The sequence below is a fragment of the Trachypithecus francoisi genome, unplaced genomic scaffold (assembly GCF_009764315.1).
Source record: "Trachypithecus francoisi isolate TF-2019V2 unplaced genomic scaffold, Tfra_2.0 Lachesis_group11, whole genome shotgun sequence".
Lineage (NCBI taxonomy): Eukaryota > Metazoa > Chordata > Mammalia > Primates > Cercopithecidae > Trachypithecus > Trachypithecus francoisi.
Window position 1 is genome coordinate 79,690,800 of NW_022681456.1, and position 142,517 is coordinate 79,833,316.

At 45.5% G+C, this 142,517-nt stretch overlaps 4 protein-coding genes and 1 long non-coding RNA gene across 21 annotated transcripts in view; 3 read left to right on the forward strand and 2 right to left on the reverse strand.

Annotated features, from left to right (window-relative positions):
• Positions 1 to 14,544: 14,544 nt before the first annotated feature.
• Positions 14,545 to 23,890, forward strand: PPP1R1A (protein phosphatase 1 regulatory inhibitor subunit 1A). The gene is made up of 7 exons (XM_033221796.1): positions 14,545 to 14,814; positions 18,911 to 18,971; positions 19,982 to 20,019; positions 20,425 to 20,488; positions 21,089 to 21,244; positions 22,092 to 22,198; positions 22,748 to 23,890. The coding sequence occupies exons 1-7, from the start codon at positions 14,731 to 14,733 to the stop codon at positions 22,751 to 22,753; spliced, it is 516 nt and encodes a 171-aa protein (XP_033077687.1). The 5' UTR covers positions 14,545 to 14,730; the 3' UTR covers positions 22,754 to 23,890.
• A 10-nt stretch (positions 23,891 to 23,900) lies between these two features.
• PDE1B (phosphodiesterase 1B) lies at positions 23,901 to 55,189 on the reverse strand. Of its 11 annotated transcripts, none has more exons than XM_033221788.1 (16): positions 54,298 to 55,189; positions 54,085 to 54,210; positions 37,080 to 37,193; positions 34,404 to 34,586; positions 34,158 to 34,224; positions 33,416 to 33,532; positions 30,693 to 30,833; positions 30,185 to 30,285; positions 29,952 to 30,077; positions 29,723 to 29,824; positions 28,228 to 28,348; positions 27,818 to 27,899; positions 27,351 to 27,459; positions 26,758 to 26,888; positions 25,804 to 25,924; positions 23,901 to 25,294 (listed from the first exon to the last, which is right to left on the reverse strand). In XM_033221788.1, exons 2-15 carry the CDS (start codon positions 54,195 to 54,197, stop codon positions 25,821 to 25,823), a joined length of 1,611 nt encoding a protein of 536 aa, XP_033077679.1. In that variant the 5' UTR covers positions 54,198 to 54,210; positions 54,298 to 55,189; the 3' UTR covers positions 23,901 to 25,294; positions 25,804 to 25,820. The 11 variants fall into 11 exon arrangements, 9 of the variants coding, with proteins under 9 accessions (XP_033077679.1, XP_033077681.1, XP_033077678.1 ...); XM_033221790.1 differs by lacking the exon at positions 54,298 to 55,189 and adding an exon at positions 48,592 to 48,707 and having other exon boundaries at positions 54,085 to 54,283; XR_004439831.1 differs by lacking the exon at positions 54,298 to 55,189 and having other exon boundaries at positions 26,733 to 26,888; positions 54,085 to 54,286.
• A 5,812-nt stretch (positions 55,190 to 61,001) lies between these two features.
• On the reverse strand, positions 61,002 to 108,899 carry NCKAP1L (NCK associated protein 1 like). 6 transcript variants are annotated; one of them, XM_033221797.1, is made up of 31 exons: positions 108,593 to 108,898; positions 107,007 to 107,117; positions 104,007 to 104,099; positions 96,286 to 96,342; positions 95,670 to 95,812; positions 94,477 to 94,567; positions 94,251 to 94,388; positions 92,083 to 92,131; positions 91,829 to 91,985; positions 87,737 to 87,793; positions 87,039 to 87,135; positions 86,377 to 86,486; positions 86,081 to 86,213; positions 85,584 to 85,665; positions 85,345 to 85,403; positions 84,986 to 85,131; positions 83,532 to 83,664; positions 83,109 to 83,228; positions 80,833 to 80,978; positions 80,415 to 80,546; positions 77,639 to 77,857; positions 76,001 to 76,131; positions 73,009 to 73,169; positions 72,789 to 72,882; positions 72,550 to 72,632; positions 72,132 to 72,212; positions 69,181 to 69,274; positions 68,154 to 68,270; positions 67,033 to 67,142; positions 65,114 to 65,203; positions 61,002 to 61,521 (listed from the first exon to the last, which is right to left on the reverse strand). In XM_033221797.1, exons 1-31 carry the CDS (start codon positions 108,692 to 108,694, stop codon positions 61,390 to 61,392), a joined length of 3,468 nt encoding a protein of 1,155 aa, XP_033077688.1. In that variant the 5' UTR covers positions 108,695 to 108,898; the 3' UTR covers positions 61,002 to 61,389. The 6 variants fall into 6 exon arrangements, with proteins under 6 accessions (XP_033077688.1, XP_033077689.1, XP_033077690.1 ...); XM_033221798.1 differs by having other exon boundaries at positions 73,009 to 73,106; positions 108,593 to 108,730; XM_033221799.1 differs by lacking the exon at positions 80,415 to 80,546 and having other exon boundaries at positions 108,593 to 108,899.
• Positions 108,900 to 114,046: 5,147 nt separating this feature from the next.
• LOC117089989 lies at positions 114,047 to 116,518 on the forward strand. The gene is made up of 2 exons (XR_004439834.1): positions 114,047 to 114,114; positions 116,368 to 116,518. It is a non-coding gene; the product is annotated as an uncharacterized LOC117089989 (long non-coding RNA).
• Positions 116,519 to 132,354: 15,836 nt separating this feature from the next.
• Positions 132,355 to 142,517, forward strand: part of GTSF1 (gametocyte specific factor 1) — a 19,258-nt gene continuing 9,095 nt past the window's right edge. Inside the window, exons 1-3 of one of the 2 annotated variants that reach the window (XM_033221803.1) lie at positions 132,355 to 132,429; positions 134,697 to 134,741; positions 141,067 to 141,167. In XM_033221803.1, the coding sequence (XP_033077694.1) occupies positions 134,726 to 134,741; positions 141,067 to 141,167 (117 nt within the window). In that variant the 5' untranslated portion in view covers positions 132,355 to 132,429; positions 134,697 to 134,725. Of the gene's footprint in view, positions 132,430 to 133,349; positions 134,216 to 134,696; positions 134,742 to 141,066; positions 141,168 to 142,517 lie in introns of those variants that run through there. The other variant, XM_033221804.1, reaches the window with a different exon arrangement.

The following is a 142,517-nucleotide window of genomic DNA, read 5'->3' on the forward strand; positions in this document are numbered from 1 at the left end:
CCATTATTTTTATCTGTATGAAGTCCACCACATCTCTGTGGTTAATCCCACAGTGGGCCTCTGAAATCTGAAACCCTGGCTGGAGCTTCATAAATGTCCAACCCAAGCCACTTTGAGACTACGTGGTAGGAAATAATCTCAGGAACCTATGATCAGGCCATAAACAAAATCCCTCCCGAGTCCTCTGGCCACCCTAAAAGCAGTTCAGAACAAAGCAGACATTGGGACCTGCATCCGTGGGTGAGAAAAAAGAACCAGAGAAAAATGTTAAATAAAAACTAAGAAAAAGTGAACAACGACAACAACAAAAAGGAAACCAAAGTAGACAATCAGTTGGACAGCCAACCTAGCATCACCTACTAAATATCAGCACACATCATCTGAAGCCAAATTTCACAGCCTTATGCTCTGTACCAAGTGGAACTGGGATAATTTCATTCCAGCCTCAGCTGCACTCACACAGCTGCAGGTCAGAGTTACCTTTAGAGCGTTTGCTGTTAAAATCCACTGTATTTGGGTCCCCCAAGACCAGTCTTTGACTCCACCATCACAGCTCCAGGGAGGGCCACCAGCACGTCATCCCTCTGCCCCTCTGGGTCTGGCCAGTGGAGAAGGTGTCCAGAGAACAGCGAGCAAAAAGAAGACCAAAGCATCAGTTGTATTAATGACCAGACAAGTGCCAGGGAACCTACAGCACTCTGACCTCTCTGGCAAGGCTGAGCTGGAGAATGCTATCGAGACACAAGCCCAAAAGGGGCTTTCTCCCACTAAACAGTGAGAGAAACAGCAGGCATCCCCCAGGGGAGAGATGGGGAGGTGAAGTCCTGTCCAAATGTGCACCCTCATGAGAGAGGGCAGCAGAGAAAGAGGCAAAGCTGTTGAGGAACATTCTTGTTGATGCATTAACTCCACCCACTGGTGAAACGTGGTGTAATAAATGTTCTGTCTCACCAGCTGTCATAGCATCTCACCCTGTGGGAAGGAGCAGTCACCCATAAGAGAGCCTTTCATCTTGTATTAGTTTTCTAATTACAAATTACCACAAATGTACCAGCTTAAAACAACACAAATTTATTATTTTACAGTTCTGTAGTTCCGGAGTTCCAGATGGGTCTCACTGGGCTGAAATCAAAGCATGTCCGCAGGGCTGCGTTCCTTTCTGGAGCCTCTAGGGGAGAATTCATTTCCTTGCCCTTTCCAGCTTCTAGAGGCTGTCCGCAGTCTTTGGCCTATGGCCCCATTCCTCCATTTTCAAAGCCAGCCCCATCCGGCCAAGGCTTCTCACCTCGCCGTCAGTCTGGTTCTCTCTTTTGAGTCCTTTGTCCATATTTAAAGATGCTTGAGATTACACCAGGCCCACCCAGATAATCTAGGAGAATTTCCCTATTTGAAGACCAGCTGATTAGCAACCTCAGTTCAATCTGCAACCTTAATTCTCTATTGCCAGTGTAACCCAACACACTCACAGGTTCTGTGATTTCCACTGTGGACATCTTTGTGGGGCCATTAGTTATTCTGCTCCCACACATCTTCCATGGGATTAACCACCACTCACATCCCCCCTTAAGCCACAGGAATCAGTCACCAAGGGCCTTGAAACCGTTCAGGTCGGCACCAAGGTCTAGTCCTTGTCCTGATTCCTCTTGTAGAAAGGTCGGCAACCAAGATCCTCAGGTCCTGTCTCTTTGTTGACCACAGTCACTTATAGGTCCAAGCTAAAGCTTCCAGATATACTTGTCATCCAGAACCCCAACGCTGTTTGGCTCTGACAGCCCCAAATCTAGCCCAATTCTCCCTGCTCAGTCTCTCGCTTCCAAACCCTCTTACTATGCCTTCTAGAACTCCTGATTGGTGATCAGTAAATTCCTTGATATCCCAATGTCTGGTTTTGAATTTTCTCTCTAATGCTTAATCTCCCTTTTTTTCTTTCTTCTCTCATCTTTCAACTGATACCTTTTTTTCCTTCTTTCTTCTCCCATCTTTCAACTGATACTGCTTAATATAAAATAACATTTTAAGGCCAGGTATGGTGGCTCATGCCTGCAATTCTAGAGCTTTGGGAGGCCAAGGTGGGAGGATCGCTTGAGGCCAGGTTTTCAAGACCAGATTGGGCAACATAGCAAGACCTTGTCTCTAAAATAAAAACAATTAACTGGGCATGGTGGTGCATGCCTGTAGCCCCAGCTACTTCAGAGGCTGAGGTGGGAGGATCACTCAAGCCCAGGAGTTCAAGGCTGCTGTGAGCTACAATCATGCCACTGCAGCCACTTACTCTCTCACTCCAGCCTGGGTGAGAGAGTAAGAACCTGCCCCTTAGAAAACATTAATAACAACAGTAATTTCAGATTTTCTGAAACTCTGACAACCTCTATTGCACTCTCAAGTGGAAACCGCTTTCTCCTTTAGCCACCAACCGCCTCAGAATCAGAAGGTGGGAAGAAGTAGTTTCCTCCTTGTTCTCCACTGCCGCTTCTAAACCATTCCTCTTCCTTTCTACTCCAAAATCTCCCCTCCTTTGAAGCTCAGAACACACGCTGCTCTCTCCTACCAACCCCTCTCCCTTAAAGGGAGCCCCTCATCTCAGCACCTGGTCTTCCTCTTCCCACTTGCTCCTGTCCTCATTCTTTTTTTTTTTTTTTTTTTTTTTTTTGAGACGGAGTCTCGCTCTGTCGCCCAGGCTAGAGTGCAGTGGCCGGATCTCAGCTCACTGCAAGCTCCGCCTCTCCGGTTTACGCCATTCTCATGCCTCAGCCTCCCGAGTAGCTGGGACTACAGGCGCGCACCACCTCGACCGGCTAGTTTTTTGTGGGGTTTTTTTGTATTTTTTTAGTAGAGACGGGGTTTCACCGTGTTAGCCAGGATGGTCTCGATCTCCTGACCTCGTGATCCGCCCATCTCGGCCTCCCAAAGTGCTGGGATTACAGGCTTGAGCCACCCACCGCGCCCGGCCCCTGTCCTCATTCTTGAGGACGGTCAGCGTTCATGCCGATGAACACTCGGGCTTCTCCGTCCTTAACCTTTGTACCTCAGCCTACGCATCACTACAGCCACTTCCAAAATCCTAAATTCAAGAATCCCACCCTCTGTCCACAACTTCCTGCCCTTCCATCTCCATTACAGTAGAAGCCCAGTTGTAACAATTCTTTGACCTGATCCAGACCTCCGATTCGCTGACCCTACTGTTTCTTCGATGTAGCCAATGACTACATTTCCCAAGCTTCCTTACAGACAGATGTGGCCATGTGACTAGGTTTTGGCCAGGAGGATATGAACAAATACAATAAGGGCAGATTACAGGTGGTGCCCTTGACAGAAAGAGTGTGTCCTCCCTTTCTCCTTTCTAAATCCTTCACGCTGACTGGAATGAGACAAAGATATGGGAGGTAGAGGAGCCATCTTCGGCCACTAAATGGAAGCTACCTATTGAAAAGAAAGGGTAACGAGATAGAATGTCCAGAATATTGCGGAGCCACCATAGTATCTCTGTTTAACTTCTGTTCTGTTGAAGTCATGCCATTACAATCTTGTTACTACCCCTGAACTAATGCCTTAATAGACCTATCCACCTCATCTTCCTGTCTCATTATCACCCCCATATACTCAATTACTCAAACCAAAAACCCAAGAGTCAATCTTGATTTCTGCCTTTCCCTCAATCCCCACAACCAATTCACCAACAAGGCTATAGATTCTATCTCTGAAATATATCCTGATTTCACCCCTCTCTCCCCATCTCTCTGCCACCACCCTGTTTCCACTTCCATTGTTGACCACCCAAACCTCTGCAATGACTTTCTGAGTAACCTTGCTGCCTCCACTCTAACCCCGTACAATCCAGGCTTCATCAGTAACTAGACAAGTGGTCTTTTCAAAGTATATATCAGATCATGTCTGCTCCTTAAAATTATCAGGTGGTTCCCATTATACTTCAAATGAAATCCAAACTCTCTACCAGGGTCTGAAAGACCCTGTGTGGTCTGGCTTACAACTATCCCCCCAAGCTCATCTCATTCCGCTTTCCTGCCCAATACAGCATGACCGTGCTGGCGCCCTTCATGGTCCTTGGGCACACCAGCCTCTTTCCCAGTTTCATCCTTGTTCATTCTGCTTAGAATCCTCTTCCTCTTGCTGTCTGCATAGCTGACTCCCTGTAACCCTTCAGGTCTTGGTTCAAATGTCATCTTATCAGAGAGCTTCCCTGGCCACTTCCACCCATCCTCCCCCCAGTTACTTCTGTCACCTCACCTTGTTTATTCCCCTCATTGCATTTCCTGTGCTCTGAAATTTTCCTATTTATACATTCATTTACTTGTTTATATACTTTTTTACCTCACAAAAATGTAAGCTCCATGAAACCTGGGAATGTATCAATCATTATTATTCACTATTTTCTCTCCAGTACCTTGAACAGTAATTACTGGGCAAAGAGTTGAAGTTCGATGAATGAATTTGAATTGAATTCATAAGTGAATTGAATAAACAAATGAATGAGTGATCAGCAAAATTAGCTACTTTTGTTTTTCTAGAAAAGAGCAAGTAAGGAACAGCGAGAGGTTAGAAGGGTTCACTCTGACACCCACCCCCGTGTGAGGAAGGGAGCAAAGTCCTCCCCTGTAATGGAAATGGGCACAGAGAAGGGGCAGCAGATAAGGGTCTCCCTTTCCCAGTGTGGCAAGAAGAAAAGGATGCTGGGAGGGACTGAGAAGCCTTCTTGCTCAAAAGCCCAGTGGTCTCCCCGCTCACCTCTACAGGATTCCTGCAGAAGTGAGGAGAAGATCACCTGCCCACAGAACCTAACCCAGCATCAGAGGAAGCCTGAAGTGAGAAAGCCTGAAGCTATAGTGTAGAAAGGGCTTCTCAACACATGTTCAGGCAGAGGGACTCCAAAATGGGGACTTTCTCTTATTGGGGGTGGGAAAGGGTCTTATCAAAGAAAGAATGTCCCCCTTCACTCCCAAACTTCCTACACAGAATATGGAGTTTCATCACACGGAGGTAGGAAGAGGGCCAGGACAGCCTCCATAGAGCTCACTGCAAGTCATCCCTCACCCAAGGAGACAGAACAGTTGAGGCCTCAGATTATGGGGCCCTAGACTAGCAAAGCACTGATTCTTTCTACTGCCAGCTCCTTCTCTCCTGTCCCAGGGGCCCTTTTCCTTCAAGTAGAATCACGGAATCTTTCACTTATAGACTGATGCGTAATTTCAGAACAACCCAGGATCCCGAAGCATTGATTTGGAAAGAGCCCCCAGACAGCTTCTGCCTGGATCCCTCCATCAGCAGACAACTCCTTCTGCATGAGGCAGCTTCCTCCAGGCCCTGGTGGTTTAGATGGGGCCTTCAGCCTCCCCGCCTATCAAACTTGTCTCCCTCTAACTTGTTGGGTAAGTGCACTCTTATTTCCACAGGACAACCTTTAAAACATCTAAAGACAATCATTCTAATAATAAATAATAGCATTTAATGAGAAGTAACCAGGAAATGTGCTAAGAGTTTTGTGTATATTATCCCATTCAATGCTTGAAACATCTCTAAGACGTAGGAATTATTATTATTCTTATTTCTTAGATAAGGAAATAAGATCAGAGAAGTAAAGCAACAAGCCCAAGGTCACGGGAGTATTGGAAGAATCAGAATTTGTTCCAAGGCCGGATTGACTCCATCCAAAGCCCACGCTCTCACTCCCTCTGTTATGCCAAGCTCACCCACCCAACTACACAACATTGAATCTTCTTTTCTCCCAGCTAAACAACATCGAATCCTTCAAGCGTTGCTTCTCTGAAGAGTTCAAGGCTCCCATCCCCCTCCATTTCTTCCAATAACCTCTACGTTCAGTAAAATCCTTGCAGCCCCAGAGCCTCAGACCCTCTTCCTGGAAAATGGGAGAGGAAAAGGAAGCTCTTCTTCTGCTAAGGTGTCTCCCCAAGGGTCCCTCAAGACCCCAGTCTCCCCTTAGTCTCCAAACACAGCTCTAGCCACCACTCTTTGCTACCCTCTCTCCGCCTCCCTTGCTAATTTCACCTCCCTTGTCCACCAGAAATGTGTCAATCTGCTTCCCCCCTTATTCTCACATTATTCTTCCCTGAATTCCTACTCACCAACAACACAAAAAAAAAAGCCTAACTCCAATTCACCCTCCTCTGCAAAGCCTTCTCTAGTTCCTTCAGGCTGCCCCCTCCTCAAAGTTCCCAAAGTCCTTATTTCTGCCTCTACAACAGCAGTTACTATTTTGCAGCTCTTAGTTCCTGTTCACAAGTCTCCCTGCCAGCTGGGCTTCTCCAGGGTAGAGAGTATGGCTTTGATCTCTGCAACATAGGTGCTTAGTACATGGCTGTTAGCATCAAATGCAGACTGATTCATTTTTGATACTTCAAAAAGGAAGAATGGTGGTTAGACTGCAGAGAGCCAGGAAGAGGGGCTAATGCCAGGGAACTGATTGAGATGCCATGAGAGCTGAGCCCCAGCACCTGGGGGACATGTGGCCTCTGGAGATTGAATGAAATAATCTAGCACCAATGAGTCCAAGGAGGGAAGCAGTGTTTTAAGCAGGATCTGCTGCCCTCTGCTGGCCATTCCACCTCTGGGATGGAACGTTTGTTTTGTGTCTGGCTTTCCCTGACAAAGCGAAGCGAAGTTGCTAGTATAGACTTAGAGCCTGACACCCCTCCCTCCTGGTACAGTCTCAAACCCAGTTCCTTTTGTAAAAGGATATAAAAGTATAATTTCCAAGCACCAAGATACAACAAAGGAAATTTCAAACCGAGGCACCAAATCATCATATGAAAAATTTTAAAAACTAGTTTCTGACCCCCTCAGCCAGATCAAGGATATAAAAGAGGGTCATAGTATGGAGGGGAGGGAGGATTCTGTGAGGAGGAAATGTATGAATAAAACTGTGCTGTCAGCCTCATCCCCTCCCTCCCAAGGAAGGAGAGAGGCGCTTACTCCCTTATAGCAAACCCAGTGAGATGCCGGCACGGGTTACCCCAAGAGCTGAGGATGTGGCCCCCAGCATTGGAAACAGAGTGTTCTGGAGTATGAGTACTGCCCAGAAGTTTGGAAGGAGAGAGAGGACTGGGGACATGTGGGCATTCCAGCAGAGCTGCTGCTGAGACACCCTGCCTGCCCCACAGGGTTTGCCTAATCAGGAAAGAACCAGCTACAGGCCCCTGAGAAGGAGACCGGTGCATTCCCCTGGGTCCATCTTGGATCCTGCGCGATAGGGCTACCTCAGTGAACAAAAGGACCCCAGCAGCTGAGGAAGGAGTCTCAACTCCTGGGACACAGGTGAGGTGAACCCTGAGGACCCAGGAAAACCCCCATCAGAGAATAATCACCAGAGAACACAGAGAAAGAGTCTGAGGGTGGTACCAGCTGATGGAGGAGGCTGAGTATCAACTGATGGAGGAGGCTGAGTACCAAGCGATCTCAAAACTGATCTATCCCTGCCAGTCGGCTCTGCACTACCCCACCCTTCACCAACACACCTGACTCTGACACAGCTTCTAGTGAGGGCGGGGGAAGAGCCAGGCTGGGAGCAGAGCAGGAGGGAGAGCAGGACAGAGAAGCCAAGCAGAGCCTGCTTTCCCACACAAGCTTCTGACTGAAGCAGGGCCCAGCAGCCTGGAGAAGTGACACTAAATGGTTTCAGGTTTTGATTCATATATTGGCCTGGTTGTTCTAATTTCTGAATAGAGACTATCCCTCACCCGAGAGTGAGCAGCAAGGTTCAGAGGCTTTCCTGGGTTTTCACCCAGAAGCAAGGAAAACTTTACCCCTGTCCACCCTGCAATAAAGTAGAAAGGAATGCTGGGAAACAAGAAGTATCATGAAACCAAAATGCATCTTGGACTATGTCAGCAAAATGCAACTTCATTTTTTCATCATACGACGAGTTGTGATTGTTCGTCACACAGGTTACAGTCTCCCCTTCCACTGGGACTAAATTATAGGGACCCAAGGTTTTCCCTTCCAAGTCCTCCTCTCAGCCTTCTTTTCTCCAGTCTAGAACACCGCTGCTCCCATTTCTTCCCCCTCTTCACCACTAGTAGCCTCCTCTTTAAGGCCTCTTGAGACCAGCCCAACCCCAACCAGGGATTCTGAACACATCCTCCTCTTCTTGGGGAGGGGAGAGAGACAGGGGGCCACTGGCCTCCTATGCCTGCTCTGGCAGGACCCCCTATCCTAATCCTAGAGCACTGACCATCTCCCTGCCCTGTCAGGCACTCTCCCCATCTGTAGTGGGTTGATTAGTGTCTCCAAAACTTCATGTCCACCCAAAACCTCAGAATACAGAAATAAGGTGTTTGCTAATGTAATTAATTACAATTTCAAGATGAACTTATACTGGATTTGGGGTGGGCCCTAAATTCAACGACTGGTATCCTTGTTCAAGAGGAGAGAACACAGACACACAAGAGGGAAGAAGCACCGGGTGTGGGAGCCCACGCCTGTAATCCCAACACTTTAGGAGGCCGAGGCGGGTGGATGACCCGAGGTCAGGAGTTCGAGACCAGCCTGACAAACATGGGGAAAATCTGTCTCTACTAAAAACACAGAGTATAGCCAGGCATAGTGGAGCACACCTGTGGTCTTAGCTACTCGGGAGGCTGACGGGGGAGGATTGTGTGAACCGGGAGGCAGAGATTGCCACAAGCTGAGATCACACCACTGCACTCACTCCAGCCTGGGCCACAGAGCAAGACCCTGCCTCAAAAAAAAAAAAAAGAGGGAAGAAGGCCTTGTGAAGATAGAGGCAGAAATCAGAACTGCTGCCATAAGCCAAGGAACACCAGAGCTGCTAAAAGCTGAAAGAGGCACACAGAATTCTTCCCTAAAGCCTACGGCACTGTTGACACCTTGAATCCAGACTCCTAGCCTCCAGAATTGTGAGATAATTAATTCCTGTTCTTTAAGCCACCCAGTTAGTGGCACTTTGTTACAGCAGTCCTAGGGACTTCACACTTCTCACCCCATGCTCCAGCCACAGCAACAAGCAACAGCTAACCCTTGGCAAGACGAATGCAAGGCTGGGGCTGGGGCCCAGTACCCTCTGCCAAGCCTGGGAGGACCGGGGAAGGAGGGCTGGGCTGTAACTTTCAAATGACCCCCCCCAGTACACACTCCCCTGCTGAGCAGCCCCAAGAGAAAAGCAGGCATCTGCTCCCCGGTCACCTAGAGAAACATGTCCAGAGCCCAAGGGGCCCTTGCCCTCCCACTCCTGGAAACCTACCCTCATCCTGTCCTGTGGCTGGGGAATTTTCCATCCTCCCACCCGCAAGTCAAAGTCATTAGATTTAATCATTAACAGGGCGGGTGTTAATTAGCAAAACAGGGTGATTGTCCATGCTGATGAGGACACAGCTGGACATCAAGAATAGCTGATCCAACAAGGCTGGGGAGAAGCAGGACCTGGCTGAAAAGAGGCAGGGGCTGTGCTTCTATAGACAACTTCCCCATCAATTCTGAAAGCACTGAAATCCCCCTTCTTCATCCTTTTTTTTTTTTTTTTTTCGAGAATCAAAGGAGAAAACAGTTGCAAGTGTTTAAGGGGCGCTAAGCACATTATGGACATTATCTCTTCCTACCCCTCACTATATATTATGATAATAGGGATACCTATTGTTAATCCAGTTTTAAGGGTAAGAACATTGAGGCTCAGAGAGGTTAAGCACCTTGCCCAAAGTTACAAAGCTGCTAAGTGGCAGAGCTAGGATTTGGCCTTAGGCAGACTTCTCCAGAGGCTGGGTGTTTAACCACAGTGCTGACAGGAGCTAGTGTGGAGGGGCAGAAGAGGGTCCCTGCAGTCAGAGGTTACGCTGACTTCCTTCCTGATGCCCCTTATGCTGCAGCATACTGTGCTTTCACTTTTGTAACTCATGGCTGATCATGACTCACCCACCACTGCCCTGGCTCCTGCTGGGCCGTAAGCTGCGTGTCAATGGACAGACTGTATCTCTTTTATGCTCCACTGTATCCCCAGCACTTAGCATAATATCTGATGCATAGGAATATCCAATAAATATTTGTTAAAAGAATAAATTTAACCTTTTAGAGGGTTGGGGATAGAAGGGGTTAGCTAGAGGCTAGCTAGGTATTGGGTCTTCTAGACTGTTGATGACCATAGTGTTAAAATGCATCTCCAAGACCATCCTGGCCAACATGGGGAAACCCCGTCTCTACTAAAAATACAAAAATTAGCTGGACATAGTGGTGTGTGCCTGTAATCCCAGCTACTCGGGAGGCTGAGGCAGGAGAATCACTTGAACCAGAGAGTCGGAGGTTGCAGTGAGCTGAGATCGTGCCAGTGCACTCCAGCCTGGTGACAGAGCAAGACTGTCTCAAAAAAAAAAAAAAAATTGCATCTCAAGAGGTCATTTAGCCCATGACCTTGCTTTAGGTTCAGCCACTACCTTGCCATAGCCACCACCTTGCCATAGCCACCAAATCTGGTTTACTAGGGAAAGTGCTCGCCTGGCTTTTGGTCCTTGGAAGAGCTGTTCCTCCCTATTGCCTTGATTTCTCCTCTCTAGCCTGAAGGGTTCAACTGGCTGTTCTTGAAGTCTCTTTCACCCTACCAGTGGATTTGGGGCTTCATGAAGAGGCAAAGCACTTTGAAAATGGGCATCCCCTCTGTTTGAATCACCAGCTCTGGCCCCATTTCCAAGACTGCCAGCTGCAGGGGGAGTGTGCACTCAAGCCTGACAGAATTGCAACACTGGGCTTTTTTCACAGGCAAACCAGGACTTACACAGTCAGAGGAAGCTGGGCTTCCAAGTCATCCCCTAGGAGGCCACACGTCTACTCCAATGCTGCTTCTGGGGCTCACAAGAAGCTCTGGAAACTTCTTGCAGGGAAGCCTTCTAGATGGGCTCAAACCCCTGCAGGACACACAGTCTCACTGCCGGGGACCCACATCTCTTTTCCAGATCAAGGCTTACTCCCCACCTGGCCCCCCCTCTGTCTTCACAGAGGTTGGCCCTTAAAGGCTCTTGGTCATTTCCAAAGGAGCAAAGCCACCCTAAAAGGCAATGATTCACCCCCCATGGGGATTTTCAGAGCATATGCCTCAAGCTCTGAGATGATTCCAAGAGTTTCCAGAAACTTTTGAGTAACTGCAGCACATTGGCATGAGCATCTGGCTTCCCGGGGGGCCACTTGGATGGGGTCGCTGCTCCTGTGGGTGTATAACAGCAGTCTCTGGCCTTACCTTCCCAGAACTGTGTGTATAAAAAGTGTGTGTGCATCGCGTTTTCAACAAGCCGGAGTGTGCCTCTGCCATGCTGGCCAGGCAGGGAGAAAGGCAAAGATACGTATAGATAAGGTCCTGGGGCTCCTGGGTTCTAACCCTGTTTCTGAGACTTCCTGGCTGTGTAACAGGAGCACCCTCAACTCAGAATAACAGAATATTAGAGCAGAAGAAACCTGCATAGTCACCTGGTCCCCTCCATTTTGAAGATAAGGAAACTGAGTCCGGTTGGAGGTTGGAGGAGCAACCCCAGAGTCACCCAGAGAGTTGGTAGCAGATGGAGGAACTGAACCCTGACCTTTCATATCCTGGCCCACGTGGCCCATCTTAGCAACACCTCTCTATACTACCCTCCCCTCGAGAAGTAAAATAAATACCCTAATACCTGCCTTCCCTCCTGGGTGGTTGTGAGGGTTAGTGGGGGTGAGAAGGGTGGATTGATAAAAGCAGAAAGTGCTGAGAGCGACAAAGAGCAGTCCCATTAATCCGGAGTCCAGCCCCGAAAATAGCGGAGGGTGAGAGTCATTAAGTGACTGCATCACCCAGTCACATCCCTGTAACTTTAAATATTTCATGGAGCCAGCAGTGCACCACATACAGCTGCTGCTCCTCCAGCCCAGGCTGTGACTGCAGCAGGGCTGTGAACACAGGCGCCTAACATAGAAACATGCAAGCTGAGGGAAGGAGTTGATATGAGGCAGGCTCTAACTCTTACTCACTCTAGGAAAGGTTCCAAGAGCAGGTGTCAGGCCCTCTGCAGTGCCCCAGGCCTGTGTGTGAGCAACCCACACCTTCATACACCCACCGGCCCAACAGGCACTCACATAGCCATGGACATAAATAAAAGTCAAAATGACAATAAACACACACCTTCACAGAGAGACCCATTCCAGCTTACCCGGCACCAAAGGCTGCACCCAACCACACTCCACCTCCCTGCTACCCATAAACGCTTCGCCCACTTTCCCCCGTCTCCTCCTCCCAAAGCCAGTACTGGGAGCCATCGCTCTTCCCTCTCCCTCCTCTCTCCTCCCCTGCCTCCACCCCAGCACCAGCTGCTGCCAGGACCCCTCTTCCCACGCAGCCCCTCATCAGCCATCTCTCCAGAGCTCAAGCTCTCTTGGTCTCTCTCCCTACCCGTGGCTTTCAGGACAAAAGACTCTGAGAATCTGGGACTTGAGAAGGCAACATAGGGTGGGTGAGAGACTTTGGGAGGAATTTCCATGACCAGACCAAAGTTTGAGGGAGAGCAGGGAATCCGAAAGAGGACTAGGCAAGCTGGATGACTGGGGTGGGTGTGGAGAGGTAGCCCCTCCTAGAGGTGACCACCCCTCAACTCTGCCATCCTGCTAGGAGATAACAATAAAACCAGCAGCTACAATTAACTGAGACCTTCTATGCACCAGGTATTCTACTCTAGATGATACTCAACCCTAAGAGGTAGGATCCTCTGTTTTACAAATGAGATGGAGGCTCATGAGAGAAGCCTGAGTCCCCAGACATAGGGATGTGGGAATCCTGGCTTCACATCCCATGGTCCTGGTACAATGGGATGGGGAATAAACAAGTCACCTATTCAGAGAATATTTGGGATCCTGCTCTGTGGATGTGTGGTTAGGAAGTGGGGTGAGTAGGAAGGAGGCCAGAGTGAGCAACTGGGCCCTAATGGGCCAGGTATCTCCCTAGCCCCCAACCCTTATCCTCTCTGCTTCAGTGCCTTCACAATCTCTTTCTCCACTGTCACTTCTTGTGGGGGGATCTGCGCAAAGTTTGGGAATGAAGGGAGACAGGTAAGCCCTACTAGCTGTTTTCCATCTGGCCCTGCCACACCAGAGAGCAAAGGGGCCATGCAAGTGCAGGCTGGGTAGAGGGAGTCAATCCTGGAGTCCAAGTGACAGCAAAACAGGGGCCAGTTAACATGCAGATAGAGGTCCAGCTGGCCCACTGGGTCCCCATAACCCCAGCCTTACCCTGAGAAAACTGAGCCTGACATGTGTAAAAAGATATGGCTGGGGGGAGGGCGGGACAAGTTATTTTGGGAGGTTAGAGGGGAAGGGGCCTTGTGAAATCAAGGTCCGGGAAGGGCTGCCCAGGAGAGGAGGCAACTGAGAGTGGAGGCTGATCCCTTAGAGGAGAAGATGATCATACGGTGCTCCAAGAACCAGGCATAAATCTGGATGGAACTTGCCAATTGCTTGGTTTAAGACTAAAGAGACAGACCCCTTCCCCTCTTCCAGGACTCCCTGTGCCCTCTTCCCCATCCCCAGTTCTTCTCTCCACCTTCTCCTACGGAAAAGATGCATCCAGCCCTACCCCTCCCCTGTGCCCCAGCACCTCCCCTCCCCCTGTCTAGTGATCCCCAGTCCTTAGACGGCACACACCAGTTCCTATGAATATCCTGTCTCCCTCACTGGCTTGTATTGACTGGCATCTTAGTCTTCCACCAAACTAGTAAGTTCTTCCCATAGTCTAACCTCCAGCCCTTCAGTTACAGCAGCTCCTTTTCAGTATCCTGCCAATAGTGAAATTGGAAACCAACCCTATCTGTAAACAAGCCACCCCACCAAAGGAGTTTCTCTCTCCATCCCCAGGCATTTTCCCCTTGCAGGCCTTTCACCTACTTTACCATCCCCTAATTTAGCAAGCAGAAAGTGAACTCGATTTCACAAGCCGGATTGGCTCCCCACCCTCGTTATTCCTTTTGCCGAGTCCCAGATGGGTCCTCTCTCCCCAAGCCCTCCACCCACTCCCACAGGCACTTCAGGAGAAACGCGCCCTCCGGAGACCCTCTGAAGTCTTCAGTTTCCTCTCCCTGGCACTGAGGGAACACAGGGCGGATTTGCAGACTTCTTATTTCCCTCCAAGTTTTTACCTCCGCCTAGTGTTTTCCTTTCAAGGGAAAGTCCCTCTCGAAGTCTAACTTTAATTCCTCCTGCTGCATGCCTAAATCCCCTTCCATCTTTTCTCTATAATACGACCCCCTTTTAAATCATAAATGCAATCTTCCTCTCACGTTTGCAGTCTCCTCTCCTGCAGCGCCCCTCTACTTTCCCAGCCCCTACAACCTGCTCAGGCTAGGGGAAGTTCTTCCTAGCCGCTCCCCACCCCAACGCCCTGCCCAAAACTCCGTGGACACTGAGGTATCTGCCTGAGCTGTCCACTACGAAGGCTCCCGGGCCACGCCCGGACTCGCCGGCCCGCGGGGCGGTGACCCCCGCAGCCGCCAGCGCAGCCACGACGGGGTTAAGGTTCCTGGCTGGGGGAGGGGGAGGGGGCCGGGAGGGGCGGGTGCGGAGCCAATCGGCGGCTGCAGAGTCCCCGGAGCCGCGAGCTGGGAGCGGTGTGCTGGGAGCCGGGAGCCGAGCGCGCCGGGCTGGGGCCGGGGCCGGAGCGGAGCGGAGAGGGAGCGCGCCCGCCCCAGCCCCGAGTCCCGCCGCCTTCCCTCCCGCCGCAGCGCGGGCCCAGCGGCCGCCGCCCCAGCCATGGAGCAAGACAGCAGCCCCCGAAAAATCCAGTTCACGGTCCCGCTGCTGGAGCCGCACCTTGACCCCGAGGCGGCGGAGCAGGTGCGGAGCAGGGCGGGGCGGCAGGGCACTGCCCAGCCAAGGACGAGGGACCCCTGGACTGGTGGGACCCAGGATCCCTGCCTAGTCCTCCCTTAGCAGTGCGCCCTTTTGAGGACGAACGCTCAGTTTGCGGGCGGTGGGGGGGGGTCTTCTGTCCCCTCCCCCACTGTCGGAGCCACATCTCGAATCTGTGCTTCTTTGAGACTGACCGAAGGAAGAGCGCCTCCACTCGATGCCTGGCCCCGCGAGAGTTGCTCTCTTCCTCCCCAGCCCTGGGGGAGGGGGCCTGCTTGAGGACACGACCCCTCCCTCCTTAAACAACCCTGCATCCCCCACCCAGTCAACCCCCACTAGAGTTTCTGAGCTTGGTGGTGGCGCTGAAGGGAATCAGCAGCAATGCGGGAGGGGTCTGGGGAGGGGTCGGTAATGGAGAGGGAGCCTGGAAGGGTGGGAGTTGGAAGAGAAGAAACAGCTTCCCTGTCTCCTCCTAACTGGGGGCCACCTTGCTGGTCTCCGAAAGTGATAACAGGAAGGGACTGAGGACCACTGAGAGGGCTGGGGCTCCAGGGAGAGGGGAGAGGGTTGGTCGAGTTGTAGGCTGAGGCTCCGTTCTTCAGGTCTCCACACATGGTCCTTATTCCCAACTCCTGCCCTTTGGAGTGGGGAGTCCGGGTGGGACAGAGCCAGTGGCACTGGGAGGCCAGAGGTGGAGTCTTTCCAGGGGCTGGGGTCCAAGCTGAACAATATGCAAGGGAGAAGCACTGTGACAGCCTTGGCTCAAGGGGTGGGAGTCCAGGGCCCTGGCCCAGCCTCCTAGCCTGGTCTATTTTTAGCTCAGAGCAGCCTGGCAGAGGGGGCAGTGTATGAGAGTGTGTGAGCAAGTGTATGCCTCGGTGAGAGTGAGCGTATGTGTGGAGAGGGTGGCCACCCGTGGTCCTTACTACTGCTTGTTTGCCAAATATTTGCTTATTTGCCTATTGCTCCATCTCTTTGTAATCTCTGTCCATTTGCCTAGACATTCCCATTCCTAAAGAATATCAGTTTCCCACAAGGTCAGTTCTCTGTTTCTCCCAACAAGCTGCCAGGCTCTGGCTAGCCAGCGCCCCCCACCCCTCTCACACACACACACACACCCGAAAAAAACTTTGTGACCTCTTGGGATGAGGTGGAGAGAGTGTTTTTTGTCATGTTTGTTGCTCCAGCTGTCTGGTAGAATAAGGTCTGATGTGAAGGGAAGGGGCCGGGATACACACACTCTCCCTACCGCTTTGGCTTCCCAATGTGGAGACAGGGTTTGGTACCTGCGTCTCCGTCCTCTCTCTGTTCTGGGGTGAGCCACCACCTCAGAGCTCTAAGGTGGGAGTACGCGAAGGATCTTGAAGCCTCACAAATCTGTAGAGGATGAGGACAGAGAGCCATCAGCATGCGGTGTATTCACTGGGAGTCAGGGGAAAGGCTGCTATGCCTGGAGGCAGGGCATCAGCCAGGATAACCTCAGACCCAGGAAAAAGGGCTCAAGAGTCTGGACTGTGGAGGTTGGGGATGTGGTTCCAAGGAGAACTGCCTCCCACTGGCACAGACAGGGCCTGACACCTGTATCTGGTGTTGGAGGAGGCAGGTGTTGTGGGTGGGTAGGGAGGAGGAGGGGGAAGGCCAGCTGGTTCAGGGATCTAGCAGACAAGGGAGGGGCACAAGACAATCCTGAGGAGTCAGAGGGAAAAAGAGAGCCAGGACTTGGGCCTACTTTCGCTAATCTTCAGAATCTGTGTCTCGTAGGCCTGAAATTCTTCCTGCGGCCTGACCTCAGCCCCTCCTGCTGTGTTAAGCAAACAGCTCCAGGCTTGGCAGGTGCTGCTAACCCAGACCAACACCACGGGAGGGCACAAGGAGTTGGAAGCTCTGAGTTATAGAGCACAGAGTGGCAGGGGGTGGAGGGGTGCCCACAGCTTCCAGATCCTTGGCATGACTGCTTTGGAAAGAAATCCGAGGTGAAGGTATCACGTGCTCCTGACAGCTAGGATTTGGGATAGGTATGAGAAAAAGAAAAGAGACCATCTACTTATTTCCCACTAGTTCGGGTGCCTGGGAGGTACCTCAGGAAGCCTGACTTTCCTCCTTTCTGCTGTAAGGACATCACAATTCCCAAGGACTCCGAGTGCTTAGAAACCTTGTCCAAAGGAAAGGAATCGGTTAAGGAAGTGATGTGTCCAAGACCAGACAGCCCTGCTGCCCTCTGTCATACTTGCAGTCTCCTTCTTGGGCTCCCCACTCTGATGTTATATCAATCCACTGATCGCCACTCCACCCTCTCCCTGTCTCTTCCCCTCTTCTACCACCACCACACCCTGCCCCTCCGGGATGGAAAGAAGTAGAAGAGTCTTCTAGTCGAAGGATGGCCCCCACCCCATATACATGAAACAGATGGTCCCCAGCCCATGTGTATCAGGAATGTCCAGAGACGACTGACAGTTAATGTCTGTGCGACTCATCCATGTGCACCCTTACACACATACACAAAGGACTGGTACTGCAGGGACCTTGAAATGTCACCAAAAACAGAGGCCACTGAATTCTCCTGGGAAAATGATGCCCTACCCCCACAGACCCCCATTCTATGCATCCTGTTTCTTCTTTGGAAAGAGTCACCCCTCAGGCTTAAACAGCCCATCTTGCCATAGCCAGTACCCCCCACTTTTCTGGGCATAGAGAGGGGCAGTGTTCACCTCCGTCATCCTCCATGGCCAGTGGTGATGATTCTAAATAATGGACATGCAAAGATAAGAGTTTGATCATTCAGTGTCCTCACCCTACTCCTCTCAGCACAGGATAATTTTAGCCCTTTTCCCAGCCCCATTAGCCTTCCCTCCCCACTGCTAACCTAGAGGGTCATCCTCTAACCCCCATCCTTCCACTTGCTTCCAAGCCTCTAAAGCCTCCAGAGAAAGGGGAAAAACTACACCTCCCAGGAGTCCTTGGACTGACTTCAACAACAATCAACTTTATTGGCAGCATGACAGAAGAACAACAGTGGGAGCAAGGGGACTCAGAGGCAAGGCAGTCAGTCAGCTTTATATGTTAATTTCTTAGACTGGGACCTGGAGCCTAGGATAAGATTTTTCAGCTAAACTTTGGGCCCTGACCAGGGTCCTGCCTAGGGCTCCTCCTTGTATTGATATTATATTTACCATGACAAGGATTCCCCCAACCCCGTTTCTTGACAAATCAGAAAGGCAGTGTATCCAAGGATAGAGAGGACATTAGGGAGTGAGGGGTGCAGGCCAGAGGAGATGCACATTCAGATCCTCCTCTGTGTTGTCCTCCCAGGCTGGGGGTTGCTTGAAAAGGATGCTCTCTCTGGGCGCTGTCACACAAAATGTTAACGTCTGCTTGGGGAGTGGGTTAGAAGACTGAGAGAAAGCACTGTGCCCTCTTAAGTTATTTCTGACCATTGATCCAGGATGGACGGAAGGACAGCAGGCCAGAGATCAATGCATTAGAGCAGATATAGCTTAGATGGAGAGCTGGGGCCAGGACCAGGGGGAGGTGGAGACACAGAACAGGGGAATGGGGGTGTGCAGGGAAGGGAAGTGGTCTTCTGGGTCCTTAGGATTAGCTCTCCCCAGGGGAGGAGGAGGAGCCCAGGGATGTTCACCCTGGGTCAGTCAGTTCAGTATAACATGGCATGTTTTTTTCCAACTTTTCTTTTAGATCCGGGGGGTACATGTGCAGTTTTGTTACATGGTGCTGAGGTCTGGGGTATGATTGACCCAGAGAGTGAGCATAGTACCCAATAGGTAGTGTTTCAGCCCTTGCCCTCCTCCCTCCCTGTCTTGTATTCCCCAGTGTCTATTGTTCCTGTCTTTATGTCCATGAGTACTCAATGTTTAGCTCCCACTTATAAGTGAGAATATGCAGTATTTGGTTTTCTGTTTCTGCATAAGTTTGCTTAGGGTAATGGCCTCCAGCTGCATTCACATGGCATTTTTTGAGGTGTGTTAAGTAGGCTAGGCTGGATTATGTTACTGAGTGGTTTTGGGTGGGGCTCTGATGCTTCCACGCGTACTTGACCTCTTCCCCATTTCCCACCTTCCCTCAGATTCGGAGGCGCCGCCCCACCCCTGCCACCCTCGTGCTGACCAGTGACCAGTCATCCCCAGGTAAGCCAAGGGATATGTTGCTGAAGGGGGTGGGGGCCACTATGGCAACAGGTCCCAATGACAAGATGGGTGCTAGGTGGAAGAAGAACAGCTCTGAGAAGGCGGGGATGTCCTCAGTCCTGAAGGCAGGAAGGTGGTGGTTGGATTGCAGAATATCCTTTGCTTTTGGAAAGATGGAGCAGTGCTAGGAAGGGGAGGGAGACCACCTGGCTCCTAAGCCCCCCAGGAATTGGGGTGGTCAACTGAGTGCTGGTTGCTGCGGCAACAGCCTTCCAGGTTTCTCCAGCAACTGAGATGCTGCTACCCCCACCCCCAGAGGCAGTGTCAGCTGTGAGGGGGAGGGACCGCCTCCACCAGCTCTTCACAGCCCCCAGAGGGGGAGGGGAAGGTTAGAAGCAGCTCAGGGAGCAGCTGAGATTCTGGTCACCTGCATCCCCATCAAGGTATGGGGAGAAAAGAAGGTCTCACAGAATGGTAGGGAGCTTGACAGGGGTGTGGAAGAGAGGGGGTCAGGCTAAGAAGCTAGGCTGGAGTTCAGGATGCCAGGGTCTCCAGCTTGCCTCCACCTATACCTTCCAGACCCTGCACAGAATAAATTTACTGTTCTCTATCACTGTTCCGTCCTATGCAGGGCTTAGTTCTGGCTGACCCTGGGGTGGAGGAATGATTGGAAAGAGAAAGAGACATGATACTTCGGAGGAAGAAAAAAAGCAAAAAGACCACAGATCCTGCCTTTGGGGATATCCAGGTCTGAGGCAGAGATGCAGACGCAGATGGACCACAGAGCCAAGGACAGGACTAGATGCAGGGGGATGGAGGCAGCGGAAGCACAGGAGAGGAGCTGCGGGGAGGAGGTGTAGGGCAGCCATGAGGGCCAAGAGCCTGGGGGCAGATGTGAGGGACAGATCAGGAGGAGCGTGGCTGCAGAATCCCCTCCCCTGAAAAGTCAGCTCTATGGGGAGCCCTGGTTTCCTGTCCTTATCACCCTCTCCTTTTCCTCTTCCCTTCAGAGATAGATGAAGACCGGATCCCCAACCCACATCTCAAGGTGAGCGGGCCCATCCCAGTAAGCCCAGCCCAAACGACCCCCCACTCATTAGGGGATTATTCCTTAAAACCCGCTGCCCGTCTCTAGGATCTTTTTGACTCCCGCTTCCCTGTACCCGTACCCCCCAAATGTGCATGAATGAACGTATACACATGCACCACACACACACTCACACACACACTCACACACACACACAGTCTCCTTGCTCACCGTTGTCGAGGTGGTTGGGGAGGCAGGAGTTTTCTTCCCCCACTTTTTGAAGCTCACACCTACTCCAAGCTCCAATCCAAAAGTCTGGCAAAGCAGAGGAGGAAGGCAAGGGGGGCTAGAAGGCATGGGGGACTAGAGGGCAAGGGGGGCTGGAGGGCAAGGGGGGCTGGCACCTATCCTCTGTGCCCTTCACAGTCCACTTTGGCAATGTCTCCACGGCAACGGAAGAAGATGACAAGGATCACACCCACAATGAAAGGTTCGCAAGACCCCTCCCATCCCTTTTTCTCCTCTACGCCTGAAGCTGGAGAGTAGACCCAATGCCCTTTGGAAGGGAGGTCGTTAAATCTGCCTTTACTATGGTAGAACTGTTGCTAGATGAACTGAGGCTGAAATCCCAGTTTTGCCACTGACTAGCTGGGTGATCTGGGAAAAACTGCTTAACTTACTGAGCCTTGAATACTACCTCATTATGGCAGATAAAATAATATATGTGAACTCACCGGCACAGTGCACAACATGTACGAGGTACTCAAATTTTTCTTGAATCTAAATTGAGCCTTTCCACCTTCCCCCAGGGAAGACCATGTATCCCAGCAAGTGAGGAGTATCCCTTGTTCTTAAAGGCTCTTCTCCTATGCCTCCCTTATCTGTGAAAAAGAGTACTTTTTATGGTCTAGTTTTCATCCCTCCTTATTGCCAGCTAATGTCCCTTCCTTGTTCAGATCTCAGTGGATGGGAAAGTCAAACACCTAGCAATGTGTGCTGAGCCTTTAGTGGGGCTGTTGAATCTGGGGGCCCACAGGGGAGATGCTAGGCAGTCATATCCAGTGTTCCCTCCCTTTCTGTGTGTCCCCAGAGCTCCAGATGATGGTTGAACATCACCTGGGGCAACAGCAGCAAGGAGAGGAGCCTGAGGGGGCCGCTGAGAGCACAGGAACCCAGGAGTCCCGCCCACCTGGGATCCCAGACACAGAAGTGGAGTCAAGGCTGGGCACCTCTGGGACAGCAAAAAGTATGTTCAGGCTGCCTAGTAGTAGGCAAAAACCATCTCAAGGATATGGATCTATTTGCATGTTCGGCATACATTTGAATCTTCACTTTTCCTTACTGAGTGACACCAAGCCCTCCCAACTTGAACCTCAGAGCCCCACTGTGGCTACATGGGGGGACCCACCTTCAAGGAAACAGCAGTCACAGGCCTGAATCCTGGCTCTGCCACTTGCTACTTTACCAGCCGAGAGGCCTTGAACGACTTAACCTCAGAGTATAAAATGATAATGAGGGTGCCTGTTGCAGTGGGTTGCATGTGACTATTAAATGAGACTGGCTCTTGCCACAGCACCTGACACATACAGAGCATGCAATAAGTGGAAGCTGGTAGCAGGGCGCTATGTCCCTTATCCTAGACATATTCCAGAATTCAGAACGCCTCCAATTTTGTGAAGATACAGTACATAAGCTGTGTATCACATAGTATTCCCAGCAGAGAACCCTACAATCAACACATAATATTTCTGCAACCCAGTGAATGGTCTCACTAAGCAGAATAAAGAATAAAAATAGCCTCCTATGAGTTCATGTCGGGTTTAGACACATATTGAGTTTTGTTTTTTCAACTGTTTTTTCAACTGTTTCAAGGGTTTATTCTTTCCAATTTGACTGAAGATTTTGAAAAAGTGAACCTATAGTAGTAATTGTGAAAAAGGAAAACCCTGTTGGTCTTGCCTGATTGCACCCAACTTGGTCCTGGGGCTCTCTCAGGGGCCACTGGGGTACAGATGCAGTGAGGAGAAGCAGTTCCCTCCCCAACACCTTTATGAATGCCACTTCTTCCTCCCACCCCTATTTTCCCTCCCCAGAGCCTACAGAATCCATCCCTAAAACTCAGGAGAGAGGCAGTAAGGAACCCAGCACAAAGGAACCTTCAACCCATATACCACCATTGGATTCCAAGGGAGCCAACTCGGTAAGACCCCAGGGCTGGGCTGCCAGGCCGTAGGAGAGGAGGCTAATATTGTGGACAAAGGCAAGGGGCTGATATTTGGAGTCTAGGAAAAGGAAAACAAAGAACCAGCTTCAGTCCCTGAAAAGTTATTCTTCATGGTAAAAGGACTTGCATCTCCTCTGACAGACAAAGAAATGGATAGCTGCAGCAAGAAGGTTTGAGATTAGACTTTGTGTAGGACTTCTGGCTCCTGGAATGGGTGAGAGCAGTAGGTCGTGGATTTTTTGATAAAGGAGATTTGGAACCCGAAGGGAGATCCTCCCCTGCCCAGCTGAGGTGGGCAGTGGCTCTCCCTGCCTGGAGGATGCATTGATTAGGTAACTTCCTGAGCTTTGATTTTACAGTCCCCAGCCCCCTGCATAGACTGGACACGGGAAAAACTGCTCTCAGACATCAGAACAAGCTTTCTGAGACATTAGATGTTGACAAATGGGATGGCCAGAAGGGGAAGGGACAAAATGACCATCTGGCCTCTCACCTTCTCTTTCTGTCCTCCTTCCCCCATAACAGGTCTGAGAGAGGAGGAGATATCTTGGGATCAAGACTGCAGTTTGGGAATGCATGGACACCGGATTTGTTTCCTACTCCTTCACTTTTGGGGAAAATCTCTTGTTTTTAAAAAGTGATAAATTTGGTGTTAGGTCCTTGGCACTTTCCTTCTTTCCCAACTTGGAGAATCCTTTCTCCCTGCCTTCTTGCCCAGCCCTCTCTGCAGCCCCCACCCTCCTGCCAAGCTGCCTCTGGGAAGGAAGAAACAGAGGAGCGAGGCAGAAGCCTTGAGCAGGGAAGAGTTCTTCCCCTAGCCCTGACTTTACTTGCTGTGGGAAGAGAGATGAGGGTCAGATAGGTGGGAGGACTAACTTCCAGTCTGCCAAGAACGAAGAAAAGCCCCACCTTCTCTTTTCTTATTGAGGAACGATCTGACCACCTCACAGGCCTGCCCTGCAGCTGGAACACTCCGCGCTCTAAGGCCTGTGCCGTGTCCAGCTGTGACTGTGCAGTGGGCTCCATCTGCTGGACAAAAGGGGGAACTGCACCATGGCACTTGGCCCATGGGATAGAGGGTGTGGTGGTGTAGGGATACCTCCTTGCCTGCCCTCCAAGCCTCAGCTGCCTTCCTTTTGGATTCCCAAGCTTCAGGATGTGTTCCCTCTTCCAGCTGTGGGACCGCTGTCCGTTATTTCAACCCGTTAGCAACAATGGATAGAGAACACAGTGGCTATTAATGAAGAGGCCCATACTGGAGACTGGAAGGGTTCCCTTGTCCTAGACACTGAGGACAGATAAGACAAAAACCAAGCATAAGAGAAGAAACTGTCTCAGATCTCACGGCCAGGCCTCTCTCCTGCTGCTGTTTTTGATTTTCCTAGGTAGTGGGAGAGAGGAAAGGAGGAAAGGCAAGATTCTTTCCCCCTCCCTGCTGAAGCATGTGGTACAGAGGCAAGAGCAGAGCCTGAGAAGCGTCAGGTCCCACTTCTGCCATGCAGCTACTGTGAGCCCTCAGGGCCTCCTCCTGGGCCTCAGCTTGCCCAGATACATACCTAAATGTGTGTATATATATATAAAAGGGAGAACACCTCACCCAGATTTTATCCCGCTGGAAAGAGTGTATGTATGTGAAGATGCTTGGTCAACTTGCACCCAGTGAACACACACAGTCAGGCCTGGTCTCCCTTCTTTATTGTTCTCTGGCTATAGCAGGGGTCTGGGAGACCAAGGGCAGGGGTGAGTCACATGCATCTCTGCCCTACTCGGGGTGGGGTAGGGTGGAAGTATCAGGGTAGCAGGTCTAGGAGACCATGGATATGGACTTCGCATGAACAGGGCCCACTGTACAAATGCATGGTTGGTATTTACAAGAAAGGAGGGCAGTCACCTGGACTTTGGCCTTTCCTGGGGCAAGGTGGGGGCAAGGAGGAGCCTGAGGAGAGGAAGGGGCACCGCGCCTGGCTGGGTTCTCTCCAGAGGACAGGAAGGCAGCAGCCCTGAGCGCCTCCTCCATCTGCCTTTCACCCACTACCCCTCGCTTGTCTCAGGGGAGGAGCTTCTTAGTGTCTGCAGCTGGGCCAGTTCTGAGAAGTGGAAAGGAGGGGACAGACCCTCTCTTTTAGCAACGCAGGATTACTGGATTATACCTCACCCTCCCCAGGCACCCTTGACCCTAACCCAGCTGGTGTTGATACATCCTGAAGGTGCTTTGCTGGGGAGATCTCAAAGCACGTTACAGACATTGGTCGGATGGGAGCCTCCCAGCCCCAGGCGAGAGGAAGGAGGCAAAGGGCTCAGGACTCAGCCAGGGCAGGTGACAAGCCCCAGGGTCCCAGACCAGTCCCAAGGAAGGTCCCAGGGAAGGCCTCCCGCAGCCCCTGGTCACAATGGCTCCTTTTTTCCCAGTCACTGTATCAGAAAGGGAGAGAAGGAAGATTGCAGAGGATCAGGCTGGAGATGGGGCTGAAGCAGTGCAATTCTGGGGTGAAGAGGATGTCCTACCCACCCCATTCCCAGGTCCTAGAAAGGTACCATGCCCTGAAGGAACCCACTCCCCTTCCCACACATAGGGCTCTGAAAACCCCCAGATTTCTATCCTATTCCAGCCCTTCCCAGGGGAGGAAAAGGGGGACCCAGACCTGCCAGCTAAGATCTGGGGTGGGGGGGCTGAGGGAACCCCCAAAATGTATTGCTTAGAAACTTGGAGGCAAAAAGGATGGGGGAGGTCCCAGGGGGCTGGCATCTCTGACCCTCCCCCAAGGCCCTGGGAAGCCTCCAGGAAGCCCCCCGCTCCCTGGCAGCCACCTGGCCATGGAGAGAATTCAGAGGCTGAGGGATGGGCACAGTGACCATTGGGAGCCTGAAGTTCCCCATTCTTGCTGCCGGGACATTAAAGTGTGCCCCAGTGGGTGTCAGGTGGGGAGGGGCCCTTTCCCCAACCCCAAATCTCTGGCATTTGGCCTTCCGGTGGGTTGTTTCTTCCACAACCACGCTCCCTTGGAGCAGATGGGGGAGCCAGTCCTGATGGATGGTGCTGATGACATCAAACACTTTGGACTCAATGAAGACCTGGGGAAAGAGGGAGGAACTTCAGTGCCTGAGCGTGGCCTTCACCTCCAACCTGACCTTCCTTCTCCAAGTCCTGATCCCCACTCAGTCCCGAGTAGAGTTGTGCAGAAAATGCCCTTCAGAAGGGTGCCTAGCCAAGGGGGTGGATAGGGGCTGAAGTCGAAGTCATGTTTAGCTGCCCTCACTAAGCCGTGTGCCCTGGCTGGGCTCCTTTTTCCCTAACTCTCCCTAAGGTGCGGGGTAAGTTAGCTGTCACCTGGCATTGTGAACATCTGCTGCTGTTCTGAGAAACTACCTCCTTTCTTCCCGCAGGGACTGGGGACAGAAGAGGGTGGGAGGATTTCCCTGCTCCACCCACACTTTGGCTCCATTCTATGTCTTCACTCCCTCCATTTTACTGCTCAAAAGAGGGAGAGAGAAGGTCGCATCTGTTGGAGCCCAGAGACGACCCAACAAAGATGCCACAATAGACACCAGCTCTCCTATGCCCTCCACCACAACAGGCTCACCTGGGCCAGCCCCAGGGCTAGTCCAGATTCCCATTTTGGTTGTGTTCATCTTCGGCAGGGGATGGGGGTGCCTCTTCATCACAGGGGGACAACTCGTCAATGGACATCTGGTTGGTGATGCCTGTAGAGGAGCATAAAGGAGGCTGAGCTTAGGCCAAGAAGTATTCTTCCCCAGAACCCAAGGAGTATGTGGAGAAACATAAGGGATTCTCATGCATCAACCTGCCTTCAAGCTGAACTACATTCAACCCATCCCCACTTGGGAAGAGCCTCTGTAGCCTTGCCAAAACTCAGAACCCTCAACACCACCCTACCACCGCCTCACACTGGAAGAGATTTCCCAGACAGGTCCACCAAATTAGCCAAATCTGCAGGGGCGCCATTTACAGGGACCACGGTGTGCACAGGGACCCTTGGGTTGTGGAATATCTGGCTGTCTCTATCATCTCTATAGGCCCCATTCTTAGAACATCCCAGGTTGGCCGGGCGCGGTGGCTCAAGCCTGTAATCCCAGCACTTTGGGAGGCCGAGACGGGCGGATCACGAGATCAGGAGATTAAGACCATCCTGGCTAACACGGTGAAACCCCGCCTCTACTAAAAATACAAAAAACTAGCCAGGTGAAGTGGCGGGCGCCTGTAGTCCCAGCTACTTGGGAGGCTGAGGCAGGAGAATGGCGTAAACCCGGGAGGCGGAGCTTGCAGTGAGCTGAGATCCCGCCACTGCACTCCAGCCTGGGCTACAGAGCTAGACTCCGTCTCAAAAAAAAAAAAGAAGAACATCCCAGGTCACTCGGCCAGTCTTTCCTGTGATCTAACTGGTCTGATCAGCTCCATTCCCAACTCAAGGAGTCCGGCGAAGGGTTTCCCCAGGGGCTTAAGAAAAATGGACCTCCTAGTGCTCCATGATCCACCCACACAAGTTCTCACCCCCACCCTCTGCCACAGTGCCCACCACTTGCTGCCCGTTCCTTCCATTTCTGTTTGTTCTCCTGAATGTACTTGACCCAGGTGGAACGAAAGCTGACCACATCAGGGTTGGGGTCTCCCACTTCCACATCCAGAGAGGGCGGGCGCCATTGAAAGCTAGAAGCAGAAACCCCCAACAGCCCCAAGAAGTAAGACCCAGCCCACTCCAGAACCACCTTAGCCCACTCATGGAAGACCAAGAGAAGGTTCAGGGAACTTTGTCTTCCTCTTTTCCTCTACTAGATATTCCCCAAGTCCCTGTCCCTCTCCCCCTCATTTCACCCCTCCCTCTCCACATCTTCCCTCCTGGTAGAAGGAAAATTAAAACAAGATTCTCCAGAAGGCAGTAAAGACAGCTAATGGAAGAAACAAAAATATGGTCAAGGGGAGCACAGGCACAGGTCACACCCTTCTGATCCCATCCTTCTGCCCCTGACGGCAGAGGGACTCCCAAGCTCGAAGCAGCTTGCCTCCCCACCACCCCACCACAACTGTGAATCGGTCCTCTCCGTGAGTCCAACTCCCTCCCTACCACTGCCTTCCGGAAGCAGGATATCTGGCTACCCCAGCCACCCTCACCTGGGCTGGTTTTTAGACTTGGAGTCCTCATCCGCCAGGGGCTGAACACTCTTCTCTGCCACATCAGTCAGCACAGAGAATGTGGGCTCCACAATGAAGTCGATGAACCCTGCAGTGGAGGAGCAATGCCATAGAGATGTCTTACTTTTATCTGGAGGGCTAGGCAGAGGATGCAGCTGGCATGGCCAGGACCCCTGGCTCCTTATGAAAGAAGCTAAAGAGGTAACCTGAGGCTGAAAACTTCCCAATGCGGGGCAGGCTTTGGGATGATGTCTTGGTGCCCCAGAGAGCTCCTCCCTGCCATTGCAGCCCCCTGGCCTCCTATCCCAGGACCCCATGCTCTAGCACAGTAGGCTTTCCTCTACAGGAAGAATGGTTTGGGGGATTGAGGACTTGGAGCAATCCTGACCCAGGCAGTATCTGTTCCCCTTCCCAGTCCTCCCCTTCCTGCAGGAGAGGACACTCACCTATCTGAGACTGTGCCACCAGCGTGGAAGTGCGGTCACAGAGGGGAGAAAAGGGCAGGCCCAACTCTGCCTCCTTGTCACCCTAGAGGAGACAGCAGGGTAGGAAAGCTGGAGAGGATACCTCAGACCTACCAGATCTGGGGTACAGGTGGCAGGTGGCAGGGGTGGGGGGTTGTGTGAAATTTTTGCACTGTTGACCTGGAAATTAGTAATATGCAAATGAAATATATGCAAATGAAATGCAACTATTGTTAGGCTTTTAGGATAATGGGATTTTACCCCAAGGATTTGGTATCAGGTCAGAGACTACAGGTAGCAAAAGGAGGATATGGAGTATGAGTGGGGAACTTAGAGGGCAAAGGGGGAGATAAGGCCCCATAGGCACAGGGGAAGCAAAGATGCCGCACTACCTGGCGGAAGAATTCCTCCATGAGGGCCTTGGTCCAGCGGCTGTGGACCGACCACTGCTTGGTTGGGTGGCTGATGTCAGCAGCATGGAGCAGGAGCGACAGGGCCTTGGGCTTGTCAATCCTGGTTGGGGCAGGTGGCAAGGGAAGGGAGACTGATCTTTTAGGAAAAGGAAACCTGGACCATTCCCTAATTTCCCATGCACACCCTATCACATAACTTCTTTTTTGTTTTTTGTTTTTTTTTTGAGACAGGATCTCACTCTGTTGCTCAAGCTGGAATGCAGTGACACAATTTCAGCTCACTGCAACCTCCGTCACCTGGGTTCAAATGATTCTCCTACCTCAGCCTCCTGAGTAGCTGGGACTACAGGCGCACATGCCACCACACCCAGCTAATTTTTGTATTTTTTTGGTAGAGACAAGGTTTTGCCATGTTGGCCAGGCTGGTCTCAAATTCCTGACCTCAAGCGATCCACCTGCCTCGGCCTCCCAAAGTGCTGGAATTACAGGCATGAGCCACCACGCCCGGCCTCACATAACTTCAAACACCCTCCAAAGCTACACACACACACACATACACACACACATAGACACACACACACACTTATATATGTTTAGGTAGCAGCACAGGTTAGTAGCTGAGAGCCCAGGCTCTTAGAATCGAAGGGCCTGGGTTCCCATCTATACCTACCACATGTTAGCTGTGTGACACTGTGCAAGTTACTTAAAATTTCCATATTTCATTTTCTTCAACTCTAAAATGGAAATAACAACCCTACGACATATCAGGTAGTTCTGAGAATTAAGTGACAAACAACAAATAAGTATTCAGGAGAGTGTCTAGCACATAATAAGTGCTCAGTAGATATTATTTAGAATAGTAATAATTATTATTATACCCTCAACCATGACCCACTATGACACTGCATACTCTCCCACACATAAACACCATACACAGAGATTAACACACACCTTCAGGACACACACAGAGTCCACTCACACACACATTTATACATTCCCACCCACTTTTAAGCAGCATTAGATGCAATTATGGCATTTGTTCTGTGCGTTTGTTTAAACCTCATATGACTCTCCCAATCGCCCTATGAGACTAGGAACTAGGGGCAAGCTGTTGTTGGGAGAGGCATGTCATTTCCACCATTTCAGAGCTAATAAAACTGGGGTCCAGAAGGGTCGAATGAATTTTCCAACATTCCAGAGTAAGCCTGTCCTGGAGCTGCAATGAGAACCCCCATCTTAGATTCCCAGCCCAAAGCACTCTCCAGTGGATCAGCTGCCTCGGGTGTATGTAAGGTAAGGCCACACACACACACACACACACCACACTTACACAGAGATGCAGTCGGATACCTGGAGCCAGTGGAGTCTCTACATCCAGGTAAAGACCTGGCACACCAACTACCCTTGTGTATACCCCCCAGTCCACACACCCCTCCCTCTGGCCTGGCCCCAGCCACACCCCACCAGATGCCACCTCTCCAGCTGTTGCAAGGCTGTCTTCATGGTCTTCACTTGCTGGAAATGGCAGGACATGTCTGTGGCCAACACCATCTCAATGACCAGGGCTCGGAGTTCTCTGAGTGGACATAAAAAGAGAAGCGATCAGCCCCCTCGGTGCTCCTGGGCAGCACGTCCAGGAAGTGGAAAATGGGGTTTGTGGTAAGGGAGGCTCTTAGGGATGCCAAGTACTGGCTTTTGCTCACACAAACTCATCCTTGGTGAGGTTGATGAAAATGTTCAGCTCATCATCCTGCATCAGTCGGAAGACAGAGCTGATGTGGTGATTCTCCAGCACTGAACGATCATTGTACAGGATGGCACATTCTGACCTACAAAGCCACAGGTCATCATGACCACCCCCTGTAAAAAGGGACTCTGGCAACCTCCCCCACCTCCGCTTGGCCTCTCCTGCCCCTGCCACATCCCCACCCCTCACTTGGTCTGGATGTGGAAGCTGTTGGTAGTGCCTGTGTGCTCATAATCATGGATAGCTGCAGCAAAGACGATGGCCAGGACCTCAATCTCCGACAGGCAGTGCTACAGGAGGAAAGAGAAAGAATAAGAGAGGGCTGACGCCTGCTGGTCACTGCCCAAGAACCTCCACACACAGGCTAGACCACTCATCCCATCCCTTCCATGCTTCCAGGCCAGCTCTTGGTTCATGCAGCCAGGTTTCTCAGCTCCTGGAATGGCCAAGGAGCTTCCTCCATCCGAACCTGCAACATTCCCATTGCATCCCAGCACACGTCCCTAGCACTGTCCAAGAAGTTTTAGTCTACCTGGGAATTCTCTAGAATGAGTTTCATCCTGTTCGACTCTGTAAAGGCTTTGGAGTGCCCAATAAGAACCAAAGAGGAGAAATGGAAATGGGAGTACACTCTAGACCTCCCAGTTCTGTAGCCATAGGCCCTGCATCACAGAAGAATCATCTCCAGGGCACCTACCACCATCCCTGTGCGGAGCAAGAAGCAATGGACTGTCTGGGTAACATCAGCTGCATGGATCTGGTTGTGGTAAGGATTCTTGTGCTTTCCATAGCCTGTCTCCAAGGCCTCCAGGAAACTCATCAAAAACACAGTGGGAATCTGCGGAGGGGGTGGGGGAAATGGAGGTGTATCAAGGATCCACAGGAATGGTGGTGACTACAGACCAAGATCAACAACCTCAGCTTTCTGTAGAAGGCAGTGTGGCATAGGGAGAGAGCACAGGACCTAGTCAGGTAAACCTGGCTCATATCCTGCCTCTACCACCTGCTGGCTGTGCAACTTGGGAAAGTCACATGCCTCTCTGTACCTCAGATACTTAATTGCAGAATGAAGATAATACCACCGACCTGGAAATTAATGAGATAAGTACAAGGCATTTAGTAAATGCTGTCTAAAGAATAGCTATAATTGGCCGGGCGCGGTGGCTCAAGCCTGTAATCCCAGCACTTTGGGAGGCCGAGACGGGCGGATCACGAGGTCAGGAGATCGAGACCATCCTGGCTAACACAGTGAAACCCCGTCTCTACTAAAAATACAAAAAACTAGCCGGGCAAGGTGGCAGGCACCTGTAGTCCCAGCTACTCGGGAGGCTGAGGCAGGAGAATGGCATAAACCCGGGAGGCGGAGCTTGCAGTGAGCTGAGATCCAGCCACTGTACTCCAGCCTGGGCGACAGAGCGAGACTCCATCTCAAATAAAAAAAATAAAAAAATAAAAAAATAAAAAAAAGAATAGCTATAATTATTATTATTTCCCTGGAGATTTCAAAGAAAAGGCAAACTTCCCTCCTACCTTCCAACCACCCCACTCCATCCCCAAATCCAAAACCATGAAGAAGGGCTTGGAAGCAAGGGAATGAAGATGACCTAGAGAGGACTCTTCCAGCCAGATGTGGGTTACCCTCTCCTTTGAGAAACCCTCCCTGACCACCTACCCTCTACATGCACCAGTACCCCCACCCTCAGTCCCACAGAACACACACAAAAGCACCATGAGCCAGAGCTCTCTGTCCAGCTACTCTGAATTCGGTCCCTGTCTCTGTATACACCCTTAGGGTATGTCTGCCTCCTTCAGAAGGCTCAAGGCTCCCAGAGGACAGGACTGGTGATCTGTCCCTGAATCTCTGGAGGCTAGGAAGGGACGAAGGTTCAGGACTCGGGAGGTTTCTGTAGAGATGAGCAATACAGTGACAGAGACACAGAAGAAACACCACTAGTCAGCCAGACCCTAACATCCCCCACCCGCACCCCTGGAGGGCTGTGCCCCAAATTCAGGAAATTTTAAAGGACTGTTTCCATGACGACTGCCCTTGCTTTTGCGTTGCCATGGCGTCCCTGGAGGGAAGGGAAGAAAAAGGGAGGAGTAGGGGAGGGGCTAGGTGCCCAGGAAGAGAATGTGGAGTTTGAGAAGGGCAGCTGCTACTGGCCCTACCATCAAAGATAACTAAAACAATAAGCACCGCCTCCTTCCTCTAACTGCCTTGGAGCAAAGCAGACTGGGACTGGGCAAACCCAACCCAAAACAGCTACTCTTGAGGTCCCCCAAACCCAGTACTTCCAGGTAAGGAGGCAGACTTTAGGAGAAGCTAGTGACTGAAGTCTGAGAGCCAGTTTGGAGAAACATGAGCTGGGAAAAGTCTTAGGAAAAAGACAGCCCTGCTATTCTCTGTCCTGGAGAGGGCAGGAGTGGAAAGAAGGGAGTAAAATTGCAGAACAGGCTTCCAGAAGGCACTTAAGAAGATTTCAACTGAGCATCTCGGGAAAGTTTTGGAAACTAGGGAGTTGTAAAAGGAGGAGTCAAGGGTGGAGGAAGGGCTCACATGCACAAATAATTTGTTCAAGTGAAGTGGAGGCAGAGGACGAATGGAATGACCTCCCAAAGATGGCCTGGGAGGGGACTCTCCACCTGGACTCCTTTGACCGCCCCTCTATGGCCCTTCAGATCATCCATGTTTCCCTTCACCGTAAACATCTGCTGCTCCCCAAAGTGCTGACCCAATATCCCCATTATGGCTCTTCAACCTCCCTCACCCTCTACTTCCAAATGTGGTTTTTCCATGTGAAAGTGTTTTCTTTTTTTTCCTGGCACTTTTTCCCTCCCAAAAGATGCTCCCTTCTGGTACAGGATCTAGGAAGGACTTTAATCTCATATAATTCTTCCCATCCAGACAAGCTGAAGAGCAAATGAAGTTCACACATCGTCCCCCTGTCATACAACCCCACCCCAGCCTGTCAAGAGCTGACCTTCTCCATAAAATTCCTTGCACAGAGACCAGAACTGGGGGATAGGGGAGGGAGTGGTCAGTTTTATCCAGGAAACACATGGATTCCAGTCCCAAAGGGCACTGGCTGACAGCATCTGAACTCCAGGCCTCCAGTGTCCACACTGCCAGTCGGCCTAGAGAGGACAAGCTGGGGGAAGAAAGCAAAGCGAGGGGGAGCAGAATCCCAGGCTAGATGGTTGCAGACCTAGAATCTCCCCCTAGAAAGCAATTCATGAAGTCTGGAACTAAGACTGCAGCAAATGACAGAAAAGGTAGACTGGGCGTGGGCGTGGGGAGATTTCCCTGCTGTTGAGACTGAGTGAGGGGATCTATGGAATCTGTTTGTTGGGAGGCTTTTAGAACAGGCATGAGAGGAGTGGAGAATCCTGCCTGCAGGTAGAGGTAGGATGCTGCCCAACCTTGAAGCGGCTGATGAGGTTATGCCGAGTCAGCAATTCAAAAACAATGGTCCTCAGGGCATGGTCATCTGCTGCCCGGTTCAAGGAAAAGACATCAAAGCACCAGAGATCCAGGTTCTGTGGAGAAACCATAGATTATGTTGCTTTCCAACAGCAGCAAGAGTTGAAGTTAGACTTCAAGAAGGACTTCCCACGAGTACAAAGTCTTGGTAAATAGGAAAGCAAAGAGATGGTGAAGTGTGCCTCTTTCTTCCCATATATCCCTCAGTATGGGAGACACAGGAAGGCAGGAGTTTGCTCCTAGAGTGGGCAAAAGCTGTTTTGACAAATGTGAGAACAACAGTTAAAAGGGAAAGCAGGCCGGGCGCAGTGGCTCATGCCTGTAACCCCAGCACTTTGGGAGGCCAAGGTGGGCAGATCACTTGAGGTCAAGAGACCAGCCTGGCCAACATGGTGAAACCCCATCTCTACTAAAACTACAAAAATTAGCTGGGCATGGTGGTTGGCACCTGTAATCCCAGCTACTCAGGAGGCTGAGGCAGGAGAATCGCTTGCAGGGAGGCAGAGGTTGCAGTGAGCCAAGATCACACCACTGCACTCCAGCCTGGGAGACAAGAGTGAGACTCCATCTCAAAAAAAAAAAAAAAGGCAGGCAAAAATTATGCCATAAACAGGGTCTAGAAGTCCCAATGGCTATTCCATCCCCCAACCTTCTCCTCTTTCCCAAAAACCCAGAGATCACCTTGAGACAGTTGAGGACCGCAGTAGAATAAGTGGGGCCCACAGAGGTGTATGTTCTCCGGAACATCCTAAGAGAGAACAATGAGAAGAAGCCCACATATGAAGGTCTGGGAGTGGAGGTCTGGCCAGCTGGGGATATGGAGATGAGCCATGGGATCATATGGCTGGTGCTCATGGCAGACCAGGGTGGCTGGGAAAGAGGGACACAGCTAAAGGCAGAGGGAGGCTGAGTGTAGGCGAGCCTCACCGTTCCACGAAGATCCCAGCCTGCACAGCGTGCACAATGCTTCGGAACTTGGGTTTCTCCTCTGCTCGGCGGCCTTTGGCCCGGGCCTGCTGGGTGAAGGTGGAGGCCAGCCAGTCCCGCACCTCCGAAGGCACGGCATCTGACCGCAGCTCCTGCAGCTCGTCCTCCGTGTCCAAGATATGCCTGAGACCCCAGAAGGGGAGTCACAGAGGAAAGACAGCAGGTGCTTCCACAGCCCAGAGACCCTGTACCCAGCCATACCCCACATTTAGTAACTCTCATGCCAGCTCTCTCTCTGTCTTCAACCCTGTTTCCTTTCTTTTTCTATATCTTTTTATGTCTCTATCTAACATCTCTGCTAATGAAACAGGTCTCTGTGTGAGGCAGTGAGCATCCCAACTACGGAAGCGTTTAAGCAGGAAATGGAATGCATCTTTCAGGGATGCTATAGAGCAGCACCATCCAATAGAAATAAAATGCAATAGAAATAAAATGCCGCATATATGAAATTTTAAATTGTCTAGTAGGCCACTTTAAAAAGGGAAAGAGAAACAGATGAAATTCACTTTAATGATAAATTTTATTTATTTATCTATTTATTTATTTATTTATTTTATTTTTGAGACATAGTCTCACTCTGTTGCCCAGGTCAGAGTGCAGTGGAGCGATCTCGGCTCACTGCAACATCCGCCTCCCGGGTTCACGTGATTCTCCTGCCTCAGCCTCCTGAGTAGCTAGGATTACAGGTGCCTACCACCACACCAAGCTGGTCTTGAACTCCTGACCTCAGTTGATCCACCCGCCTCGGCCTCCCAAAGTGCTGGGATTATAGGCGTGAGCCACCACGCCCAGCAATAAATTTTATTTTACCTAGTACCTCCAAAATATCATTTCAACATGAAACCAATAGTGTGTGTGTATGTGTGTGTGTATGTGTGTGTGTGTGTGTGTGTATTTTTAGACAGGGTCTCACTTTATTGCCCAGGCTGGAGTGCAGTGGTGTGATCACAGCTCACTGCAATCTCAACCTTCCCAGATTCAGTTGATCCTCCCCACTCAGCCTCCCAAGGAGCTGGGACTACAGGTGCACACCACCATGCCCAGCTAATTCTTTAATTTTTTGTAGAGACAGGGTTTCATCATATTGCCCAGGCTGGTCTGGAACTCCTGGGCTCAAGCCATCAGCCTGCCTCAGCCTTCCAAAGTGTTGGGATTACAGGCGTGAGCTACCACACCCAGCCTTATAAAATAAATTAATGAGGCCGGGCACGGTGGCTCAAGCCTGTAATCCCAGCACTTAGGGAGGCCGAGACGGGCGGATCACGAGGTCAGGAGATCGAGACCATCCTGGCTAACATGGTGAAACCCCGTCTCTACTAAAAAATACAAAAAGAAACTAGCCGGGCAAGGTGGCGGGCGCCTGTAGTCCTGGTTACTTGGGAGGCTGAGGCAGGAGAATGGCGTAAACCCAGGAGACGGAGCTTGCAGTGAGCTGAGATCCAGCCACTGCACTCCAGCCTGGGCGACAGAGCAAGACTCTGTCTTAAAAAAAAAAAAAATTAATTAATTAATTAATGAGATATCAGCTGGGTGTGATGGCTCACGACTGTAATCCCAGCACTTTGGGAGGCCAAAGCGGGCAGATCACCTGAGGTCAGGAGTTCGAGACCAGCCTGACCAACATGGAGAAACCCCATCTCTACTAAAAATACAAAAATTAGCAGGGCGTAGTGGCATCTGCCTGTAATCCCAGCTACTCTGGAGGCTGAGGCAGGAGAATTGCTTGAACCCCGGAGGCGGAGGTTGCAGTGAGCCAAGATCACGCCACTGCACTCCAGCCTGGCCAACAAGAGCAAACTCCGTCTCAAAACAAAAACAAAAACAAAAAATATATATATATATATGAATAATATATCTTACATTCTTTTTTCTAAGTCTTTGAAATCCATCACATATTTTACATACACATCTCAGTTCCTACTTGCCACATTTCAGGTGCTGGATAGCTACCCAGAATGGTGGCTCCCATGTTGGGCAGCAACGTCTGGAGGCATTCCACACTAGACTAGATGAGCTTTAAGGCGCCTTCCAACTCTGAAACAGGCTTCTGTCCTTCTTGATATCTGTGTTTGTCTCTATCTTTGCATCTCTGTGTTTGCCTCTGCTTCTTTGTCTCTACTACCATTATTTCTCCCTGGATACCTGGAGCTCTTTTTTTTTTTTTTTTTTTTTTTTTTTTTTTTTTGAGACAGGGTCTTGCTCTGTCACCCAGGCTGGAGTGCAGCAGTGCAATCTCAGCTCACTGCAACCTCTGCCTCCCAGGCTCAAGCCATCCTTCCACCTCAGCCTCCCAAGTAGCTAAAACTACAGGAGCACACCACCATCCCTGGCTAATTTTTTTTTTTTTTTTTTAGAGACAGGGTCTCACCATGTTGCCCAGGCTGATCTCAAACTCCTGGGCTCAAAGAATCCACCCATCTTGGCCTCCAAAGTGCTAGGATTACAGGTGTGAGCCACTGTGCCCAGCCACTACCTAGAGCTCTTTATATCTCATCCACTCTGTCTCTTTCTTCCTGTCTCTGTCCATGCCACACGTGTCTATCTTTGTCTTAACCCCTCTCTCTGGAACACTATGTCTGACATCTTTCTCCTTCTCTGTCTGTCGGTCTCTCTCACCGTGTCTCATCTATGTAGACGGCTTCCAGCAGAGAAGCTGTGTACTCCAGATTTTTCTTCAGCTCCTCGATGTTTACCTCCCCGTTCTCCAACTGCTTCACCATGTAGCGCAGCCTGCAGGGAGCAGATACAGAGAGGCTGCTTAGGCACAGCTACCTTATCATGAGAACAGGATACCCCCTAATAAGGTACATTTTACAGAAACATCCTCAGTCTTTCATAAACAGTTAATAATTCCAACATTAATGATAATAGCAGCTAATGTTCCTTTTTAAATCTCAGGCTATTGCCACTGCCTGTATTAAGTTTATCTACACCCAAAGTTTAATGCCAGGTTTTTCTGCTCCATCATCCCCACCACCAGCTGACCTCTCAAAAGCTCTTTAGTCAGTGCTTAGTCTTGTTTAAAATGCCAGGGCCCAGCAGAATTAGGCAGGTACAAGCCCCTGGAGTTATGTTTTTAGGATGATCTGTTTCATAGCCTGAATAATCAAGAGTTGAAACTGCTTATTTCTCCCACGGGAGAGGGCTTTGGGGTCAACAGCAATCAAGATAGCCCCCAAGAGTATTTCATTGTCTCTTGGTCATGGTGTGGGGGGTGAGGGTTACATGTCCACAGCCCCTGTGTGCCTGGGAGGGATGGCAAAAGCACAGAACAAAGACAAATCTGAATGCTTTCGCCTGGCCTCTCTCCATGCAGGCAAAGCTAATGGATTATGATTCCAGAATCCATCAACCAGGACAAAGCCAGGTTAACCCCTGCCTTTCCAGTCTTACACCAGAGAGAACCTCTGACAGAGTTATCTACCCACCCCCTGCCTCTGTCCCCACCGAAGCTTTCTCCAGGATAAAAGTGGTGGGGTGGGCCCAGGGATCTCACTCACTGGATGCTTTGCCTGAAGGAACAATCACCTCATGTTTTACACTTACGAATTCTGGGGTTTGATGATTAACTGGGAGACTTCTTAGAAGTCTGGTGAGTTCAGCCCAGGCAGTCACAAAGCAAACAAAGCTCTTCAGATGGTGATTTTAATGAAAGCAGGTAAACATTCCTTTCTCTCCTTTCCTTCACCCTGCCCCACCCACCTAAAACCAACCGGGGCTGAAATGGTGGCCATCCTAATTCCCCACTGAGAGGGGCTTCAAAAACTCAAGGTCACCCTATGAGTCAGGGAGAAGAGAATGAGTCAGGGACCAGAGGCTGAAATTAGCATCAATTCCCAGGGATGCCGGGGGAGGGAGAACAATGGCGTTCCTGAACAGAAGTAGCTCTAGAATCCCAGGGTCTCAGCAGCTTTGGAATCGGGGTGCCCAAAATAGCCAGCCCCAGGAAGCATCACAGGCCAGTTCTCACCTCAGGGCCTAGCAGTCCTGGACAACACATCTGAGAGCAAATGGGACAGAAGGGAAAGTGGCAGAGAAGTTGGAGGGCTATCCTCAAATCTCACTTCCAGCCTTCCTGCTGCACCGTCTCCATGTGGAAACAGCAGGTTGTTTAACAAGGAAGAGGATGATTTTAGTAAAGCTCAGCCCCAGCTCCAGCTTCATTAGGGAGGAGGAACAGAGGCGAGATATCATAAAAGGCTTTCCCAGCTAAATGAGCTGGAAAGGGGCTATGAGCCAGTATCTCCCAGAGTACCCGGCCCAGAGATCACAGAACAAAGAGGTATGCTTTGCCTTTGGTGCCCAGGCACAAGCTGGGGCTTCCCTCTGCCAATAAGTCCCCATAGCCAGAGACCCTCAAATCTGGGGACATAAAACCCAAAAAGGAAGGAAGGCCTCTTCTTCTGCCTATAGTTCTCTCTCTCTCCCCCAGATTCCCACCCCAGCCTTCTGCTTCATTTGGCCCTTTTTACAAAAACTTTCCCCAGGGTCAATGCCCATCACCAAAGTTCTTCCAGTTCCCTTCTCGACCCACCTTTTGAAACCCACATCCCAGCACTGGCTCCCAAAGTGAGCAGCCACGCCCACGGCACTTATTTGCATGTATTTGCATAATCGCTAACAATGCTGCCAGCTCTACATTTTTAAAAGTGCTTTCTCCTACATTACCTCATTTTATCCTCACAATGGGCCTATGAAGGAGGGAGGCGGGGAAGGAATTGCCATTCCCATTTACAATGCAGAAACCAAGGCTCAGGAGGCAGCTTTGGTGAGATGTATCCAGCAGCAGCATGAGTCTGGGAGGCAGGAATCCTGGATTCAAAGCTAGTACTTCCTGCTGTGAGCCTTTGAGCAAGTCACTAACTCTTAATCAGTACTTATTAAAATGTGGTCTGTAGACCACCAGCATCAGAATCACCTTGGATCCATGCAAAAAATATAGATTCTAAGTCTAATTCCACAGCATTTCTGAGGGTACAGTCCAGGGATCTGCCTTTTTTTTTTTTTTTTTTTTTTACTTTGAGACAGGATCTCACTTTGTCAACCAGGTTGGAGTGCAATGGCACAATTGCAGCTCACTGCAGCCTCCACCTGCCGGGCTTAATCGATCCTCCTGCCTCAGCCTCCTGAGTAGCTAGGACTACAGGCATGTGCTACCATGCCCAGCTAATTTTTTTTTTTTTTTTTTTTTTTTTTTTTTGTAGAGATGAGGTCCTGCTATGTTTATGTTGCCCAGGTTGTTCTCAAACTTCTGGCCTCAAGTGATCCTCCCACCTCATCCTCCCAAAGTGCTGGGATTACAGACACGAGCCACTGCACCCAGCCTGCTTTTTTTTTTTTTTTAAGAGACACTGTTCTCGATCATAACTCTGGACTTCCTGCAGAAGAACAGTGAGGTGAGGACTTTGAGTGCGTCTGGGGAGGTCTAAACTCCAAAACACTTTACAATAAGAGAAGGTCCTGCCAGGCCAGCAAGTACAGGTGTGGGGGGTGTTATTTGACTTCAGGAGGGTACAGTTCAGCACCTGGATTCTATCAGCCACTTTAGTCCAGATCCTCTTCTCAGACTTCTCATTTGTCATATGTGTTATTTAATCTTCCTTTCCCTCCCTTCCCACCTCCTTCTGATGTCTGGATCATGTTTGGTTCAACAGATTTCAACAGAAGCTATACAAGAGCTCCTGGACAAGATCTAGAAGTGGCATGATCATAGCTCACTGTAACCTCAAGCTCCTGGGCTTAAGCAATCCTCAGCTTGAGGCCTCCCAAAGTGTTAGGATTACAGGTATGAACCATAGTTCCCAGCCCAATCTGCATTTTTAAAAAAACACCCCAGATTATTCTAACATACACTAAACTTTGAGAATGTTTATCTTAGAGCCTCAACTTGTTCATCTATAAAATGGTAAGGATGATAATAAACATTTCACGGGGCTATTAATAAGAGGACTGAGTGATATAATACATTAAAAGACCTGGCACATACAAAAAGTCTCCATAAATGTAATTTGAATAGGAATTGACTGATCAGCATCAAATCATGGTGATCAGCATCAAACCAGCTCACACCACACTCCCTTCAAATCCAACAAGTACCTTCTCTCTCCCAAGTCCAGATGGAGAAGACTGAGTTGGTCTGGATTGAGGCTGGTAATTAGGAAGCCCCCTAACAGAGGAAATGGGAGAAAGATAGTAGCCATGATCTTTCCTTTACAATTACAAACTTCATTTGATCTTCACAAGCTCCTTATAAGGGAGGTTAAGTGACTTGTCTAAGGTCACACAACTCATCCATCTCAGTCAGGTTATCAAGGTCTACAACTCAATGTAGACCTACATTGGAACCTAACCGTGTCCCCAAACAATGAAACTGTTAAGGCAGAACAAGCCTAATCATGCAATTAGCTTAGAGAGAGGCTGGAACCCATTCCATCATAGCTTCTACAGTCTCAGCCCGTCCAACCTTAATTAATTCTGTCGGTTGGCCCATAGAAGACTGAGTGTCTTGATGACGCTGACAGTGACTTGTTTATCTTGGCCTCCATCCTTAGAGTATACAGAACGTGCTCAGTAAAAGTTCATTAAATAAATAAAATGGAAAGGGGAAAATTAATCAGGTGTGAGGCTATCTCCCAGAGCTCACAATGGAGATTTCTGAGCCAGGGTTTCTAAAAATAACGGTGAGCCTGAGAAGAGTAAGGTTGTAGGCTGACTTCAAGCACACACTTCCCTCAGACTTTCTCCTTCCCTCACTTACAGATCTTGTCCAGGAGCTCTTGTATAGCTTCTGTTGAAATCTGAACCAAACATGATCCAGACACCAGAAGGAGGTGGGGAGGGAGGGAAAAAAAGATCAAAGAATAAGTTTGACAAATGAGAAGTCTAAGAAGAGGACCTGGACTCAAGCGGCTGAAAGGATCCAGCTGCTGAACTGCACCCTCTTGAAGTCAAATAACCCCTCCCCCCACACACACACCCCATACTTTCTGGCCTGCCAGGGTCCTCTCTTAATCTAAAGTCCTTTAGAGTTAGGATCTCCCCAGACCAAAGTCCTCACCTCACTCTTCTTCTGCAGGAAGTCCTTCTATCCCACCAACATCAGTTTTAATCCAAGTCCTCTGTTTCAGCCATCATGGAATCTGGCACAGGAAAGGTATCTTTCGCTGTAGAACAGGATGCTCAACCCTGTCCAGTCCTCATCTGGCCCCAAGGAAAGCTGGCAGCTTCCCCCAACTTTCCTTCGACCTCCATCCCTGCCCGTTTCACTACCACCACTTCTTTCTGCTTTACCTTCAGTCCCTGCATGATTGGAAAAGCCTCAGATCCTGACTCCCAGAAGTCCACAGTCTCTCCTAGCTCTAGGCAGCCATTGGGAGGAAAAGACTCTGGCAGTTATAACCCAACACCTCAGAAGAGTTCAGCTTCTCCAGCTTTTACAGTTCATTTATTTGTATCACCATGGCTGGTGTTCTGGGGATTTCCAAAGTCCCCTGCCTCTTCTTCCAGCACCCACATTCCCAAAAAGATCACCATAAGTAGGGGGCTTAGGACAGGGAAGCCAGAGAAGGACTTCCTGAAGAAGAACAGTGAGGTGAGGACTTTGAGTGGGTCTGGGGAGATCCTAACTCTGAAGGACTTCAGAATAAGATAGGGGATGGTAGTCAGGAGAAGAACTGTATTTCCAGTTTGGGTTCTTAAGACAAGATTAAATTTCAAAGGGATGTGAGGTCCTAAGGATGCTGGGAGTCAGGAAGGAGAGAAAAGGAAGAAACACTGATAAGTCACCTGCCATAGTCAAGAAGAAGCAATTTCAAAAAGGGAGGGGGGAATGGAAATGGAAGGAGAGTAAGGTAAAGGGCAAGATGGACAGAGTAAAAGGTGAAGTTGGCACGCACACACACACACAAAACATATGGAGGACTGTCAGGTCTTGATCTCTCCACTTCACTAAACTACAACTGGTGGATCCATGAGCAACCTGTCCTCTTCCTCCTCCCCCTTCCTCTCCTCATCCCTGGCACCTACCTGAGGATGGGGCCCTGAAGGTGGCTCCTCTGAACAGCAACAGGATTTGCCATGGGAATCAAAGTTTCCTGCTTCAGAGTATCAAAATCCTGACCCCGGGAGCCCTAGGGCCCCTAAGCGGGGACAACTTCCTCTTTGGCCCCTGCCCTCCTCCTCCAGGTCCCAGTAGAACTGAGCGACTGACCAGAGAGAACTCTGGGGAGGGGCCTGGCTGCAGGAAGAAGAGAGTGGGGAGGCAGAGACCCAGCCTACCAGAACTGGGTGAGAGGGGAGGCTGCGGGAAAAGTTTCACATCTGAATCAGATGGGAAACAAGAATCTGTTCTCAGAGGAAGCCCAGAAAGGACAGAAATAGCACAGGCCAGCCTCTTGGTCTGAGGAGGTGGGGCTCCTCTTTGGGAAAAAGGGGGTTAGCAAGAGGTTTAAGGGTGCAGGAACAGGGAACCATCCTGAATCTGTCACGGAGAGGAAGTCTGTAGCGTGAGGGGAAGGGGTCCTGTAAGAACCCCCAAAAGGAGCTTAGCAGATTCAGCTCCCTCCTCAGGGTCTTTTTCTGGGGCCATTCTTCAAAATGAGCTTTAATCCACCTCACAGAATGGAAGTAAGACAGGGGGATGAACTTCCCACAGAGAATAAGAAACTGTAGGGAGGGGCTTCCTGAAGCTAGGTGTCAGGGGATCCTTATCCAGAGGCCGGCTCAACAGGGAGGGAAGGGCCCTCCACCCACAAGCAGAGAATGAAAGTCAAGAGAACTTGCTCGTAGAAACCAAGGGGTTGGGCAAATTAACACCCCCAGCCCCAGTTTTCTCATTTGTAAAATGGAAAATGGGGAATAACCATGAATTAACCAGAGAGAGGTCAATCCTGCTCAGAGGTAAGGAGAAACGACGAGATGGCCCAGAAGGGGCCAAAAGAGGCACCCCGAAGGGGTCTGAGGACCAGGACCCCCTCTCCTGCCTTCAGACTTTGCTTTCGCCAAGGTTGGGGAGGGAAGAACCCAGTCCCTGCAGCTCCAAGTGGACGTGCGCACACTGTCCCAGCCCGCCTCCTGATTGGCTAGGAGATGACATCACCAATACATGTACACTGAGGCCGTGATTGGTCAGATGAGGAGTTGGGCGGGGCTAAGGGGGAGAGCCGGCGGGTGAAGCCCAACGCGTTGGGGAAAAGAGTTCGGGGATCTGCAGTCTGTTAGATCTAGGTCTCTGGCTGTGGTAGAGAGGAAAAGGAACTAATGGAGTGGAGTATGTCAGCAGAAAGGGAAAAGAGAAGACACAGGCCAACAGCTAGGATTTTATGACAGGAAGTTTTCCCTTTACCCCTACCCATCAAAAGCAGGAAGAAATTAAAATACTTTGTCATTATGCCAAAGCCTTGAAGAATTAGAAATAAATGAAGTTGGGGAACCTGCTGTTTCTCAGCTCCACCGAGTACTGGGACAAGTGGAAGTGGGCTTCGATCTCAACAAGAGGAGTGGAAGTCAAATATCTTAAGGCTATTCTCTAGTGAACACCTGGTAGCCGTGAAGCAGGGCTGCTGCAGATCTTGGGAGAAATCAACCCACACCTGTATCCCTCTCTTTCTCTCTGTGTCCCACCACCACCCTCCCCACAATGGCCACAAGCTGATGAGTGTTTTTAGAGAGAAAGGACTAGACCCAGTGTCAGAGCCCCTGAATGCCACCCGGGAGATGAGCACAGGTCATTTGGCATGTTCTGTGGACAGGCTTGCGTTGCAGGATGGGACTAGGAGTGGGGGCAGATGGCAGTACACAGCCTGGAACACTAACAACCTCCAACCCAGGCCAGCTTCCCTGCCTCATCTTGTACCCTCACTCCAGACCCTGCCACTCTAGCCAAGTAAGTGCTAAACTCAACTCTCCTAATGAAAAGTAAAGATTTCTTAGACCAGAAAAGCCTCGAAGAGGGTATCTTGTCCATTCCTCTGCTCTCTTACCCACTAGAACCAAAGCTGGTTGGTCGAATGGCTGCTCAACCCTTCAGCCCATGTATGCATGCTGCATACTTTGTCCTAACCTGTTATTATTATTTATTGTTCCTAATGAGGAGGGATAGTGATCAACCATCATCCCTTCCTGGGGAAAAATTTCACACATAAACACTTACCCACACATATACACATACCCCACACTCCACCTCTAAGGAGACTGTCACCTGGCTGGCAGGCAGGACATAAATGTGATGACCTCAACAAAGGGTCCAGTATGGATTTTCCTTTAGCCCTTAAATGTAGTTTAAAAATAGAAAGGAACCCAACTCTAATGCCTGCCCAGCCTGCAGTGAAGAATAAGGTTGAGGCAGGAAACAAAGGATGGGAGACTCTGTCTCTGGTAAGGAAAAAGGGGTGGGGGTGGATGGGGATAAAGGGGTGGTGCTTGGGAAGGGATTCACTGGCTGACTTCAAAGCTCCAAAATCTCAGAAATTGAAAGAACCAAGGAAATCATCTAATTCCAATAGAAAGAGGGCATGAGTTTAAAATCAGGAGACTTGTCTGGCTAGCTCAGTTGAAAAGAAAAAACTAAATTTAAAAAGAAATCACAAACTTTTGCCTAGATTTTATTACTATGTGTGACCTTGGGAAAGTCACACTGAGCTTCAGTTTCCTGGTCTGTAAAATGGGTAAATAATACATGCTTCACAGAATTTTCACAAGGACCTAATGAGATATGGTATGAGAACACCTTGGGAACCCTAAAGTGATACATGAATGTCAAGGACAATTATTTAGTCCAAATCTTTAGTTAGTTCAGCAAATATTCATTGAGTCATTCATAAACAAAGTCCCATATGCCCACTCCTACAGCCAGGACCCCTGAGTTTCCATCCAGGCCTCAAACGGCACCTGGATATTTGTGGGAAAGCTCTAGTCTCCCTGATGCCACCACTCCAGAGGTTTAGGGCTTCTCTCTGGCTTCTTATTCCAGAGGCCCCAGTGAGGCAGTGGAGGCAGAGGCTGCAGAGCACGAAGAGCACAAAGCTCCAGAAACCAAGAACAACTAGCTCTCCACCTTACCCGAGCATTCCCACTCCCCTACTCCCCTGGCTTCTGGCTTCCATTGCTATACAGACAGCCCCAGTTCTGGCAGCTGGCTGGGCACTGTGGCGGGGGTGGCTCCACAGATAAAAATAGCCCCCCTGGTGGCAAAGCTGGGTTGCCATCCTGGGAGGCACTGTTGACATGGCAGCAGTGGTGAAAGAGCCCTCAGCACTGGACAGAGGAGCTATCGGTGGGGGTGGGATGAGGGAAGGGAATGAGGCAGAGCCTGGGGAAGATTGGAAGACAGTGGGGGAAGGACAGAAACCAGGAGGGTGGAGAAAGGAAAAGAGGTAGGAGGTATTAAGGGGGCAGGGAGGAAAGGAAAGGAGATTTGAAAGGTGCTGCATTAGAGAGGCTGGAAACACACTGAAGAAGTGGGAGAGACTGCTTTCAGACTCCTCCTGTGCCTGCGCCTTCTGACCAGAAGCCGTTTCTAACAGGTGTTCCTAGCAACAGCCCAGCACAACTCAGATCACATGAGGAAGGGAATAATCTAAGCAGCTTGAGCCTCAGCCCAGACCAATAAGAACCCAGGTGTCCCAGCTCCCAGCCAAGAACACAAATGAGTCACCTTTCCGTCAGACTTCAGCCCTTGAGAGAGGGAGGAATTGGGAGGGGTGGGTGAGAAGGTCAGAGGAAGGCAAACTGAAGAGAAGGCTCCCAGTACCCAGTCCAGAAGAACTCTTTCTCTGGTTCATTTGTCCACCCCTCTTATCCCTCCCTATACCATTTGATTTTGCTCATTAACCACCTCCACATGGACCACCCCACCAGCCCTCCAAACCACATCCCAACAGCTGTTCCCAGCAGATGCCCTGCTTCTATGGGGCCTAACAGATGTTGAAGGTAGTCTGGGATGGGAAAGTAAATTAAAAACTTGGCAAGAGTCTGACTGCACGTGTGATGAGGGCAGCATCAGATTATGGATCAGCAGGATTTGGGTCTGGTCCCAGCACTGCCCCGATTTTACTAACTATCTCTGGGGATTGTTCCTTCTCTGTAGCCTTTATGGTTCTCAGATTCAGGGACTGCGTTGGAGACACTGGGGAAGTAGGATGCTTGGGCCTTAATTTCCCAGTTCCTGAGTTCATCCTTTCTGACTGGCTCACTGCTTCCCCAAATCAGCTCTAGCCCAGTGCTTAAAGGAGAAGGGTAGATGTTTTTCTTTATCAGAGAAAGGCCACATTTTAACCTCCATGAACTTTCCAGGAAGTTCTCCGGCATATCTGTCTTCAATTTATTTCACTGCAATTAAAAACAACAGCAAATTTTGTTGGCATTTCAAAGAAGAGCAGAATGGGAGAGAACAGGAGGGACCAAGAAGTCTTTGAAGTATCTAGTGCAATTTGGTTTATTATGTATCTTCCAGACTGGAATTTCTAAAGCAGTTGCTTAGTAGAGAGATGCTCACGGTTTAGGAAGTTTGGCAATACTGTTGGCATGTGTGTTCACTCAGTTCAGGCTGCAAGAAGTTTCCAAACAAGGTGGGCACAGAGGAGAGAACAAGGGACACGGTGCCAAGCAGATATGCAAGAGCTGATAAACAGGGGAGCAGGGAAGCCAAGGAATAGGAATAAAAGGAAAAACGTCCCTAGCCCCCAGGTCCTGCCTGCCAGAGAATCACTCAGCCTCTCCCTATGACCAGCCCCCAGGCCCCAGCCCTCAACCCCCAGCCAGCCAAGCTCCCTTCCCAACCTAAATGGTGCCAACACCAGCTGGCAGCCTAATCACCCCACTGTAGCCACCATAATTATTTGCAAATCTGACTTCTCACTGCAGTTGTGGAATCAACTGACCTGGAAGTCTGGCTCTATCCAACAGCACCACCTGAAGTACCCCCTTTCTAGCTCTTCTCCATGCCCTATGCCCCCAGGCCTTACCCCAAAAACAACCTGACCCTTCTCCCACCAAGCCTTCCTCTCTACCAAAACCCCAACACAGCTCCCTCAGTGCACCTTTGCCAGGTCTGAGTGCTGAAGTGGAATCTGAACCTGCTGTTTTCTTCTCAGACAGCAATAAGCTCCACACAGGCAACCCCAGCTGAGGGGAGAGGAGCAGTTGCAGGAGTGGGGGATGCTGGGGCAGAGGGGCAAGAGCAGGGGCACCAGGGACCTCCCTGCATTGAATGGATAACAAGTTGATTTTATCCTTTTCCCTTCTCAGTCACCCTTTTTTTCCCTGCTCAATTCCCATCTATGCCCCTTCCCAAAAGAAGGGAGGAATGGTCCCACAGTTCTCTTAGACCATGTAGTCTTGCTCCCTTAGGGGACAATTTTATTATCTAACAACTTCCAGTCTCCCCAGTTGTCTCACCTCCACCCCACCTGCTGCCCTGCTTTTGTCCCTCTTTCTCTGCTGCTATCCTGAAAAGAGTTGGAAAATAGCTACTCAACTTCCGTACCTGAGAAAAATCAGCCCCTTGAGATTCAAAGGCAATTACTTGGCTTCCTCCCCAGAGGGACTAGGAGGATGAGGTCACTGAGAAGGCAAAAGACACGCCTTGCAGAAGATAGGAGTCGGGGCTGGACTCATAAGGCCCCAGAGGGCACCTATTGCAAGCTTATCCTGCACCATTACCACAGTAACCCCTCAGTGAGGTGAGGGAGCTACAGGGATTTTCTGACCCCTAGCCAAGATGAGGGAGGAGAAGTACTGATGGCAAGAGTGAAAGGCTAAGTCAAAGGGAATGGGACAGAGAGAGGAAGTGGGACAAGGGAGAAGAGCAAAAGGGAGCCTCACAGCAAAAGAGAACGCAGAGAAAGATGAGGCAAAGGAGAAGATGGAAGAATCAAAGAAGCGAAAATGAGAGAGAGCAGAGGAGTTGGACACAAAGCCTCAAGAATTCCTTTAAAGACTCAAAACGAGAGGGAAGACCTGTTTTCAAGGTTTTCTGCTCCTCCATCCCAGTCTGAAGGTGGCAGAAAGATTTTTTTTAAAGGTCGGTGGAATATGGGAGCTAGGAAGGCTACCATTCCTTTGATTTCAGGAACTTCCTGGCAGAGTGTAGTTATAGATGTGCAGGCTTCTTTCCTGCTGAGCATCTCACCTGGCCTTCTAGTCCCATGCATCCCCAACCTCCTTCACCTTCCTCTGGGCAAAAGTAGTAGATGCAACCTCATATGTGGAATCCTCTGTCTTTTTTCAAACCACCTCCTGAGGCTCCTGGACAAGCAGAGTGAAGTTTGGATTCTAAGAGACTTTAGTAATTTTCTAAAATAGGATGTGGTATACCTGATAATACCCTCAAGCCTAGGGACTTGGGATAAATGTCAGAAGGGAATTCCCCAATGTTCATAGAACCCACCTATGGCAGCCCCTAGGCTTCCCACACTCGCCGTGTCTCAGAACTGCAATTGCTCCATCCACTTCCAGTTTGACCATTGGGAAAAGATGATAAGGAGGAAGTTCCTCTCCTTTCTTTTGACCTCAGTGGCCCACATCCTTCATAATATTGCCCTCCTCTAGCCCCACCTATCCTTCTGGTCTCTAAGCTCAGACACGTGCCTTCTCTCCTTCCAGATAACCATCAACAAAACTCCTTCAATCACAGCTCAAATCTATTAGGTAATTCATATTCCTACCTCTTGAATCTTTGTCTCCCTCAGCCCAGCCAATATTTGCCCATCCGTTCCCATTCCCCTGCCTCTTCACAAAACAAGCTCTCCCATGCTGAAAAAGACCTTCAGCCTTTATCATTTAAAAGTTACTTTTACATAATGATATTAAATGAAGAACTGAGACTCAGAGAGACTATGTGACTTAAAGAGTACACAGTTGTAATTGTTAGAACAGAATGTGAACAGGAACTCAAGTCTCCCGTTATTCCCCGTGCCCTTCCACTGCCACCACTCTGCCTCCCTGTTTCCCTCCCTCCAGGCACCTATCCTGACCAGAGGTTTGTCAAGTTCTTCCTTGGGGCTGAATTTGATCCCCTACCTTTGCACCTTCCCTTCAACTTAAGACAGGAATTTTCTACCCTCTACCTTCCCAGAGATACCACACAGTCCTCATTCAAGACAAAGTTGATGGAGGAAATAGAGACAGAAGACATTTGATGGAAAAGGGGAGTATGAAACAGAGGAAGGAGAGATTCCCTTTGCCATGGCTGGAAGCAGAGGAGGAAGGACTAATCCAGTGAGGACAGCACCAAAAACTATCCCTACCAAGGCATGAGAACAATGACACTCCTTTTTCTCCAGAGGTCCAGGGAACCATAGTTTATGCTGCAATCTTCACAGCAGCTCCACATCCACAGACAGAAAAAGGAAAATGGCAGCATGATTTTCAAAACTGGTAAGAGCCATAGAAGATCACTCCATGGGGCATATACAAAAAGAGGGCAAAAGGCAGGGTTAAATCAATGAGGCATCCAACCTCAGCTTCTTCCTCCCATCCACTGGATCTCCCCAGGAATGTCAAAAAATCTGAGTGTCACAAATACATACACAAGATCACACATAGGTATTATCCCATTACCTACATACACACATACATCATCTCATAACTAGGACAATTTCAGGTATTCAGGTAAGTGCACACCTTCCCAACACATTTATTATTACACATGCCACTTAAAAAAAAACAGACACATCTTCATGGAGCTCTGTCCCCAGCATACCTATCAACCTTTACCCAAACACATATGTATACGTGTCAGGCAGGCATTCACAATTTCATCCTAACATATCTTACACAATCCAAACGCCACAGTTTCTGGATCCTCTCTGTAACTCCTTCAGTTCCAGGCTCTGTCCTGAGGTCCCCAAACCCCATACTTTTTAAGCATCACTCTCTCAAAAAAACAACATCATCGTCTTCTCCCTTTCCTCCACCTCCATTTCCTACTCCTCCCCCCACCACTCAACAAACACAGAGGTACACACACACCACAGAATCAGAGACAGAACTGGACCTCGTGACATATATACATATATTCACTATTTCATTTGTTCATTCCTTTATTTAACAGCATTTATTGAGTGCCTGTTATGTTCAAGGTATCACACTAGACTCTGATGAAACAAAGATAAGCAAAAATAATCCCCACTGGGGTCCCTGCTCCAGCTCATCTATAATGACCTTGAACCACAGCATAGAACATTGAGCCTAGACTTTGAGGGTCCCAAGTGTGCATCATGTGGGGAAAGAAGAAGAGAAAGGGACTATGTCTACACTGTCCCAAAGGAAGGGGGAAGTTCTATCTGTAAAATGTAAAATTCCAAGATAAACTGGAGCAGAGAAAAGAGAGTGATGTTTGTACCATCCTGAGAAAAAGAGAATGCATATTTATGCTTTTCCTATGTATATAACCCCCTAAAGAAAAAAATAAGGCAGAAACCCAGAGTGGTAGAATTTCATCAGTTGGGTGGGTGTAGCAAAACAGGAAATACAGAGCCTCCCAACTCTCCACACCACTTGATGGAGTTGAAGCAGATTACAAGCTCTGTAGGAACAGGGACTATGTCTGTTTCATCCACCACTGACTGTATCCTCGGCATCCAGCATGCCACCTGGTCCATAGAAGGTACTCAAGAAATAGTTGTTGGATGAATAAATGAGCTGAGGATGGCAAACCAAGTTCTGCTCATCATTTTTCTCGATTCACAAAAGACATAGGAAATTATTTCTACCTCTTCTGGTCTTCTTCCCGTTCCCTAACGCCCTCTGATCTCAGAGAAGGGCGGACAGCCAAGTCAAACACTTCCTCTTAGGGTTAAAAATGCTGAAAATCATCCTGGCCAACTCATCATCTCCAGATGGCCTCTTTCACCCTCTCTTATGCCTCAGTTTATGAGTCTGCTTAATTAGGGAAATTGTCCTGAAGATAGGGGTAAAATCACACAGTTAAGAGACTCTCTTCAGTTCATATGATCCAGATTAGATTCTGAATTTATTTTTGACAGGGTCTTCGTGTGGGAAACAGAATTCTTGGATGCTCTTCCCAACAAAAAATTGCCCTGCACGATTATATTAGTGTGGGCTTTTTATCCAGAGTCAAAAACAGCAGGCCTAGTCTCTCTGAAGAAAGTTTGGATGTCCTAATTAGAAATGAGAAGGGTAAAGGGGTGAAAATAGGATGTGTTGAGTAGAAGAATCTAGATAGATAGTTAGATAAATACATACAAGGATATATGCCATGTTTCCATTTCCAAGCAGTACCCAGTCCTAAGATATAAATCATGTCTATTTCCTATTTCCAGACTTAGCAACCCCTTTCCACCTTAACCAAAGGGGCAGGGGGATCTTTATTTCCACTTAAAAGGGGGAACACCTCCTTTCTCACCTCTTCAGAAAACATAAGTTGGGAAACTCCCACCTCTTACTCAGCAAAGCCCTAAATCCTTTTATTTCCCTTCATCTGATAGTCAAAGCCTCCCCAGTATTCAAAAAGGCAAAATCCAGTAGGCCATGAACGTAGATCAAGTTGGGATCTACCTTGATATCAAGGTCTTTCTCTGCTTTAAGAACGTGAGACTGGGAATCTATCCCTGCCAATTAATAATCAGGAGATTGTACTTTTTTGGGTAAGTTATATTACATGTAACTAGCTTTACTTTTTACCTGTAAAAATAGATTATTGTACAAAGCTAGTATTCTTAAGGATCAGACTGCTAAAGTGAGTGAAGACCAGAATGATCTAATCAATAACAACAGGGATCCTTGTCCACCCTAATCTCATGTAAGGACATCTCAGCTAAGGCACTCCGGAGGGAAAGCTGCCTCTACTCCCTTCTCTTCCCAGGTTTCATGCCTCCTTCTGGGAATCCTGTTCTCTCACCACTGAGCACTTCTCACACTAAAGGAAGAAACAGCAATTCATTTTCAGGAAAGGCTTTTGGTTAGAAATGTGTGGGAGATAGAGAAACTAGTAACACCCACTCTTTTGCAGGGCCCTGTTACCTGGAATAGAGGCAAGGTAAGTATGATGAGCCACTAATGTTAGGGGAACCATCCTGAATTCTCCCATTTATGGACCTGGGGCCCTTCTTTACCTTTCAACTACTTCCTTACTTTCCCTTTTTCCAGCTCATTTACCATTAACAGAGCGTCATTTTCTATCAAGAATCACACAGTGCTCCTCCGAACAAAAGCATCACACAGTGCTCCTCCCAACAAAAATCAATTCAATCTGGTTTTCCATTTCTTCATCCCAGAACTCATTCCAAGGCTGCGCTTCATAGAGCCCAGCAAATTGGATTGGCCAGAGGCAGCCAAGGAGGGGGACTGAGAAGCACATTTGGATTCCAAGCCTTGTTGCCCACTATGCCTCAGTTCTCCCTAAGGCCTCTCCAAGTAGCTAGTGTATAAATCAGACCCACCTGCCATAGAAAAGTGTCATCTTATCACCATAGGTGAAGTATTTAAAGGACAATACAATATAAGCATCTATCCATCCCCTACCCCCATCTCTCCCTCTCCCAGAACCCAGAAATAGAAAGCTTTGGTGCTCACTATGGAGAATATTGGGGAGGAACTGGGTTCAGGGCTATGTTTACTGTGTTTCCTCTCTAAACATCCATAGTCTCCTATCTGTTTCCTCTTTCCTAGGGCCATGGATTCATCTCAGAGAGAGGGACATCTTCTCTTGTTCCCTGATTAAGAATCAACAGACTGTGGAGATTTCCCGATGACAGCAGCTGACTAGGAGATAAACATGGTGCATGGCTTGTCTTTGACCCAATCCTCTTTTTTTTCTAAGGAGCAGGGAAAAAGTTCCTTTCCTCCCCAGGACTGGAGTATGAGCTACCTGAGTTCTTCCTTCTCCCATTTATTCCTCCCCACATGCCCTCATACTGCAACAATAGGAAAAGATGCCCAAATGTGCTTGGAGATCCTGGAAGACCCTATATAAACAAAAAGGCTTTGATTAAGCCAGTTAACTTGCCTTTGTCAATTAATATTTCTTCACCATCATCACCTCCTTCAGCTTCCAGGTGGGTCCCCTCATCATTGGGACGAGTTTCCAGGTCCCAAGAGATGAGCAGCTCAGACATGGGGTGCCCCCCACCCCACTCCCTGTGCAGGAGGCAGAAACTGCCAATCCCAACTGAGACATATATGACCCACAGGTTGGCACAAGTATTCCCATGCAGTGGATCTACAGCTGTGTGCAATGACTCCACATACCTCTGTGACCCACGGTCACTCATGCACACACATGTCATGTGGCTCACATCTGCACAACTCTGCACATGGATACGTGTGAGTCAGCCTGGCACCTCTGCTGCCCTCCTGCAGCCCTGCCACACTGCATATACTGTGCTGCCTCTAAGCGCTGCGTGTGTCAGCCTGGGGTCCACAGGCACAGGCACATCGTTATCTTTGCAACTCCTAAACCCGCTCCAACCGGCCGGCTTGCTCTGCACATGCCTTGCACATGTGGCCTGGCCACGCGTGTCAGGGCCATGCTTCCTCGCACCTGCCAACATGTGTGCCAAATAGAATCTACCAGCCCACAGCCCCGCTCCAGTTACCCCCCCCCTCCTCCCGCTCAGGCTCCCTAAGGTCCCTTCCCCCCATTCCTGGGCCGGGGACTTACAGAGACCGAAGCTTAATCCACATCTTCTTGCTGGGAGCTGACTTCAGCTCCAGGGGTGACGGGCAATCCGACTCCTCCAGCATCTCTGGAGGACTGCGGGGGGACAGCTCCATGCTCAGCCACGGTCTACGGAACAGAGAGAGGAGACAGCATCTCAGCTCAGCTTCAGTCCCAGCCAAGAGACCCTCACCCCCCATCCCAGGCCCTTCCCACCTGCGGCTGGCGTGGACCAGCCAGGCCGGTGTCTCTAGGCTCGGCCCGAGCTGGCAGAGCTGCAGCTCCTGCGGCTCCTCCTCTCCCGCTGCCCAGCCGAGCTTTGGGCTCCCGGTCCAAGCTCTCCGCACCGCCGCTGCTGCTGCCGCTACCGCCGCCGCCGCCGCGCGCTGCCAGAGCCGCCTCCTTGCCTCTCTCCTCCTCCCCCGGCCGGGTTCCCCCCTCCCTCTGCTCTCCCTCCCTTCTCCTCAGCCTGCCCGCCAGTCTCTCACTCCTCGCAGCCACTCCTCCCCCTCCCAAAGGAACGATTGGAAGCCGGGGGCACACACAGACAGAAGCGCCCAAGGGCGAGCGCACGCACACAGGCGCCGGGGACGAGTGGCTGCGTGTGCCCTGTACTGGCGGATGTGAGTGCGTGTTTACAGAGTGCAGCGGAGGCGGCGGGCAGGACTTGGGTGTGGGTGGTTGTGTGGGTTCTCTCCGTGTGTTTTGAGTTTCTGTGTATGTGCGTGTGGTTCTATGTATCCACGTGTGCCTCGCTGCCTGCGTGTCCCATGTGTGAGGGCGGGGTAGGGGATGAGCACACATCTTTCCCGGCTAGACCTGGACTCGGAACCCAGTCAAAGCAGACCCCATCTGTGCTCCTGTCTTGGAAAAGTTCAGGGTGTGCCGTGAGCTGTGATGACATCCCACGCTTGGCCTCAGGTCCCTCAGCTTGATCTTCCCCACCTTTCTCCAAGACTATGGCCTTCCCAGTGGTGCTTCTACCTGCCTGCCTAGCATACAGGAATTTCTTCCAAGTTCAAAGCTCTCCAGAGCAGGCAGCACCACATCTTCCTTTTTTTTTTTTTTTTTTTTTTTTTTGAGAAGGCGTCTCTGTAACCCAGGCTGGAATGCAGTGGCGCAATCTCAGCTTCAGCTCACTGCAACCTTCGCCTCCCCAGTTCCCACGATTCTCCTGCCTCAGCCTCGCAAGTAGCTGGGACTACAGGTGCAGGCCACCACGCTGGCTAACTTTTGTATTTTTTAGTAGAGATGGGCTTTCACCATATTGGCCAGGCTGGTCTCGAACTCCTGACCCCATGATCTGCCAGCCTCGGCCTCCCAAAGTGGTGGGATTACAGGTGTGAGCCACCGCGCCCGGCCTAACATCTTTGACTAGGTAATAACTCTACACAGCTAGGAAAGCATTCCTGATATCAAAACCCCTCCTGAAGCACTTCCAGCTCATTTCTTCTATTCTGCACAACTAGAGAGGAGAAAGAAATCTAGGAGGTAAAGGCCCAGCACAAAACAACCTAGCTGATTAATAAACATTTGTGGAAGGAGTGAACTGGAATTTGAACTCAAGACCTTGTAAAAGGGCAAAGCCTCCTCCATCCAACCGAGTCCTACCTAGGACTCTTGCAGGAACCACCTCTCTTGCTCAATATTGTTCTCCCCCTTAATGACCACTGGCTTTGGCACTGGGGAAACTCCTATGTCAACAGAAAGTGGAGATATATTCACTAACTGCTGAATCCAAAACAGGCCACTAATCCAGGATCCCAGAATGTAAAATTTAATTTCAAAAAAATTCTGGAGGTTGGAAGGAGGAGTGATCAGGAGAAGGTATTTACTCTGTTCTAAATGCTGAGTGGAGGCTCCCCCTCTCCCAGTCAAAGAAGGAGAAAAGAAGTGAAATGGAAGGGCGAAGAAGCAGATGGACTGTCACAGCTAAGACTCCTAACATAAAAGAATTGCCAAGTTAGGTCAGCATTTAGATTCAGCAGAAGTATCAGCAGAACCAGCTCCCAGAAAGTACAGAGGCAGAAAGAGATGGCAGAGTCAGAGATGGAGAAAAAGTGGAAAGAATAATGGGACTTCCCACCCTCTGTCCATCTACCTTTAGCACACATCCCTCTTTTCCCTTCTTGCTGGAAGAGCAGACCCAGTCAAAACTGGCTGCATCTGAGACCCTAGTCACACTCCTACTACACAGCCCATTTCTGAAAATTTGGGAGTAATCTCCTCCTTATCAACTGAAAATGAAATGGGCTGGAAACTACAAAAGAATTGCAAATTAGGATGGTGCTAAAGAGTTCTAATTAGTAAATTAGGATTAGAACTAAGGAGTCTCCAAATTTAGGCAGGTCTTTAAACTAGAACAGGTGGGAAAGAGGCAAGATGTACATCCACAGGGATCTCTCAGCATTTCTTGTTAACATAGTGGCACATCCTGCTTTCCCAAGACCCCCTGCTCCTGACTTATTTTAAGGCTAATTCACACACACACACACACACACACACACACAAAGTTATTCATGAAAGAGACATTAGAGTTCATCTACTCTAACCCCCTTCATTTAATAAATGGGAAAACTTCATAGACAATACAGTTTGATGGAAAAAGCAAAAATAAAAATAAATGAGAACTAAACTAACCCAGAAAAATTATACAGTCCCACAGAGAGTAAGTGATAAAACCAGAGCCAAGTCTACCAGCCTTTTTCACTCTGTGGCTGTCTTTCACTTTCTTTAGTCACCAGTCCTGGTGTTTAGTCTCAACCTCATTCCTCTTGTTGCAATACAATCCCATTTCTGCCTTGCTGCATCCCTAAAGAGATAAGAATAGGGTATACTTGTTCCACTCAGAGGTTCAAAAGACAACTATTATCTCCCTGTCTTTTCCTTTTGTCCCCAACCCCCACCATTCCCAGGCTCCTTCTCATTCCTCTCCTTTTCAGCTTCTAAACTGCCCCCTACCCCTAGAAGGCTCTGCCTCCTCACTCCCCTAACCCCACAATCCTTTCCAACAAGCTTTGAGTTTGATAGAGACCAAAAATGATGCTTTGGCAGCAGGTGACGGATGGATGTGATCTGCCTCCTACGGGAATGCTATTTAAAGGGGCAGCCTCACAATCCTCTCCTTCCAAAGTGACAAGAGAAAAGTCTGCTCCTCAATCTCTCCAGAGCTGCAAACTCAGCTCAAGTTAACTTCTGACTTCCTCAACCTGCAACCTGGCCTGCTGCTCCTGCTTCCTATTCAAGTGGGAGGGAGAGTACTTGACAACTCATTGAGGTGTGGGGGCTGAAGGGGGATTCATCTTCATCTCCTTTGATGACAGGTACTTAGGAGAAGCAGGAGGCCCTGTGGGGAGGAGGACTGGAAGAACACTCTTCCCCCAACCGCGTGAGTGCATTTCAGCCATGTGCCAGCTTCTTCTCAAAGTCAAACTTTGTTGGAGAAGAACTGATATAAGTATGAGGACCTAAGGTGAAGGAAGCCTTGTCCCTAGCTGGGACCTCCTCCCTCCTGGACCCTCGTGTTCACAGCACAGTTGTTCCCTTCCTGCAAAGCAAAGTGCTTCAGAGCATCATCCCCTTGCCCAGGCCCTGGACCTTATGCACCTTATTTTTTTTTTGTTTTTTTGTTTTTTTGTTTTTTGTTTTTTTGAGACAGGCTCTCGCTCTGTTGCCCAGACTGGAGTGCAATGGCATCATCTTGGCTCACTGCAACCTCTGCCTCCTGGACTCAAGCGATCCTCCCCAACTCAGCCTTCCAAGTAGCTGGGACTACAGGTGAGAGCCACTATGCCCAGCTAGTTTTTGTATTTTTTTTTGTAGAGACGGAGTTCGCCATGTTGGCCAGGCTGGTCTCAACCTCCTGAGCTCAAGGGATCCACTGACCTCGGCCTCTCAGAGTGTTGGGATTACAGGCAACAGCCACCATGCCCAGCTAATTTTTTGTATTTTTGTAGAGACAGGGTTTCACTATGTTGCCCAGAGTGGTCTCAAACTCCTGAGTTCAAGCGATCCACCTGCCTCCCAAAGTGCTGGGATCACAGGGGTGAGCCACCACACTCAGCTCCTTCTGCACTTTGAAGTTGGCCCACCTGCCAACTGGATTGAACACCATGGCAGGGGAGGCAGTGTTTCTACTGTCCAAACAAAACGGAGCATTTCTGCAAGTATCTTGCCCCAGGCCTTGTGGGAGGGATAATTCCATCTTATTGCTGCAAACAAGTTAATGGAGATTTTAATGAAAACACTGCATTAATGAAAATGCTGAGGCTAGAACCTACTCTGTGCCTGTAAGACAAAACAAATGGGGTGAGATTTCTGATATCCATTCTTTACTTCCTTTGGGCCTAAGTAAAGCAAACTTACAACTGGGACACAACTTATTGTGTGGGAAACAACTTATTGTGCCCCAAGTTGTAAGAGGACAGAGACGCTCCTGATAAAGGAAGCAAATTGCCTGAAATACTGATGGGTCCTGTTACTTCTCTGTCCCTTCACCTCTAGACGTTCACTTTTTGCTTCCGGTGGTAAAGGCCATCCTGTCCTCACCTTCTCCAATTTGCTCCTTCTAAGGTCTCTGGATTCTAAAAACCAAGTCTTCCCTTGTGAAGAGGCAGACCGGGCAGGTAGAAAAGGTCTAGGACTGAACATCAGACTTGGGTCCCAGTCCTAGTTCTACTGCTAAACATGTGACCTTCATTCAGTCATTTAATATTTCTAAATCTGTTTTCTGACCTGAAATAGGAAAACCTTCCTGGCTACCTTGCAGAATTGCTATAAGGATGTCAAAGCACTTTGAAAAAGTATAAGTGGTAGGGAAATATGTGTGTATAATTATATGTTTACAAAAAGATATATCAAATTACAAAATTTTAGAAATAGAGAATATATCTGTGTTATCAGGGGCTAGAGATGGGGAAGGGGGTTGTAGGAGGGGAAGCAGGCATGGCTATAAAAGAGCAATACAAGGGATCCTTGTGGTAATGGAACTGTTCTGTATCTTTTTTCAAATTATTATTTATTTTTTGAGACAGAGTCTCGCTCTGTCACCCAGCTTGGAGTGCTGTGGCAGGATCTCGGCTTACTGCAACCTCCACCTCCCAGGATCAAGTGATTCTCCTGCCTCAGCCTCCTGAGTAGTGGGACTACAGGCACGTGCCACCACACCCAGCTAGTTTTTATATTTTTAGTAGAGACGGTGTTTCACTATGTTGGCCAGGCTGCTCTCAAACCCCTGACCTCAGGTGATCCACCTGCCTTGGCCTCCTAAAGAGATGGGATTACAGGCATGAGCCACTGCGCCCGGTCTATTCTGTATCTTCACTGTAGTGGCAGATACACAAACCTGTACATGATAAAGCTCTATAGAAATAGATAACACAAACACACGAACACACACACAGAAATGAACATAAGCAAAACTGGGGAAGGAAATCTGAACAAGATCAGTAGATTATATCAATGTCAGTGATCCTGGTTGTGGCAGTGTACTATAGTTTTGCTAGATGTTACCATTCAGGGAAACTGCGTAAAGGAAAACAGAATTTCTCTGTATTATTTCTTACAAGCACAGGTGGATTAACTATCTCAATAAAATTTTCAGTTTTAAAAAAAGGCGTTCTGTCTGTCCTCCATCCCCCTGCAGCAACTTATCTTGCTGTCCTCTGGGAGGCTCCTCTTAAGCAGTTCTACATGCAGATGGAGGAGGGATCTCTATCCCCTGAAGCAGAAAAATATAAGCATATAGAGTAGTTGTTCAGATACTTCTGAGCCTTCTCTTCCTCATCAACTTTACTCTCAGTCTCACAAGACTGACACTGAATCACTCTTTAGAACATAAGGTCCTTCCCATAGCAAGGAAGGAGGACTAGCTGATGCACGAAGCAGGATTCTCTATCGCTTCCATCCTAAAGAGCAGACAATTGTTGCTAAGAAAAATTTGTGTGCTGATTATGGGTGCCAAGTTAAGAAAGTATTGACTAAGCCTGGGTCTCAAGAAATAAAAAGCAAACACATGTACAAAACCCCAAAATAGCTATCAAATAGGCTTAATGAAGTCTGAATGGTTTTTGCTGAAAACCAACAATTGCTTTCCTTTCATTATGAAAGTATGGACATGACCCTAATTAATCAACTAGCTAATTATATTTATCAATTCCAACCACTCTAGACCTGTGACATATATGATCTGTTTCTCCACTTCTTCCTGGCAGTGGGTGCACAGAAGTGATGCATGGGGGCCACTATTTCCTGCCAAGGAGTTAAGTAAACCTAGTTTAGTGCTATCTTGAATGCCCCAGGCTCTGTGACACTTGAAATTCTAATTAGCGCAGAAAAGGGCTAAGTTAAAACAGCTTGTACTCCCTCAAGGATACCCACTCTCAGGGCCATACAGCCTAATGAGGTCTGTGAAATTCAAGATCCAGAAGAGAAATCCCTGTCTGGAGCAACAGCTGTACCCAGGCTGACAAAAGGATTTGGGGGTTAAATTAGTCCCTCCCAGTAAAAGGCAGAGTAACCCCAAAGGGTACAGGAGGGAAACCCCACCTGAGTCTGGTCCAATCAGTTGTCATGTGACCTAGAATTGCCGGAGACTAACTGACCCTCTGCTCTGGGTTGTGGAGATAGCAAAGCAGGAGGGGTTAAAGCAAGAGAGAACTTGTAACAATGTAGTAGAGCAGGTGGGCAGTGAACATCTCTGAAGGGCACTTCCTCCTTGCCCCAGGAGGAAAGGCAGTCAAGCTGGGGGCAAAGAAAGAGACCCAATGACTCCTCGAAGAGCCCCACAAAGGAAAAGAGGGGCTCCTTTGCTGCTACTCTGCAGTAGGGGCAGGCTGAATGTTTGCTGAACACATTTGAAAAACGAAGAGAGAAGATAATGGTCCTAATGAATGTGCAGGAGACAATAGCAACTCCAGTGGGAGGATTATAAGCTCATTATGGTTTAATATGATGATTGATCATCTCTGCCCACCAGCATTATCCTAAGAATAGTGATGAAGGTCGGAGAGGCCCATGCCTGTCAGAGCTCAAGCTCAAGTCACCAGAAGATAGAAAATATACTTGTACATTACTCCTTTTTTCATTGTAAAATTCACACAAGTGGCCCCACACCCTAACTTTTTCCATAAACTGTCCTCCATGCCCCTAGCCTGCCTTACTGCTCTACGATTTCTCAGCCCTGGATTGTTCTTCCACAGATCTGTTCATCAACTCTGGCTTCTGACCATCTCCTTAGTGACCCCACCCCTTGAGAAAGTGACCACAGCTTCCACTATGGCAAGGGTTTAGGAAGGTCTGAAGGGCTCTTCAGTGGGTACTGGCAGGCACTCGGTTCAGGTGGAAGGCCCGGGACACCTCCCGATAGGCATTTCGAAGCAAGACATAAGGGAAACAGGACTCCAGCATGTCCAGGGTCAGGAAGGATGACTCCTCCACCACCTGGAAGAGATGGGGCCAAGAGATGAGAACCTCAGGTAAGGCATTTGTCTGTGATACCCTGTTCCTCTTTGCATAGTTCCCAGGCCCTCTGAGGCCCTGAGGTTATAAGTGAACAGGATTCCAAATCACACCCCTCCTCTTCCTCCCTCACTTGGTTTGGCTCCAGGAAGGCAATGTGGCATATCCAGCTCCATTATCATTGACCCTGACCCCCTCATCAGGACTATGTGAAGGGCACAGAAGCAGAAGGCAGGAAAGAACCACTTTCCTAGTGGCAGCAAAACCCATTCTCTCCAAGTCTGGATGCTAAATCACATGTGGGTGGGCAGCACACAGATGCAGGTAAAGATGTATAAAAGTGCTAATTACAAAGCTTTGCAGCGAGAGGAACAAACACCACTGCAGGCCACGGAAGAGGGGCCTGGAATTCACATGGGTCCTCTTGTGTTGGGCCTCAGTCTCCTCCCTCTCTCAGTACAGTGCTTGGGGAACAGTAAGGATGCTGCATAAAGGAGCAGGCATGATTAATTAGTTTAATTAGAAGCCTGCGTGCTGTGGTAATCCCAGCAGCCCCCACAGCCAAGCAGGAAGATAGATCAAGATGCCTGGGTAAGAATGACAGTGGGGGTGAGGGTGAAGAGGGGAGGTGGGTGGACAGGGCATGTTCATGAAGAGCAGCATAGCCTAGTGTTGGACTGGAGGGTCCCCATCCCTGAGGAAGGGACAGGGTGTATTTCCTTCAGTGCCTTCCTTATCCAAGAGGTAATGAGACTGAAAAACACACTCTGGAGAGGTGTCCCATATCCTCTGGCAATTCACACAGATGGCTTCTCCACAATATATCTGGTACTCCAAGTCCTGAAAATTCACTAAGGAAAGAGAATCTACCATATCTACTCTAATGTGTTTCTCTCTCTGAAGTCCTTTTAAGTTTTAAAATGTGTAAGATTTTCCTGTTCTCAAATACATGCACACACAACAGCTGCAAAAGAGCAGAAACTGCAGGCTGAAGGAAGGGAAATCTGCTGGTAAAACTGTAGCCCTGATGATAGGTTAAATATCAAAGAATTTCTTGCTAGGCAAGACTTTCAAACACTCAGCCGGGAAAGAGATGAGCTGTCTTCTCCAAGGTGCTACCCTCAGGTATAGGGAAATGAATAATGACTTCAAGTGAATTCACCGGCCCAAGACTTTCTATTCTCCATGAAGCACAGGAAAATAACAGGGCTCCCAAGTAGCAGAAGTTTACGGGAGTGGAAACAGCCCTAGAGTGATGACCAAGAAACTTGGGTTCTAGTCCCAAATCTGCCATATATTTTAGGGGAGATCTTCATTGTCATCTTTCCCTCCCTATTCCTCAGTTTGCTCATCTATGACTTGTAAGTATTGGACTAATTGCCAGAATCTGGTCTGGTTCTGGCATCTAGGATTCCATGATTCTATACGAGCCGTGTCTTTCCCCAGGAAACCTGTACCAGGAACAGACTGGCAACACTGAGGCATGGCCCAGGCTTGACAGCCAAAACAGAAAGACCCCGGGGACAGAAGTGCTGGCCAGAATTTGAGGCTACATGAGTAGCCTCTCAACTCAGAATACAGCTCCTTCGCCTTCAGTCATTTCTAGTTTCTCTATGGAAACATTTGCATTTAAATTGCTTTGCAGCAACTAGTCCCTCTAGTTTCCCCCTCCAACAAAAAGTGCCTGATCCTAGCTCTGTCCCTGTCACTCTGTTGGCCTCATTGGAAGGCCACAGGGGCAAACACTTTCCACATTTTGGGGTGTTGGAAGGGGTCTAAGCAGAAGGAGGTAAGAATACAGGGGGGTAATACAGAATCACCTCCAACCTGACAGGGGTGAAAACTACCTGAGGAAGTGAAGAGTCATGCCAAAATCATCCAGAACCGAAAATCATCAGCAGACAGCGGGAACTAACATTTGCTCAGCATCTACTACGTACTAGGCACTTTGACGCATAATATCTTACAAATTCTAACCACTCTACCACAAGGATTATTACCCACTTTTATGGACAGAGAGCCGAAGTCTCAGAAGGGCTCATTGCCTTGCCAAGGCCATGCTGCTGCTCTATGTATTGTGCCCCACATAGCCCACCACCACGGGCACTGCCCTCACTCTGCCCTCATCTACCTCCTGTGCCCTCCTGCCTCACCACACACATCCCACAAAATACATCCACCTCCATGTCCATTCTCCTCTCTATCATAATCCTTAACCAGCCCAGCCTAGGCCTTTTTCTAGCTGGAGAAACTAAGGCATAAATACCACTCAGTGCCTGTGTATTTCAAGGAGACCTGGAGGAGTCCCAGGAATCCCTGGCCCCTAGCATTTCTGGGCCTGGGACAAGAATACAGATGGAGGTCCACATATCATATGACTAATTAAGTCAAGCTAATGAACTAGTATATTCTAGCTTTCAACCTTCACAATGCTCCTTTGTAGTCTTATGGAAGCCCAGGTTTGAATTAAGAATTTTTGGACTCCTCCAAGTTCTGCACCAGAACAGGGTGAAGGGAAGAAACAAGCTTCCAGCCCAGTCCCTCTTCTCCTCCCACCCTCAGTTGGAAGGATTTTGTGCGTACTTGTAGACTTCCTTATCTGCATATCTAAACTCCAGCCATATGTCCCTTGAGCACTAGAGATACATCCACCAGTAGGACGGTCCACCTCAGTAGGAAGAAGTTTAACACAGGCCCTACAAGTGGGCTGAAGCTGCTTAGCAAAGTATTCTGGGGCCCCAGATACCTCTCGTATGGGCCTCAAGGTGGCCTACAGGCTCTACCCTTTCCCTTTGGCCAGAGGAGGGCCCTAGAACACTCTACTAGAGGAGGGCCCAAGGAGGGCCTTTTAAACACTGGGCCCAGGGCAAAAGCCCTTCCTGTCCATATCTAAGTGCATTACTAACATGGAGAATCAGAGCAAAAGAGTGAGTAAGAGTGTTGAAGAGGGAAACAGGGTCACAAGGAAAAAAACTTTTAAAGTTAACTGAGTCAGAGTTCCCAAAACTTTCTGCCAGAGTAGAGAGAAGCCCACAGCTTGGGAAGCAAGGAGAAGAGACAGCAGGAACTGCCTGATTCATGGCCCACCAGGCTCCCTGCCTTACAGCTTTTTAGCTAAAATCCTTTCCCTGCTCTGAGCTCCCACCCCTCAACCTCTGAGTTCAGCTCTATGTTATCCAGCACTCTTTTCATAGTACTCCTAAAGACAAGAAGTGCAGTGGTAGAAAATTGTCAAGTGAAACCAAACTTGTACCGGACAGGTAACTACCAATAAGGGGCAGAGCTGCCGTACCAGGTCAGACTCGGCAACATTGCAGGACATGGGCCCAGCCAGCTTAGGAGCCAGGAAGGCCCTGTCTTGCAGAAGTCCTTGAAGACTCTACTCTAGCATTATAGGACAAGTTTAGAATGTTAACCAGAATGTGAGAACTAGACTCAGAGGGTTATGCAGAATTAAGTCCTTAGTTAATGCTTTTGGGTGACAACAATGGCAAGGATGCAAAGACCCTGAAGAGGAGTCTCCCTCTGGCCCTTCCACTCCCTGTTCTCAGACCAACTGAAATAAGATACATACCAAGCGCATGAGCAGAGAAATGGATTCTCGATTTCTGGTTTTAAGCTTGTCAGTCTCCTGGCCCAGCTGCAAGAGGCTGACAGAGGCCACCTGTAAGGGAATTCGTAAAGCAGATTTTTATAGAGGTCAGTATCAAACAGCCTCAGGCTGCAGGAAGTTAAGAAAAGATCAAGGAGGAGAGTTAAGAAGTGCTAGAATATTCCTGAAGACTCAAAGTGAAAAAGTGGCAAATCTCCTAGGTTTCAGAGATACATGCTGCCTGTAAGCCAGCCTGGATCTCATGGACCACCCAGTGCAGACAACAGGTTGCCAGGAGTGCTAGGGGGAGAGATTGCAAGGGGCAAGGAAACAACCTAGAGCAAAGGCAGGTGATGTATGCCAGGAGGTTAACCTCTCTTTTCCTAGGCAGCCTCCAGACACCACTGTCATCAGGCTGTTTACAACTGACTCCCCATCTGACTAGAGGCAGTGTTTGTTGAGCCTCTGATTCAGACACAGCGCTCATGGTACTCTCCAGTCAACTCCCAAATGGCTGTCATCTCCATCATCCCCAAACCCCCAGCGGATCAAAGAAGAAACATGATTCATTGTTATCACAGGCCCAGGTGACCTGCATTTAGCAAACAAAGAGGATAAAAGGGAAGGCAAGGGTGGGGGGATTCCCTTTTCACCCCTTCTCAGAGATCTGGTGTGAATCCTCTTTGCATTTAAGATGCTCAGAGCCAGGTCTATCTGGTTGGGTGCCTCAGCTTAAATAGAGACACTCCAACCAAGCTTATGATCCCTGACATGTACTTCTCAGGATGAGGGTATAATTCCTGAGAGAACAATATGATCTGCTGTGTTTCCTCCTGGAAGGAGACAGAGGTCCTGGTTCTTACACTGGGGCCATACTTTGCAAGAAATAAGCTCTCTGTTACTGAGAATGCTCAAGCAGGCAGAGGGGAATGGACCATGTATCAGAAGTATATGAACAAAATTCCTCCATGGAGGATGCAGAATGGAAAATTCTAGGGCCTATTCTATTCTGAGTTTTCCCAGAGGTATAACTAAGATCCATGGTGAGAGTTACAGGGAGTCAAATTTTGGCTAAAATTTTTAACATTTTTTTCAAAGAAATTGGATATGACCTACAGTGGAATCTGCTGCCTAATTGTAAGTTCCAGTCCCTAGAAATCTAGACCATTGGTTCTAGCGAGATCCCCAGACAAGCACCATCAAGATTACCTGGGAACGGAAATGCATATTTTTCAGCCCCACCCTAATCTACTAAATTAGAAACTCTCCAGGTGATTCTGATATACATTAAAGTTTGAAAAGTAGTCATTGACCATTTGTCTGTACAGACTTAGAAAGGGCCTTAGAGATTATAAAACTCAGTGTCTCTACAACTTCAATGTGCATTTGATCTCCCAGAGGCCTTATTAAAAACACAGAGGCCTAGACTCACCCTACAATATTGTAACTCAGTAGGTCTGGTGTAAAGACCAGGAATCTGTATTTTAACAAGCTCCCCAGGATATTCTGATGCACACCAAGGTGCATGCGTTCGGTTTAATGTGAATTCAAGGGTTCAGTTTAATCTCCCTGTTTTATTTATGAAAAAACTGAGGCCCCAAAAGCTTGGCACTTCAGAGGTCACACAACTACTTAATGGCAGATCCAAAACTAGAACTCAGATTTCCTGACTCTTTGTCCAATGATCTTTCCAAATATTCAAGCAGAGGCTGAAACACCAGCTGTTAGGAAATTTAGAAGAAATTCTTGCCTTTCATATAGTAGATTCTCATTCTTTACTGAATGAATTAGATGGGAAGTTAGACTCAAAAGCCTGTTCAACGATAATTGTCTACAGATTTAAGTCTAACCAATTCCAGCCCTTTGCAGTCTTCCATTCTTTATAACCTAGACCCACTCACCACCAGAAATTCCTTGAGGTGAGTTTCAATGTTCTTGTTGTACAGCGTGAAGAGGGCAGCAGACACCTGGATGATGGCTTTGGTCAAGCAATGAATATTGTTGTTGTAACCTAGGTTATTATTTATATAGATGGAGAGAAACAAAAGGAAATGACAAAGTAAGCCACTCCAGAATGACCCAAACTGGTAATTTCTCATGTTTTCAGGCTGAGCCACCAGTATTTGACACCAAAAGGATGAGAAGGCATTTTGGGATTAGAAGCATGATATTCCTATGAAATCTTATTGAAATCGAATTATGTATAGTTCATTCTCTCATTCTCAAGTGTGGTGTTTTGTTTTGTTTTGTTTTGTTTCGTTTCGTTTTGTTTTTAAGGGTAGGGGGTGTTTTTTTCTCCTTTTTTTTTTAAGACAGGATCTTGGCCAGGCGCGGTGGCTCACACCTGTAATCCCAGCACTTTGGGAGGCCGAGGGGGGTGGATCACCTTAGGTCAGGAGTTCGAGACTAGCCTGACCAACATGGAGAAACCCCATCTCTACTAAAAATACAAAATTAGCCTCACATAGTGGCACATGTCTGTAATCCAGCTGCTCGGGAAGCTGAGGCAGGAGAATTGCTGGGACCTGGGAGGTGGAGATTGCAGTGAGCCGAGATGGCGCCATTGCACTCCAGCCTGGGCAACAAGAGCAAAAACTCCGTCTCGGGGAAAGAAAAGGGGTCTTGCTCTGTCACCACACTGGAGTGCAGTGGCACAATCATGGGTCACTGCATCCTTGACCTCTTGGGCTCAAGCCATCCTCCTACCTCAGCCTCTCAGGTAGCTGGAACTACAGGCCACCATGCCTGGCTAGTTTATTTATTTTTGTAGAGACAGGGTTTCATCACATTGCCTAGGCTGGTCTTGAACTCATGGGCTCAAGTGATCTACCCACCTCACCTTGGCCTCCCAGAGTGCTAGGATTATAGGCGTGAGCCACCGTGCCCAGCCTTCAAGTGCTTTTTGAAATAGAACTTTACACCCAAGTCAGAAATCTATATTTTCCAGTGTCTCTGTCTCCTCCCTCTATCCCAGGACACTAACTTGAATAGCACTGGTCTCTCAAACCTACCCCTTACTTACCATCCTTCTCAATGCTATAAAAGGAAGAAGGGTCAGTGGCAAGGAGTGGGAGGGAAACTGCCAGAAAGATCAAGAGCAGGCAGGCCACCTTATATTCCTCCTCAGGAGATGAAGTATCTGGTGAGAGGGAAAAAGGAAAAGAGGAAAAATGAATAAGGTCAGTAAACAGGAGTTATCTGTTACCGGGGTCCTGCTTCACAGAATTGCTGTGAGGATCACATGAGAAAATATCTATGAAAACACTTTATGAAGCCCTATGGGCAAGTTATTACTTAATTTTCCTGAAGAAACAGGACTAGCATCCACCTACAGTGAGCGGCCTGAGTCCAGTCCTGGAGGCCTCCCTGGTGACAGGGCAGAACTTTCAGCCAAGGGCTCTGCTGATGTACAGTGCAACCCTAGGATGCCTGTCCACTGCCTGATGGAGTGGAGAGGCAGGAAGAAGAGGAAAGATTCTCACCCACCTTGAGAGAAGAAGAAGGGTAAGTCTGGCCATTTTGAAAGGCCTTAATCCTAGCCCCTTGGTTCATCCTGTTCTGAGTGGGTATAGGTATGAATGCAATCAGAGGAAATGTGTAATGGAAAATGTAAGTGTCAAGTGTGACACGGGAAGAAATAAACAGCGTCAAGTTGATTATGTGGAGGGAGAAAGCACAAAATCACTACGGGGAACTTGGGTGCTATACCACACAACTCACTATTTTGTATTGTTCTCTCATTGTTTCATTTGCATTAACCTTATTTTCCCAACCAGACTGTAAATGCCTTTGAGCACTTGCTGAGCACCAAGCAGACTCTCACTTAGTGCTTTTTAGCTGATTGGTAGATCAACTAGTTGAAATCTGAGGATAAATCTAAATTGACTATGTAAGTATTTTCTGAAGGTTAGGGTCCTTCCTTCACTCTCAGCTTTTATCCTCTGAATATATAATCTCAAATAAAGCCTTCTTTGACATTGACATTTTTCCACCCAAAATAAGGCCCAAGCCCTCCTTTCCCAAATCATGCCCCCTTTCCCCAATCTTACCAGCTTTCAGATTAGCAATGGCGGCCACCAAGGCTGGGTCAATGTCACAGCCCACCCCTGCAGCAGATGCCAGCTCAAAGATACTCAGGGTCACCTGGAGAGAAGAAAAGAGCATTCTAAAGAGGATTCGCAGGACATAACAGCTTGACAGAGGAAGGCGTAGCCAGGACTTCTTGATCACAGATTTGATTTTTTTTAAAGACACTTTTATATATATGTAGAGAAAGACATAGAGAGTCTCACTATATTGTCCAGGCTGGTCTCAAACTCCTGGGCTCAAGAAATCCTCCTGCCTGAGCCTCCCAAAGTGCTGGGATTACAGGCATGAGCCACAGTGCCCAGCTAATCACAGATTTTAAACTTTCTGGTTTATTATAATATTGTCTACGTATTCCCTTCATAGCTCTCCCTATCCTACAGGGGGAAAAAAAAACCTTTAGGACATCCCATAGTACAAATTTACTTTTTCAACTTCATTTTCCTAAATACTTCCTTCATTCGGTGCTGCCAGGATAATTTATTCAGTGTCCCCAAACTACAACTTCCTCTCCCATACTCTGATTCAGGTGCTTCCCTCTTTCGAGGGTCCTTTTCTCTCCTCTATTTATATATATATATATGTTACATCCATCCCTTAAAGCTCATCTTCTCTGTCAAGCCCTACCTGATTACTTCAGCCCAAACCCAGCTCTTCCCTCCTTAACGTTGGTACCACTGACTTAGCATTGATCACACACAGCATCTGGTGTTAGTTATCTTTTTAGATAGAATGCAAGACTCATCTCCTTATCTCCCCAAATAGATAGTTTTTTTAAATCTCATGGCATAGTGAAGGAAGAAAAAAGCTTTGGAGTGAGACAGATCTGGGTTCAAGTCCTAGCAACACCACTTATTAAGTGTGTGACCCTGACTAAAAGTGACTAAAAGTTACTTAACCTCTTTGATCCCTCGTTTTCCCATCTATAAAACTGGCATAACATTTACCTCACATAGTTGTTGTGAAGATTAAATTAGACCACATGTGTAAAGCATCGACCCAAGTGACTAACAGAGAAAATGTGATGCCTTTCCATCCTCTTTCTTTATCTTAAAGCCAGGAGTTTTGCATTTCTCTTTATCTTCTCTAGTGTTTAACATAATGCTGAGCACATAGAAGGCATTCAATAAAGATTGATTGATTGATACCTGAATCTCTCATTGTACTTACAATCAGGTTCCCAGGACACAGCCCCAAGCCCCTATTCCCATACTAAGTCTCTAGACCTCTTTTTAGATGTAAAAAAAAAAAAATGTTTTTTGAAAGAACAAGGATAATTGTTTTAATACTGGACAACTAACTATCTCATGCAAGTAATCCCACAGACTGGCCAGAGCGATGGCTCATGAAGGTGGGCGGATCACTTGAGTCCAGGAGTTGGAGAAAAGCCTGGCCAACCTGGTGAAACCCTGTCTTTACTAAAAATACAAAAATTCGCCAAGTGTGGTGGCATGAACCTGTAGTTCCAGGAGGAACTCGGGAGGCTGATGCATGAGAATTGCCTGAATCCAGGAGGTAGAGGTTGCAGTGAGCTGAGATCCCACCACTGCACTCTAGCCTGGGCAACACAGCGAGACTCTGTCTCAAGAAAAAAAAAAGAATCCCACAGACATAACAACATACACACACTTTGCCTGTGTTACTGACACAGAAGCCAAATCTTTGCCACCTTCTTTTCTGCCCTTATTTAAATCCCCTACTGCCTAAATGACCATTTGTGGAACCATGGCCTCGGAGATAAGGACCTGGTTCATGAGGTTTTCTGCAGGAAGAAAGGGATGGTTGAAGGGATTTTATTTTTTCTTCTTCTAATCTTCTTGCTCCTCTGAGGCAGTAACAGCATCTCTGATGGACAGGCCATCCTCCCTCTCTGCCCCTACCTGCTTATTTTCACAGGCAGGCAGAGCCTAAAGATTGGAGCTACCCAGGAGATACCAGCTAGACAAGCTCCTGACAGCCTAGAGCATTTGGACCAACACCAGCAGCTGCCAGAAACCCAGGCTCAGCTTAAAATCAAAGATCTTTCAAGAGGGGCAGCTATCCTAGTGAAACACTGCCCCCATAGTCACTTGCCCCTCATGATTTTGGGAAGATATAGGGGGAAATTTCACAATTCTTTTGATCTCAAAGTAAGGAAGGTTTTCTTAACACATAACTTTAATTCTTCCTGCTAACCAGTTTCCTCTTTTCACAGACCACTCTCCGTTAAAGGAATCAATTATAAGAGAAGGAGCCTGCCCTATGCATTTGAAGGATTCTATTCCTAGGCTTTAGCTGTATTTCCTGCCATAGCATGCTTCTTAGTTCCAAATGATTCAAAAGACAAGATGACTCAAAAGTGGGAGATGGGTGGGAAATGGATGCTTAACTTATATTGCCTGCGGAAGCCCTTCTTCCTCTCACCATCTCCTGTAGTAAATGGGGGTCTGAGACAGCTGATACAGACATAGAGGAACCAGAAAGCTTAACAATGGGAGGAAGAAAAGGACAGGAAAAGAAAAGACTGAGGGCAGGGAGGGTGGGTGGGAATGAAAGGAACAAATCTTCCTACAAACAGTACCTAACCTCAAGACTAAAGAGCAGACTTGTTTTCATGTGGCTTATCTAATTTACACAGTGCTCATGTCAGGTGAAAACCAAAAAATACTACCCCAGGTCTTACCCCTTCCCCTCCAGTAATGCCTCCCCAACCCTCACAGTGTCTCCCAGCCTCCCACTTCTCTCCATCCCCCTACGTCTTGCCGGCTCTGCTCTTTCTCTCCAAGAATATTCATCTGACCAGTTTTCCTATTCGAACCCTCGCCCTTATCCCTGTGGTATTCTTCAGAACCCGCTCTCCCTTACAAGATCCTAGCTACCTCCTTTTCAACAACAAAAGTCTCCTAATTAGATTCTACTTTGCACTCCCCCATACCTTGATGTCTGTGTCTGGAGTGACAAACTCCTTCAAGCACTCAATGGGACCCATAAGAAATGGGCAGTGGGAGGAGAAAACCTGAAGGAAAGAGAAGATAAATGAGTCCACAAGACCATGACCAGTGCCTTCAAAAATAGGTAGAAATAAAAAAAAGGAGGGGCACTCAACTTACATAAGAACCTAGCCAGCTTTCCAAGCCATCCCTCTCCTTATGCCTCTAGGTTTCCTAAGCTCATTTATTCCCAGGGATCTTCTAGGATCTCTGCCAAATTACGCTCCCTCTTCTCAATGCTCACCAACCCCTTCTAAAGCAGAAGTTAAAACTGATTCCTGCAATACTTCCACAACTTCTCACACAAATCCTACCCGCAGAGGTATCTGTGACTCTGTGATAGACCCCTCCCCACCAACTCACCTCCCGAAGTCCCTCTTGGGCCATGGCCCTGAAACTGAGGATAACCCCAATGATGGTCATGCGCTTTAGCACATTTTCAGCCCCTGAGGAGAAAGAAGGGTGTTAGAAAAGAGAATTTAGGACATTGGTGATGGTTTTGATTCTACAGGCCCAGCCTAGCCTCCAGATTCCTGAAAACCCCTGTCATCTGCAATGTGATTCCACAGCTTCTTCTCACTGTAGGTGAAGAGGACGCTTACCTGTCAGCTGGGGCAGCAGAGAAGCCATCAAGTCCGGCTTGCTAAAGTTGGATCTGATCTGAACAAGTATGTCCATGTTTTCCACCACCAGCTTCTGCAGCCCGCAAGCACAGAGACATTAAGCAGGAAAAGAAGAGACCAACGTTACATCTTCCCCCGCCAGTCTCCTATACCCACCCTCTTGTAGAACCTTTTTCCCAGGGGCTTGTTTCCATAGTACCTTCAGCTCCACAATCTGAGAGGTTACATGCCACATCAGGTTTTCACTCAGGAACTTCATGCCATAGGGGCCCAGGAGTTCAGCCAAGGCCCGCATCTCTGGAACAGAGTTACAGAGGCCCCAGATGGGACTCAGAAGGCACTGGAGTATTTGTACAACAGCTATAGGGTAATTTGAACATTTAAAATGTTTTCCAGCAAGGAAAGAAAATGAGAAGTCAAGGAGCAAAAATGGCTAAAATCCTACATTCAAGTGACAAGTCTGGCAAGTCTATGGGACATTTACCCTCTCTCCACCAGTACTCACACCAAGACTTACCACAAATGATAACTAATTACTTCACTTTCCTATGAGAATCTATACTTTCCCACGTCCCTTTACATGACACTTGGGTTTTACTCTTGCTGTACTAGCTATACTAGTTTTATTAGATGTAAGACCTTAAGTCATTGAACCTCTCTGAGCCTGGTTTACTTCTCTGTAAAATGAGGATATGAATATCTTCCATGAACAACTAACAGAATTGATGTGAGAGTAAATAAGATACATTATAAAAACTTTGGAATATATATGGATAAGGGATTATTATGATGATGTTATGAGTCCTCTGAAGTATGTGGCATAGGAAGGATCATCATGGTTTTACAGACGGGTTAAGTGCTTGTCCAAGGCCACTTAACCACATCAGGGGCTGGTACTGGAAGCCTAGTGCAAAGTCTTACAGTAAGGCACTTACAATGCCTTACTGCATCCCAGCAGATACAACTATTTCCTCATGTAAGATCTGATGTTTTTTGTATGTTTTCCCCTTTACTTCCCTTACTTAGTGTCGCATTGTCCAAATTTTCCTCTCCTTGAGCTACCTTTTCTCTTTTCATAATCAACACACACCCCCCAGAGTCTCAGTTCTTTATTCCTTTAAATCCTTCTTTTCTCTAGTCAGTCCCAGTGCTTTATCCCTTGCCACCCAGCTTGCTCTGACTCTTTGTGAATTAAATAAAACCTGCCTGGGGAAATCCCATGTTAGAAACACTAGTGACAAATCCAAATAGGCAGGAGCTCTAGCTATGATCTCTGGCTATGGGCCATCCCAGCAGGGAAAACCATGAAATACCAGAAGTAACAACAACAAGAGACCAGTAGAAGAAAGGCAAGTTTAATAGTGCTCATAAGAGTTCAGAGAGAAATCGAAGTCAAGGCTCTACACTCAAATCTTTCAAGGCAGGACCAGTGATCTCCACCTCCATCAATGACAGAGGAAACGGAACTGGTCACAGCCACTGACACAGAGCCTTGTCCACCATAGATATTAGACATTTTTAGAGTTAACCTGTTTTAATAGGAAGAACTGAGCTGAGAACTATGAAGGGATTTCCTGACCAATCAACTTGGATAATGCCACAATGGCTGACAGAGAGGAATAAGAGCTGAATCGCCCTCTGGAGCTGACGGAGAGGAGACACACTGATCTACCAGGTTGGATCTGCCAAAGCTCCTTACTCCAGTCTTCTCTACCCTCAGCTAGCAACCCTAGGGCATCCTTCTCTTTCCATCTATCTATTTTTGCAGTAGCATTGCCCCATCACTATGGCAACCCAGGGAAATTGGGGTGGGGGTGGTAGAAGGGGGAATCAGCATTACCTCCTGCTGCTTGTCATTTGTCAGCAAGACCTAAAGCTGATTTTAGAGGCTGCCTACAGTTTGTGGGTAGAGTTGATGAGAAGGGGACATCTGAAACCTGCAGCAGGTAAAGCATAGGGTCAGCTTACTGATGGAGGCGGGATGATGGGAAGGAGGCAGAATTGGAAAACAGAACTGTGTACTTTGGCTTTCTTAGCATCCCCCAAAGAAGAAGACCAGAGAGGACAGCATCACTGGAACATCTTCTCCCTGTCCCAGATACTACGCAGCATCCCTGATTTATATGGAGGTGAGAGGAAGGAGAAAGAAGTAGGATAGTTCATGAATTAGTTGGTAGAAACAAATCTATTAAAAAGGATCTGTATGGTTTCAAACCCTCTTGAGAAAGGGAACATCTTCCCATCTCATTCACTACACACTCCTTACCTGCCTCCCCCTGAGACACAAAGCACTTCTAGACACTGGAAGGCAGCACTGTACAGCGCTTAAGCCCCCAGGTCCTGGAGTTTGACTGCCTGGAGTTGAACTCCCAGTCCTACTATTTATGAATGTGTGGACTTAGGCAAGTTCCTTAAACTCTCTGTGTCCCAGTGTCCTCATCTGAAAAATGGGAATAAGTGTATCTATTATACCTCAAGGCTGTTATCAGGATTAATTGAGTTAATATGCATAAACACTTAGAACTTAGCCCACAATAAATGCCATGTAACATCTCATCATCGTTATTATTAAACATCAGCAATCCAAACACTGACTAAAAGTCTAAAATGTTTCCCTAAAGAATAAGATGCCGGCTGGGCGCGGTGGCTCATGCCTGTAATCCCAGCACTTTGGGAGGCTGAGGCGGGCAGATCATGAGGTCAGGAGATCAAGACCATCCTGGCTAACATGGTGAAAACCCATCTCTACTGAAAAAAATATATATGTAAAAAATTAGCTGGGTGTGGTGGCAGGTGCCTGTAGTCCCAGCTATTCGGGAGGTTGAGGCAGGAGAATCGCTTGAACCCAGGAGGTGGAGGTTGCAGTGAGCCAAGATCATGCCACTGCACTCCACCCTGGGCAATAGAGCGAGACTCCATCTCAAAAAAAAAAAAAAAGAAGAAGAAGAAGAAGAACATGCCATGACAGCAGACCACTGTTTAATAATTCCAAACAGGAGAATGTCCTCCTTACACTTTATCCCTTACCCTTTACTATTAGGTTGGTGCAAAAGTAATTTTTGCAATTACTTTTCACTGCAAAAACCACAGTTACTTTTGCATCAACCTAAATACATGTCCTAGTCTTTTATTCCCTGTGCATTGAAGGAAGGGCCCAGCTCCTTGAAAAGAAGACCAAGCCCTGGGCTCACCAGAGATGTCAGAGAACTCCTCTGCACTGAAGTTCTGCTCCCCTTCTCTGGGCAGGCTGACGAAGGCCTGCATGGCTGGGGAGAAGATGATGGTCCCACTGCTTGCCTGTCTAAGCAGACTTTCCAGGTACCTACAGGGTTGGCCAAGAAAGCACAGATTAGGGTCCAATCCCCTCTCCCTACCACCACTCCCTACTACTACCACTGAGCTCAGAAAGAAAACTCTGCAAAAGACTGGGGTAGGGAGAAGAAACTCAAAGATGACAGTACAGTGTTCTAATTAACACCCCAAGCTGTTGGATCAAAAACAACTGGCAGTACTGGAATTCCACTTCACCTCTAACCTAGAGGGTATTTTGCTATACTGTCAAACACTAGCATGCGCTCCCCTCCCTCAACCACTGCTCTTTCCAACAGCCATATTCCCCTCACCCTTACCCTCTGTCAGGTGAGACAGGCTCAACCTGGCAAGAAAAAAAGTCACTGCTTAGTTAGACTCCTTTGAAATATACTCTCAAACCTCCTGGGCAAAGAGGTACCCTGTGAGCACAGGTCATCAGTCTCCAAATAGTTCCTCCTGACCTCTAGGCAAACTTAAAGGAGCTGGGCTACAGCCAATGTGGGTAGAGGAGGGCTTGACCAACCCACCTCTTCCAGGCACTTGCTGTGTGGGTCTGTATTTAACAGACATCACAAGCTAACTGCCAATGGGCCAAACCCAATCGAACTTTTTTTTTTTCCTTTGAATTTATGCTGAAAACAGTTGACAGGGAAAGAGGGGTTGAATCACCTTCTCTGGTACCTATGGAAAAATTTTTGTCAAAATTTTGAAACAGATTTTTACGTAAAAAATAGGGATTTAGCAGGGCAGCAATCAGGTGGAGCTAAGTGGTGGCCGTTCCCTTTAGAGGGGTTATTCCCTCTCCAGCTCCTCAAAGTCACTGCCTGGCCCACGTGGCACATCCGTTTACCTTTCCTGCCTGGCCCCAGTTGGCATTCGCATTTGCAAACTTGCGTCCCCTTGTTCTGGGGGGTTCTTCTTTGCAGCCTGTCGCCTACTGAGCTGATTTTGGGTTAAGAGCGCCACCCAGTGGCTTGGGGAGGTAGGAATCCAGCTCCTTTCCTTAACATGTCAAAGGAAACATGCTGATTCCCACCTTCTCCAGTTGCTGGGAGGAGGCCCCCTTCTCTAGTGAGAACAATAGTCACATCTGGGGACGAGGAGACGTTCCAGAGAGATGGTAGTAGGCAGATGATTTTCAGAAGGAGAAGTGAGGGCAAAAAGAGAAATAAGAGAACTTTGGAAAGAGGAAGAGAGATCACTTGAAACTGAAACAGTAAGAATCCAAAAAAGAAAGGATAAGAACTGGATATTAGAGAAAAAAGGTCAAATAACTTCAGGGTACGCCGAAGGATGTTCCAGTGAAGGTGAGAAGGAAACTTCGTGGTGGACAGAAGGGGATCTGGGCTTGTCTCAAGTTGTCTCAAGCTATTGCTCCATTCCTCAAGGAGAAGCAACCCTCCATTTGGGGGTCTATGACCCTGGGAGCTAAAATGCTCAGGCCCTGAGGTCCTACTGTGTAAAGGAAAAAGTGCCAACACAAAGTAAGGCAGGGGGAAAGCCTAAGCAATATTGACCAGTTTGTGTAGAGAGTGGTGATTGTCTGCTCCCCGCAGGAATCCAGTGGTTGTGTCTGCTGCAGGAGGGCATTGCGGATGACTCTGGAAGCATCTGCACCCAAAAACTGGGCCAGCGACTGTATGAAACCAACGTATGCTTTGACTCCTGCCAACAGCTCAGAAGGCCGTACGATCTCCTGGGTTGTGGCATTGTAACCAGCCAGCCACACAATGGCTCTAGATGATTTAAAAAAAAAAAAAATTAGAATTACAATCGTAATGATAAATACAATAACAATTGTTAAGTGTATATTGTCTTCCAGGTGCTGTGCTAGGATTTTACTACACATATTATCTCATTTAAACCTCATAGCAACCTAATGAGCTAGGGACAGTTATTATCCTCATTTTTATAGATGAGGAAACTGAGACACAGAGATAATAAATCATTGCTGAAGACCACACAGCTGGCAGTGGCCGAGCTGGGACTTGATTCCAGTAATATTTGATCTGTAATTACTATGCTTTTCTTCCTCCTCTGGAGAAATAGTTCAGGTAGTAAAAGACCTGGGCTCTCTAATTCCATCTAACTCTACCTGAGAGTTCACACCCTCTGCATTCTCAGTGCCAGTATTTATCTTCTCTCCTTGAAAAGAATTAGTTCTAATCACTGTCAGAAATAAAAAACCATGCTTAGAAATCCTTGGAAGTATATTATAATCCCGAGTAGCCATGACATGCCAGGGCTGAATAAAGATCATGCGTGGCTGGCATGCAGCTATAGGCAACATTAGAGAGGGTAGAATAACTATCCACACTATATTATTGTAGGGGCACACCAGCAAGACCCCTTACCACTGGACCCCCAACTCCTTTCAAAATACCTTCCCCAGGTATCTGAGATTTCACAATTAGAGTTAGTTCTCTGACTAAAGGACTTTTTCCTTGTTAAAATGTAAACCACAGAGGAAAGAGGTAGTTTTTTGTTTGTTTGGTGTTTTTTGGCAAAATGCTTATGGCAGGGGAGATGATGGGAAAGGGGGACTGGTCTGTTCCACAAATGAAAGGGAAAAGACTCTCAAGTACCACTTGAGGGAAAAATGATACAGAAGGGAGAGACTAAGGGCAAGGCTAATCTAATTTAGGGTTAAGGCTGAGGCCAAACCTCTAGGCCAACCTTAGGGCATTGGGAACAATGATGTCAGTGAAGCAAGTATCAGAGATTATCTGGTAAAACTTGAATATCACACTCATGCTGCTCCAGGGCATGGAAACCACCACTAGCATCTGAAGGCTTGCACATGGGCCATTATCAAACTGTCATCTTCCTGACATTGTGTATGCAACTGAGACACTTTCTTCCTTATAGTTAATGTGCATGTAATGAAAACAAACTAATTTAACTTCACCCAAGCAAAAACCTAATTGAAAAATAAATTTGCTTCTCTGACAATCAAAACATAGACTCATAACTGGTTTCCCTGCTTCTGTCCTTGCCCCCACTAATGCAGCCAGAGTAAAATACTGAGTCAAGTCTAATGATTACAGCTTTACACAAAACCTGCCAAGGCTCCCCATCTCCCATCTCACTCAGAATGAAAGCTGAAGTCCTTACAATGACATGTAAGTGCATATACAATCTGCGACTTTTCTGACCTCCCTCACTTCACATCCTACCAGTCTCTCCCAGGCTCATAGTGCCGCAGACACACTGTCTTCCTCCATGTCCACTGAACCTAGAAGGCATGTTCAAACCTCAGAGCCTTCGCACTTGCCGTTTCCTCTACCTAGAATGCTCTTTCCCCAGTAGTCACATGCCTGGCTTTCTCAGTGTCCTCACAGGTTTACTCAAATGTTACTTTCTCAAGGAGGCCTTTCCTGGCCACTCCATCTAAAACTGCAACACCCACTTCTGCCACCACCACCACCACCACCACCAGCACACATACTTCCTATCTCCCTTTCCTGCTTTATTTTTCTGCTTGGCCCTTATCACTACCTAATCTACTATGTATTCCGCTTTCTTATTTTGTTTATCTATCTTCCCCACCAGAAGTAAGCATGGAGGCAGAGGTTTTGATTTGTTTCATATATTGCTGTATAAACAGCTTTTAGAATACTGCTGACACACAGCAGGTGTTCAATAAATATTTGTTGAATGAATGAATAAGCTACATACTCCAAAACAAAACACAGAAGGGCTGAGGCTTATTCATAATAATTCTTCCTCCCATTCGCCTACTTGCGGACTGTAGTGCCCAATTCCAGTGTAAGGGGCGTGCCTCTTACTTTCCGGGGCAATGGAGTGAGGAACAAAGTGGAGGCAAGGGATGTATTTTATTAAAGCCTAACATATGTCAGGAACTTTGCAAATCTCAATTATGGGCAATTCTCAATTATCCATAAGTAAGGTAAATACCACTATCCTTACTTTACAAGGAAGGAAACTGGCTCAAATAAGCTGGATGATCTGCTCCAATGTCTTAGCTAATGACCAGGTTGTCAACACAGGTCTGCTCACTGCAAAGGCCTTGCTCATTCTACTAAACCAGTGGTTTCAATTTTGGGTGTTCATCAAAACCACCTATAGAGGTTTGGGGTTCCTTTTGTTTGCTTTTAATAGAGATGCTTGGAACCTATGCTAGACTGACCGCATCAGAATCTCCACCGTGTAGCATGACCACCAGGATGAATGTAACGGGACCCAACTTTGAGGACCCCCACACTACACATAGAGGTAGATGGCACAGTATGAGGACTACCGTCCAAACAGAGGGCAAGGAAAGAGTGATACCTGTTGAGTCTGGCCTCCAGGTGGCTGCTGAGGTACTCAGAAGGGAAGATAGTATGTTCAAACACAGAGAAACTGTATACATGATTCATTGTCAGTGCCAATTCTGTCAAGTTTAGGTGTAGCTTGTCCATGCTAGAAAGTAAAATGAGCCTGGATTACAGGTCTGGCACTGTCTGCTAATGTCTAGGAAGGACATGTTGGGCTCATGACCCAGTTTCTAGGGATACTCAGCCTAAAAGAGTACACATTGATGTAGACCTCAAAGGCAAAGGAGGAAATGCACATTGAAGTGCTTTTCTGTGCCCCTCATTCCCCACCACGACTTGCGCTCTTTTTTTTTCTGTGTCACCTTCCCTCTTTCTTTTCCTGCCTTCTTTGATGCAGTACCCAGCTGGCCGTCTAGGGCCCAGGTCCTCACTTGGTGACAATGCTGCGGTTCTTTCGGTGACTCTCAGCTCCTGGCTTGTCCCTCTCAGGCTCTCCTTTCCTGGGAGTCTGCCTCTGCTTCACAGTTTTCTTGTTCTTGGCTTTGCTGATTGTAGTGGCACAGTGCTTAGGTAGGAGCTTCAGAAACAAACACAGGTACATGGAGAAAGGAGATTTGTTGCTAAAACGGCATCTGACAGTTACAAAAAAGTTGTCCATTGTTGTCTGTTATTTTATTTTTCTGCCTTCCTCTCTCTTTCCTTCCACGCATCTCTTTCTTTAATGGGGGCCTATTCAGAATGGGCTCACCTCTTTCAGTTTTCATAAATATCTCTGCGTGTACAGGCTCTAAGTCTCAAGATGGCAGTGTCTTTCAGGGATCAGAGCCTCACTCCCATACCCACATCCTGAGAGAGCCTTTCTTAATGGAAAAACTCAAGTATAAAGAACAAGATCTAAAAGTCCCACTCAATTATGCTTTGCAGGGTCTTCCAACATAGGAAAACAGTTATTTTTTACTAGATGGAACAATCATCTCACATGCTACATCCCTTCCTATTCTATCTCATGAGACAATTACCCACACCACCACAGCCCTCCAAAGATTTGGAGTTCACAATGTGGCCAGCATTGTCTTTCCACTTTTTAAAAAATATCATACTTCTTGCTAATTAGCTTAAACATCAACCCGGCATCTCTTGTCTTCACTCAGACATCCCACTCAGGCATCTCCTTCAAAGTGACTGGAATTCTCTCCATTTATTCCAGAGCTGCTGAGCATGAGCAGGGCATGTCTGGAAGCTCCTCAGCTGAAATCACTCTGAGAGCAGCACAACAGCCACACGAGGAAACCAGTTTTGTTACTTTATAGTCACGCCTTCTTTTTTTAAATCCAAACTCTTGGCTGTTTCAAAAAAATCAAGTCCACCTTGATGGAAAAAGATGTGTCAACCCTGAGATTATGCAAAAGATTATCTGTCTGTAGTAGATTCTGAAAGCAGTTCCAAAATATGTAATTCCACTGGTAATGGCAATACCACTAATTATTTACTCAGAATGTTAACTTTAGAAAGCCTATACTCATCTGGTTGCAAAAGTTCTGGTACGTGTGAACATTACTCATGTCATGTTTTAGTCATCCCTGAGACAGCACTGAGCAAATCTTTTTACCAGTGTTCTTGCATGTAGCAGTTATTCATATTGACTGATGATCTCTTCTTGGCTCTCTCAGCCTTCTGGCTGAGATTAAGCATATTGAGTGATGAATATACCTGCAATTGTACTCATTTGCATATCTTCTTGCATTAATTATTTAAATTTCTTTCGAGCATGTATTTATACTCCCTTTTCTCTTAAACTGGGACATTTCCCAAGGGCAGGAATTGTGTACCTTCCTTCTGGGGTCCCCACCCAAAAACCCAGCACAGGGCTTTGTGCTCAGTAAGTTCCAACTAATATAACAGGTAACATGTATTGAGTGCTGTATATCAAATATTAAATGTACTCTATTTAATCCTTATGACACTTCCATGAAGAAAGTATTTTTATCCCCATTGTATGTAATTTTCATATGAAAAATAAAAAGATTAAGTAATAATGTAACTGTGCATCTGTATACACACACACTACCCTTTACCAAGGCTGACTCAAACCCAGGAAAGGTGGGTAGTCTGGAAAACCCAAAAGACTCCGGGGTAACAGCAAAACAAGTTTCTCATTTTCAAGTTTTCTGAAATTTAGGTTGAACTAATTATGACAAGGTGCTAAGAGTCAGTCAAGGGAGGAGAGGGGAAAAATAAGAAGAAAAAGGCAAGAAAGCAGCCTTGAGGATAAACACAGAAGAGGTGCCTCAAAATGTCCAGCTAGCCACAGATTAGGATGCAGATAGACAGAAAGATGAGACAAGACAGGTGACCTGGGGGCCACTGTCCTTAGTATGTGTACTCAGGGCAAAGAGAGGAGGGGAAGTAAATTAGAAAGTTAACTCATCTCTCAGAACTCTTCAAGTGAGAGCACAGATTTCGTTGGAGTACAGCTGTTCAAATAAGAGTATTTTTAGACACCTCTATCCAGTCCTAAGGGAGGAAAGACTGAAGGGACTACACTAAGAAAAGAATTCTGCCATAAACTCAAGTACAGAAAGGCCCTAGCCGTACTTGAGAGAAAGAGTTACTGAGCTTGGCATCTGAGAGGGAAACAAAGTTAGATAGAGGAGAAGGCACTGAGGGCCGGCAGAGGGGAGAGTGAAACAGAGAAGGCTGAGCCTACCTGCTCGCTCAGGTTTCGCTGCTCAGCACAGATCTCCAGGACACAATTGCTGGTCTGCTTGGCCAACTCTTCCAGGAAGGAGTTGCAGTGGTGAAGACCATGGTTCTTCAGGTGGGGGTACTATGGGAAAGAGGGACCAAAGAAGAGACTGTCATCACCAGGATGGCCACTTCTTCCTCACAATACTGCTCTCATCCCTTGCCTGAATTTTACAGAAGATTCTTACCCATTCCTACAGAAGAAGAAACTGAGGCCCAGAGACAGGATACATTCTACATCAAGCTGGGATATTTAGGGACTTATATCATACATCTATGTTTATACCGTTTCTGGGACCAAAATCAATCCTTGGAACTGTGTTTTCGGTGATAAGGATGAGATGTGACTAGAAAGAGGACAGGGTCTGGAGTTCAGGATACCTACCTCCTCTGGGCACATCTCATGAGTGCAGTGGACAAAGTGAGCACAAATCAGGGGGAAAGCAATGGCATAACGCAGCATGGTAGGTTCCTCCAAGGCCATGGCAAACATCTTCTCAAAGATACGGAGATGAAAGCTGCAGAGAAACAGGAAGACTTTAAATCAGGGTTTAGTCCTTGTTATTAAAGTGGTGAGTAAAAAGTAAAAGAAAAGAAAAATAGAGTTTAAGAGCTAGTCCCTTTGAGGCGGAGAGAATGTTCATTCTTTCAAAAAACATTTACCGATATCTACCACTCCCTCCTTAATTTCCCTACCCTTAAGATAGAAGGGAACCCAAGAAACTTAATCCTTCCAGATTTTTATAAAGGACCCCAGGCAAGTTTAACGATAATCTTCTTCCCTTTCCTTGCACAAAATTTGCTATTCCTCCCTTAGAACTTTGGCATGATTTGGGCCATTCCCTCTAATCTGGAAGTCCTTTAGTAGTGTTAATTCACATTCCTCCCAAAATTTAACACTCAGGCTCCAGAAAATCTTCTCAAATTAATCCCATGAGACTGATCTTTCCTCAACCCATGTCCTCTCAACTTCATGTACTCTTTCACACTTTCTTACATTTGTAAGTATTATGTTAATGTCCTTTTCACATACAGGTATTATATCTTCCCCGACCTCATTGCTTACAGAAGGCAGAGGCAACACATGGTGTTTCCACTTGTTTGTTTGATCCTTCAAAGGGTGGAATTATGCACAACGGTGATCGCCTAAAAATGTCAAGTGCTATCTAAGGAAGACAAACTCATTCAGCTCATTCTCCAAAGGCCCTATTCTCTAGGCCTCTCAATTATTTTCACTCCTGTCCACTAATTCTCAAAGTTTTTCCTGTCACTTTTAAATCACAATGTTCCTAGAGTAAAAAAAAAACAAAACTGAAAAAGTTTCCAAAGAGAGGAGACTGAAACTAGACATGTGGGCTAACTACCCCAGAGAAGGGAAGACTATGTAAAATCCAAATGGCTTTCCACAAAAGAACAAAAGGGAATACAGAACAAAAGGGAATCAACTTCAAGTTCCTAAAAAGCTGACACAAGTGAGCTGTGGAATTTGAGCATCTTAAGGAGACCTCAAAAAAAGTGACACTTTCCAATTGTCTAGGGGAATTACAGTCCTCCACAGAGGCCAGGCAAGAGAGCAAATGAATTGATAAAGAGCTGTAGTTCAAGCTTGGTGGGTCTTGCCTGTAATCCCAGCTACTCAGGAGGTAAAGGGAGGAGGATTGCTTGAGGCCAGGAGTTCAAGACCAGCCTGGGCAACATAGTGAGACCTGTCTCAAAAAAAATAAAATTAAATTAAAAAAACCTTTAAAAAATTTCCTTGAAGTAAGTGGCATAATGGAGAAAAAAATGAAAAAAGGAAACAATAAAACTTTTTAAAGAGAGCTCTGAACCAAGACATACCAGAAAGTAGACAGATCAGAAGTTTCCACCAGCAGTTTTTCTACTGAGTCCAGCATTCGGGAGTGGAAGACAATGAGGTTCATCACCTTGGCTAAGTCAGGGTTCTCATGCAGGTGCAGCGGGGCCTTAGCCACGCTAGTGTATGCCTGCAGTTGGAGTTGGGAAAGGGTGGAGAAAAATAAGATGAATGAAAAGGGCCCCAGCCTTGGAATTACAGTTTGGCCTGAGTATGTCTTGTCCAATTAGCGGTTTTCAAAGTTGACTCACTCCATAAAGCAAATTTAGGAGATAAAAAGAGAAGAGATTGTGGGGGAGGAAGAATCTGAGGATGGGAATCTTTCACAGGAACAGATCATTACCTGTAGGCGGAACCAGTCCAGCCTCAATCCTGAGAATTCAAATTTCTCTCCATTATCAACTGCAAGAAAAACAGAAGTATAAAGGAAACAGTAAACAGCACACCAATATCCAACTGCATAGAATGGTAGATCCTCTTCAAAGATATCTTGTCCTACTTCCTGGCTCAAAAATCAATATTTCCAGATAAAAGATGTTCATCCTCACATATGTCCTGCCTCCCCCACCTTCCTCCAGTTACCTTGTTTGAGATTCAGAGAGGAGAGGGTACTGACGAATGAGGACATGATGACGGACTCCTCCTCTGGACACACAGACAAGTTCTAAAAGAGGAGCTACAGTTATTGTCAAGTGGGCATAGGTTCCCTAGGACAGAAACTAGGACCATGAGGCTCAATCAGTGTATGAAGGTAGAAAGAATTGCTAAGTGCCAAAAACAGAGAGAAAAAGCCAAGCAAGAGATGGAGGAAACTTCCTGGGTTCCCTGACATTCTAACACCCAGTTTCTCTTTATTTTTCTCTCCTATTTCTATGTAGTTTCACTTAGTGGGGGGAAAAAAAAAAAGACTACTGAGATTATTAGTCCTTTCTTTTTCTTTTAACAAATATAAAGGGGCAGATGGGACTTTTTGACACCCAACTTACAGAGCATGAGATTCAGCGAGTGGTTTCAATAGGAAAATCACGAGGGATCATCCTGAAATTTCCAAAGTATAATCAATTAAACATGATGTTTACCTGAATGATGTCACTGAGCACAAGAGCATCAAATCTTGCCAAGTACTGAAGGTGGTATTGCTGTATCACTTTGATGTGTCTTCGGACCAGAGACCTAATCTCCTCCAACAAGAAAAGTAGCTCGGCAATGCTCCTATGAAGTTGAGGATGAGAACAGAGATGAATAAGACTAGAAATACGAACTGAGACAAACACAGGGATAACAGGGCAGAAATTGAGACCTCCTGAGGTTATCTGATGCCTCCCTGTCCCCAGTCCATCTAAGGACAAGGTTCTTAGCCATGTCAAGTACTAACGAGTCAGCATAGTCCTCAGGTGTCTTTGTCTTGGTGACATTCTCTGTGTGGCGAACCAGCCAGGTGACCTCATCACGAATGAAGGACAGGGCCATGAAAGCAAAAAGAGCCTATGGAGAGGGTAGAGACTATTAGAATTTTCAACTTTAAAAATGGATTTCAAAGCACAGAGAAAACTACCATGATAATATACGTGTGGATGTAATTGTGTAGCCACAACAGTGTCCAATAATAAACATTCAGACTCATCAAAAAACCTCAACTATACAATACACAATCAGACAGGTACACATGTTGACACTAGCTCACAATTAGTACCCTTCTCTCCCTATCAAATTAATATGCCCAGAAATATTTACTGGGCATTTATGTGGTTTGAAACAAAAAAACAAGCTCTGTCTCCAATTAGTTCACACTCAAATAGAGGATAAGACAAGTATAAAAGTAGCTATACTACATGACATACATGGCACTACATATAGTGCCAAAAAAAGAGATACACAAAGTTTTGGGGTACTCCAAGAAGGTTAAAGGGAATCAGCATATATACATACAAATGAATCACATTTTGCCTCAGAAAGGCAAAATTTCATGAATGCCATGTAGCTACACAGTCTCTTATCACTGGCCATCATCCCCCTCCCAACATTTCTTCCTCTTGCCTTGGGACCCAGCAGTCCCGGTTCATCAGCCAACACAGTCTCCAGCTCCTTCACTGCCATCCGCAGAAATTGCCGCCGTTGACAATGAAACTGGCCACTAAGGAAGAAAAGGGGAACATGACTATCACCTCTCCCACCCTTAAAAACCCTCCACAGGCCGCACAGAAGAAAGCTATATTTAGGAAGGGATATCAGGCAGAAGGAAGGTTCAATACTCAAGTTAGACTTGGTTTAAAAAGAAAAAAGGGCCGGGAGCAGTGGCTCTTGCCTGTAATTCCAGCACTTTGGGAGGCTGAAGTGGGCAGATCACCTGAGGTCAGGTGTTCAAGACCAGCCTGGCCAACATGGCGAAACCCTGTCTCTACTAAAAATACAAAAATTAGCCAGGCGTGGTGGTGGGTGCCTGTAATCCCAGCTACTCGGAAGGCTGAGGCAGGAGAATCACTTGAACCCAGGAAGTGGAGGTTGCAGTGAGCTGAGATCATGCTATTGCACTCTAGCGTGGGCAACAGAGCAAGACTCCGTCTCAAAAAAAAAAAAAAAGAAAGAAAGAAAAGAAAAAAGAATGTGTGGGGCAGCAAGTTCTTGGGTTGAGGCAATAAAGCTGTACAGAAACTAAGGATGGCTTAGGTGAGAACAAAAGTGAGAAGAGAATCCTATTCCATCCCCTCTCAGAGAGTGCATTCACCACCCTTTACCTGTTTGCAATTACATGCTCCTTGCTCTCCTTTATGTCTGCCACTCGCTTGCCATACCTGAGGATTGACACAAGCACAGTGGGGTTGATGATACTGCCCATCAGGGCCCTTGCCTCACCTTCCCAGCCCTCAGAGAGTCCAGCCTACAACCTGGTGAGAGCATGGGCAGCCCTCACAGGCGGGATCTTTCCAAACCCTACTTCTCACCCTAGCCTATTAATAAAAGACTCACAGCTTAGAGATAATTCAACTGTACCTCATAATTTTACAGATACAGAAAATAATACCTAGGGAAGGGAAATGACTAGTCAAGGTCACATAGGGCTTTAATGGCAAAGCTGGGGCTAGACTTCTCTTCCTGTGCTCCTGCCTTGACTCCTTCAAATCAAGGCACTCTTCCAGGTTTGAGGGAAATAAAGGGAACAGTGTATAAATATAACACAGGCCCTGCTCTCAAGTAAAAGTAGTTACTCAATCTCTACCTTGGGTCCCATTCCCACCAACTTCCTTTTAGAATTTCACTTTATCAGTTATCGTTTTGATACTTTAATCTCTCCTTCTCCACTGGCTTATTCTCTTCTCCCAACAAATAAGTTCAAAGCCTCCCTTATTCTAAGAAGACCCTTGCTTGACCCTGACAATCCACCGAACTCTGCTTATTTTCCCACACCACAAAACTTCTCCAAAGAGACACCTGTACTCTCTTTACTTCCTCACCTCTCACTGACCCTTGAATCCCACAAAGCCTTCAGCACTAAGCAACTGCTCTCTCTAAGGTCAATGTGAACCTTTGAATCACCAAATTAGAAGGCCTCTTCATTGTTTTTAATTTTCTGCAATATTTGATTCTCCTAACCACATCTCTTTTTTTCTACTAGTGACCCATGCTCAAAATACCAGCATGATCTTAGACTCTTTCCTCTCTATGTTCCTTATATTTGTTTTCTCTTGTCCTGTATCACTATTGCCACCACATTAATGGGACTTCATCACCTCTCATTTCCTTTCTCCAAACCACTACTTTATTGAACTAGCATAAAATCAAAGAAGTTTGGAGTTGGAAAGTATCTTAATTAAATCAACATTCAACTTCACAGCAATCCTGTTGGATAATTATTTCAATCTCTGCAGAGCACAGTGGAAAGAGAAAAGATTCAGAGTCCAAAAACCTGGAATTGTGCCCTAATTTCACCTTTTATTGAGTGACACCGAGACTGAGCCTCCATTTTCTCATTTATAAAAAAAAGATATTAATACTTATTCTTGAATTTTCATGAAGATAAATTAGATCATTTATGTCAAAGAACTCCCTAAACTATAACTCATACAAGTTAGTTGCTGCTCTTAGTGATGGAGAACTGAACACCCTTCAAATATCCCTTCCATTCCTTGGAAGCAGTAATCATTAGAAAGTTTTTTCATGCAGATGCCCAAATCTACCTCCCGTAACTTCTAATTATTAATCTCAGATTTACTCTTTCTTAACTCTGGCAATGGTTTTTAATGATAATACTTAGTTGTTGAGAGTGAGAAATCAGTATTCTCATAGGCTCTTGATAATAACTGATTAGAGGGCAATTTGGTAAGAACTATTAAAATTTGAAATGTACATACTCTTTACTTCAGCAATTCCACTTCTAAGAATTTACCCTATAGAAATATTCACAGATTCAAGTCCAGGCATGGTGGCTCATGCCTGTAATCCCAGCACTTTGGGAGGCCGAGGTGGGTGATCACCTGAGATCACGAGTTCGAGACCAGCCTGGCCAACATGGTAAAACCCTGTCTCTACTAAAAATACAAAAAAGTAGCCAGTGGTGGCACATGCCTGTAATCCCAGCTACTTGGGAGGCTGAAACAGGAAAAATGCTTGAACCTGGGAGGTGGAGGTTACAGTGAACCGAGATGGCACCATTGCATTCCAGCCTGGGCAACAAGGGCAAAACTCAAGTTTCAAAAAAAAAAAAAGAAAAGAAAAAATATTCACAGATTCACAAAGATATATGTCTAAGAATGTTCATTATAGCATTGTTTATAATGATTTTTTAAAATGGAAACAGTTTAAATATCCATCAGTAGAGGATTGGGTAAATAAATTATGTTAAAACCACATAATGTAATAGTATTCAACTGTTAAAAATAATAAGTCTCTATAGACTGATATTCAAAGATATCCAAAACATAGTAAGTTTTTTTAAGCAAACCATAGAACATAATGTAGAGGGTGGATCCACTGCTTTTTAAAAATTACTTTCATAAGGTTGAAAATACATACCACCTTTATGTGTTTATACACACACACATACACACACACACACATCTGGAGGATGAACATCAAGGGGAGGTGATAGTGTAGTCAACTTCCACTTTGCACTTTTTACATTTCTGGATGTTTTATTTGCAACCAGAAAAAAATATTGGTATTTTGACCCTTTCCTTAATCCCACTCCGTCTGGTTTTACCTCTCTCTATTCTTCCCTTTACAGTCAAACTTTGAAAGAGTTGTTTATTAAATTCTACATCTCTCACTTGCTCCTAAACTCACTGCAGCCCAGCTTTCAACTTCACCACTCAAGTTGTTTACAAGATGGGCACTAAAACCATCTTTATAGCCAAATCCAATGAACATTTTCTTTGTTGGCTTCTCTTTTCCCTCTTCTTTTCAATATCTCCAACTGATTTCTCTGGCCTTTAAATATCAGCGTTCACAGAGGTTTATCCCATTCTGTTCTCACTCCACATGTGCTCCTAAGTAATCTCAACTACTCTCCTGCTTTGATTACCAACTCACCAATCTTTATCGGAATCCAGACCTCACTCCCAAGTTCCAGAATCATAAAGTAGAAGGCCTAACACATCTATCTTCAGTGTCCCACAAACACTTCAAAGTCAACCTGTTTAAAACTAACCACACAATCTTTCCCCTTGCTTTTATCACATGCTCTCTTATCTTAAGGAATGCCAGATATCCATGCCAGAAACATTGACATCATCCTCAATTCCTCCTAATTTACTTAATTAATCTCTGCCTCTAGTTTTGCCCATGTAATTTCTTTTCTTCCATGCAGCCAGAATGATCTTTTCTAAAATGCAGATATGATCATGTCACTCCCCTGTCTGAAATCACTCAATAGCTCCCCATCCTCTTTGGGATGGATTCGAACTCCATAGCAAAGCATACAACCTCCTAATTTACTTCTCCAAATTCATCTCTCAACATCTTCATTTTTAGAACCCAGCTGCCCATGCACTGAACTACATGAACTTCTCAAAACTTGCCATGCTCTTTGTTGCCTCAAAAATCTTGATAGTTTCTCTGCCTACGATATCTTTCTTTGCCTCAAGCAGCTCCCCTACCTTTCTACCCAATGCGCAGGTGCACACACACAATTACTCACACATACACACACACACACACACACACACACACACACACTCTTCAACTGTTTAGCCCTTCAGATCTACCTGTCTCCAGGTTTTTCCAGATCCTGAAAGGCCAGTTTAAGTGTCCTTCTAAATGCTTCCACAGTACTTTTGTTTACACATTATAATCTCTTACTCTATCAAACAATTTGTTTATTTTCTACCAATTTATAGATTCCTCGAGAGCAGAAACTGTCTTTTTTTTTTTTTTTTTCTTTAACAAGCTCATAGCACTTACAATGTACCAGGAACTTTTCTACCTGCTTTACAAATAATAACTCTTTTATTCTTCATAACAACCCTATGAGGTAGGCCATAGGGAGGTACTACTGTTATCCACATTTTATAGATGAGGAAATTGAGGTAATGGCATGGGAAATTTGAGCAACTTGCCCAAGGCCACACAACTAGTGGTAGAGCCTGAATTCAAACCCAAGCAATCTGGTTTCAGAGTCTATGCTCTTAACCTCCATGTTATGTTATTCATTATTGTATCCCTAAAACCCAGTGAAGCACTTAGCTAATAGTAGGTATTTAATCTATGTTTCTTCAATAGTTAGAATTAATCATTACCACCAGTATCTGGGAACACTTGTGGAGACTGAAAAAGGATGTTGGGGGGACTAAAAACTATTCAAGGAAGATCAGTTTGGCTCTCATGTTTCTCACCCTTTCAAACTGCTAAACAGGTCCTCGGTGACTTTGTGCACCTGCAGCACATCCTCACGGATGAGGGTGATGTACAGGGAGCCCTGCAGACACAGCTTCCACAGCTTCTGGCACTGGCTGTTGGAGTTGAGGCACCCATGACAAAGAAGAAATCCAACTGTAGGTGGGAAAACAGTGCAGAGGAAGACTTTTAGAACCTGTTCTTCATGTAACTTGCTGCTTCATCCACTCCCACCTAATCCCACTAAACTTACTGATGATCCAGCGCTCCATGACTTCCACAGACAGATACTCACAGGCCATCTGTGAGAAGAGAAGCAAACATGATCAGTTATTTAACCTGGCCTTCCTCTAAAGGAGAAAGGACAAGCTAGAATCTGAGTATCAAAACTAACTTTTGGCCAGGGGTGGTGGCTAACGCCTTTAATCTCAACATTTTGGGAGGCAGGGGCAGGAGGATAGCTTGAGGCCAGGAGTTCAAGACCAGCCTGGGCAACACAGTGTAACCTTGTCTCTACAAAAAATTGAAAAATTAGCCAGACATGGTGGTGTGCACCTGTAGTCCTAGGTACGCAGGAGGCAGAGATAGGAGGATATCTTGAACCCAGGAGGTCAAGGCTGCAGTGAGCTGTGATTGTACCACTGCACTCCGGCCTAGGCAACAGAGCAAAACCCTGTCTCCAAATTTTTTTTTTTTTTTGAGAGGGCGTCTCACTCTGTCGCCCAGGCTGGAGTGCAGTGGCTGGATCTCAGCTCACTGCAGGCTCCGCCTCCCGGGTTTACACCATTCTCCTGCCTCAGCCTCCCGAGTAGCTGGGACTACAGGCGCCCGCCACCTCGCCCGGCTAGTTTTTTTGTGTATTTTTTAGTAGAGACGGCGTTTCACCAGGTTAGCCAGGATGGTCTCGATCTCCTGACCTAGTGATCCGCCCGTCTCGGCCTCCCAAAGTGCTGGGATTACAGGCTTGAGCCACCGCGTCCGGCCTCTAAAATTTTTTTTTAACTAACTTTTATTTTACCAGACTAGTTTAGGGCACATTGATAAACCAACAGCAGGGAAGCCTGCCAATAATGGAGGTGATGAGGCACTGGAAGTGGAATGAGGGAAAAACAATACACTTGAGAAAAGAAAGAGGAACTTGGGCTGGAAGTCAGAACAAGCAAAAGGTTTAACATAACTTATCTTCAACAGTTCAGATATTTTTAATAACAATAAAATGAGGAGAGCAAGACTCAAAAACCTCATGATTTCTCCCTGTGATGGTTAATCCTTTGGATTCTTTTACCGCTTAAAGTGTAAATCACTCATTTGGCACTTATCACTAATTATGTACCATCAGTTGTATTTTTATGACTACATGGCATATATTCCCTACCAGACTATAAGTTCTTTGAGGGAAGGACTTTGAGCCCACAGTCATCAGACAAAAACATCTATTAATTAATTGATTCCTGGCCAGGCACAGTGGCTCACACATATAATCCCAGCACTTTGGCAGGCTGAGGCAGGAGGATCACTTGAGCCCAGGAGTTCGAGACCAGCCTGTGCAATATAGTGATACCTCGTCTCCACAAAAAAATAAATAGGCTGGGCACGGTGGCTCACGCCTGTAATCCCAGCACTTTGGGAGGCCAAGGCACACGGATCACTTGAGGTCAGGAGTTCAAGATCAGCCTGGCCAACGTGGTGAAAACCTGTCTCTACTAAAGACACACACACCAAAAAAAATTAGCCAGGTGTGGGGGTGTGTGCCTGTAGTCCAAGCTACTTGGGAGGCAGAGACAAGGAGAATCACTTGAACCAGGATGGGGAGGTTGCAGTGAGCCAAGATCGTGCTACCGCACTCCAGCCTGGGTGACAGAGTGAGACTCTGTCTCAAAAATAAAAATTAAATAAAATAAACAAAAATAAACAAAATTAGCCAACCATGGTGGCACACACCTGTAGTCCCAGCTACTCAGGATGCTGAAGTGGGAGGATCACTTGAGCCCAGGAGGTGGAGGCTGCAGTAAGCAGTGATCATGCCAGTGTACTCCAGCCTGGGTGACAGAGTAAGACACTGTCTCAAAAAAATAAAAATAAGTTAATTGATTCCTAAAATCAAGTTGCTGCCAGGCTTAATAGGTGCCTAATGACTCTTACATCCATTCATTCACTCTATGAATATTTACTAAATTCCTTCTATGGGCAGGCTAACTGCTTATAGATCACTTTTGTTAAACCACTAACCCTGATCCAAACAAAAGCCCCAAACCAACCATGATTTTTTTAGCTACAAGAAGTGCTCAACTTAGAGACATATCCTAGAAGAAGACTAAAGCATTTTTGAGTCCTGATGTTTCCGGAAAGAAGTATCCTCTACAGAGATGATGGCCTTGGCAAAGAGAATGCTTCCACTAACAAAAGGAAAAGGGCACTCACTGTATCTGAATTGGCAGGGTTAATCATGGCTGGGGGGTTGCTGATGAGGCTGAGAAGTTGGGCACTGCGCCACTGCTCAGCCCCCTGGTTCCTTCGGACAAAGAGGAAATGCAAAGAGAGGAGGGCTCCACTCACAGCCTGTGGGGAAAAGCAAATGAAACCTTAGCGGCAATGATGAGGACAATGTACTTCCGCCTGAGGAATTCTGCACTCTCAGGGAACTTGCCTTTGTGTGAGGCCCAAACTCTTCTGTCAGCTTCTTCAGAGGGTGGTCATACTCCAAGACCATCTGACCCAGACGGGCAAAACTGGGGTCACTAGAGGAAAGCACAACTCTTATGTTTGCATGTAGGATAAAGATATGTGCATAGGCTGGCACTCCCCACCACCTCCAAAGATATACATACTAAACTGTAAATTACATATAAAGATACCCCCCTCCAAGCTCAGGTGTACTAAGCTATGGCTAAATAGAACCATTTCATTTTGGGCAGGTCCATGAAATTTTCTTCCTTATAAGCACCAAAAATAGGGTTGGACACATGATAGGTATTCTATAAATCTGTTAATTAGTTCAAAATCAAGTAATATGCCTAGATCCAAATCATTATACAACCCAAAAGGATATATAAATATCCAAAGCTAACGGGTAAGGCATGTGTCTAGGTATCCACGTAGGCACGTGGGAACGCACATCATCATGGAACGATGTGCTACGACCCACACTGATTCCTCTAGTTTTCATGTTTTCAGCCCTTAAATACTTATATTTGCACTAATGGAGGGGGACAGAACTGCAGACAATTCACAATCCATTTATATGTGGCTTCAAATGTATTATCATGCATTAGTTACTTCTAATGGATTTACCTCATTAGTATTATTCCTACCAACACTAAAAATAATTTTCTTTGCCTTTTGTAATAACCTGAAAATCAGAGTAGAAGCGAGTTCAGGATTAAAAATTGTTCAGAGATGATGCAAATTGGATAATCCACTAGCAGATATTCAAGAGTTAACCACAGTTGTCTCTCAGTATAGGCAGGGAGATTGGTTCTAAGACTCCCACGTATGCCAATATCCCATGCATACTGAAGTCCCGCAGTCAGTCCTGCGGAACCCACACCATTTGAAAAATCAGCCCTCTGTATAGGTGGATTTCACATCCCACAAACACTACATTTTCAATCCATGTTTGGTTGAAAAAAATCTATGTATAAAGTGGACCCGTGTAGTTCAAACCTGCGTTGTTTCAGAGTCAACTGAATATGTAAAAGTATACCTTATTTTGCCTGGGTCAATGTAGATTAGAGATTCTCATATAAGAAATCATGGCATCAATTTTCTTTGCATGATGGACTCTCTACACCATAGCACCATGTGTGAGACTCTTTATACAATATTATCCCCTTTACTCACCCATGCCCATGCAGCATCTCATGGGCACAATTGTACATGCCAATGAGTATCCGTCGATCTTCAATCCGTGACAGAAGTAAAATGACCGAGGTGTAAGTCACAATCAAGTCCAGGTAACTCCGAGTGAAATCAAAGTTGAGATTCTACAAGGAAAATACATAGGAACCCAAGGACAGCATGGCCAATTAGCCTGGAGCTCCTTCTTTCCCCAACCACTCTGGACAGTGTTCAACAGATTCTGAGTGAATCTATTTAGAAGTAGGAACGGACAGGATTGAAAAGAAGAATAAGAAAATTGGAACAAAATCAGGGGCTAAAAGTGAGCTAAAGATACAAGGAGGCCAGGAAATAACGTAGCTTTTAGGAGATAGAAAAGGTGAAGAAGGTTTTTATGTAATTTTTAATTAATTAAATCACATTGCTGATCTGCTTAACATGTAAATACATTTTCACTTCAGTACTTTTTACAAAACAATTATAGTCCTGAGAAGGAAGAAACAAAACAGCCATCCTTCCAGTCCCTTCCCACCCCATCCTGCGACTAGACCTAGACCTCCCAACCTAGACCTGGCCTTTTCTTTGACTCTACGATAGAAGAGATTGCAAAGGATCTTACGATATCAAAATGGCATTGGCAGGCATCAATGGTGTTGAGAAGTTCATATACATGATCCTGGGGGTGGAAATGAAGACAAGAATTAATAAAAATCAAAGAGAAGGTGACGTACTACCAGAACTTGAGCGAAAGGGACCTCTTCCTTAGAGGTCCTGGAAAGCCACCAAGTAACAAAAGAAAGTCACTGTCAAAAAGAGAGAGGATGGCCGGGCGCGGTGGCTCAAGCCTGTAATCCCAGCACTTTGGGAGGCCGAGGCGGGCGGATCACGAGGTCAGGAGATCGAGACCATCCTGGCTAACACGGTGAAACCCCGTCTCTACTAAAAATACAAAAACTAGCCGGGCGAGGTGGCGGGCGCCTGTAGTCCCAGCTACTCGGGAGGCTGAGGCAGGAGAATGGCGTAAACCCAGGAGGCGGAGCTTGCAGTGAGCTGAGATCCGGCCACTGCACTCCAGTCCGGGCGACAGAGCGAGACTCCGCCTCAAAAAAAAAAAAAAAAAAAGAGAGAGGAAGTTCCTCCTTAGTAAGCCACCAGCGGGCCCCTATCAGCTACACTGCCAAATGCCTACATTTCCACAGGCACAACTATTTTATTACACACGCTCTCCCTGAGCTTATCATCCCTGTCCTATTCCTCCAAATTAAAAAAGGTTGCAAAATGTAGATTATGTAATAGGTAGTTTCAAAAATGCCAAAAATCAAACCATTTGTATTGACAAACCACAAAGTGAATCTGTTCCTGGATTCTATCTCCTGTTCTCAGGAGTTAATCATTAACAGATGGGAATAGTATCCAATTTTCCATGAGTTTCTATTTACTGACGGTTCACTATGTGTGAGGTACTTACTAAGTAACTTGCATATATTTCATTTAACTCTCATTCTAGTATGATAGGGATTCTTTTCCTTTTCACACATAATTTTACCTAAATTAATATGCACTTTTATTGCAGACACATCTTTCCCCCAACATCAGCACCCACCCTCCATCCTGCAGAACGCCCAAGTAAACCACTTTAACAACCTGATATTATTTTTCTTATAATAATTTCTTATTGTTCTCCCTATTTATATAATACTATTAGATTAAAAAAGGAAAAAGAGTGAGAGAGAGACAGGTTTTTGGTCATTATTTGTGTTACAAAATTGAGATAATATTATGCCCTGATTGTCAGTTTGCTTTGCTCATTCACTCCTACTTGCCAAAAGTCCTCAGAGTCATCTCCTAGAGCACGAATGCATTCTTTTTCATAGCTGCATAATAGCCCATGGTATACCACAATTCATTCAGCCTTTCTCCCACTGATTCGTTTTGTTCCCAGTTCCTAGCCTTATCCACTGAATATTGGTACTTTCATTTCTAAAAAAGTAAAATTGATAGATTAAGGAATATATATATATACACACATTTTTTAATATGTTGCGAAAAGATTTGAACAGGCACTTAACACCATAAAAAAATATGAAGCCAAGTATGGTGGTTCACACCTGTAATCCCAGCATTTTGGAAGGCTGAGGCAGGAGGATCACTTGAGACCAGCAGTTCAAGAGAGCCTGGCCAACAGGACAAAACCCCATCTCTACTACAAAAAAAAAAAAAAAAATTAGCTGGGTGTGGTGGCACACGCCTGTAATCACAGCCACTCAAGAGGCTGAGGTATGAGAATTGTTTGAGCCTGGGAGGCAGAGGTTGCAGTAAGCTGAGAGGTAGAGGTGTCAATGAGCTGAGATCATGCCACTGCACTCCAGCCTGGGTGACAGAGCGAGACTGTCTAAAAAATATATATATATATATATTATATATATAAAATAAGCACATGAAAAGATGCTCAATGATATTAGCCATTAGGGAAATACAAATTTAAACCACAATAAGATACCATGACACACCCACTGGAATAGCTAAAATTTAAGTCTAATAACAGCAAGTGCTGATGAGAATATAGAGAAACTGAAGCTCTCATATATTACTGGTGGGAGGATAAAATGGAACAACTCTGAAAAAAAGTTTGGCGATTTCTTATAAAATTAAATATACTCTTACCATGTGATTCAGCAATTCAACTTCTAGATTTACCCAAGTGAAATGAAAAATATGTCCCTACAAAGATTTGTACTTGAAAGTTTGCAGCAACTTACGCATAATGGCCAAAAACTAGAAACAACCCAAATGTCTATCAACAGGTAAATGGATAAATCGCACCCATACAATGGAATAGCTCTCAGCAAAAAGTGGGACTGAGGCCGGGCACCGTGGCTCATGCCTGTAATCCCAGCACTTTGGGAGGCCAAGGTGGGTGGATCACCTGAGGTCAGGAGTTCGAGATCAGCCTGACCAACATGGAGAAACCCCATCTCTACTGAAAATACAAAATTAGCCGGGTGTGGTGGTGCATTCCTGTAATGCCAGCTACTGGGGAGGCTGAGGCAGGAGACTCCCTTCAACCCGGGAGGCAGAGGTTGCAGTGAGCCAAGATCATGCCATTGCACTCCAGCCTGGGCAACAAGAGCGAAACTCTGTCTCAAAAAAACAAAAAGTGGGGGCAGGGGGACTGAATCAGTGATACATGCAACAACATAGACGAATCTCAGAAACATTATGCTGAGTGAAAGGAGCCAGACAGAAAAGAATACATGCTGTATAGATTCCATTTATTTGAACTGCTAGAAAAGAAAAGTCTGTTCTAGAAAGTAGACCAGTGGTTGCCTGGGGCCAGGAGTGAAGGGTAGGGGTTGGCTGAAGGAAAAAAAAAAAAGGCACAAGGAACCTTTGGAGTGATAGAAATATTAAATACTTTGTAGTGGTGGTTACACAGGCATATACATTTGTCAAAATTTATTAAAATCTGTAGGAAAAGTGTTTCTTACTTATCTTCCCAAAAAAGACTGTGTCTAAATTAACAGATAAGGAAACCAAGGACAAGAGCAGTTAAGAAACTTGCCTAAGACCAGAGAGCTAGTAAGGAATGGTACTAGAATTTGAACGCAGAGCTTTTGATTTTCCCTGTATGCTACATGACCTCTGTTTAGGTCTATACTTCCTCATTTGCTAGGAATGCCTTTCTACAACTTCAGCCTACAACCGAATTCCAGTGGACTATAGCTGAAATTCACTTTCAGCCACTCACGTGACCAATGTCACTAAGCAGGTCTTATTCTCTAAAGACAAGAATCAGAAGGGAACAGAAATAACATGTGTTGGTCTATTGCCTTACTATATGCTAAACACCAAGCTAGATGTTGTCTATGCATTATCTCATTTAATTCTCACAGACGCCTCACTTAGTAAATCTTATTTTCCCATTTTATAGATAAGGAAACTGGAATTTAAAGAGTTTCTTATCTAAAGTCATACAGTTTGTAAGTGGTAAAGCTGAGATTTGAAACCAAGTCTGTCTAATTCAGTGCCTACTTAACAGTGCATCATACTTCCATGTCCCTATTTCCCCTCCTTTCCTAAACAAGCCATACCAAACACCTTGGGCTCAGAACTTTATTTACAACTGCAGCAACCAAGTGTTCTAAAATCTCCTTTGCCCTTCAACTTTTCTCAGTAAGAGACTTTTTTATGTGCTTCCAACATTCTTCCCACTGCCTTCACCAGCGCCTACCCTCTTCCTAACCACTACTCTCAATTCCGCAGTGAATACTCTCAGACCTGACCCTCCTTCATACATACATTACAGTCCTTCTTGTCCTCACTTCTCTTCACTATGTGATCTACTGAATATCCTGGATTTGCTTCCTAGGGTAGGCACAGAACACATTATTCTTGTATCATCTGAAAAAATACTATAACGCCACCACAAGTTTGGGTTGCTCAGAGGGCTAAAATTTGCATTATTTCTTGAATACATAAATAATACATGTTTATTGTAGAAACACTAGAAAATACTGACAAGTTTAATTTTAATTTGTTTTTTTAAACTATAATCCCACTGATCAGGAATTCCAATCTCCTTTATGTGCATATTTACCTATGCAAATATACATTTTAGGGACATCTTACATCTGTCTTAAACTGTACTGCAATTTGCTTTTACATTAAACAACGTAAGATGAACATTTTCTATACAAATTCATATAAAAAATATATTATTGGCTGGGTGCGGTGGCTCATGCCTATAATCCCAGCACTTTGGGAGGCCGAGGCAGGTGGATCATTTGAGGTCAGGAGTTCGAGGCCAGCTTGGCCAACATGGTGAGACCCCCCGCCCCCATCTCTACTAAAAATACAAAAATTAACCAGGCTTGGTGGCATGTGCTTGTAATCCCAGCTACTCAGGAGGCTGAGGCAGGAGACTCAGAAGGCAGAGGCAAAAGTGAGCTGAGATTGCGCCACTGTACTCCAGCCTGGGCAACAGAGTGAGACTCCGCCTCGGAAAAAAAAAAAGAAAAGAAAAAATATATACGTATATGTGTGTGTATATATATATGCGTGTGTGTGTATATATGTATATGTGTGTGTATATATACGTATACTTCAACAGCTACAGAATATTCATTTGTGGGCACATACTCTAAACTTTTAACCAAACCTTTATTTATTGGATATATCAATTATCACATTGTAATTATCATAAATAATGCAATGGAGTATATTCTCATACATATGTCTTTTTTATTTCCCCAAGAAAAAATTCTGTTTCCTTATGACAAATTTCTGAAGGTAAAATTACTACATTAATTTTTAAAATGTTTAAAATACCTTATCAATTTTTCTTTCAAAAACATCATATTAAATAATTTTTATTTTTTGTTTATAAAAATAATACATGCTCATTGTTTAAAATTCAAATAAAATATCATTCATGTAGTATTGCTACCAAAAACTGTTACAATAAAACAAATTCAAATTGAAGGATATTCTCAAAAATAACTAGCCTGGACTCTTCAAAAGGGTCAGTGTCATATGAGACAAAGGCCGGAAATCATTCTAGATTAAAAACGAAGGAGACATAACTAAATCCAACGTATTATCCTTGAGACAATTGGAGAAATGTGAATATAGGCTGTATATTAGTTTGGGTGGGGTTTTGTTTCTTTCTTTCTTTTTTTTTTTTTGAGACAAAGTGTCACTGTCACCCAGGCTGGAGTACAGTGGCCGACGGCACAATCATGGCTCACTACAACTTTGACCTCCCAGGTTCAAGCAATTCTCCTGCCTCAGCTTCCTAAGCAGCTGGGACTACAGGCACTCACTACCACGCCCAGCTAATTTTTTTTTTTTTTTTTTTTGGTGTAGATGGAGTTTCACCATATTGCCCAGGCTGGTCTCAAACTCCTGGGCTCAAGCGATTCATCCCTGTCAGCCTCCCAAAGTGTTGGGATTACAGGCGTGAGCCACAGCACCTAGCCATAATGTTATATTTCCTGAGTACGATAATTATATTAGGGTTGGGTAAGAAAATATTCTTGCTCTTAGCAGATGTATGCTTAAGTATTTGGGAAAGGAAATGTCATGATGTATGCAGCTAACTCAAATAGCTCATTAAAAAATAGAGAAGGATAAGAAAATGTGGCAAAATACTAACAATTAGGAGATCCAGGAGAAGAGTATAACAATACTCATTGTACTATTCTAGAAATTTTACAGTAGGTTTGTAATAAAATATTGTGGAAGAATACTTGAAATTTTTAAAGCTCAAATAATGCAAAGATATATAGCTTATACAGATTGAGCTTTCCTAACCTGAAAATCCAAAATGCTTCAAAATCTGAAACCTGTTGAGCACCAACATGACACTCAAAGGAAATGCTCATTGAAACATTTCAAATTTCAGACTTTGAGATTAGGGATGCTGAACTGCTTAATGCAAATATTCTGAAATCTGAAAACACACGAAATCCAAAACACTTCTGTTCTCGAGAATTTTCTATAAGGAATACTCAACCTGTATAGAGAACTCCTAAATCTCAACACACACACAAAATCCAATTCAAAAATGGTCAAAGAATGAAACAGACATTTCTTCAAAGAAGATATATAAATGGCCAATAAGCCCATGAAAAATGCTCATTATCACTAATTATTAGCAAAAATGCAAATAAAAACTTAGATGAGATAATACCTCACACCCCATTGGGATGGCTACTCTCAAAAAAATGAAATAACAATTGTTGGTGAGGATGTGGAGGAAATATAGCCCTTATGCACTGTTGGTGAGAATGTAAAACAGTACAGCCACTATGGAAAACAGTATAGCAGTTCCTAAAAAAGTTAAAAATAGGCCAGCACTGTCCAGACTTTGGAGGCCAAGGTGGGTGGACAGCTTGAGCCCAGGAGTTTGAGACCGCCCTAGCCAACATGGGGATACCCCATCTCTACAAAAAATACAAAAAATTAGCCAGGTGTGGTGGCATGTGCCTTTAGCCCCAGCTACTCAAGAAGCCGAGGTGGGAGGATCACCTGAGCCCAGGAGGTCGAGGCAGCAGTGAGCCGTGATTGCACCACTATACTCCAGCCTGGGCAACAGAGTGAGACCCTAACTCAAAAAAAAAAAAAAGTTAATAATAGAATTATTATATGATCCAGCATTTCCACTTCCGTGTGTGCAACTGAAAGTATTGAAAGCAGGGTTTTGAAGATATATTTGTACACCCATGTTCATAGCAGCATCATTTACAATAGCTAAAACTTGGAAGCAACTTAAGTGTTCATCAACATATGATCAGATAAGCAAAATGTAGTATAATCATACAATGGAATATTATTTAGCTTAAAAAGGAAATTCTACAATATGCTACAACAGGGATGAACCTGAAGGACATTATGCTAATGAAATAAGCCAGTCACAAAAAGACAAATGCTTTATGATTCTACTTACATAAGGTACTTAGAATAGTCAAAATCACAGAAACAAAGTAGAATTGTGATGGCAAGGGGCAGGAGAGAAAGGGAAATGGGGAATTATTGTATAAAAGGTAGAGAGTTTCAGGTTTACAAGATGAAAAGATGGTTGCACAACATTATTAATATACTTAATACCACTGAACTGTATACTTAAAAATGATTAAGATGATAAATTTTGTATTACGTGTATTTTACCACAATTTTTTCTTTCTTTTTTTTTGTTTTTTTTTTTTGAGAGGGAGTCTCGCCCTGTCGCCCAGGCTGGAGTGCAGTGGCCGGATCTCAGCTCACTGCAAGCTCCGCCTCCCGGGTTCACGCCATTCTCCTGCCTCAGCCTCCCGAGTAACTGGGACTACAGGCGCCCGCCACCACGCCCGGCTAGTTTTTTTGTATTTTTTTAGTAGAGACGGCGTTTCACCGTGTTAGCCAGGATAGTCTCGATCTCCTGACCTCGTGATCCGCCCGTCTCGGCCTTCCAAAGTACTGGGATTACAGACTTGAGCCCCGCGCCCTGCCCACAATTTTTAAAATAGAAAAAAACATGCATAGCTTAGTAAATTGAAGCCAGTCATAATCCCCAAAGGTAGTTATTTTTTACAATTTAATGTAAAATATTCCAGATCTTTCCTAGGTATTTACTAAATACATATATACATACTCTTTTAAAATAGAAATGTGATGTATCATATACTATTTTATCATATACTAAATTTGCTTTCATTAACAATATAACTTAGATATCTTTCCATATCAGTACATCTCTCTCATTTTTTCAAGAACTTGTTTTAAGCAAATACATGAACATCTAAAGAAAGAATAGCCTCTGAAAGACCTTGCCTATGTTGGAAAGGGCTCAAGAGAGCTCACCCGAAATTCCATAACATCCACAAACGACTGGTAGTAGTTGGTGAGGAATCTAATTATCTCGGCTTTTTCACGATGTACTGGTCCTAAATGTTGCTGAGAGAAACACAAAACAAAACAATATAAAAAATGCAAAATAAGAAGACAATTGATCCAAGTAACTCAAGAAGAACAGTGGTTATACCTAAAACATTCTTAAAGAGGGTTGAGGCCGGGCACAGTGGCTCATGCCTGTAATCCCAGCACTTTGGGAGGCTGAGGCAGGCAGATTACCTGAGATCAGGAGTTCAAGGCCAGCCTGGCCAACATGGTGAAACCCCATCTCTACTAAAAATACAAAAATTAGCTGGGCGTGGTGGCGGGCACCTGTAATCCCAGCTACTCAAGAGGCTGAGGCACAAGAATCGCTTGAACCTAGGAAGCAGAGGTTGCAGTGAGCCGAAACTGCACTACTGCACTCCAGCCTGGGTGACAGAGCGAGACTCCATATCAAAAAAAAAGAAAAAGAAAAAGAAAGAAAGAAAAGAAAAGAAAAAGAAAGAGGGTTGAAATATACTGACAGAGGAAGTTAGAAACTCTTCAATGATCTGAAGGTCTTTAAACAAAGGAGATTGTCTATCTAGGTAGAATGGTTGCATGTGATCCTGACTAGATATAGAGGGCTAAATGAGAGGAAATTTTAAGGACACTTTCAGATGAACAGATATACTATTTATATCAAAGTCAAAAGAAACAGAATGCAAAGATGCTACAAAGATGGGTGAGAAATCTAGGGTTAACATTTAATAAGGGAAAAGTAGAGCTATCCCGTTAGACGCATAAATCTAAGACAAACAGCAAAGAAACAACGAGTGGGAAACAGAAACAATAAAATACTTGTACCCTGCTGGGCTGACAGAGCTGTCTTCTACAAAAACAGTGTTTTCTCGTGAATCTTGCAAAGGAAAGAGGGTGATGGTTTGCTCCAGCTTACCCTGGAAGAATCCCATCTTATCTCAAAATTCTCGAGACTTAAAGCTCTACAACAACCTGAAGCTCTGTGGTTGAACCTTGGAAAAGCATTAATAAAAAAGACTACTCCGGCCGGGTGCGGTGGCTCACGCCTGTAATCCCAGCACTTTGGGAGGCCGAGGAGGGCGGATCACGAGGTCAGGAGATCGAGACCATCCTGGCTGACACGGTGAAATTCCGTCTCTAATAAAAAAAAAATCACAAAAAGTTAGCCGGGTGAGGTGGCAGGCACCTGTAGTCCCAGCTACTCAGGAGGCTGAGGCAGGAGAATGGCGAGAACCCGGCAGGCGGAGCTTGCAGTGAGCCGAGATCGTGCCACCGCACTCCAGCCTGGGCAACACAGCGAGACTCTGTCTCAAAAAAAAAAAAAAAAAAGACTACTCCATCCCCTGCCAAGTTTGAAGAGAGGCATCAAAAGAGGAGAATTACAGCCATTCAAGTAGAGAGAAAGGAGAGAAGGACCAAATTCTCACCGTGCTGTTTCGGACATCTATGTTAGGAAATTTCTTGTTGATATACTTGAGAGATGGTTCCATGGACTTTTCCAGTAGGAAAGGTGGCTTGGATTTGGGGTCTGAGCAAGTCTGCAGAGAGAAACCGTACTATATTTCAACCTTTCTCCTCCTCCTCCTCAGAAACATACCTCTTCTTGCAACATTCATTCTCATAATCTGTCTTAGGAAAAGGCAACCTGGGAATCAATTTAAAAAGCATGAGAGGCTGGGCACAGGGGCTCACACCTGTAAACTCAGCACTCTGGGAGGCGGAGGCGGGCGGATCATAAGGTCAGGAGTTCGAGACCAGCCTGGCCAACATGGTGAAACCCCATCTCTACTAAAAATACAAAAATTAGCTGGGCGTGGTGGCGGGCACCTGTAATCCCAGCTACTCAAGAGGCTGAGGCACAAGAATCGCTTGAACCTAGGAAGCAGAGGTTGCAGTGAGCCGAAACTGCACTACTGCACTCCAGCCTGGGTGACAGAGCGAGACTCCATATCAAAAAAAAGAAAAAGAAAAAAGAAAGAAAGAAAAGAAAAAGAAAAAGAAAGAGGGTTGAAATATACTGACAGAGGAAGTTAGAAACTCTTCAATGATCTGAAGGTCTTTAAACAAAGGAGATTGTCTATCTAGGTAGAATGGTTGCATGTGATCCTGACTAGATATAGAGGGCTAAATGAGAGGAAATTTTAAGGACACTTTCAGATGAACAGATATACTATTTATATCAAAGTCAAAAGAAACAGAATGCAAAGATGCTACAAAGATGGGTGAGAAATCTAGGGTTAACATTTAATAAGGGAAAAGTAGAGCTATCCCGTTAGACGCATAAATCTAAGACAAACAGCAAAGAAACAACGAGTGGGAAACAGAAACAATAAAATACTTGTACCCTGCTGGGCTGACAGAGCTGTCTTCTACAAAAACAGTGTTTTCTCGTGAATCTTGCAAAGGAAAGAGGGTGATGGTTTGCTCCAGCTTACCCTGGAAGAATCCCATCTTATCTCAAAATTCTCGAGACTTAAAGCTCTACAACAACCTGAAGCTCTGTGGTTGAACCTTGGAAAAGCATTAATAAAAAAGACTACTCCGGCCGGGTGCGGTGGCTCACGCCTGTAATCCCAGCACTTTGGGAGGCCGAGGAGGGCGGATCACGAGGTCAGGAGATCGAGACCATCCTGGCTGACACGGTGAAATTCCGTCTCTAATAAAAAAAAAATCACAAAAAGTTAGCCGGGTGAGGTGGCAGGCACCTGTAGTCCCAGCTACTCAGGAGGCTGAGGCAGGAGAATGGCGAGAACCCGGCAGGCGGAGCTTGCAGTGAGCCGAGATCGTGCCACCGCACTCCAGCCTGGGCAACACAGCGAGACTCTGTCTCAAAAAAAAAAAAAAAAAAGACTACTCCATCCCCTGCCAAGTTTGAAGAGAGGCATCAAAAGAGGAGAATTACAGCCATTCAAGTAGAGAGAAAGGAGAGAAGGACCAAATTCTCACCGTGCTGTTTCGGACATCTATGTTAGGAAATTTCTTGTTGATATACTTGAGAGATGGTTCCATGGACTTTTCCAGTAGGAAAGGTGGCTTGGATTTGGGGTCTGAGCAAGTCTGCAGAGAGAAACCGTACTATATTTCAACCCTTTCTCCTCCTCCTCCTCAGAAACATACCTCTTCTTGCAACATTCATTCTCATAATCTGTCTTAGGAAAAGGCAACCTGGGAATCAATTTAAAAAGCATGAGAGGCTGGGCACAGGGGCTCACACCTGTAAACTCAGCACTCTGGGAGGCGGAGGCGGGCGGATCATAAGGTCAGGAGTTCGAGACCAGCCTGGCCAACATGGTGAAACCCTGTCTCTACTAAAAATACAAAAATTAGCTGGGCGTGGTGGCACACGCCTGTAGTCCCATGTACTCGGGAGGCTGAGGCAGGAGAATCGCTTGAACCCGGGAGGCGGAGGTTGCAATTGAACCAAGATCATGTCACTGTACTCCAGGCTGGGTGACAGAGCCAGACTCCGATAAATAAATAAATAAATAAATAAATAAATAAATAATAAAAAGCATGAGAGTAGGTCAAGAAAAAAGTCCAAGACATTAAGCCAAGTATGTAAGAACTTAATAACAACCTGGGCATTTTGTCTTGATGGGTAGAGTTTAATGTCTGGTTGGCCCAGCACAAAGAGGAAGCTGTTTCCCCGCCCCTCAACTGAAACCGGAAGCAACGAGAAAAGCAGCTGCTCGGGAGTTAGTCTTTGTACAAGATTCAGTGTCACAGTTTTGTTCACTGAGTAAGTCTCTTATCCCAAAGGGCATTTACAGGATTCATGACAACAGAGAAACCATGTTCCTGGTGATGTGTTTTATTACAAAAGACACAAAAGCTCCCTCCCCCAAAGTCCCCTATTTTCTATGCCAGGAACTCCCCATAAACACCCCTGTCTTTATCTCTTTACTTTCTATGGTTTGCCCAGCCCCTGGCCCACCTCTTGTCACCAGCTTCTTTCAATTCCTCAGTTCCTATTCTAAAACACATACACAAACACACACACACACACACACACACACACACAACCACCGCAGCATGAACTACCCCAGGAGCATCTCAGAAGACACCTACCCTGTTTAATCTAAATATCTAATTATCTATTTTTTTTTTTTCCTTTTAGGGGAGTACTTCCATAGACAAGTTTTTGCCAGAGACCCAGCTTTAGATCTCTTCAGAGTGTAGAGGATCAGCAATAAATAATAAAACCCAGAAGGCTGGACCCCAGACCTTTATCCAAGTCGCTCGGAACACAACCATTGTTTCCCCATCCCCACCCTCACCCCCATCCCCAGAGGAAAGCAGATGCCGTCACTGGGGGTGAGAATCATAACTAGAAAGGGGAAGCCTTGAAAAGAAGCCTCCACTTCTGCCTTCCTGAACTGGCGGGCCCATATAATCTGAGTGATTATGTAGATTATAGTCAGTGGAAAAGCAGTGGAAAAAGGGGGGAGTCTAACTGCTGCACCTGCCTCCTCACGGTTCCCTGCCCAATTATTGCTGGAATAATCAGGACTGGTCCCATTGTTCATGCTTACCTTCTTGATGTTATACATACGGATGAGAACCCCCTGACCGCGATCATTCAAGATAGTGAGCTTCTCTGCTAATTTATGCTGGTAAGCAGATGTCAAAGACATGATGGCCACTAAGAGAGAGGAGCACCAGACAGCAATGTCTGATCTCCCCAAACACTTTCAGCTTAGGTGGTGACACCCTCTGGGCAGAGGGACCCAGCGTGGTTGGTGCGTTGGTCTTCTGTTTCCTCTGCAATTGGCTCATGGGTGAAATCAGTCATTATGGCTCACAGGCCCTTAGAGCCTTCTTGTGCTTCCTCTTGCACACTCAGCAGGGGAGACTTCCTCTTTCTGGCTGTGCAGCACTTTTGGTAAGGCTATGAAGTGGGTGGAGCTGAGGAGAAGGACAGGCTTTGAAGACTCTTCACAGACTGGCACCAACCTTTTTGGTCTTATGCCCCCATAGGTATCCTAGACAAAGCTCTACACCAGGCTGGGCATGGTGGCTTATACCTGTAATCCCAGCACTTTGGGAGGACAAGGTGGGAGGAACCCTTGAGCTCAGGAGTTCCAGACCAGCCTGGGCAACATAACAAGACCCCATTTCTATAAAAAAAATAAATAAAAAGCTTTATGCTAGACAAGTATCTACCACCCTACCCCTGTACACCTCTATATTTTCGCTCTTTTATATCCAAGGATGCCTATGAATCTTCGGCCTCATCATCTTTTAGTACCCAGATCAAATCCCATCTTCTCCTAAAGACCCCATCAATGTCAAATATTGTATTAAATTTTATATTGTCAAATATATATATTCCTTGTTATATTTTTATAGTGTATGTTGTATCTCCCCCAACTATAGCATAAGCTCCTTAATGACAGGAATTATATCTAATCCTTTTTTTGTCTTTTTTTTTCTTTTTTTGAGACGGAGTTCTGCTCTTATTGCCCAGGCTGGAGTACAATGGCGCGATCTCTGCTCACTATAACCCCCACCTCCCGGATTCAAGCAATTCTCCAGTCTCAGTCTCTTGAGTAGCTGGGGTTACAGGCGCCCGCCATCACGCCTTGCTAATTTTTGTATTTTTAGTAGACATGGGGTTTCACCGTGTTGGCCAGGCTGCTCTCGAACTCCTGACCTCAGATGATTCGCCCACCACAGCCTCCCAAAATGCTGGGATTACAGGCATGAGCCACCACACCCGGCCTCTAATACTTTTTTATATTCCTCACAATGCTCTACTTCAGTGCATTGTACTTCTACAGTACATAGTAATTCTCAAGAAGTACATGGCAATTCTCAAAATGTGATCCAGCAGCATCAGCATCACCTGGAAACTTGTTAGAGATGCAAATTCTTAGGACCCGTCCCAGACCACTGAATCCAAAATTCTGGGGTGGGTCCAGGCACTCTGTGTTTTAATAAACCCTCCAGGTGATTCCAATGCACACTCAAGTTTGAGAACCAGTGCTCTAGTACCCTGGTATTTATGGGTGCTTGAGAAACAGACTAATCCCTGTCCTCTGAGATTAGCATTGATAGGTAGGTGAGTCTGTTGTGCAGCCTAGAAGTCTGTACTTATATAAGCACTGTTGTAGGAGGTTTTGTTACAAATATTCCATGCTGAAAAACGCTGATCTAGAACAACACCTCTTGGACACGGTAGTCACTCAATAATTATTCTGGTTTATTTGTTGAATTATTAAGACTAAATTAGGAAATAGGCCCCATGAAGAAGAACCAAATTAATCAAGATTAAAAAGAGGAAATTAGTAATCACCCTTAAATCTTAGAGACTTGAATGAATTTTAGCATTAAAATATTCTTGCCATTCCAATGAGGCCTTAACTCCATAACTCAAGGAAATTTTCAACTCATTTCAACTTTCTTTCAAGACACAAAGCAAAAGGTCCTAGGAGAAATTATAAATCAAAAAGCGTTCTCTTCATTTCCACCACCTTGCCAATTCCTTTTCTCGGGTTTTCAATCATTCCCATTTTCCATATCCAGAGTTCCCACTGTCTCAATAAATTCTAGGGAGTGGGAGAAGAGAGACAAGGCTGATCAGCACTATTACTTAAGAAGTTGGGGCCAGGTGAAGTGGCTCATTCTTATAATCCCAGCACTTTGGGAAGCAAAGGAGGAAGGATTGCTTGAAGCCAGGAGTTCAAGACCAGCCTGGGCAACGTTGCGAGACCTTCCCCCACCCCTCTGCAGATAAAATACAATAAAATAGCCTGGGTTAGTGGTACATGCCTGTAGTCCCAGCTCCTCAGGAGGCTGAGGTGGGAGGGTTGCTTGAGCCCAGGAGTTCAACACTGCACTCCAGCCTGGTCGACAGAGCAAAACTCTGTCTCTAAATAAATACATTTTAAAAGGCAAGAAAGAAAAATATACTTGAGTACTATGTTCACTACTTGGGCATGGGTGATGGGTTCATTACAAGCCCAAACCTCAGCATCACACAATATACCCATGTAACAAACCTACACGTGTATTCCCTGAATCTAAATGTTTTTTAATTTTAAAAAGAAACTTAACATCCATGCTCCAAAGAGAATGTATTTTAAAAAGAAGCAGCAAGATGGCAACACTTAATGCATGAAATTTCAAATACCTCTAAGGTAGAATTTGCATTTTAGGAATATAGAATCTGCCTTCCATTTTATTTACTAAATTGGGTCCCTAGAAAGCTGCGGGCCTGAGGTAATGTGATATTGGTCATAAAGATTTGAATCACCTGCTGTTATCAAAGAAGCCCAGGTTTTACTAAAGCAATTTGTAGGATTTCTACTGGTCTTTTACCTTTACCAAGGAGAATATGGAGCAAGCAATAAGAGGCCAACATCTAGGAAGCTTAGCAGCAGCATGGCACCAGTCTTCGTGAGCTTAGTATAATTCTATCTCTATCAGCTCTTTCTCACTTGCATTCCTTTTTTTTTTTTTCCTGAGACAAGCTCTCACTCTGTTGCCCAGGCTGGAGTGCAGTGGCATTATCATGGCTCACTGCAGCCTTGACCTCCCAGGCTCAAGAGATCCTCTCACTTCAGCCTCCTGAGTAGCTGGGACTTCAGGTGCAGGCCACCACGTCTGGCTAATTTTTGTAATTTTTGAGAGTCACCTCGCTTGAATTTCTTGTCTTTATCCTGAAAATGTGGTTGAAGACTCTCCATCCCAAGCCAATCTTGTTTTCTGCTCCTTAATAGATACTCCCCAACTTGGTGGGAACCATCTTCTCAGCCTGCTGTGAATGTGCTATGTTCATGTCTGCCTCTCTGACTTCACTTACGCATGCTTTTCTTCTTGCTTACCCAAATCCTAAATCCTAGTCAATCTTCAGGATCTAGCTCAATAGTCCCAAGTCTAGGTTTTGCCGAACTCCCACAACACTTGGTCTATACCACATACTTTATATCTAAATCAGGCTGTCCTTAACTGCCCATTTCATATAATACTGCCTAGCCAGCTGAACCAAAAGATTGTTGAAACCTGGAAACACTTATTCCCCTGTACTTGGTATATGGGAAAAGCCTACACTTTGTTATCAGACAGAATTTGGCTCAAGTGTAGTTGAGTACAGTGGGCTGAGCCTTATGATTCAGTGACCAAGAGCCCAGGTTCTGGAACCAGATATCTTGAGTTCACATCCTATTTATCCTGTCTGTAAAATAAAGATGATATCGATAATACTTCCTATTTCACGGAACTATTGTGCGTATTTTAAAAGTTATAAACTAGTTACTTACTCTGTACATGTAAAGTATTTGAAGTACTATAAGCACTCAAGCTGACATGTATTACCTCGATTAATATTAACAATGCTAAAAACTTACTAGCTTTGTAACTTTAGCTATCTATCACCACTGAGTTGTTTCCTAATCTATAAAATGGTGGTAATCCCTCATACAATTGTGGAACTGATGAAATAATATGGCATATGTAAACGTTTCGTTCAAGACCTGCTACATTGGATTAGGAATGTCAACAGTAAAGTAAAATTTTGATCTTTGAGTGTGTAGTGAGCTTGTTATGTCACTTTCTGTGGATTCTATTTGACACTCATAAAGAAAAACTCTAGGTTTAAAAATGGAACTAGGCACAGTGGCTCACACCTATAACCCCAGCACTTTGGGAGGCTGAGGCAGGCAGATGGCTTGAGCCCAGGAGTTCAAGACCAACCTGGGCAACATGGTGAATCTCCATCCCTACAAAAAATACAAAAATTAGCCAGGCATGGTGGCACATACCTGTAGTCCCAGCTACTCGGGAGGCTGTGGCAGGAAGATTGCTTGAGCCCAGGAGGTTGAGGCTACAGTGAGTTGTGATTGCACCATTGCACTCCAGTCTGAGAGACAAAGCAAAACCCTGTCTCAAAAAAAAATTTTCTGCCAGATACGGTGGCTCATGCCTGTAATCCCAGAACTTTGGGAGACCGAGGTGGGCAGATTACCTGAGGTCAGGAGTTCAAGACCAGCTGGCTAGCATGGAGAAACCCCATTTCTACTAAAAATACAAAAAAATAGCCGGGTGTGGTGGCACACACCTGTAATCCCAGCTACTCGGGAGGCTGAGGCAGGAGAATCACTTGCATCCGGGAGGCAGAGGTTGCAGTGAGCTGAGATCATGCCATTGCACCCCAGCTTGGGCAACAAGAACAAAACTCCGTCTCAAAAAAAAAAAAAAATTAATGGAACTAACTATGCCAACTGGTAGTCTTTAGAGAAACGTATTGGGAAGATCATTCAGCAGTTTCTCCCATAAGCTGGAGGAACCCTTCTAAAGGTATTTAATTACTCCCAAAGTACAACCTGGTAGCCCTAGCTGCAAAGTAGAATCCCTTGTAGAACTCTTTTTTTTTTTTTTTAATAGAGACAGGGTCTTACTCTGATGCTCAGGATGGAGTGCAATTGTGTCATGATAGCTCACTGCATCATGAACTCCCGGGCTCAAGTGATTCTCCTGCCTCAGCCTCCCACGTAGCTGGGACTACAGGCACACACCACCACACCAGGATAATTTTTTAAATTTTTTTGTAGAGATGGGGATCTCACTACGTTACCCAAGCTGGTCTCAAAATTCTCGCCTCAAGCAATCTGTCTACCACGGCCTCCCAAAGTGCTAGAATTATAGGTGTGAGCCACTGTGCCAGACCTGTGGAACTCTTTTAAAGCCACATTTAGCCAGAGCCCATTCTTGAAGATTCTGATCCCGTAGTTTTGGAGTGGGATCAAAGGACCTGTCACTTTAAAACTACTCAGTGATTCTCATGAACAATCAGGATTGAGAGCTATTTCTCTACGACTTAACTATGACATCAAAAATTTCCAAACCTCTGAAAAGTCATAGAACATATGGTGGGAAGACAGGAATTGAGTAATTTGAATGGAAAGTTGATTCACATCACTGGGCTAAAAGGTACTGTGCTCTCCCTCTCCTCAAACTTCAGCTATTTGTCTTATTTTGTCTTACCAAAGGATTGTCTTCCCCTTCGACTCACAATTGCCTTCAGATTCTTGACAGACACTGCTTCAAGAATAAAGTAGGTCTCAAGATCCTTTAGGCTAGGTTTAAATGTCAAGGTGGCACAAAGGTTGGGAATACTTTGGCCATGTCTAACATATATCAAACGAAATGGTCTTAGCCTCCATTCAGCTATCCATAATCAGGTGAATAAACCAGCGTCACCAATTCTCACCACCTATTCTAAAGCAGTCTTCATTTATTAAGACCGCCTTAGGCCGGGCGCGGTGGCTCAAGCCTGTAATCCCGGCACTTTGGGAGGCCGAGACGGGCGGATCACGAGGTCAGGAGATCGAGACCATCCTGGCTAACCCGGTGAAACCCCGTCTCTACTAAAAAAAAAAAAAAAAAAATACAAAAAACTAGCTGGGCGAGGTGGCGGGCGCCTGTAGTCCCAGCTACTCGGGAGGCTGAGGCAGGAGAATGGCGTAAACCGGGAGGCGGAGCTTGCAGTGAGCTGAGATCTGGCCACTGCACTCCAGCCCGGAGACAGAGCGAGACTCCGTCTCAAAAAAAAAAAAAAAAAAAAAAAAAAAAAGACCGCCTTATCAGTCTGGTCAAACTTCATACTTTTCTAGGCTGCTGGCCAAAATGAGGGTTTGGGGTTGTCTGAGGACTACTGAGGACTACATTTGAGTTATTGAAGCTCTTTTTCCATTATCTTTAAAAATCTAAAGATAACTGTATGCAATATTGAATTATACTGCAGCCTTTATTTTCCAGAAAGCCAATTCACTTTATAATAAGGGTTCATGGCTCTAACATAATCATTAATATGCAGTGAAAGCTTTAAACAACTACCCTGGTTTGTGTTCCTGAAAGGTACCTGAGTCTAAATCCCTGGATTTAGTCACCAAAATGCCCTCAGGAAAATCTGACATTTAATAGTCTAGCTCTGTGCCCTTTATCTATGCCCTAGGCATGATGCAAAGCAGAATTGAAATGGACTATTCTAAGGCACTTTTCTGTCCCTACTGCTTATTCCAGTCTGCTTTGATCTTATTTTTCCCCCTATCAAACTGTACTGTCCATGCTTTTCAGAAATCTTGGTGTAGCTGTTGCCTGGAAACTTGAGAGTCCTTAATATGAATGTCTGCTAGGATAGCTAAAGACAGCTAGCCATGGAAGAAAGTAGGCCTTATATTGGCAGTAAAATGCAGCAGATTTGAGATGGTATATTCTTGGATCATTTATAGGAGTGTTCATAGTTAACACCTACAACTTTAGAAATTTGAGACTGGCATTCTCAGGTAATTATAAAGTAGCCCAAGATGGGCATGTTGGCATGTGCCTGTAGTCCCAGCCACTCAGGAGGCTGAGGTAGGAGGATTGCTTGAGCCCAGGAGTGTGAGGCTGTCATGTGCTATGATCACGCCTGTGAATAGCCACTGCACTCCAGCCCGGGCAATATCAAGGCCCCATCTGTAAAAAATAATTATTATCATTATAAAGTAGCCTGAACTTAAACATTGTACTGTTCATACTTCAGATTCCTTTTCTCCAAAAGTGGCTATGCTGACCTGACAATTAGCATCTTTCCCTGGCAAAGAGCTTAATTTAGGTAAGCTGGAGAAGGGATGGAGGGACCAATGCTGAATAATAAAGGAACCAGCTGCCCCAGGCTTTCTTTCTCCAGCACTCAAGCTTACAGGATTAAATTTCATCAGCTGGGCATGGTGACTCACACCTATAATCCCAACACTTTGGGAGGCCAAGGCAGGCAGATCACCTGAGGTCGGCAGTTCAAGACCAGCCTGACTAATACGGAGAAACTCCGTCTCTACTAAAAATACAAAATTAGCCGGGCATGGCGCAGGCCTGTAATCCTAGCTACTCAGAGGCTGAGGCAGGAGAATCACTTCAACCCAGGAGGCAGAGGTTGTGGTGAGCCGAGATCACGCCATTGCACTCCAGCCTGGGCAACAAAAACGAAACTCTGTCTACAAAAAAAAAATTCATATTACTTCAGACTATGAGTTTTCCAAGGATCTTTGCCTGTTTAATACTTTGAGAGACAAGCACTCTATTTAACACAACTTATAAGACTAAAAATATATACAGATGTTAATTTTTTGCCTTCCAAAGCATGGAAGCAGTGAATAACTGGCTAGGCTATTGCTTTGGTTACTCAAAACTTTCATGGGTAAGACTTGAGATACTCATATCTTTCATATTACTTTTGTTTTGACAACAGAAAATAGGTCTATGCCAAGACTACCTGATCTTAAATGTCAGTCTTTTTCTTTGACAACCTGTGGTTCCTGACATTTAGTCCTCATGAAGCCAGAAGCCTTAGAAATATATCCTTATGACCCAAACCACAGAAGGCCAGCCAGCGGGTTACAGTACCACCTGTTATGCAGAAGAGTAAGCTCTCCTGATAAGAACTGTAAGCCACTAGAGGGAGAAAATAACCTCAGAAATAAAAAGTTAATGTTAAAAAAAAAAAAAAATCAGGCTGCGTGCAGTGGGTCACACCTGTAATCCTAAGCACCTTGGAAGGCCGAGGTGGGAGAACTGCTTGAGGCCAGGAGTTTAAGACCAGCCTGGGCAACACGGCAAGACCGCATCTCTAAAAACAAAAAATAAAAATAGGCTGGGCGCGGTGGCTCACGCCTGTAATCCCAGCACTTTGGGAGGCCTAGGCGGGCGGATCACGAGGTCAGGAGATTGAGACCATCCTGGTTAACACGGTGAAACCCGTCCCTATTAAAAAAAAAAAATACAAAAAATTAGCTGGGCGTGTCGGCGGGCACCTGTATTCCCAGCTACTTGAGAGGCTGAGGCAGGAGAATGGCATGAACCCAGGAGACAGAGCTTGCAGTGAGCCAAGATCGCGCCACTGCACTCCAGCCTGGGTGACAGAGTGAGACTCTGTCATAAATAAATAAATAAATAAATAAAAATAAACAAGCTTCTGACCATATGCCACTGCACTCCAGCCTGGGCGACAGAGCGAGACTCCGTCTCAAAAAATAAAAGCTCAAGGAACGTGAGGCTGTGTCAACAGAACTGCTGTAGATGATGGTAAGTTTTTCATTTTGGGAGCAGATAAGTGGCATAAAATTCTATCACTTCTTTTCCCACTCCAATATCACATAGCTATGGAAGCCTTACAAACAAGAGGAAGAAAAAACAAAAATAAGTTCCTACTCTACTTCTATAACTTGTGGTCTGCTTTATTTCAGAGCCATTTAATCTTCCAAAGGTTATTTCTCCAAGTTTAGGACTAAATGGAAAACTTTCTAATGCTGACAGATTCCTGACCCTGATGTCTGGAATGTAGGTGAACAAAGGTGAAACAGTGAATATACTCATGAATTAAGGCCTGGACCCTAAGCCCTTCATAGTAATAAGTACTAAAGCCCTGAAGACTTAAGTCTTAAGACTCTTCCCACAAAATCCTTCACAAGAACCATCAAAATAGTAAATCTAAGAATATCACCTGTCTCTGGAGAGGCAACCCAGTAAAAAGGAATCTGACTAAAATCTAAAATCACTTAGAACACTTAAAAGATTCTTCTTATCATACCAATATCTGGTCACTTTCCTATCCATAAAAAAAATTACTGGTATAAACTGAAACTTGTAATCTGAAAGGGTGGGATTTGTCTTATCTCCAGTGATCTCTTTCTCTAAAATGCAGCATGTTATAAGGGAGACCTCGTTAGCCTTCAGTCAGATGTAAGTTTGACTATCTGCTCTGACCTTAATGGAAGTTACTTCCTTTTTTTTTTTTCTTTTGACTTTTATTTTAGGTTCAGTGTTTAGGTTTAGGTTCAGTGTGCAGGTTTGTTACATGGGTGAATTTTGTGTCACTGGTTTTGGTGTACAAATGATCCCCTCACCCAGGAAATGAGCACAGTACCCAATAGTTTTCCAATCCTCACCCCCCTTCCAACCTACCCCCTGTATTAGTTCTCAGTGTCTATTGTTCTCATCTTTGTGACAATGTGTACTCAATGTTTAGCTCCCACTTAAACATGAGAATATGTGGTATTTGGTTTTCTGTTCCTGTGTTAATTCTCTTCGAATGATGGCCTCCAGCTGCATACATGTTGCTGCAAAGGATGTAATTTTGTTCTTTTTATGACTGCATAGTAGGGAAGTTACTTGTTAAACACATCCTCTTCATCTGTGCAAGCCTGCCTCACAATCACCCTCACAAGGGTGACTAATATTAAATATGATGTATGTGTGTGTTAGAGCAATGCTAGCTTCTATATATGAATTCCAAATTGTGTTAATATCATGGCTTAACACAAGAGAAGTTTTCTTGTATAAATCCCAACACAAGTATTCAGTGCGTGGTAGTGATTTGAGGACACAGGCTCTTTCCACCTTGTGACTGTCACCTTCCACACTTGGCTTCCAAAGCTACCACAAAGAGAATGGAGAAGGAACAACTGCCTTTCAACCACCTCAGCCTGGAAAAGAATACTTTGATTCATATTCCACTGGCAAAACTAGTCATGTGACCATACCTAAATGTAACGGAGGTGGCAAAGCACCCACTCCTTGGCAACAACTGTGGAAGGAAGACTCACATCTCTGCTACCAGATAGCCTTCTCTACAAACATATAAAAATACTAAGTATTTGTGTTACTTCTTCCTAGATAATATGCATCATACTCTATTTTTTTCTTAAGACTTTTGCTCCAAAAATGCTGGTTTGTGAAAGGTAAGATAAACCATATTTTCATTGTTGGAAGAGTCAGCAGAATACCTTTAAACCTGGATTTTTTTTTTTTTTTTTTTTTTGAGACAGAGTTTCGCTCTTGTTGCCCAGGGTGGAGTGCAATGGCGTGATCTTGGCTCACTCCAACCTCCACCTCCTGGGTTTAAGCGATTCTCCTGCCTCAGCCTCCCAAGTAGCTGAGATTACAGGTGCCCATTGCCATGCCTAGTTAATTTTTGTATTTTTAGTAAAGACGGGGTTTCACCATGTTGACCAGGCTGATCTTGAACTCCTGACCTTAGGCTATCCGCCCGCCTCGGCCTCCCAAAGTGTTGGGATTACAGGCATGAGCTACCGCACCTGGCCTAAACCTGGATTCTTAAAGTGAGACAGCCATCAGGTCCCAGGCATGGCAGATGCCTAAGCTTCAATTACAAATGTAACGGCCGGGCGCGGTGGCTCAAGCCTGTAATCCCAGCACTTTGGGAGGCCGAGACGGGCAGATCACAAGGTCAAGAGATCGAGACCATCCTGGCTAACACGGTGAAACCCCGTCTCTACTAAAAAATATTAAAAAATTAGCCGGGCGAGGTGGTGGGCGTCTGTAGTCCCAGCTACTCGGGAGGCTGGGGCAGGAGAATGGCGTGAACCTGGGAGGCGGAGCTTGCAGTGAGCTGAGATCCGGCCACAGCACTTCAGCCTGGGTGGCAGAGCGAGACTCCGTCTCAAAAAAAAAACAAAAACAAAAATACAAATGTAAAAGATCTGTATTGGTGGGCCCTGAGTACTTCCATTCCTTCTCAAGGGCTCTGCTTCAGACTGTATTCCATCAAGGACTTGCATACACAACATTCTTGATTCTGTGTAAGGTTTTCAAAGAATAAAAGACCAATTTCCAAAACTGTGAAGGGAAAAGAATAAGCATATTGTACATGAAGGAGGTCAGGACTGCCAACTAAACAAGCTTGAAGGGCACATCCAAGAGTTATAGGAGTCATTTCATGGAGTTACCTGCCACACACACAGGAAGATGGGAAAGTGCAAAATAATTATACAAAACAGAAATAAGCAAAAACAAAATCAATGATTTCTCATCTGACACTTAGTAATATCAATTACATTTGATAGAGTAACTGTAATGTCCTATAATTGATTATCTAGATTAATTCTGCAGTACTGGATTTCAACTAACTTTCCTCTTATAGTCATCACCTACAGTGACTCAAGACACATAAGGAAAAAAAGAGGCTATGGATGATAAACATCCTAAAAACAAGCCCTGGAGAAAAGATAAAATAACTTTAAAAAAAAACTGATGTCATAGTTTTAACTAATATATCCTAAGTCTTTAAAGATTCTTAAACAAACTTTTCTTCTTAAAAAAATTAAACCGGCCGGGCGCGGTGGCTCAAGCCTGTAATCCCAGCACTTTGGGAGGCCGAGACGGGCGGATCACGAGGTCAGGAGATCGAGACCATCCTGGCGAACACTGTGAAACCCCGTCTTTACTAAAAAATACAAAAAACTAGCCAGGCGAGGTGGCAGGCGTCTGTAGTCCCAGCTACTCGGGAGGCTGAGGCAGGAGAATGGCGTGAACCCGGGAGGCGGAGCTTGCAGTGAGCTGAGATCCGGCCACTGCACTCCAGCCTGGGCAACAGAGCGAGACTCCGTCTCAAAAAAAAAAAAAAAAAAATTAAACCATATTTTCTATTTCACATTCCTATTTCACCCACAACAGAATGCAGGGAAAGTCCTGATGGCTTTAAATTAGTCTTAGGAGAAAGGGCTGTCTAGGGATCTATTTGAAATGCTACTAACTAACACACATCAAGCTTAGATCTTCCACAAAAACACTTGCAGCTGGGCACAGTGGCTCACGCCTGTAATCCCAGCACTTTGGGAGGCCGAGGCAGGAGGATTGCTTGAGCCCAAGAGTTCAAAATCAGCCTGGGCAACAATGTGAGACCTGTCTCCAAAAAAAAATCAAAAAATTAGCCAGACAGGGTAATAGCCAGGCCTGTGGTCCCATAAGAGGCTGAGGCAGGAGGATCACTTGAGCCCAGGAGGTTGAGGCTACAGTGAACTGTGTTCATGCCACTGTACTCCAGCCTGGGTGACAGAGTGAAACCTCATTTCAGAAAAAGACACACACAAAAAAACTTGCCATCAAAATGACACTACCTCAGTCTTCTCTTTCCCCCCACAAATCATAAAAAGTGATGGAGAAGTTGTAGATTAAATAGCCAGCAGACAAAATATTTATTTTTAAGTCTTTTTTTAAACTTCGGAGAAATCTTAACTAGCAAGTTTTAGGTAACAACTCTTGGTACTGTTGGCATCTTAACACGATTTTATTTATTTAAATAAAGAATATTTTTCCTGGCCAGGTTCCATGGCTCATGCCTATAATCCCAACACTTTGGGAGGCCAAAGTGGGAGGATCACTTGAGGGCAGGAGTTCAAGACCAGCCCAGCCAACATAGCAAGACCCTGTCTCTACAAAAATAAAAATAATTTAAAAATTAGCCAGGCAAGCTGGTGCTTTTTCTCCAAGTCACTTACTATATAACCATCAGATTATTCTTCAATCAGTTCTGCACACAAAACTTCCCATGCTTAAAGGATAGCGTTTTATGGAAAGCTGAATCTGGAACACGGCTCCAAATGTACCTTCCTAACTCTGTAACAGGCAACTTACTCCCAGCTTAAATATCCCTTATTCTTTTTCACTCTGTTCATTTTTAAATGTCACCCCTTGCCCTTCAATCGTTTAAATTCCTGTTCTAGCTTTTATTTTTTTAATCCAACTCTTATTCCTCACCTCATTTAAACCTTCCCTATCTTCTTTAGTGATTTCTATCATGGCAGTTAAGTATAGACAATTTTCTCCAACCTCAACCATACCACAAACCCTCACGAGGGAAGTTGGAATCATGTGTTGCTTTGCACTTGTTACACCACTAGTCTGCTGCTGTGCATCTAGTAGATATTGAAATACTTGGTGCTTAAACTGAACTAAGACCCGATTTATGACAGGCCAAAATCTCTGAAGCCATAATTGTTTTTTATTGTAGCTAACTAAGCCTTTTAAAATAATGATATGGTTTTTTTTTGCTTAGTTTCGTGATTGCTTCAGGTGTAGATTTACAATTAAAAGAAGTTATAGCCAACTGAATATTTTCTTCCCGTAGGAGGCTAATCCTTACTTATTTTCTAGAATAATCTTCTTACTTTATCTTTTTTTTTTTTTTTTTTTGAGACAGGGCTTTACCTGTCACCTAGGCTAGAGTACAATGGGGCAATCTCTGCTCACTTCAACCTCCACCTCCTGGGCTCACGTAATCCTTCCACTTCAGCCTCCTGAGTAGCTGGGACTACTGGCACACCCCACCACACCTGGCAAATTTTTTAATTTTTTGTACAGACAGGATTTCACTATGTTGCACAGGCTGGTAGGCTAAAGCAATCTACCCTCTTCGGTCTCCAAAAATGCTGGGATTACAGGCACGAGCCACTGTACCGAGCCTACTTTCATCTCTTGACTAAGGCCTTACACATATTTTCAATTTTTAAAATTATCCTTTGGTATATCGATACCACATTATAAAAAAAAAAAAAAAGTTCCCTAAGGAAAATGACCCAACATCATCAAATGTCTTTCTTTTTTTTTTTTTTGAGATGGAGTGTCACTCTGTCGCCCAGGCTGGAGTGCAATGGTGCAATCTCGGCTGAACCTTCACCTCCCGGGTTGAAGTGATTCTCATGCCCCAGCCTCCCAAGTAGCTGGGATCACAAGCACACATCACTACACCCGGCTAATTTTTGTATTTTTAGTAGAGATGGGGTTTCACCATGTTAGTCAGGCTGGTCTCGAACCCTTGACCTCGTGATCTGCCCACCTCGGCCTCCCAAATGGCTAGGATTACAGGCATGAGCCACTGCACCCGGCCCATCAAGTGTCTTTCTTTATCATATTTTATGTATAGAGAATCTTCCCTTAAAAGGCCATACAGTCTTATTTGACGTGATCATATGATTTTGTTTTTCCAAACAAGGATACTTTTGAGTATGAAAGGGCTCACTTTCAATAATTATCCTGGCTGTAATCCCAGTACTTTGGGAGGCCAAGGAGGGTGGATCACCTAAGGTCAGGAGTTCGAGACCAGCCTGGCCAACACAGCAAAACCCTGTCTCTACAAAAAATTAAGAAATTAGCGGCCGGGTGTGGTGGCTCACGCCTGTAATCCCAGCACTTTGGGAGGCCGAGGCGGGCAGATCACGAGGTCAGGGGATTGAGACCATCCTGGTTAACATGGTGAAACCCCAACTCTACTAAAAATACAAAAAAAAATTAGCCGGGCGTGGTGGTGGGCGCCTATAGTCCCAGCTACTTGGGAGGCTGAGGCAGGAGAATGGTGTGAACCCGGGAGGCGGAGCTTGCAGTGAGCTGAGATCCCACCACTGCACTCCAGCCTGGGCAACAGAGCAAGACTCTGTCTCAAAAAAAAAAAAAAAAAGAAATTAGCCAAGTGTGGTGGCGTGTGCCTGTAATCCCAGCCACTCAGGAGGCTGAGGCAGAAGAACTCCTTGAACCCAGGAGGCAGAGGTTGCAGTGAGCCAAGATCACACTACTGCACTCCAGCCTGGGTGACAAAGCAAGACTCCATCTCAAAAAAAAACAAAAATAAAAATAATGATCCTGGGACAACCAGACTAATCAGGTTGGCCACCCTAGTCTTAAGAGAAAAACACATCACTTATTAGGTAACTGTGTCATTCAAAATATGGGTGCCAGAGCTACTCAAATCTTTAAGAAATTCTGAGGTCTTCACAAGAAAGCACAATAGAAGTTAAAACATCACTTTGTGGCTTCTAACATAACATTTGGTCAAAGCTTCAAGAAAAATCAAATAAACTTATGGGGGGGAAAAAAAGCACATGAATTTTTTTTAGTAGTGTTTAAAAGTAATTACCTCAAAGCCTTCCTAGAATTCCCAAAGCCTAAACTATTCCCCAATTTCCCATAACAGGAGGATGTCTCCAAATAACCTTTCATTCCACTTTATTATTGTTAAGCTATAAGACACTTTAAGATAGGTATGATCTTGACTATGTAGTCGTCCTGTACCTACAAGCAAGGTTGCTGAATGTGGAGAATCTATATTTTATCGATGGGATAAAAGAAAGACTCAGTAGTCTAGGCTAAATATTTCTCTTTTTTGTCTTTTTTCTTTCTTTCTTTCTTTCTTTACTTCTTGTGGAGAATACCACAAGGCCTTGCTATGTTGTCCAGGTAGGTTTCAAACTCCTGGGCACAAGCTATCCTCCCACCTCTGCTTCCCTAAGTGTTGGGATTACAGGTGTGAGCCACTGCCACCCCACCTGGGCTAAATATTTCTATCAGAATAAATCAACCTTTCAAAAACTTTGCTAACCAGGTTCTCTTCTCTAAAAAGTTCTATTTGCTGAGCATGGTAGCATGTACCTATGGTCCCACCTACTCAGGAGGCTGAGGAAGGAGGATCACTTGAACCCAGGAGGTCAAGGCTGCAGTGAACTGTGTTAATGCCACTGCACTCCAGCAGCCTCGAGGACAGAGCAAGACCCTGTCTCAAAATAAAATAAAATAAAAAATTCTATTGAGGTAATTTAAGGCCAGGCACAGTGGCTCATGCCCGTAATCGCAGCACTTTGGGAGGCTAAGGCACAAGTATTGCTTGAGCCCAGGAGTTTAAGACCAGCCTGGGGAACATGGCAAGACCCCATCTCTACAAAACAATTTAAAATTAAGGGACATGGATGCAGCTGGAAACCATCATTCTTAGCAAACTATCACAAGAAGAGAAAACCAAACACCGCATGTTCTCACTCATAGGTGGGAATTGAACAATGATGAAACTTGGACTCGGGAAGGGGAACATCACACACTGGGGCCTATCATGGGAAGCGGGGAGGGGGGAGGGATTGCACTGGGGAGTTATACATGATATAAATGATGACTTGATGGGTGCTGACGAGTTGATGGGTGCAGCACACCAACATGGCACAAGTATACATATGTAACAAACCTGCACGTTATGCACATATACCCTAGAACTTAAAGTATAATAAAAAAAAAAAAAGAAATAAAATTAACCAAGTATGGTAGCGAGTGCCTGTGGTCCCAGCTGTTTGGACAAACGGAGGCAAGATGGTGCAGTTCCGGGTTCTTCACCGTCAGCTTTCCCGCACCCGGGAACGACACAGGTTGACTGCGCAGGCGCAACCCGACCTCCGACGGAGAAAAACCGGAACCCGACTAGCCACGCCCACTGCTCGGCCCCCGACCCGCCTACGTCCCGGCCACTGCCCTCCCACTCCCAGGCCCAGGACGTAAAAGCTGCTCCCGGCGGGCGCGCTGCCCGCACTTCTTCAGCCCTCACTCCTGTCGGGACTGTAGGAACTCCGCCGAAGAGCTCCACCGGGTGACTCTCCTGGACTCCCCTGCTGGAGACCGACTGACCTCACCCCTCCCCCACACCTTCTTTCCTGAAGCTGGGGGACCAAAAATAAATGTGCAGTTTTGCTCCTAGCCTTGCCTACTCCCTGGTCATTTAATACTCGCCCTAGCTTCCTAGAAAGCAAATCAGCTTCCTAGAAAGCAAATCAGTTTCCTGGAAAGCAAATCACCAGCTACTCAAGAGGCTGAGGTGGGAGGATCAATGGAGCTCAGAAGGTTGAGGCTGCAGTGAGATGAGACTGTGCCACTGCTGGGCAACACAGTGCGACCCTGTCTCAAAAAAAAAAATGGCAATTTAAGTTATATTTATGGAATAGTAAAGAATTTCTGGTAAAGTTTCTCCCCTAAAATCAGGTTTTAAGGTTTAAACCCTTACATTCATAGTATGAACTACAAGGGAAAAAACTGCTAAGACCCATTACTCATGTCCTAGATATGCATCAAAACATATCCCATTGGTTCCACATCTTTATCTATCCTGTGGTTGGTCCATACTTTATAGGCCTTTTTGCTCTGCCTTTCCAAGTAGCTGCAGTATAAAAGAGGTTCAAAAAAACCTAAATATTTTAGTCTCTTTCCTCCCCCATGCTCTTCACAAGATAGATGATGTCATATAGTTGCTGCAGTACCTGAAAAAATATACCTGTTCTCAAGTCAAATAATCAAGTATCTACTATGTTACTACTTAAGAACTGTAGTGTATTGGGGTAATAGGGATATAGATGTTGGTTAAAAGGTACAAATATTCAGTTTAAGATGAATAAGTTCTACAGACTTAACATACTGCATGGTAACTATAGTTAATAATAATGTATTACATATTAAAATTTGCTAAGGGAATAGATCTTAAGTATTCTCACCACACATAAAAAAAGATAACTGCATCAGATAATAGATCTGTTAATTAGTTCAATTGTGGAAATCATTACACAAGGTATACTTGGATCAAAACACCATGTTGTACACCTTAAATATACACAATTTATTTGCCAATCACCTCAATTAAAAAAAAAAACTGTAGTGGCCATGGTCCATTATGGGGGAATAATGTTGACAACTACAGTATGGGGTAATGGTTCTCAAACTTTATTAGATATTAAAATTATCTGGAGGGCTTATGAAAACACAGACTGTAGGGCACCTCAGCCCCCAGAGTTTCTGATGTGGTAGATCTGTAATAGAGCCCAAAAATGTGCATTTCCTCAAATCCCAGGTGATGCTGATGCTGCTGGTCTATGCACCACACTTTGAGAGCCACTGGTACCAGGGATAGTTTCAGTGCTGGGAGGATAGGAGGGTGGAGGAAGATTACAAGAAAATACAAGGACTTGGGGCTGGGCGTGGTGACTTCTGCCTTTAATGTCAGCACTTCGGGAGGCTAAGGCAGGGGAATGCCTTGAGCTCAGGAGTTCAGGAGCAGCCGGGGCAACATGGCAAAACCCTGTGGAAAGAAGAAAGAAAGAAACGGAAAGGGAAGGGAAAGGGGAGGGAGGAAGGAAGGAAGGGAGGGAGGGAGGGGAAGGAAAAAAGAACAGAAAAAAGAAAGGAAGGAAGAATTGACTTAATCCCCAGTAAAGGTTAAAAGAAGTCTTCACAGAGAAAATAAACCTTGGATTTAAAACTTTTATATGCCTTAAAATAATAGATCCGAAAAACAGCAGTGTTGGAATTTTAGAATTGTTCTATGGAAGACCAGTCCTTTACAGAACTTTTAGTAAGGTTTTTTCAGTGTAATTCTGCCCTTCTACTATCTTTTTTTTTTTCTTTCAATATAATCCATAGGTTCACACCTCCTACCATCTTTTCAACAGTCTTTTAAGAAGTTACCGAAGTGATGCTTATGAACTTTGGCTTACAATTTACATCTTAGGTGCCAGCACTAGAAAAAGTATAAGGAGATATTTGTTGCTGAGTCCTGGGGAAATAACTATATATGCAAAGGAAAAACATAAAGAATACATTTCTCAGGTATGCTGGTAACTTGTTATAGGCAATGTGGATTACAGAAATATGTAACTTTTTTTTTTTTTTGAGACGGAGTCTCGCTCTGTTGCCCAGGCTGGAGTGCAGTGGCCGGATCTCAGCTCACTGCAAGCTCCGCCTCCCGGGTTCACGCCATTCTCCTGCCTCGGCCTCCCAAGTAGCTGGGACTACAGGCTCCCGCCACCTCGCCCGGCTAGTTTTTTGTATTTTTTTTAGTAGAGACGGGGTTTCACCGTGTTAGCCAGGATGGTCTTGATCTCCTGACCTCGTGATCCGCCCGCCTCGGCCTCCCAAAGTGCTGGGATTACAGGCTTGGGCCACCGCGCCCGGCCCAGAAATATGTAACATTTATATGTTAGAACACAGAATGATGACTCTAGGACAAACAAAATATCACTACCAGTTTTTTTTTTTCACTCATCCTGTATTTTGCTTTAGCTTTCTAGAACTGAATGTTGGCTCTTCTTGGCAAGTCCTCATTAGCAACTCTTTTTTAAACATAAATTTATTTTCATTGGCTCTCACTACCTCTCCCTGATACTTTTCCTGAACAATTGTAACCAACCCCATTTTTTTACCCTCCCCTAAAGCAGTATTTCCTAATCTATCTCACCAAGAAGAATATCTATTATGTTACCCCACAGAGCCCCCCTTTTTTTTTTTTTGAGACGGAGTCTTGCTTTGTCACCCAGGCTGGAGTGCAGTGGCACGATACCAGCTCACTGCAACCTCTGCCTCCCAGGTTCAAGTGATTCTCCCGTTTCAGCCTCCTGAGAAGCTGGGACTATAGACAGACAGCGCCATAACCGGCTAATTTTTTTTTTTTTTTTTTTTGTATTTTTAGTAGAGATGGGGTTTCACTATGTTGACCAGACTGGTCTCAGGCTCCCAACCTCAGGTGATCTGCCCGTCTTGGCCTCCTAAAGTGTTAGGATTACAGGTGTGAGCCACCACACCCAGCTGAACCCTCATTTTGAAAGAATTTGCAACTGAATTTATTGAAGAATTTTTCCATTTTAATTATACTCTCAACTGCCAAACAGAAATCATAATTAGATGAGAGAAAAAATAAATAATTAATTAATAATTAGATGAGAGAACCAGGACTTGATTAATAAAACCGAAGCCAGAAACAAAAAAATGTATTTTGGTCTTTTGATGGGTGAAAGTTTAAGTTTTATTAAGGTTGTCTGAAAACTGAAAGTTTCTAAAGAACTTCAAGGACTACTGGAATTCCTTCAATTCTAAAATCTGAGAAAACTATTTTCCTAACAAAGAGTTTTTTCCAATAACTAAGAGAATAGATCTATTTACTCATTAGTTCAGAAATTTTATTTTTACTATATTAATTATTTTGTTTTACATTTTTCTTCTTTGAAACAGAGTCTTACTCTGTCGCCCAGTCTGGAGTACAGTGCTGCACTCCACAATGAACTGCAAACTCAGTTCACTGCAGTCTTGACCTCCTGGGCTCAAGGAATCCTCCCACCTCAGCTTCCCGAGTAGCTGTGACTATAGGCACCCACTACCAGGCCTAGCTAATTTTTGTATTTAGAGAGACAGAGTCTCATCATCTTGCCCAGGCTGCTCTCAAATTCCTGAGTTTAATCAATCCACCCACCTCAGCCTTCCAAAGTGCTGAGATTACAGGCATGTGCCATCGCACCCAGCCAACTATTATTAATTCTAAGAATATAATCTATAGGTGGTTGGGGGTGGTGGCTCACACCTGTAATCCCAGCAACTCTGGAGGCTGAGGTGGGAGAATCACTTGAGGCCAGCACTTCGATACCAGCCTGGACAATATAGTGAGATCCCCACCCCCGATCTCTACAAAAAATGTATACACACACACAGCCGGGCGCGGTGGCTCAAGCCTGTAATCCTAGCACTTTGGGAGGCCGAGACGGGTGGATCACAAGGTCAGGAGATCGAGACCATCCTGGCTAACATGGTGAAACCCCGTCTCTACTAAAAAATACAAAAAACTAGCCGGGTGAGGTGGCGGGCGCCTGTAGTCCCAGCTACTGGGGAGGCTGAGGCAGGAGAATGGCGTAAACCCGGGAGGCGGAGCTTGCAGTGAGCTGAGATCCAGCCACTGCACTCCAGCCTGGGCGACAGAGCGAGACTCCGTCTCAAAAAAAAAAAAAAAAAATGTATACACACACACACACACACACACCATTTAGAGGTAAATTCTGGTATATACACAGATAGAATCAGCACAGATCAGATTCAGTTTAGGGTATTAATTCCCAATCGCTCCTAGAATGACCCTTGTATAAAATGCCTTGTCTCATTGTTTTGTTTTGTTTTTTTCCTTTTCAAATATGATCAACCTGGCTGGAAAACCAGTCTAAAAGAAAGCTCAGCAGGGACCTCACAAAAAGCAGAAAATTTATGGGTTAGAAAGGAATTAACAAAGCACTTAAGAATAGAAAGAATAGATGTGTGGTGCATTTTTATTTCAAAATCACCATTGAAAAACAGGTTTGATTTTTGCTTGTCTGAAAGTTGGTGGGCTTACTCACAGGTGCTAAATGAAACAGCATTATCAGTTGAGAATCCCGTTATCCTGACAAGACATTACTACTGAATGCAGTGAAGCCTGACTTTGGATTCTGGTTTGGTACCCATTCCCTTATCCTCCCAAGCCCTTAGCTCTTTCTTCCTCAGAAATTCCAATCTGCCGGTATCTGAATAAAAAGTATGTATGAGTCACAGTAACAGTGTCAACAATTTCACCAGATTACTGCAATGTAAAGTCTGAAAAAATATTTCATTTCAAATCACACTGGCCCCACCAATCTGCATTAATGATATTGTGATAAATTCAGAGGTTTAGGATTTCATGAAAATTGTTTTAAAATATTTCCTAACAATCTAAAACTGATTTGCCAAAACAACTTTTTCTAAAATGCTTAGTGCTAAGCTTGCAATGAAGCTTTCCTTCTTAGCAATACTCTTTCGCAAAGCGCTTTGTTTGCTCCTCCTTGGTATGAATCATCCAGGCCATCCGGTGAAAGAATGGCTTTTTAAATTTCAAAACAATGCCTAGGTCAGTTGTTCTCAGCCCTGGCTACACATTAAAATCATCTGGGTAGGTTTTTAAAAATAAATGTCTGGCTCTTTCACATTAATTGGTCTGGGATGGGAAGTTGGCATATGTCTTAAAAGCTCCCCAGATGATTCTAAGGTGCAGACAAGATTAAGAACCACTAGCCTACAAGAATGGCTTGAGCCTGGCTTCCATCAACACTTGGTTCTTTTTAGTATCTTAATCTGAACTGATGGCTGTGGAGCAAACTATTCTAGTAGGAAAAAAAGGAGGTGGGAGGCAGAGGGAGTAACAACAATAGACGCTCACAAATTAATCATGTAAAACGAAAATGTCCCTTGCCTGACGCAGTGGATCACACCTGTAATCCCAGCACTCTGGGAGGCCAAGGCAGGCAGATTACCTGAGGTGAAGAGTTTGAGACCAGCCTGGCCAACATGGTGAAACCCCCGTCTCTACTAAAAAAAAAAACTACCGGGCGTGGTAGTGCCTGCCTGTAGTTCCAGCTTCTCAGGAGGCTGAGGCAGGAGAATCACTTGAACCCAGGAGGCGGAGGTTGCAGTGAGCCGAGATCACACCACTGCACTCCAGCATGGGCAACAGAGCGAGACTCCATCTCGAAAAAAAAAAGAAGAAGAAAAAGAAAATGCCCCACTGATCGTTTTTCCTAAAGCTACATTCAGTTTTTGTCAGGATAGTCCTCTCAAGTCCTATTTGGGCTCTACACCACTGAAATGCTGTAGAAATCCCAGTATTTCAACACCCAGACTAATCTCCCAGACTGCCTCCTACACCTTGAACAGCACAGAATGTTTTGTCACATCTTTTACTTCTTGGTTTTGAAAAATATTACCACCAGATCTACTTGTAGTGTCAATGCCTTCATTTTTTTGTGTAACCTTCAAAGGCCACAAGTCCTTTTTCTCTATAATGCCTTCCCAGGTCATTTCAGGCTCCATCAATTTTTTTTCCTTACAGGAATTTACAGTCTCTACCACTTTTTTTGGCATCTTTTGTACTATTAAACCTTTCATCCACTTTGAGACTCGTTTTTCTAAGCACTTTGGGGACAAGAACTGCAGCTTACACTTTTTTTCCCCAGAACAAAGCCTCACATTACGTTTGGTTTTTCCATTATCAAGTTGTAACCTTCCAGCCTTCTTGTCCTCTCCAACTCTTCATTGAGCTCTCTCCCCAACTCTAAAACTCGCTTTCATCAGACAGCAACAACCATCATCCTATCAAGCATTCTCAGATAGTTAGTGCCTTTTGAATTTAGGGATTTTACAACACATTCTAAACAAGAACAGCCAGACACAAAATTCCTGTCCTTGGTGATTGTTTTGTGGCTGTACTGCCTATCTCCTTTATAATTCCTCTTCTCTTCCCTCAAAATCTAAATTACCTTTCTATCTAGACAACTTCCACAAACAAGGCTTCTTTCTAGGCAGCTCCCCAACTCTAACCAGTTCCATCAGTCCCATTCCCTCAGGTGCCCATTTCTTTTCCCTTTTTTTTTTTTTTTTTGAGACGGAGTCTCAGTCTGTCGCCCAGGCTGGAGTGCAATGGTGCGATCTTGGCTCACTGCAACCTCCGCCTCCCAGGTTCAAGCAATTCTCCTGCTTCAGCCTCCCGAGTAGCTGAGATTAAGGGCGCCCGCCACCACGCCCAGCTAATTTTTGTATTTTCAGTAGAGATGAGGTTTCACCATGTTGGCCAGGCTGGTCTTCAACTCCTAAGGTAATCCCAGGTGCCCATTTCTAAGTGCTCATCTGCCTTTTCTAAGATGGCCACCACAAAACCCGGGGAAAGAAATGCAAGCTCCACCCTCTCAAGGCCACTGTTGTTCTGGGGGCCAGGGGAGGATACGCCCAAGGACAGGGTGCCCAAGGAGGAGATCCTAGTGGGAAAGGGTCATCTGGGAGCTGACCCTAGGGGCTCACAAGTGAGCTCCACAGCTGAGTCCCCGACCCCACACTTGGCCAGAGCCGAGGCTGCCAATCACAGGAAGTGCCGGCCCCCCGCCCCACCTCCCAACGTTACGCGCCGGAAGTGACCGTTGCTGGGGAGTGCGTGGGAGGAAGGTGACTGTGAGGAAGGTGCGTGTCCACCGAGGTAAGGAAAGGCATCCCTGGGCGCCCCTAAGCAATTCCTCTTTTGCGTACAGGGATACCTTCACCTTCTAATATTCTCTTTTCCCTTTTCTGCCGGTAGCCTTGAGCCTTGTGGGCTCTCAGTGCAGCTATTTTGGCTACCAGCCGGTTTCGCTGCATCGCCCACTCGAGGGCCTTCTTGGCGCCTTTTCGACGTTCTTTTTAAGTTAACCACCTCCATCACTTTCTCTTATTTAGTCTCATTGATTAAATCTGTGATTTTGTTGTTGTTGCTGCTGTTTAAAGGAAGAAAAATGATTATTTTACTAAGGCCCGGAATTCTGTTAAGCGTTTAACCAATAGCCGCCGACTACATCCATCCCCTAAACTTGATTGCTTCCGTGTAGCTTGTCTGTTTCACCGTGATCTAGTAGTAGGGAAAAGGTAGAGAATCCCCTGTTAATAGTTTGATGCGGAAGATACTTAAAACGGACACGGCTAAGTGATAGTACTGTGAATTCCAGTGCCCCAGTGTACTGTAATTCGTCCTTTTGTCCGGAAAGAATAGGTTGGCTTCCTACAAGCTGCTGAATCTGGTGCTCATCACTTAAAATCAAGAAACATACTTGGTTCTTCCTTCCAAAACTCTTATTTTTAATGAAAAAGTATGAAGTAACTATGTATAAGTGAAACACGTCCAAAAAGACAGTGGGGATTTCTTGATCCAAACATAAACATGGAAAATATTTTTAAGACAAATTCACTAACGATTGTCATTAACAAATGGGCTCTGCAGCAAAAAAAACTAGAGTTCTAGCTGATTACTTGTATTTCCTATCATAGGTTCCAAAGCTGCTTATGTCATAGAATGGGGGTGGGGGGAGTTGTGAGGAGTGTAGAATTGTGTGAGGGGCCAAAGGAGAGCATGCTCTAGAGACAGACAATTTTCAGAAGTTTCCTATGGGGATGGTTTTATATACATTTAGGTTTTTCCCACAATAATAAATTTAGTCTCAGTGCTCAATAGAAGAGATTTCTAATAGAAGAGGATTCAAACTATGAAACCATTTCTCTTTTAATCTTTCACATTCTTGTTACAGATTTGTTCTCTTGTGACTCTGTTGTCCATAATATGGACAGTTCTTGAGTCCTAACATTCAGAGATTTTCCCTCAGTGCATAGAGGGAATGAGTATTAATTGGAGAAGTTTAAAGTATTGCCACTTTAGCACTGAATATTGGGACGAGAGGAGGTGAAACCTCACTAGAAAAAGGGACAATCAATGTCAGTGTGGCCCTTCCTGATCATGTTTAAGAAAAGTCATGAGAATGGTGAACTAGTGTTTCCAATCATATTGGAAGGGTTAAGTGTATACTGTCTATCAAAGACTTCCAGCATTTCCAGGTCCTAGAGAGGAACAAGACTGATAACCTGCCTATCTGTATTTTTAAGAACCCAAGAGGAAAGCTTTATAATAGAACGCTATTTCTGTGTTTATGTATAAGGGTTTTTTTTGTTTTTTTTAAAGACAGGATCTCACTCCATTGCCCAGGCCAGAGTGCAATGGCACGAACCTCATAGCTCCTGGGCTCAAGCGATCTTCCTGCCTTTGCCTCCTGAGTAGCTGGGACTACAGGCACATGCCCCCATGCCTGGCTAAGTTTGTTTTTTTGTTTGTTTGTTTTTGGGGTGGGGGGATTGTTTTGTTTTTTGTAGAGACATAGTCTTGCTTTGTTGCCAGGCTAGTCTCAAACTCCTGTCTTCAAGTGATCCTCCTGCCTCAGCCTCCTAAAGTGCTGGGATTACAGGTGTGAGTGACCACGCCCGGCCCTTATGCATAAGTTTAAATGACAGTATTCTTGTGGTCTTGACTTGCCCCCTCTAATGTTAAATATTATATTAATATTTATATTATAATCAATATTATATTAATAGTGTCAAACCCTAATAGATGCTAAACAGTGACAGGCACTTAAGTAATAGCACTTAAGGTAGACATCTTGTCACCCAAATACAGCTTAAATTTGAACTATAGGAGTCATATTTGGTTTTCTTAACTATTTGGTAGGCCCTAGAATTTATTCCAAGAATGTGAATTAGGCCATAATGTTAAAATGATTCCAAGAAGTATGCTTTAAAGAGAAGAAAATACTGGGGGAAGTGGGGAAAGTAAGAGTTTCTTATATTGAACTTGGGTAGTTTCAAATCCAGAAGTGACTCCACTTCTTAGGGTTACCTTTTGGTACATTTTATTTCTGATTTCCTGAACCACACTTTTGTTTTTTCCAGCCCTTGGATTCAGCTCCTTCATTTCCATCATGGAAGAAACTTACAGTATGTACTCCTTGTTGCTTTTAGAAAATAAGTTAAATCATTTACATATAGTTTTATATCTGACAAGACTTTTAGTATGTGGGAAAAAGTCAGACTTCTCAGCTGCTGAGGAGGAAAAGTCTGTATAGTATTACCCAAATTTGAAATAAGGTACATGAAAATTCAGAAAAGAGGTATGAGAAGTCATAAAGCTTTGAAAAGGCCACAGTTAGGACACCTTTATTAAACTATTAAATGAAGCAGGACTTCACCTTCTTGTATGTATGACACAGGGAAAGTAACTTCTTTCTATTTTGAGGAGTAATATACTTATATAATAATGTTGATGTACATTAGTTTTTAGGATAAGAAATCTGGGAAGGATTCTATTTCTCAAGTGATCCACGAACCTTAGATGGCCCCAGAAATCAAAGCGGAGTCAGCACCTGGAATCATACAGCGTAGAACCAAAAGGGACTTGAAAAATCATTTATTACAACAAAGAAAATAGAACCTAGATTAATTTGCCCAAGTTTACATAGTTAGGGACAGAGTCAGAACCAGAGTCTTCTATATTGTTTACACCTAGTACCCTACATGATACCACAGGCTCTGATATCTAGGTTCTGACCAAATTTGAGAAATATCTGAGTTTATGCCCGTGGATAAAACTTGTCAACAGTACCTACTTTTTCTTCCTACTTTGCTGTCTTGTTCAGAATCTCATTATAATTAAAAATCCCAACTAAAGGATATTTCAGTCCCATTCTACCCTCTAGGAAGAGTCCGGTGGAGAGCTGTATCTCCAAAATACAGAAACTACTTAGAAATAATCTTTATTAAATATCTAGAACACAGTGGTTCTCAAACTTTAGCATGTAGCAGAATCACCTGGAAAGCTTGTTGAAACAGATTGCTGGGTCCCACCTGCAGAATTTCTAATTCAAAAGGTCTGGTATCTGAGAATTTGCATTTCTAACAAGTTACCAGGTGATGCTGATCTGAGGACCACACTTTTGAGAAAAGGGATCCCCTGCCCCTTAATTTTTCTTAAAGTTTTTTTTTTTTGTTTTTTGTTTTGTTTTGAGACAGAGTCTTGCTCTGCCACCCAGGCTGGAGTGCAGTGGCGCGATCTCGGCTCACTGCAACCTCCACCTCCTGGGTTCAAACGATTCTTCTGCCTCAGCCTCCTGAGTAGCTGGGGTTCCAGGCGCCTGCCACCATGCCCAGCTAATTTTTGTATTTTTAGTAGAGACGAGGTTTCACCATGTTGGCCATGCTGGTCTCAAACTCCTGACCTCGTGATCTGTGTGCCTCGGCCTCCCAGAGTGCTGGGATTACAGGTGTGAGCCACCACACCCAGCTTTCTTAAAGTGTTTTTATTTAAGATGTGAAATTCCTGAGCCAGGTACAGTGGCTCATGCGTGTAATCCCAGCTACTCAGGCAGCTGAGGCAGGAGAATCACTTGAGCCTAGGAGTTAGAGGTTACAGAGAGCTATGATCACACCACTGCACTCCAGACTGGGAGACAGAACAAGACCCTGTCTCTCTCTCTCTCTCTTTTTTTTTTTTTTTTTTTTTTTTTTGAGAAGGAGTCACACTCTGTCACCCAGGCTGGAGTGCAGTGATGTGATGATCTCAGCTCGCTGCAACCTCTGCCTCCTGGATTCAAGCGATTCTCCTGCCTCAGCCTCCCAAATAGCTGGGACTACAGGTGCATGCCACAATGCCTGTCTAATTTTTATATTTTTAGTAAAGATGGAGTTTCGCCATGTTGGCCAGGCTGGTCTAGAATTCCTGGCCTCAAGTGACCCATCCACCTCAGCCTCCCAAAGTGCTGGGATTACAGGCATGAGCCACTACGCCCTGCCTACCCTGTCTCTTGAAAAGAAAAAAGAAGGCTGGGCGTGTTGGCTCATGCCTGTAATCCCAGCACTTTGGGAGGCCAAGGCAGGTGGATCACAAGGTCAAGAGATCGAGACCATCCTTCCCAACATAGTGAAGGTCAAGAGATCGAGACCATCCTTCCCAACATAGTGAAACCCTGTCTCTACTAAAAATACAAAAATTTGCTGGGCCTGGTGGCATGCACCTGTAGTCTCAGCTACTTGGAAGGCTGAGGCAGGAGAATTGCTTGAACCCAGGAGGTGGAGGTTGCAGTGAGCCAAGATCACGCCACTGCACTCCAGCCTGGCGACAGACTGAAACTCGGTCTCAAAAAAATTAAAAGAGGCCGGGCGCGGTGGCTCAAGCCTGTAATCCCAGCATTTTGGGAGGCCGAGACGGGCGGATCACGAGATCAGGAGTTCGAGACCATCCTGGCTAACACGGTGAAACCCCGTCTCTACTAAAAAATACAAAAAAAGCTAGCCGGGCGAGGTGGCTGGTGCCTGTAGTCCCAGCTACTCGGGAGGCTGAGGCAGGAGAATGGCGTAAACCCGGGAGGCGGAGCTTGCAGTGAGCTGAGATCCGGCCACTGCACTCCAGCCTGGGCAACAGAGCGAGACTCCGTCTCAAAAAAAAAAAAAAAATTAAAAGAAAAAAGAATATGAAGTCCCTGTATGGTATATGTATATACTTATTCTTGGAAGCATACTACTCTCTATTAAATTAGAAAACAACGTCTCCCCTTTCTGTCTCTTAGTTCTTCGCTACCTTTTTTCAGCCACATTTTTTTTTCTTAAATATCACCTGGGAGTGTGTTGGAAATGGACAATCGCAGGCCTCATCCCAGACCTGCTGAATCAGAATCAGCACTTTAACACAGTCCCTAAGTGATGTAACACCTGGAGAGTAAGTTAAAGTTTGAGAAACACTGCCTTAGACTATGTTTTCCCAAATTGACCTGGATTTCCAGCTTAATCTTATAGATTCCTGAACATCTCTGTCTTCTCTCTTTGAACTGTACCTCTTAGCTGATGATACTTTTGTCAGGCATGGTTCCTTATTTCCATGAAGTTTCCTCCATTTCTCACCATGGGTTCTGGTCCCTACCCAAATATGAGTAACAGCTGAGTCTGTGCTTTTAGAGGAAGCTTGTCAAATAGACCTACTTTGTTTACCAAAGTAAATTATATTCCCAAGAAGCCAGACATAAATTTGTAGAGCAGTTTGATAGTATTTATTACAACTTTTAATGCACAGACACTTCAATGCAATACTCTTAGGTGTATATCAAAGAGAAATAATCATACATTGGCTGGGCGCGGTGGCTCATGCCTGTAATCCCAGCACTTTGGGAGGCTGAGGTGGGCAGATCACAGGAGGCTAGGAGTTCAAGACCAGCCTGACCAACATGGCAAAACCCTGTCTCTACTAAAAACACAAAAAATTAGACAGCTGTGCCTGTAATTGCAGCTACTTGGGGGTTGGAGGCACAAGAATGACTTGTACCCGGGAAGCAGAGGTTGCAGTGCGCCAAGAACACACCACTGCACTGTCCACCCTGGGCAACAGAGTGAGACCCTGTCTCAAAGAAAAAGAAATACTCATACATGCACAAAGAAGAATAAACCAGATTGTTAGTCACAGCATTGTATATAATAGTAAAAACTGGGCCAGGCGCAGTGGCTCACTTTGGGAGATTGTAATCCTAGCACTTTGGGAGGCTGAGGCAGGTGGATCACCTGAGGTCGGGAGTTCGAGACCCGCTTGGCCAGTCTCTACTAAAAATACAAAAAAATTAGCCAGGCATGGTGACAGGCACCTGTAATCCCAGCTACTTGAGAGGCTGAGGCAGGAGAATCGCTTGAACTCAGGAGGCGGAGGTTGCAGTGAGCCGAGATTGCACCATTGCACCCCAGCCTGGGCAACAAGAATGAAACTCTGTCTCAGAAAAAAGTAAAATCTGGAAACAACCTAAATGTCCATTCATAAGAAAATCAGTTAAAAATTTGGTACATCCATATGCAGCAATGAAATATTTCTTGTGTGTACTGACTTGGAAGGAACTCCAAGATACATTAAGTGAAAAGAAAAAAAAGCAAATTGCAAGATAGAAGATACAGGAAATGGCCGGGCGTGGTGGTTCATACCTGTAATCCCAGTACTTGGGGAGGCTGAGGTGGGCGGATCACCTGAGGTCAGGAGTTCAAGACCAACCTGACCAACATGATGAAACCCCATCTCTACTAAAAATACAAAAATTAGCTGGGTGTGGTGGCAGATACCTATAATCCCAGCTGCTCAAGAGGCTGAGGCAGGAGAACCGCATGAACCCAGGCAGTGGAGGTTGTAGTGGGCCAAGATCATGCCACTGCACTCCAGCCTGGGTGACTCTGTCTCAAAAAAAGAAAAAGTACAGGAAATTCTGTCACATGCTATAACATGGATAAACCTTGAGGACCTTAGGCTAAGTGAAATAGGCTAGTCACAAAAAGAAAAAGACTATGATTTCACATATATGATGTATCTAGTCAAACTCACCAAAACAAAAAAGTAGAATGGTGGTTGCTGGGAGCTGGGGTGGCGGGGGGAATGGAGAGCTGATATTTAATGGGTATAGAGTTTCAGTTTAGTAAAACGAAAAACTTTTGGAGACTAGTTGCACAACAATGGGAATATGTTAATACTTAACACTATTGAACCTGTATACTTAAAAATCGTTAACATGGTAAATTTTATATGTGTTTTTAATCACAATTAAAGATTTTTGTCCCAGCTACTCCAGGGGCTGAGGCACAAGAATTGCTCGAACCCGGGAGGTGAAGGTTACAGTGAGCCACTCCAGCCTGGGCAACAGAACAAGACTCTGTCTCAAAACAAAAAAAAAAAATTTAATTTAGAAAGCCAGATTAAAGTTGACCTAAATTGCTGGAGAGCAGGAAGTAAAGCATTACAATGAGAAGCTCTCATTATCAACTCTGACATATGCTACTATATGGACAGTATAATATACATGAATCATAAGGTACCATCCAGTCTATCAGCTGCTGACATGGCCTAACATTTGCTAGTGATGGGGATGGATTAAATGAGGGGAAACTAACAAGAATTTCATCTGTAAATTCTCCCTGGTTGTCCTGAAGCTTCAGAAATATGAAAACATTGCTGGTCAAGAAGAGCCTGGTTGGCATAATAAGCCTGCCTGTCCTTTAAGACTGTTCCTTCCTATTCATTCTGTCCTTCAAGTCACCTTTCTGGCTCATTTGCATCACGATCATGGTTAGCAATTTATTCCATGTTTACCACTCTTCCAGTGAAACTGTCTGTTTCAATTCCCCACTGGCTTCTGATTTTCATAGCAGTCTCCTGGTTTATACGCTTCTTATCAAATGTGAATTGTTTATCTTATTTCACTTTTATCATTGCCTTCAGGGGTGGCAAGAGCAATTTATTAGGTTGCCTCTTGTCTTCATAATATACCAGAATGTGCTTAACCATTTAATTTCCCTTCCTTAACCAGGCTTGTTAAAATTTGGGGCTCAGCCTGGGCATCTTGTATAGCCTAAGGGTTGTTTTAAATAGCATTTTATAGTTTAGGGGCTTTCTTTCACGCAGGAGTTCCATATGTCTGCAGTTGTCTTAACCTCAGGAGGTTCTGTTTTTGCACATTGTTCTATTTTTTTAGCTGGCTAATGTAGTAGTCACTAGATTAAAGAATTCTCTATTTTGTTCTCACCTGTGTTCCAAAATATGAAAAGTAAAAACTACCTGTCTGATAACAGTATTGGTTTCATTTGAGAGATAATTAGAGTAACTGAGATTGGGAATTACTTGTAGGAGTAAGTTAAAGCAAACAGATGAAAAAGAAATCTTCTATCCACTAATATTTTTCAAGCTTCCACAAAACATAACTGATATAGGGCAGTGCTTACCAACTTTTTTTGTGTCAGGGGATACTAGTGATAGATGAAAATGCTAGTGAAGGGGATTAACTACCCCCAACTTGCCTGTGGAAATGGGGGGTGAGGGATGGCTTGAACTAGCAGTGGGCCCCCAAATCAGTGTATTAGCACACCAGCAATCCATTTCAACTTCAGCATACTAGTTAGGAGGCCCTAGATAGAATAGCTAGAGAATAGGAATAACCCTGAATTAGCACTTTTAGAAAAGAAAAAGAGGATGACATTTCTTTTTGTTCTGTAATAAGAGTAACCAGCAATGAAAGCACTATGTTCAATTCAATATGAAACTGAGACTTCATCCTGAGATTTGATTCTGCTGAACTTACTAAGATTCAGAAATATTTTAAATGTGTAGTCACCCTTTTTTTTAATCCAAGTTTTCTTTAGACTATATTGTTCTATTATTACAGTCTCTTGAAAAAATCCAGTGTGCCTGGAATGCTGTAGTTTTACAAGAGCCTGTTATCGTTTTACCTACTGAAATACTTCTCTTTTTCAGCTGACTCCCTGGACCCTGAGAAGCTATTGCAATGCCCCTATGACAAAAACCATCAAATCAGGGCTTGCAGGTTTCCTTATCATCTTATCAAGTGCAGAAAGGTAGGGTCATAATTTGCCCTCTGACGCCCTCCTGAGTTCTTTTAAAAGGCCGTATTTTATAAACATCAAATAATTTTATCATAAATGTTTTAATTGATTGCCAGAATTGTTTTGAGAATCTACCTCTTTTAAATACCAACATTTATAGAAAGGCATTTGTTCATTCCTTAAGATAAATTTTTTCTTGTTTTGGTTTTCTTCCCATTAACTAGTGACAAAGAACCCTTTATAAATAGCATCTCTAGAGTCTTCTCACCGTTTGTAAAACAGACTCATATTTGCTAACAATGAGAAATCCCGCCTATCTTGTAAATTTGATGTATTCATCGGCCTAACAATGATTGAGTGCTATAATTCACTTTTTCTGATTATTTTGTTTAGAAATTTTAGAGCTTAAACAGCCAGAAGTTAGCCCAAGGAAATTTATTCCTAAAAATAACTGTATCTCCAAGTTTCAACAATAAACATCTTTAAAAAAATAATAAGGATTTTCTTTCTGGTCACTCTTGTATAGACTTAGCTGATACGAACTACTTTCATGCTACATTAATTGAGACATTTTGACAATGTTGTTAGAATGCTGATACAGAAGCCAAAATTCTGCTAGAATTTATGCTTGGAAAGCAATTGAGGTATTTAATCCAAACTGCATACAATTCAGCTTTAACATCCTTTGAAAAGTACTTGTAATCCTGGAAACGTGATTTATCTTTGTTATTTCTCCAGCTCCTTTTAATCTTGAGAGCAAGTATCCTTTAACATTAAACCTGGAGAGTATGGATCAGCAGATACCACTACCACATTGTCCCCTCTAGGCTCTCAGACATTTCCCAGATGGAGCCAAGTGGTAAAAAAAAGACACTATCATAACTCCCCTCTTCTAATGTTCTTAATCTTTGGCCACAAAACCTTTGTATTGAATGCCTGATATCACTTATGAAAATGATGGAGATGCCTGCAAGTTTCTCACACCTATATATTTTTCCAGCCTTCTCCCTGCTTCATAATTATTTTTTACTTTTTCAAGTTTCATTTATGACGTATCTTTTCTTTTCCTAATAAATTTCTTAATTGCTGGTATATTTGCCATAGGATATAGGTGATACTAAACCCTTTGTTTTGTTTTAAAATAAGGAACTTGGTCAGCAAAGTAGACTCTATCATTTGGATTTTTCCTTAGTGAAATAGCTGAAATAAAGGTCAAATTGTTCAGAGATTCATTTCAGGCATCATTACTTTAAGTAAGCGTCACCGTGTTAATCTGAAAAATCAATGGTTTGCCTCTTCTGCAGCTCCCTTCCAACAGCTATTTTCCAGCACTATTGTATTGCAATGGCAGGGACACTACTG

Bases quoted from the DNA above. Each gene is read 5' to 3' on its own strand.
- NCKAP1L (XM_033221797.1), bottom strand. From the start codon at position 108,694: ATGTCTTTGACATCTGCTTACCAGCATAAATTAGCAGAGAAGCTCACT. The intron at 107,118-108,592 runs GTAAGCATGAAC...TTCTCTCTGCAG, and splicing joins GTATGTATAACATCAAGAAG to ACTTGCTCAGACCCCAAATC. The intron at 77,858-80,414 runs GTATCACTCTTT...TAAATCATCTAG, and splicing joins CTGGAGGCCAGACTCAACAG to AGCCATTGTGTGGCTGGCTG.
- PDE1B (XM_033221787.1), bottom strand. From the start codon at position 54,281: ATGGGGGGTGAGGGTCTCTTGGCTGGGACTGAAGCTGAGCTGAGATGC. The intron at 34,225-34,403 runs GTGAGGCTCGCC...GTTCTCTCTTAG, and splicing joins GCTGGGATCTTCGTGGAACG to GATGTTCCGGAGAACATACA. The intron at 27,900-28,227 runs GTAGTGCGGCAT...TGTCTCCTCTAG, and splicing joins TGGAGGAATTCTTCCGCCAG to GGTGACAAGGAGGCAGAGTT.
- PPP1R1A (XM_033221796.1), top strand. From the start codon at position 14,731: ATGGAGCAAGACAGCAGCCCCCGAAAAATCCAGTTCACGGTCCCGCTG. The intron at 18,972-19,981 runs GTAAGCCAAGGG...TCTTCCCTTCAG, and splicing joins CAGTGACCAGTCATCCCCAG to AGATAGATGAAGACCGGATC. The intron at 20,489-21,088 runs GTTCGCAAGACC...GTGTGTCCCCAG, and splicing joins GATCACACCCACAATGAAAG to AGCTCCAGATGATGGTTGAA.